A 135724-nucleotide genomic window follows, 5' to 3' on the forward strand; every position below is an offset into this window, starting at 1 on the left:
AATCAGCGTGTGCGGGTGTGCCCGAAACGGTCCGAATCAGCGTGTGCGGGTGTGCCCGAAACGGTCCGAATCAGCGTGTGCGGGTGTGCCCGAAACGGTCCGACACGCAGGCGAGCGCTAAATGAGGATCCCCGAACAACCACGCTCCGCGTCTGCATTTGTACAAGTTCTTTGAAAGAAAAAGAGAAAAGGAGAGAGAGATGTGGAACTTCCTGTGTTCTTACCTGATGACCCCGTCACAGGAGTGGGGCGCGGGGGGCAGGGCCCACGTGGCAGTCTGCTGGGGTGCCCGCCCACACTCCTGCCCTGGGGCGCAGGGCCCCAGCCCTGACCCACCCGCCTTTCCCTCCAGTTTGGAGGGGCAACTGTGCGTTTCTGCCTCAGAGGATGGGACAGGGGTAGAGTGCCCCCGATTTTCACCATTCGCTCCCCGATTTCCTGGGAAGATGCCCAGCTGGAGCCCGTGCAGCAGCCCCGACGCCAGGGCCCAGACGCACGGAGGAGGAGGGAGAAGCTGCACCCTGTGGTTCTCTGTCAAAATCCACAAGCCCTGCCCAGGGGTCGACCTGCCCTCCAGAAAGGGCGTCCGTCAGGCACCATTTCCCTCCCGGAAGCCCCACCCCGCCCCCATATACAGCTCAGAAAAGGCCTCGCAGTCGCCACCGCTGCTTTGCTAAGCACTGGCAGGTTCTGCCTGACCTTTTATTAACATTTTTCTAAACCAATATGTGTTGTTGTAGTTTTTTTTTTTTTGCTACAAGCACCCTGAGGAATTATGAAAAATATTTTTTTTCTGTAGTTTATCCCATACGCACTTAATAGGCTCACAAATATAATACCATTATAAAAAAGAAAAACTGCCAGCTCTGCTAAAAAAATTGTCATAACACTAAATTATTATATAAATATAAAAGGAGTGTGTCTGTAAAATATTCACTCAATGAACATCCCAAGGTGATGGTTTTGCTATGTTGTTTTTATTCCTGAGAGATCCATAACGCATTTGGATATGCCACATGTCACCACATGAATCAGGCGGTTAATGCATGTGCTTTTCAGAAGCACGGATGTCTTCCCAATAGAATGTGCTATAAAAAAACGTAGCGATCCGGCTGCTTTGTCTGATAGGCATAATTTAATGTCTTGCTTATAATACTGCATCTTAAGGAAAAATACACACTGTCCTACGTAGTTATTTACAATATATGGCTGCGTCTATGCAAATATGTTTCCCTGAGCCCGGGATTATATAACAAAGGTCAACAATGTTTGAAATATTTTGAAGCATATTCCCAATATGCTTAGTGCATAGTGCTAATGTCCGATATATGCACATATATCTTAATATATTTCCAGATACTTCTGCTCATTGTTCTCTCCGCAGCTTCCCACAGAATACAATCTGAGGAGTAATTTCCTCTGGAGAAAGCCAAACATGGCCCATCTTGAAAAACTTTATTAAGGTAGATAATTATGCGTCCTTAACCTGCGTCAGTGTTGGGGTGCCCAATGCCACGTGGGAGAGGGGCCAGCTCAGCAATTCTAAACCAGGGGTTCCACACGTGCAAAACCAACACACACGTAGGTGACCTGATTCTTCTGTCACAGGTTTCCAAATCAGGCAATCATGCTTAGGCATCACACATGTGCATACACACATGTGCACTCACACACAGTACACATGTGCATCACACGCAGATATGTGTGCACGTGCATGTACACCCGGGTGCTGCGCACGCTGGCACACATGTACACAGACACACGTGCACAGAGATAAAGGTGTGTGTGCATGTGCATCCTACACATGTGCACACCACACACACATGCACACAGGGATGCACATGCACGTGCATGCATGTGCACACTCTCCACACACATGCACTGACACATGCTTGCCACGCACAGACACAAATGCACACACTCACACATGCACATAGACACACATGCACTTGCATACATGTGTGCGCATGTGCGCACACCCCTCACGCATGCACACAACACACATGCACGCGGCACACATGCACACGGCACACATGCACACACACACATGCACACGGGTTTGCGATTTGGTGTACACGAAACAGAGGTTACAAGCTGCAAATTCTAATTCTCATTTCCAAATACTGCACGCTTGGTTTTCTGAGGGGAATTTTGTGATCACATGTGCATCTTGTTCGGGTCACATTAGGACAGAAGGTTTCGTTAGTTACACAAGCATGAGGGAAAAGGCAGAAGCATCAGGCCTCCGGGCTCCAAGCCGGGGCCAGAAGAGGGGACGTGAGCCACGTGTGGGTCTCCAAGGCCCCGGCGCCCTCGCCCTGCACTGGCCCCCCCAGACCACACCGCTCCCGCTCCGTTCTCCTCCGGTCATGGTGGTGGACCAAGTCAGAGGAGACGACGGTCACCCAGAGCCATGACACGCAGCCGCTGCTGTCGGGAGGAGGGCAGTTCTAAGGAAAAGCGCATGTCCCTGGAGCGCGGACCAGGCTGGACGGGTCAGCGGGCTTTTCGTTTCTGTGCGACTGTGACAATGTGGAGCCATCACCAACTCTGGGCCGTAGCACCAGCCAGAGGCTCCCCTGCCAGCTTCGGACCCCCTGGTCTTTGGGGTCCTCAAAACCTCTGGGCAACACCCTTCCAACCGATCCCCCTTTCACACCCTGCAAATATCGCCGGCTTTCTGGGGCTCCGAGGTGTGTCTGGATCTGCAGCCTTTGTCAGGATTCTCGTCCATGTCTATGTCCGGTGACCGCACAGCCCCCCGGCGGGCCTCTGGGAAGGCGGCCGTGAGATCGGCGCTCCCCAGGCTCTGCTGTGCATCCTCCTCGGCGGAGACACGCTGTCGGCCACCGGGGCACGGCCCTCCCATGGTGAGCCATCACAGGCACGGCGTGCAGGCCCCTCTGAGAAGCCACGGCTCCCTTTTCCCCAGAAGGGGCGTCATTATCAGACTTCGTTCCCGGGACCTTCCTGCCTGACTTTGGCCATGGGGTCCCCCGAACCCCAGTAATGACCGCACATGTGTGTGGGAGACAGAGAGTCAGGATGAACACAGAGAGTCAGGATGTTTCCTGCCAAACCACACGCGACTTCGCGGGGCATTCCAGAAGCTTCTTAGGAAGGTCTTCACAAGGGCCAGAGAGCCTTAAGCAGTTTTTCTCCCAATGGAACCTCACGCATGTGTGAGGAACAGCTACTGTGACGTCACTTAAAGATATTTTTCAGCTTCCGGTACACGTTACGCAAAACGGTGTCCCACTTACGCCCTCACACACCTGCTCGCTCACCCTCCAGTTCTGACTCTTGGAAAAAGCAATATATCTATTTTTTAATCCCCTTTCCTGATGATTTGCCACTAAAAAGGGAGAGAGGGGCCCACGAGGGCAGTGGCCGCCCTCCAGAGCCCGCCTCCCCGGGCAGCTTCCAGACTGAATGAGGCGCTGGCGCAGCTCAGAGAAACATGAATTCCCCTCCGGTGGAGGCTGCTGTCATTGGTCAGCCGTCCATGACAGCGAGGGGGAGGCGGCGGTGACATCTACACAAACCACTTCGAGTTTGCAGTGCACCCCTCCCACGCGGATCAGAGGCTCAGTCGTCAGGGAGCCCAGCGGGGGGTGGCAAACAGGTAGAGGGGGAGGGGAGAGCCCCACTCCTGGGCCCGGGGGGAGGTCACTAAAGCGGGTGCCACAGAGGCATGTGTGCAGGGCCCGGCCGTGCCACAGTGACAAACAGTCTCAGAGGCTCGATGCGACAGTGCCACTTTCTTGCCCTCAGGACCCCTGCTGGGAGTCTGGCAGACTCACAGGACAGCTGCACACGTCCCATGTGCCTCAGTGATGCGGGCCGTGCCATCCTGAGGCTCCCACGTCTGGGCACAGGCCCCTGAGGAGGCAGTGTAGATGCCGTCACCCGCCGGCTCTCCCACGCTCCCGCCTGCAGCAGCCCGTCCCATGCGAGGGGACCCTCCGCACTCGCAAGGGAGCCTGGAGATGGGACAGCAGAGGGAGCACCTGTGACCCCAGCACCTCTGCCCCTGGTGACAGACCGTTTCACAGAGCTCACTGCCCCACGGGGAAGATGGCTCCCAGGCAGGACACACAGCAAGCAGGTCCCAGGCGCTTTTCCTGAAGGACGCTTCCTCCATTAGTCTCCGCCGAACTGCGCTTCGTTCAGCGGGTCCCCGTGGACTCAGAGGAAACGGGACGTCCTCGGCCGTGAAGGGGGCCCAGTGCCAGTGTAGCATTTTACCGCGAAGGCCCGAGGCGGCGCCCTCCTGAGCCCCACGCTGCGGCGCACACGTGCGTCCCGGAGCAGAGACGGGGCGCCGCATCCCCGCGGCCGCGCTCGGGGCTCCTGCCCCGTCTCTGGGGTCGGGCCGGTGGCCTCGGAAACGCCCCGCGTCGTCGCGCTTGCGTCCGCGGCTCCGCCACGCCGGGCGCACCTGCTCCGCGTGCAGACGCCCGGGCCAGGCCTCCCGGTCTGGCTTCCGGACCTGGCCGCGCCGCAGACGCCTAGGTCGTCGGCCGGAGTCTGTCTCTTAGATGAAGCCCAGCCCCAGCCCACGGCCTCCGCTCGCACTGGCCACTGCCTCTCCTACGCTGGACGTTGGCTGTCCCCGCCCCCTGGGAGGCGCAGGACGCTGAATCCCTCGTTTTCTGGTCACCCACGTGCTGCAAACTGTTCTTCCCAACAGCTTCTCAGGGAGGCCTGAGTCGCACTGGAAGTGACCAACTGCAAAAAAACTGCCTTGAGACTTGACGGAAGATGTGAGGCGGACGCGACCTGCTGGGCCCAGGGCAGGCGGCCTGGGGGTCTTGGCTCTGAACTTGAGCAGATGGCGCCCTCTCTTTGCCTCTCCTGGCAGGACAGGGAGCTCGGCGAGCACCGAGTGCCCAGAGAGGTCCGGTCCTCTTATCCAGACCTCTGGTGACACTCTCACCACAGGCAGCCAACATGTGACATGACTGTGCCCACGCAGGTGTCACGAGTTGGTGGGGCGGGTGGGCGTGCACGTGAGTTCCTCCTCATCGCTGTGGGCAAAACGGCACCACTTCCAAAAGGGAGCCCAGGAGGCCCTCGTGTGGCTGGAACTGTGACCCCAGGAGGCCCTCGTGTGGCTGGAACTGTGACCCCAGGAGGCCCTTGTGTGGCTGGAACTGTGACCCCAGACGCACCCACCGACAGGGCTTCCCCTGCGACCCTCACAGTCAGGGTCCGGCCTCTGCCGTCGCCACGTGTGTCCAGGGGTTCGAGCCGGACACACGAGCGTTCTCACATCCCCCGGCCTGCCCAGCTTTCTCACCCAGGCTACCCGCTACGTCGACCAAGTTACAAAGACACAAAGATAAAATCACTGGAAAGGCTAATGCATCACTGACGATCCGGCTGGCAGGCCTATATTTTGGGGCCGTTTTAATATTACGCTTTTGTGCTTTCCTAAACTAATTTCGCCTACTAATTTTCTATAATTACCTGAATGCTCTTAGCTTCCGCTGGTCGGACGAGTCTTGACACACTTACGTAACCAGCATGAAAAAGATGCTTTTAGCAGCTCGATTGTTACGGTCACAAAGCCTATAGAATCTGGAGGTTATTGTATTCTCCCAAAAGTACTTAAATAATAGCCTAAAATCTGAAGAATTACTTTAATACTTCAATAAAAATAACCCAATTCAAAACATTTTCAAGGAAACAGAGTCCTTTGCTCTAGGCTACCGAGTAATGGCTGAGAGAAAGTATATAGCCTGTCACTTCTGATTAGAGAACTGTGCCTCTGCGCTTTGAATGAGGGCATGTCTGTAATAGGGAGTGCAGATATTAAAGCTAATAAAATAATGCGGAATGCGGTATACATGGAACTTGACCAAGTGTAGCACAGAATACAACGTACGTCACCCTATTCAGTCAACTCCTGTGGCCCGGCACCCAATGACAAGCTTAATTTCTGTTTCCAGTGAGAGCACAGCTAAAAATACAATTTCCAGATTAGACAAATATTTTACCCGACCCCCTAACGAATGTAAGCAGGAATGGCTGACACGTCTACACAGATGCCCGGCGTCCATGAGGGGGAATGGCTGGATGGCAAACCTCCCGCCGTGAGGTCCAAGGAACCTCGCCATCCTGGAGGTCGTCAGAGATCACCAGCCGTGAACCCGGGCATGAGGCCGCAGCGCCGGCCGAGGACGCGGTGCCTCGATTTCCCCCCGGCCCCCATCGGCGCCCGCAGGCCTCCCCGAGCAACTGGGCGTCCGGGCCCCGCACACCCGTTATTGCGCCTTAAATCTAAACCCCACGCCAACTGTAATGGTTTTGTTTTTCGATACATTAACCTCCAACTTGTATTTTCACTCTTAAATAACCAGCTTGAGAATGTCCTCGAATGTGTTTCCCCCGTCACCTACACGAAGCCATGCGGTCCCCACGATGTGACCCTCTTAAGGGATTTAGAAGCAATTCCACGAGCTAATCTCAGTAAGCCTAGAATTAGAGTTCTTGTTTCCATATTTCACTTTCAAAATATTTAGAACTTTGACAGATATGACATTATGTTTTCATTAAAACAGCTGATTTCAAAATGCTGCACTGTGCAGAAACGCCATAAACAGTTTATGATGAACTGCCACGCTCTTAATTAAAACAATAAATCCCACACACAATATTTGCACAGCCTCCGGTCTGACCTTTGCCTCCTGCCATCCACCACCAAGCCGTGGCAGCGTCCCGAACGCCAGGCGCGGAAGGTTTTAAAACATGATCTGAAAGGCACTAAAGATAAAATAAGAGAAAACGTACCATTAGTCTTCGCAGTTATGATTAATTCAGTTCATATTTTACAATCTGGTTATGGAGCAAAACTGCAGACTTTACATCAAGTATTTGCCATTCACTGTACCTAATGTATAAAAATGCTTGATATTTTAGAAAATGGCAGCGAGCTAATTCACCACAGCCCGTGAAGGACAGGAGCTGAAGTCACAGACAGCAGTCGGCTCCATCCGAGTGACTGGGCGCAAGGTCGGGCTCGAGCCACGAGCATGTCGATGGCAGCACAGCCCCCCGCCAGCCACCTCCACGCTGCAGACCTGGGTTCAAACGATCCCCTCGTCTACGGCCACACCACCCAGAACGTGCCCGATCTTGTCTGAAATGGTCCCCTAAGCCTCTGGCACCAGCTGAATCTGTCCTACCATCCCAGAGTCACTAAGTTCACTGTAGCCTGGGCAGCCCTGAGTCCAGAACCGTCCCAAGCTTGGCCCCACGTGCACCCATGCTGAGGGGCAGGGGTGGCTGCAGGGCCACTCTGCAGCCTTAGGCGTGAAGGACACACAGAGAGCCAGCGACTGGGCCCCAGAGGTGACGGCCCTGGCTGTGGGCACATGAGGACAAACAGCAGCTCCTCCCCATCACACCCGACGTGAGCGAAGGTCCCCAGGCCTCTGCTCCGGGCTGGCCCCCACCCCCGCACACCGCTGTACATCCACATGACAGAACAGGCACGGGGCACGCATGTCCAGAGCTGGGTACAGCGACGCCTCCCAGGCCGGGGTCCAGGAGCTGACGGTGAGCAGGACCCCCTCTGCAGGCTTTCACGGGTGCTGCAGGCAGAGCCCACCAGAAAGATGGAGGGCAGGGGGCCCCAGGGAGCCACGCAGGCGCCACCCAGGACCAGGCCCCCTCTGCCTGCACTGGGAGCACCAGGGTGCGGGCGAGACCCCGCCTCAGCTCTGCCGGCTCTAGCCTCCCCCCGCCTCCGCAGCTCCGCCTGGCCTGGCCTCTCCTGGGGCCCTCCCAACCCCCGTAGCTCTGTGGACTCAGTTCCTGCCTGTGCTGAGCCCCTCAGGGGACCGATGCTGCTGACCGGGCTCGGGGGCCTCCAGAGGTGGCCTCCAGGGGACAGGCCTCAGCCCTGGTTCAGTCAAGGAGTTTTGTCCAGGTGTCCAGCAGGAAGGCTGGGCTCTGCGGTCTTTGTGCCACCCAGCCCCAGGGGCCAGCACAGTGCGAGAGCTCCCAGGCGGTGTCTGAGCCAAACATCACAGTGGAGCCGGGTCCCCCACCCCCGCCCCCCACAGGGGAGGGTGCCGCAGCAGGACCCAAGTTCCCGGCCACCGCCATCCCCACACCCAGATGCCGGCCACCTGCAGTCCCCTCCGCCAGTGCCAGGCACCACCCTGGATGACAAAGGCGCACTGCACATGTCCCTGCGGTCACATCTGGCCCTCCGCCACTTGAAGGAAGCCAACATTTTTCAGAAACCTAAGGCCCAGAGGACAGAAGTGTCTGTCCTAAAGCCCCTGGACTTAAACTCCACCCCACCTTCTGGGCTCACGCCCCTCCCCGGGGCCCACCGAGGCTCCCGGACAGAGGCCCATGGCTGTGTGCTCGGGGCCCACACCTCCTGTGTGTCGTTTTTAAATTTTTTAATATTTTCGTATCAGTGAAAATTCATCTAAAAGACTCAATGAACATAAACATATTGCGGGGCACCGGGCGACCATCTGAGATAGCCGTGCCAAGGGTGTCTCCATCGTGTCTCCTCTCCCAGTTACCAGAGTCAGGGGATGGCAGAGCGAAGGGGCCCTGAGCAGAGGGAGGCCCCCAGAACCACAGACCCCTGTTCGCTGCAGCCTGAGCCTCAGAGTGCGCTGTGGACGGGTCCTGAGAGGTGATCCAGGACCCCACAAGAGGATGGAGGTGAGGACACATATGTCCGAGTCACCTCCTGGCCCACAGGGATTCTACCCTGGTGGCACCCGGGACCTCTGCCCCCTGGTCTCCTCTCTGCTCTCTTGGTCTCTCTCTATCCCTGTGCCCTCCCTCCAGACCCAGGTCCCACCCTTTCAGACCCTGCGTCACTGAGATGTTAGGGACCTCAGACTCTTCGGCCGAATGGACGGCCTTTTCCTCTCAGACCGCAGCCTCACGCATAGTTATGCAGTGCACTATCTTGTCTTTATTCGTTCTTCAGCAACGGAGGAGGGAGGTCAAGAAAGCGGGCAAGGAAGGAGAAAGCCCCGTGCTGGTTCAAACAGAACCGCCGTGGCAGGAAACTGGGTCAGGACCCTGGACAGAACCTGGCTCACACTTGTCAGTTGAGATTTAGTTTCAGCAAAACAACATCAACTTTTCGGTGAGATGAGTGTTGCTCTTTTCAAATGTATCAGTTTTATGTTTATTTGTATTTAATTTGTAACGGGGCCTAGTTTGTAGCTGCCTAAAAGCTACAAGCACAAGGACTTCCGCCTGCTTTTGCAAGGCCTGCAGGCGGGGACCTGGCCGGCCCCGTCCACTGAGTGGTTACAGGACTAAGTGAAATCGTGCCATGGTGCAGAAACACGTGAAGAGCTCGATAAATATTATCAAATGTTGTCATTTTACAGTCATAGATACTGTAGCAAAAACGACTCGAGTTACTGTTGAGGGCCTGCAACACTTGTTTCTTAATAAGCTACATTAACCAAGCTTGAGAAAGACTGGGCTGACTTGTGTCATGCCTCCGCCCCCGCAAAAACAAACTCATATGTTGAAGTAACCCCCAGTACCTCAGCATGCAACTGTATTTGGAGGTGATTAAGATTAATGAGGTCACAGTGGTGGCCCCAATCCAATATGACTGGTGTCCTTATAAAAAGCAGCAATTAGGACACAAACACACAGGGAAAGACCATGTGAGGACACAGGGACAGGACAGCTGTCCACACAGCAAAGAGAGAGGCCCCGGAATGAAACTAGCTGCGCCGACACCTTCGTCCTGCACTTTTAACCTCTAGAATGATGGGAAAATAACTTTCTGTGTCTTAAGCCCCCCATTCTGTGGAATTTTGTTATGGCCCCGAGTGAACTAATAGAGCTTTGAGCTCCGGAATCAAGAAGCAAGGTACATTTCCTGGTGTTCCCTGTGATGTCCCTGCCACAGGTGAACCTATCCCCTTGCTGTGAGGAAGCGGGGACCATGGACGTGAGGCCTCAGCCCACGCCCCAGCCGCCACCCACCCACGAGGCTGCTCGCCAGGTGGAGACCCCTGAGCTGAGCCGAGTCTTGTCCGCCCAGGCCTGCCTTCCATGCCCGTGTCCACAGGAGCAACCTGGCAGGCAGACCCCACACCCCTGCGCCAGGCTGGGCACTACTTGGGCCCCTGGGGGGACACAGTGGCACTGGCGGCGGGCCCCCAGCGGGTGCGAATCCATGCGGGTGGCCAGTCCAGGCCCTGTGCGTGCCCCTCGCACTGCCCAGACACTCAGAGCGCCTGCCCCCTGAAGGGTGGGAGGGTGGGCTTCTGGGGCTGTGCTCAGCTTCACAAGGGACGAGGGGACCACTTTGTTTCCCCAAACAGCCCTCGAGGACATTCCCGAACGGGCCACAGGAAAAGGCAGACAACTAAGAACTCTTACAGGGGCCTCGCTGCCAAGTGTCACACCCTGCGGGGTGTCCGAGCCTGCGGGCAGAGTGGGAAAGGCCTTTCATTGGATGCGGGAAGGAAGGGACAGGCAGAAATGGGTCGGGCTCTGGTTTTCAGGTGATATTTTTTAAATCCAAGTTCACAGCTGGCTTCTACCTGAGCACAGCTAGTGGCCCGCAGGGTGGTGCCCCATGGCAGTCGCAGTCCCAACCTGAGGTCCAGCAGAGGGTGAAGGCCTAGCTCAGCATGCAGGTCTCCCAAGGGTCACGAAAAGTGGGGACGACAAGGGACAGCTCACCCACCAGACGGGCGTACCCAGGTACCCTGTCCTCAGGGCCTGGGGCAGAGCAGGCAACCGGCTGTGTGACGTGCTGGGGGCCTGGGCCTGCCTGACTCTCATCACCTGCTTCGGACACCCTGTCCTGCTGGTGTACCCCCCAGGGGACTAGCCGAGGTGCAGGCTCCACAGACTGTAGGACACGAGGCAAAGCTGAGAGGGGCCAGGCCGCAGGGCCACCCATCGGCACCTGTTCGAGCATGTTGACGGCCACACCCCAGGCCCAGCATCCCTGCATTACGGCATCTGTGCAGTGGGAGGGGATCCCAGACCTTGTAAGGTGATAGCTTGACTGTCAGGTGACCATGGAGGCCAGACCTGCCAGAGCCAAGCTCCAGGAATATAGTGCAGTGGTGACCAGGAAGGACACTGGCGCCCCAAAGTCTCTTTCCATCTCAAGGCACAGAAATTCCCAGAGGCCATGCGCTGGCTGGGAAGACCGGCCCCTGCAGACCGTGCCCCCTCCGCTGCCCCCGAGCCCTCCGTCCAAGGCGCCTGGCAAAGCGGGTCCCAGCTCAAGAAGCAGGAACACGAGGAAGGGGCGCAGCAGGCTCCCCGCGGCGCGAACCCCACGCTGGCACGTGCGCGGGCGCAGAGCCCAGCGGGTCTTCTATATATAACTTATTCCTCGGCTGCGCCGCCGGGGGAGGGCGGTTGCTATAGGAACAGAGCGCCGGGCTGGCTTCCAGAGCGAAGAGGGGAAAAGTGTCCTCGCCGGTGCTCTGCGCTGAGCTTCGAAGAGGAAGAAGCAATGTCATCGAGTCAAGCGAGGCCACAGGGGCTCCCCCTGGGGGTTGGGGACTTGGGGATCCCAGGTTGCCGCTGGCGAGGGGAGAGACACGCTGCAGCTGTGCCCGAGGGGACCGGAGCCAGGCCGATGGCAACGCCCCGCGGAGAGGGTGGGAGCCCCTCCCCCCGCGATCCGGACATGATGCCCCCCCACCCACCCACCCCGAGCCCCGCGGCCTGTGACTGGCTCTGCCAGCCCGCCACCTTCCCGGGTAAGCGCCGGAAAAGGGCAATCAACGGAGACACGGCGGGGACCTTGGCGGGGACCCGCCTCCAGCCGAGGGTCCAGCACGGACGCACAATGCAGGCTTGCCTCAGCCGCGACGTGAAACTCGGCGTCTGGCGGGGCACAAGGGCCGTGTGTCCACGCGACTCGCTCCCTGGGCAGCGCGTGGCCGCCCGCCCGACGCGCTTCTCCCGCGGGCAGAAGCTGGGTGTGGACGGGACCCCGCGCACTGGGCCAGGGAGAGGCGGGGTCCCCTTCGCCCTCCCCACCTGACCTGGGGTCAGCAGACACGGCGTGAGCGGCCCCACGACAACCGGCGACACGGCAGGCTGCCCGCCAGCGTGCATCCGAGCCGGGGCCATGCGCGGGGCACGGGGCACCGAGTCGGGTGCCGGAAACGCAGCGTGGAGGGAGAAGGGCCCGAACTCCGATGCCACCTCCGGCGCCCTGCCCTGCTCACAGGCGCCCACTCTGTGCCAGGCGCCAGTGTCCAGAGCCCACCACCTGAAGCGGAGCTGAGGGGTGACGCCAGCACCGGGGAGCGGCTGCAAACTCTGATGAAGCTTCGCCTGCTCGCCTGCCGCTCCCCTCCTGCTGTGCGGCCCGGTTCCTAACAGGCCACCCACCGGTACCGGTCCGCAGCCCTGGGTGTTGCGGACCCTTGCTTTAACGGCCTCTCAGCCCTGCGGCGGGCGGGCAGGCTGGGCCCTGGCTGGCTTCCTGTCGCCCTGGGCTTGCTCTGTCCAGAGCTCTCTGGACCGCGGGTGCGGGATGCACTGCAGAGCTGTTCTTGGGGGTCTCTGTCCTGCCTGATGGCAACCTGCGGTTCCTGGAGGCGCGGGGCGGCCTCCCCAGCGCCCGGTGGCTGGATGGGCCCCCTCCCACCGCTGGTCCCAGGAAGGGTCCTCTGGTTCCAAGAGGCTTGATGAGCCCTTTGGATGGTGGACGGGTCAGAGGCTGCGTCGCCTGCAAGGAGCAGAGTGTGACGTGCCTGGGCCACCCCCCCCAAGTCACAGCACGACGTCCCCACCCAGAAGCAAAAAGAAAAAAAAAAAATGCAAGGGACTCTAGTGCTCTGACTTCCACATTTTAGAAAACGTGCCAAAAGGGCCTCAGCATCGGAACTGGCCGCCCCAGGACTGTGGGCTGGGCAGACCCGGGCACGGCCCCTGCGGGCCAGCAGCGGGCAGAGGGACGGGAAAGCGAATCGCACTGCGACGCGTGGATAGCCTCGCTCAGGGAAGGGTCACGTCTTTGAAGCGGCCACGATCCCCCAGAGCCCCGCTAAGCTGTCCCCCCTTCCGCTCACGGGTCTCAGAACCAAGGCTACGGGCTGCGCGAACAGCAAACCATTCAATTAAGCCCACGGCCCGAGAAGAGAAGGGGCTTCCGCCCGCCGAGTGGCGATGCTTGAACTTGGTGCTCAGGAAATTCCCAGGCCAGACAGCACATTACACCAGCTCTTCAGCTTAAGAACAATTACTGTCATTTATCAGCCCGAATAGCAATAATGCGCAAATCGACAGCTTTCGGGCGGCAGAAAGCTAGCTCGCTGTAATGATATGCAAAGCCACAGCACTCTGCATTCCCAACTGTCTCCGTCCCATCGATACATCTCCGACTCCCCACAATTTATCAGTACAAACGTGGTGCCCGATGAAGGCAGGACCAAGGAGAGAAATATGACCGGGCTGAAGGAAGAGGGCTCCGGAACGTTTGCATCTTAAAATGATGAAGTGCAGATCGCATTCCTAAAGCGTTTTACAGGCAATGACCCGCTCACACCGAGTCCTCGAAGAAGGAGACAGGCAAGGGGAGTCTCGTGCCCGAGGCTGCTGGTGGACGCGGCTTTGTTCCTCTTCCGTCCCCAGGTCGTGTCTTTCACGAGCGTGTGATCATTTTGGGTCCAAATGAGAGGAACTGTGACAGCCTTTTTCCTAATAACTTTTACATCTAACGCTTCATTTTAAGTTCATAAATTCCGCAGGAAGCAACAAGATATTATTGTGCACATTTTGAAGAAAGAGACGACTCTGAGGCATGGCATTACTTTGAGATATCCTCTTAGTCAGAGCTGGGATGGGGGTCTGGACTCCCAGCCGCCCATCCGAAGCCACCGCCCCCCAGGGCCAGACCAGGAGGTGGGGACCACTCCAGAGCCCAGCACGCCAAGGCAGCGGGCATCACGGAGCGGGGGCCAGGTGGGGACGGACAGGATTTCAATTTCAGAACAGAAATGGAACCCCAGGCTGCAGCACAGGGACAGGGCCTCTGCCGTGTGCCAGGCACTAGGAGAGGACGGGCCATGCCACAGTGACCCAGGCCCTGCTGTGGCTGCCCCCCACACCCAGTACCCCGACATTTGGTGACCAGCATCACTTAGCCCATAGAATGGACCCACTCTGTGTGGAGCGGGGCTGGGGCTGACACGCAAGGCAGGGCCGGTGTCCCCCAGCAGCTCTGTACGCACGTCAAACGAAGGCCGCCAGCCATGGCCAGGAGACGCTAGCTATGTGCCACTGTCCACCGTCACCCCTCCCCGCCCAGCTATCTCTGCAGATCCACCAGGCCCCCAGCAGCTACATCTCACGTGCCGTCACCTCAGCTCGGACACTCTGCAACGGCCACCAATTCTGGCTTGCAAATTCTTGGGCCTTAGGTCAAATTTTAACCCATTTAAAAAGGAAAATGGTGACTGGTGATAAGATTGAGAGGATTTGTTTGCTCGGTGCCTGTTTGAAAGGTTAGAGGGTTTTTTTAATTCCTCTTACCCTTATTTCCTAATGTGATACCTACCTAGTTTAAAACCACACACACGAATAAAATGATCATATCTCACAAAACGCTGAGATAATCATTGAGGGGAATGAAATCCTATGTCCTAATTTTTAAGCGGGTAGGAAAAGCCTTGAACAGATTCTTATTTCCGGACGAGGAAGATGCGGGCGCGTCTTCCTCTCTGTGAGAACCGCACCTTGCTCCTCTGCTAGATTAGCATCTCCTCTCCTCCTGTCTGAGATCTGGCCGCTTTACAATAAGTACATGAATCGAAGAGGCGCAGGATCCAGGCGCCAACTGGCAGACGGCACCGTGGAATCGGCACCGGGGCACGAGCGCGCGGAAGTGTTACAACCTGTTCCGATCTGCTCCCTGTTCTCTCGCGTAACAAAAGAGGAAGAGGATCCAAACCCTGCTACTCACACGCACACACGCACGTGCACAGACACAGACACGCAGTGCACAGCCACACACGCACACACGCAGACACACGCACAGACACACACATGCACAGATGCACGCACACAAAAATAGACACTAACACAAAACAGACACGACACACGTGCACGAGACACACACTGCACAGACACATGGATATGAACAGACACGGTATGGACACGCACAGAGACACACATACACACACATGCACATGCACGCACACAAAACACAAACACATACACATGGACACACACATGCACACAGACACAGATACACACACAGACACACATTGTGCAGACGCATGTACAGAGACATTTCACACACGCCATCACATTACATGTACACACACAGACACACACGTGCACAGACACACACACGCAGGACACAAGCATGCAGACGGCACACACACAGACATTACACACACAGACATGATAGATGCAGACACATGCAGACACATGCACACAGCATCGCACAGACACACAAGCACAGAGACACACACATGGACACAGGCACACAGACACATGCATATAGACACAGACACACACGCACACACGACACAGACACACTCAGAAACATGTACAGACACACGCATGTGCACACACACATGTGCACAGGCACGTGCACACACATGAGCAGACGCACACACAACATGCACACATGCGTACAAAGGCACACATGTTCACAGACACACACGCACACACAAACACACACAGGCACACACTCATACAGACACATGCAGAGACACACATGCAAACAGACATGCAGAGACACGCACAGATACATGCGCACAAACACATGCACACACACATGCAAACACACATGGACAGACACACTGTGCACAGCCACACACGCATGTGCGCACACGACTGCATGAAGACACATGTGCACACACACGTGCACACAGACATGTGTGCGTAGATGTGCACACACACAGATTCACGTGCTCAGACACACGTGCGCGGACACACATGCATAGACACACAGAGACACGCATGTTTACAGACACACATGCACAGACACACACGCACACAGACACCCACGCACACACGTGCACACGCACACACAGCCAAGGTTGGGAAGTCTAAAGAGAGCGGCTGCTGGGAAGAGCCATCCGACTGTACACACGACTGTGCACAGACACACACGCACACAGACACACGCACACACGTGCACACGCACACACAGCCAAGGCTGGGAAGTTTAAAGAGAGACGCGGCTGCTGGGAAGAGCCATCCGACTGCTCGGACTCGGGCTTCTCGCTCTTACTCCGAGCTGCAGTGTTTGCCACGTCTGGCCAACAGAGGACGGTGTGAACTTGCCGTACGACTGCTGAGAAGTTTGGCGAAGCCCAGGTTGTGCCAGGATTACGATCATCGCTGCTGTTGTCATCAGGCCAAAGAACATCTCCTAGCGTTTGAGCTTCGGGGTTTTCTCGACAGGCCTGACGAGGTGGTCATTAGAATAACCTCCACTATTCATGGGACAAAGCAGATCTGGAGACAGAGGTGTCAGAGACCCGGCGCGTGTAGCAATTAGGACACTCCTGGTTGCCAGTGACAGAAAATGCAGCCCAAAGAGGCTTGAGGCAAAGAGAGTGTGTGGGCTCCCGTCGGCGCAAGGCCCAAAGGCGCTGGCTCTGGGCGGTAGTGAGCGAGACTCGCCTCCCTCAGCCCTGCCTCCCGGCCCGGCCAGGTGCCCTGGCAGCCTGAGGCTCAGGTCAGCTGAGGCCGGCAGATCGCGAGTCTAAACCAGACCTCAGCACCGAAACCACTGGCCCGGACGGCGCTGACCTGGGTCACATGACACGCCCGAACCACCCCCACGGCCCGTGGCAGGAGGGGCGCTGGTCGGCTGAGGCTGTGTCACAAGCCCCCCGCCTTGAGCAGCAGGGGCGAAGCCTCGGCAAAGCGTGTGGGCTCAGAGAAGTGGCGTGTGAGCCGCGCCCGGTGGAACCAGGAGTGTACGCTGGGATGTGAAACGCAGCAGGCGCCGGGCCACACCGCCAATTTACAGCTTCCAGAATTTTACTTACGATCACAGGTCGAAGAGAGGAATTGCTTCCTATAAGATAGATAAACCCAGAAAGACAGCCATCCCAAGACTTTTTTAAAGAAAGCACTTCGTTTTAACTTCAATGTCTTTTTTTCATATTCGTTAAACTTTCTTTGCTGAAATACCACACACGTGTAGACAAACACACAAGTTCTGAGTACACACCTCAACTGCTATCAGGGCCGAGAAAGCTCCGGAAGCCGCCCGCTCTGTGGTCGTCCGCTGCAGCAGCCTGAACGACCCAAGCACTGTGTCCCCTGCTCCTGGGGGTCACTTGGCCACTGATGCAACAAACTTACTGATGCGACAAACTTACACACTGGCAGACATGTCTACAGCGCTCTTTCTCGAGGACCGGCAGCCAGCCCCGTGCTCACCTTCAGCAGACAAAGCCGATCGGCTTCCGCGGTGGCCGTTCCCGGTTCCTCTCCCAGCAGCGGCCGTGCCTTCCCGAGCGCCGTCACCGCCAGTGCCGCTGCCTCGTCAGTTAGGCTCTGCCCCCAGCTGTGGCCCGACCGCAGCAGACAGCGGGTGGCACGTGGCAGGTGGCAGAGCTCAGCCTAAATCCTGGCGTCGCCACTTACTAAGCCCTGAGCGTTTCTTCAGAGGACTCCGCTCAATCTCAGATTCCCAATCTGCAGAGGGACTGTAACCATAATGTTCTTGCAAGAATCTAAATGGATTTTAGACACAAAAGTCCTCTGTGAACTGTGGAATGATGTCCCCACGTTGGCGATTAAAAGGAGCTACAGGTTCTTTGGGCCACCGCGGCCGCCCCCGGTGCTCAGGCAGAAATCCCACGCAGGTTTTGGGGTGCGGTGGAAGATGGGGGTTAAGCCCTGTCCACAGCTCTCAGCACATGAGCAAGGACTCATCTCCCTGGTCGTCAGGGTTTTCGTCTGTGAAATGAGACTTCCCTGAGAGTCGTTTTGGAAAGAAAAGGACACAATGTATAGAGAGAGGGAGCGCGAATGTTCGTTCCAGCGTCTGGAACACAACGATGCCCAGAACTGGCCTTCACTAGCAAAGGTCTAGAAAGCGTGGCGCACACCTGGTTCCATGAATTTTTTATCAATATTCTTCTCTTTCATAATGAAGCTTGGCTTACGCAAAATCGTCGATTAATAAAATTTGGCTTTGCTTTATGCCCGAAGATACCCAGCAGCTCTGCCATCCACCCCTCTAAGAAAAGCTTGCTAACGGGAAGAGAGAAAGGCCGAATTCAATCTGACAGTCCCAGAAAATCAGAGCAAGGAGAGACCTGGAGATGCTCCTTTTCGGTTCCTCGCCCAGGGAGTGACGGCGAGGCCCAGCCTCCCTGACAGCCAGCCCTGGGCCCCTTCCTTCAGCAGCTCAGTGCACATGCTAGTGTACACCTACGGTCGTGAATAAAAGAGTCCGTTCTTTATTAAAGGCCTTTCGAGCATCAGAGAAAGACTTAAATCATATCTAACCTACCCATAAATTAAATTGGCCCTGCTAAAATTTAAAGCACTAAAATAGACAAAAACCAGCAGCATTTATATTTTAAATAACATCTCTTTTTTAAAAAAAGGGTAACTTCTGCTTCCAGCCGTGACAGAACAACCGATATGAGACTTGCCCTCCTGCCAAACACGGCTGTAAAACTAGACAAATATATGAGGCAACTGTTTTCAGACACGGAACGACAGCGTGCGGGACGATAGTTTTGAGAGAGGCACACACGTGGGGGGCCCGTGATTCCTCTGGCTTTCTGCCCGAGGGCACCTTCTGCCGTGGCACAAGCGTGAGGAGTCCCATAGGAGCGGCTGCACTCGGAGAACGAGGTGGAGACCAGAATCCCAGGCAGTTGAGGTGGCTGAATTGTGCAGAGCAGAGCCCCAGAAGAGAGGGGATGTCGCGAAGACAGGCCCTGTTGAGTCGGGCTGGGAGATCGCCATAGGTGGGACCTTGGCTGAGGGCTGGGATGTGCACATACAAAGTAAGGTTCCAGGAAGACGCGGCCCACGGTGTCCCACAGTGGAGCTGAAGGTGCCAGGGTGACACTGAGGTCGCGCGCCACCACTGGACATGGAGCTTCGGCCAAGCCCAGGCAGAGGGATTCGCTGAACACTCCGAGTCTCCAGCTGAGATCGCAGAAAGACCGTGCCTTTGGATTAAGGACCACCGCCCAAAGCAAAAGCAAGTTCGAAATTAAAATAGATGCAAGCAAGTTAAACCAACTCTAACAGGTCAGAAATGGCCCACTAGTGATGGCACTGCCTCACCGAGCAAAAGCGAAGCCTCTTTTTTAAAAGACGAGATGTGGTTCCAGCCAAGATGGCGGAGTGGTCACCGCCCATGCCTCGTCCACGGCCACCTCAGAATCACAGCTACCCTGCGGAGCAACCACCACCGAGAGCCACGCAAAGTCAGGCTGAACAGAAGTCCTGCAACTGGGGACACACACAAGGGGCCACCTCAACACTGGCAGGAGAGCAGAGACGCGGAACGGCTGGTCCCACGCCCGCGCGGGGTGGTTGAAAATCGGGAGGGACATCTCGGCTGCAGAGGTCCCCTGAGGAGCGAGTGGTCCCGGCCCCACACCGGGCTCCCCAGCCCAGGGCCCCAGTGCCGGGGAGAGAAGTCCCCACAACTTCTGGCTGTGAAAACCAGTGGGGATGGTGGCTGAGTGACACGGAGGCCTGCAGGAGGCGCAGATGGTCCTCTTAAGGGACCCGCATCCAGACTTACCGCCAACGGACTCGCTCTGAGCTCCAGCGCTGGGACAGCTGCTCGAAAGACTCCAGGGACACACGGGGACAGACTGAGGTGTCTGGCTTCCGGGCGAGGGCTGGAGGGATAGCTTTCTCCCAGACAGAAGTGCTGGCAGAGGCCATTGTCCGTTTGTTAAGCCCTCCCCACTCCCGGCGTGCAGACGCAGGCGGCGCCATATTAAGTGTCCATCAACCTGACTGACGCCGCTCGCTCCGCCCAGGTGATTCCCCGAGACCCACCCCTCCCAACGTGTGGGCCACCCAAGCTGCCTCCACTGGCTTTTCCATACAAACAGCCTTTCTTGGCTTATGCTGCTGACTTTCCTAAAATCTCTCAAAGGTTCACAAAACCCAAACAAGCAGCCTCTGGCCTTGGCACGTCCTGTACATCTTGCAAAGCAGCCCCAAGCTGTAGCTCCTACCAGGTGGCCCCAGGCAGGGCACAGGAAATGTCTGACCTTGGCCTGCACCAGAGCCCCTCCCGACAGGCACAGAACCAACACAGCCGGTGGCCAGCTTCAGAGCACCACTCAACCACCCCCACAAATGACACACCCAAAGAGCAGACTGGGCAGGCACCAGAGCTCTGCTAAAGCACATCCTGCTCTGTGGGGTCAGACCCTGCACGGCAGCATCTCCACTGTCGTCACAGCCACTAACTTGGCAACAGCAACCAATGCTCAGCCACAACGGGAGGGCACACACAACCCACATAAGGGACACACCCGGAGCACCCAGCCCAAATGACCAGGAAGTATACACCACCGGGCCCCACAGGACATGTGCTACATAAGGCCACTCTACCAGGACCAGGAGATGTTGCAGGTCTGCCTAATACATAGAAACAAATGCAGGGAGGCAACCAAATTGGCGAGACAAAAAAAATGTCCCAAATGAAAGAAGAGAACGAAACTCCAGAAAAAAAAACAAACAAAATGGAGACAAGCCATCTACCAGATGCAGAGTTCAAAACCCTGGTTATAAGGATGCTCAGCGAACACAGAAGAAGAAAAAATGGACAGCGAGAACTCTAACAAAGAGATAGGAAACATAAAAATGGAGAGAGAAAACATAAAAGAAGGAACCAGTTAGAAACGAAGAATATATCAGAGGGAATCAACAGTAGATCAGATGAAGCAAGAGATCAAATCAGCAATTTGGAAGATAAGGAAACAGAAAACACCCCATCACGACAGCAACAAGAAAAAAGAATCTAAAAAAATGAGGAGAGTTTAAGAAGCCTCTGGGACAACATCAAGCATACCAACATTCACATCATAGGAATGCCAGAAGGAAAAGAGAGCGAGCGAGGAATTAAAAACCTATTTGAAGAAATAATGATAGAAAACTTCCCTAACCTGATGAAGGAAGTAGATACACAAGCCCAGAAAGTGCAGTGAGTCCCAAACAAGATGAACCCAAATAGGCCCACAGCAAGACACCGCATCATCAAAATGCCAAAGGTTAAAGACAAGAGAATCTTCAAAGCAGCGAGAGAAAAGCACCTAGTTACCTACGAGGGAGCTCCCCTAAGACCGTCAGCTGATTTCTCAGCAGAAACTTTGCAGCCAGAAGGGATTGGCAGGAAATATTCAAAGTGATGAAAAGCAAGGACCTACAACCAAGATGACTCTACCCAGCAAAGCTATCATTTAAAATCAAAGGACAGATAAAGAGCTTCCCGGACAAGAAAAAGCTGCAGAGCTTCATCACCACCAAACCAATATTACAGGAAATGTTGGAGGGGCTTCTTTAAGAAGAGAAAAAAAAATATGAATAATAATATGACAATAACTACATATCTATCAATAATTACTTTAAATGTAAAGGAATTATGTGCTCCGATCAAAAGATATAAGGTGGCTGAATGGATAAGAAAACAAGACCCTTCCAAATGCTGCCTACGAGAGACCCACTTCAAATCAAGACACATACAGACTGAAAGTAGAGGGATAGAAAAATATATTTGAAAACCAAATATATTTGGAAATATAAATGAAAACCAAAAAAAAAAAAAAAAGCTGAGGTAGCAATACTTATACCACATGAAATGGATTTTAAAACAAAGGCTCTAACGAGAAGCAAAAAAGGACCTAGTAATCCCACTTCTGGGTGTTTATCTGAAGAAACCCAAAACACTAATTCAAAAAGACATATGCATCTGTATATTCATTGCAGCATTACTTACAATAGCCAAAGTGTGGAAGAAACCTAAGTGTCCATTCACAGACGATTGTATAAAGGAGACGTGGTACATATATACAATGGAATATCACTCAGCCATAAAAAAAAAAAAATAGATATACAAGCCCAGAAAGTACAGAGAGTCCCACACAAGATGAACCCAACACGGATGGTGGTTGTGCTAAGCGGAGTAAGTCAGACAGAGAAAGACAAATACTCTATGATTTCACGTATATGTGTAATCTAAAAACCAAAATAAATGAACAAACAAAACAGAAACAGACACAGAGACAGAGAACAAGCCGCTGGTTGCCAGATTTGGGGGCAGGGGGTGGAAAAGGGGAAGGGTTTGAGGTGTACGAGGTGGCAGTTACAGAACAGTCGTGGGACGTGAAGTGCAGCACAGGGCTTGGTCAGTAACACTGCAATAACTACACGTGGCCCCAGGCGCGGACTAGACGTATCGGGGCGGATCACTTCGTAAGTTATATTAACATCTAACCACTACGCCGTATACCCGAAAGTAATATAACATCATATGTCAATGGTAATTGAGAAATAAAAACTTAAAAAGAAAAAAAATGAAAAATGAAATGACTCTTGTGGATAGCACGGTGTTGGGCTTCGACTTTTTAATTCCCCTGGACTGTGACTTTTGGAGGGTTTAGCTTGCTGTGCCTGATCTAACAGCTGACAGTGAACGACTCTACCATCTTGCCGTTTTCCTCGGTCCCCGCTCCCGATCACCCTCGCCAGGCGGTGCTGTCGTTGGCACCCCCCCACCCCCCACCCCGTGACGCTCACAGCCGCTTAACTGGTCTGCTGGTATCTGCTTTGCTCTGAAGCTTCCAGACCCTCATGGGATGGTCACTGCCAGAGCCGAAGCACACGATGTGATCGAGAGACCATTATAACATGGTCTGGGTTCTGGGACCGTGACCAGTAGCTGAGTTCTCACTGGCTGGATGGTGACTCGGGCAAGTTCTGTGTCTACACCTCCTGTTCCCCTCTGAGAACCAGGGCTCGGACAGGACCCGCCTCCCTTCAGGCATGTGGAATGTCGCCGCTCCGGAAGGGCTCAGAGCCGTCTGGGATGGTCGGAGCGCCAGCAGAGGAACCTTAGACCACTTATAAACGCCAGGCGAACTTCGTTCCATGGACTCAGAAGAACGTGGCCCAGGGCGAGAAAGTTAGCGAAAAAGCCGGAATCCGAGCGCGTTCTCTGAAATACAGCGCTCGTGCGAACATTTCTAATTCAGCTGCGGGGAAACACACGGCTGCTTTTAGCTCAGTCAACAGGAGCAGACTCCTCAACATGGCAACGTAAAAGCACATCAAAGACCACTCTGAAGGAAAGGTGAACGGTAAAACTGGGGTCGAGCGGTCTTAAATTGAAGGTGACGTCCAGCTGTGCTCCCCTCCCAGTAAGAAATACAGCTGGCCGAGCAAGGGGCCGCCCGGCTGGCTTGTGGGCAGCGGCTCCGCACGAGGACCAGGCAAGACAGCACAGGACTTTCTCAGTGTCCCCTTATGAGGCAGACGGTCCAGACCATCCACCACGGAATCACCACGTGTAAGCAGCATGAAGCGGTAAAGCCAGCCGCTGCTGCTGCCGCTGGCCCGCTCCCCACTGTCCCCAGCCCCTCCCACCCGAGGGCCGAGGTGCTGAGCTCTCAGCTCCATCCCGGGAAGGAGGGACCTCCCGCAGAAACACTCTGTGCTTCCTGCCCGGCAAGGTGACCAGAGCAGAGTCATTCTCAACAGACATTGAGCACCTACTGTGTACTGAGCCCTGCCCCGGGCACCACAGACAATGGGAGAATCGAGGCGAGAAGTTCCTGCCACGATGGTGCTGATTGTCCCGTGTGGGAGCCAGATACCAGCAAAGGCGACAAATAAACACACTGGCCCGTCGCCAACAGCACCGGGAGCAGAGAAAGGGGAGTAAGCTGCAGAATCAGAGGGACAGTGGAGCAGGGCAGGGAGCAGGGCAGGGGCCAGGGCAGGGGCCAGGGCCAGGCGAGCGAGCAGGTGCCCTGTGCACCCTGCGAGGGGTCACTCGCTGCCCACCTGTGTCCTGGGCGCCGCCTCACCTGAGCTCCGGCCCGAAGCACTGGCTTCCGTGTGAGGGTGGGTTTTAGCCAAAACGACCTTGAACGCTGGAACAAGGTGGAAGCTCTCACACCTCCTGACGCAAGCTTCCCACAGAGCTTCGTGAACCAAAGGGGTGAGGTCCTGACAGAAGGAGGGCCCGGCGGGCCCACGAGCAGAACACGGAGCCCGGGAAGGGACTGCACGCTCGTGCTCAAATGATTTCAACAAGGATGCAGATCGTTCTACGGGGAAAGGACGGTCCCTTCAACAAACAGTGCTGGGAAAACCGACCGCCACACGCACAAGTGACACCACGCCCTGCCTTACGCCACACACAAGAACCAACTCAGAGTGGATCGAACGCCAAAGCACAAGAGCGAAAACTAGAAAACTCTCAGAAGAAAACGCAGGAAAAAGTTCTGTGACATCGGATTTGACAATGAGTTCTTGGCTGTGACACCAAAACCATAGGCAACAAAAGAAAAAATAGATACATTGGACTTCATCAGAATTTAAAACCTCGGTTCATCATGGGACACAGTCAACAGAAAGAAAAGGCAATCCATTGAATGGGGGAAATATTTGCAGATCATACATCCGACGAGGGGCCGATATCCAGAATAAAGACGCCTGCAACTCGACAACAAAACATCCCATTTTAAAATGGGCAGCAGACGTGAATAGCCATCTCTGCAAATAACACGCAGATGGTCAATGAGCACGTGAAGAGATGCTCCACGTCACTCACCGTTAGGGAACCAGAAATCAGAACCACAGCAGGATACCTCTTCGCACCCACTGGGAGGGTGGTCACGCACAAAGCGGACGGTGATGAGCGTCTGCAAGCCCGTGCAGAGGCGGAGCCCTCGTGCGCCGTCGGTAGGGGTGTGAGATGCCGGGGCCACCAAGGACAGCAGTTCCGCCAAGGGCCCCGGGCTTAACAGGCTGCCCGGATTCGCCAGCCATGGCAGCAAACGAAATTCTTCGTCCCCCGTCCGTGGTGGTCAGCTCGCAGACGAACCAGTGTTCGAACTTCGGAAGATGGCCCGCGACCCAGCCGTGTCACAGAGGGCGCCGGCCCAGGGTCCCCACAGCCGAGCAGCGTTTCCCGAGCCTGCTCCACCTGTGGATCTGCTTGGGCGAGCGTGTCCGCCGCGTGCCCGCCTTTGGGAGTGAACATTTCCGTGCGTGTCTGGGAGACGGGAAAACTCAGCTGAGGCCACGCACTGGTTTGTGGCTGCCTTGCCTCCCGCGGGGCTCCGGAAGGTTCCAGAAGGCCCCAAATACTGCTGCTTTGTCACCTGGAGGTTCCCAGTGGTTAGATGCAACAGCAAGCATTCTCCCCAAGACAGCGGGACCAACAGCTGGCGTCCTGGCCCCACCAGCCAAGAGGGCAGAGCCGCCAGGCCCAGCAGGGGCGGAGGCCCCTCTGCTGCTGCTCCCCGGGCCTGTCTGGAGTGCGGGGCAGGACGGAAGGCTGTGGGTAGCCCCCAGTGCCTGTGGGCTCAGCGGGGGCCCTCGTTCCAGGGCACACCCCCACAGCCGCTCCCTGGCAGCACCCGCCCTCGCGGTCCGCTGTAAGGGACTCCTCTCCCACGAGTGTCCTGCCCTCTCCCGGCCAGGAGGTGGCCAGATGTCCAGACTTAGCCAACCTCGCTGCCAAACCCAGGCCCCAAGTCCTGAGGGAAGTGACGTGGGAGGGCCCCTCTCCCAGCCCGGACGGGGTGCCACTTCTGCTCCTCAGCCAGCCTGTCCCAGGCTGCCTGTCCCCCCGGCAGCTGCCCAGAGCCTTCCAGGTGCGGGGCGGGGTGAGGTTTTAGAAGAGGCAGTGCCAGAAAGCGGGGACTGTGGCCGACTTCGTGGGACCCGATGGCAGTCAGCAGCAGATTCACCTTGTGGCTCCTCTGAAGGAGTCACACAACCACCCCGCATTCACCCGCCGTGTGGACGCCTCTGACGAGACACTTCCTGGCCAGCTGGTCTCACGCTGCCCACGTGGTGACTTGTTTTGAGTCAGACACTGCAGCCGGCTAACCTGCTGAGCTCCGTTCTGGGAGGGTGGCCAGAATTCCTCTCTGCACTTCAAACACTTTTTCTTCAAAGAGAAAGATGGTGACGATGGCGGTGATGATGACAAACAGAACGTGCTCCCGCAGGACGCCGCCATGAAGCCGGAGCCCAGGTAACGGGCCTTGCTTTAGTCCTCTCCAGAGCCCCCAGGGAGGAGCGCGGCCCGGTTTTCAACCTTTCTCTGCCTCTGCTCTTGTGGGGACAGCCAGCCCCTCCATGTCTGTCCTTTAAGGCTCAGGGGAGCAAGACACTGGGACTCAGGCCGGAGGCAGATGAGCCCGGGGGGTTGTAGGGGGACGAGGTCAGGAACAAGGCACCAGACCTCACCCTCTCAGCCGTCGGTGTAGAGTCCGCCGTGTGTGACACCCCAGGAAGGCGGTCCCTTTCTCCTGCAGGGGACACAGGACGAGCACCCCCAGCAGAAGGACTCGGTCCGTGGACTGCCCCGTGGGTTGCAATGAACTCGAAACCTTGGTTGGAGCTGGGTTCGGAGCCCGAGTGCGCTCGCCGAAGCTGGGTGGGGTCGGCACAGAGCCCACCAGAACCGTGGGCGGGAGGCGGGAGCCCACACGCCATCGACGCACGAAACTTCAGGGACGACGATGAAAGGTTTTGGTGGCGACGGTGACAGGCGTTTTTGACCGATGATGAAATGGCCTCCGTAGCTTAGAGAAGTCAGGAAGGGATGTGCACCTGTACGCGCCTGTGGCTGTGGGCGTTGTGGGCATGAGTGTACACGAGTGTGTGCGTGTGACACCGGAGGCCAAACCGCCCACCGAGTCTCCGACAAGCGGCATGTCCCGTCCCATCTCCCAAGACAGGAAGAAGCCGTGAGCAGACAGAGGCCCCGGGGAGCTCAGGCATCACGCTGCCCTGGGCGCTGGGCGCCCGCCCCCGCTGCTGGTGGGCCACAGCCAAACTCTGCCCCAACCTCTTCGTTGCACGGCAGGCAAGTGCCAGCAGCCCCGCGGCCACGGCAGCACGTTGGAAAAGTCGTGCCCTGGGCTGGTCCTGCGTGCCTGCCAGCTGACGTGTGTGGCCTGACGTTCCAGGCTCACACAGTCACTTCTCGGAGGAGACACCTGCGCCTCTACCAAAGGACCCAGCATCAGCAAGCCCCTTGGGACCCACCCTTCCCCGGTGATGCGTTCGCAAGATGGCTCCATGACCTAGAAAACAAGCTTCGCGGAGGTGCTGCGTGGCTGTGGAACCAGTGTCCAGCGCAGAGGACTGGGCGATGCCTGGACGCCCGGCCCCAGGAGGGTGACACATGTCAGCGTGCGGAGGGGCAGCCAGGAGGCAGGTCGATTCCGAGGCACATAAACACGGGCTGCTGTCAGCGCAACTCACAGACCGCGTCTCATTGGACCATTTTACACAAATATTTTCCAACACAGTCAATCAGCCCACGCAAATGGACACTGTCACCAAAATTAAATCAATACTTCCTGTGAGAGAGGACTAAGCATTTCATCTAATAACCAACTTGTCCGAGACTCCCAGGGCTGGCCGCCGTCACCAGAGCTGGCGTTTCTCCTTCTCGGTTCTTTACCTCTAACCACACGTCGCTTTGATCTTTGCATCAGCTGCATTCGGATGAAATGCGAGCTCGAATGTAATTCCGCGTCGGCTTTCCCACGACACGTCGATCTACGCCAACGGCCCAGGAGGAGGAGGCCGTCGGCGATGACAACGGCTCAGGGAAACGCAGCGCTGCGACGCGCCGGACTCGGCTTAGCCCCGCCAGCCTGTCTGCTTCATCCCCAGACGCGCCTACGAGGGAGCCACACGTGGAACCCCAGCTGGGGCATGCTGGGCCCCAGCTGCGACGTTCGGCGCCTCCTGCCCTGCCCTGGACCCGGCCCAGGCCGGCCGGCTCGCGAGCCCGGTCCTGACTGCCGCAGGCTCCCTGCTCAGCGGCGCCCACAGGTCCGAGGGGACATGTCTGTAGGGCTCCTTTCCACTGAGCCAGCAAACGATCAGAGGGCCCCGGCCCTTCTGTCCTCTGTCCTCGAGTTTTGCTTTCCGTCTGGCTCGGCCGTTCGCCCCCTCCCTGGGCGTCGTGTGACGGGCGGGCAGCAGTCCCCCGCACTCTTCAGAAAGGGGCGCATCCCGAGAGAGATGAACGTGTGGGAAGCACGCCGTGCACAGACCCCAGCTCCTCGTGTTGGCCAGGCGCCCACCAAGGGCCAGGTCTCGAGGTGCTGGCATGTCCCCATCAGCGTGCGGTCAGGGAGAGGGTGTGAGAAACCGTGCACGCAGGGACCCACCGAGCTCCAATGCAGAGGGAGTGCTCGGTTCCATGCCCCCTGCCCACACCTCGCACCACAAGGCTGTTTAAACACCTTCTTCCTCCATGGCACTGTGGGTCCTCACCACCTGGTTCAAGGGTCCCTCATTCCAGGATCCCCAGCCCCTCGGGTTCCAGCCCTAGCTGGCACCCGGCAGCATCTGCTGGGTGTGTGACAATAGCATGCACGTGCCTGCCTCAAGTCCAGCTCACTGCACAGACGAAGCGACGGAAGCCTAGAGGCACTGAGCCACCAACTGAGGCCACGGACCTGGTGGTGGCAGAGCCCCTTGTCCTCCCGCCCAGTGTCCGCACACCGCTGGGGACGGCCTCAGCTCGGTTTTCTTAAAAAGGTTTAATCAAAGGGACAACCAGAAAGTTTTCCTATTATCAATCCGGGGACACACTCACAATCTATTTTTCCAACTTCCTACAATCTACACATGAGCAGCAATCCATCACATAAAATCGGGGGGGGCAAAAATACAGCTCTAAATACTCTTAGTGTCTTGCATCTTGAATAATTACAGTAACACTATGACGATCTAATAGCAATTGACAGAACAAAACCGCGCAGTAATCACGCATCGGACCTGCTGCGAGCATCACCATCACATCACATCACCTGAGGCTCCGCCTTTCCCACGACTACTTCATCACCTGGAAGCTGCCTGTAATGAATATGCAATTAAGTGGGGTTTTTAATTTGCATGTTTCTCTTATAGTGATTCTGCAATAAATTTTTCTGACTTCCTTCATAAATAAGTTTCATTATTCCTCATTATTAAAAAACAACACGTTCTTTCCTGAAAGAATCCCATATATCAGGTGACCTTCCTGTATAAAATCATGAATGAAAAAGGGCCACGCGACCTGGAGGACAATAAGTGAGCAGACAACAGGCACAAATACAGTTGGGCAGCCGTGGTATGGGTGAAAGTCCGCACAGAGAAAATCCTACAGCGCGAAGGATGAGAACAGAATTTAGTTTTACTACAGCGTGACAAATCCCAGCTTTTGCACAATTTATCACTGATTCCTTTTGTTGTTTTAAACGTGCTTTTAAGACATACTAACTAGCGAAAATTGTATACGATGCAAATGACGCTGCAGATAAGTTTTATTGACTTAATGCTCTGATAATAAAATCATAACAATCAGCATTATTCTGATTTATTGCGGTTTTTACTTTCACTTTGTAATGGACTTGGTGCATCACGGAATTGAATGTAATGTTGCTGCCACCTCAAGGTCACTCGCAGAAAATGAGGCAGCTTCAGCCGACGCACTAAGCGAGCGAGCGAGTGACTGAGGGCTTTCACGGATGGAGGTGTCACATCGTGGTCACATCGCGGTAAATCCAAACTTCTATGAGCAATGAAACGATGGCCTTTCATATGCAAGTTGCAAGGAAAACATATTCCAGTAACACTAGGCAGCACTGGGAGTACCAGGTCTGCGAGAGGTGGGGCTTTCGGAGCAGAGTCCAGTGGGAGAAGCATCAGTGCGTCAAGGCCGAGGGCCATCTGCTCCTAACTGGCGTCCCGATGGCTCGATCAGAAAGAGAAACAGTCCTCCAGTGTGTTTTTCTTTCATAAAGCTCACCTGGCTTTTTCCTCTTCTTCTCAACCCTTTCCCAGGTGGTGAGCTCCACATACCTGTCTTCCAAAGGGATTGATTGAAACTACTCTTTCCATGAACAAACGGTTTGGGGGACGGAAACGCCAACGAGCAGATGGGGCGATGGGAACAGGAGGCGGGAAGGCTGAGGCCGACCCTCAGGGGCCGGAAGTTCGCATGGGTTTCCCGCCGGCGTGAACTGACAGATGAACTGAGTGTTTTTGCCCTCAGATTCCCTCTTCCTCCTTCTGTGTCATCACCTGCAACCATCTCACACACACACAACACGCACACACAATACACGCGACGCATTATTATGCACACACATTAACACACTATAAGCAACATGTACTTATTGAATGGCGTGGCGCGATAATATGACATCGCGGCACGACATGCACTGCACGCGAGCGTAATTTGATCGGGACATGCATGTGTGTGTGCACCCGCACACATGTGCACACACATGCACACGCACACATGTGCACACACGTGCACACGCGTGTGCACACACAGACATGCACGCACCGACATGCACGCACACGCACACGCACAGACACATGCGCACACACATGCGCGTGCACATGCACACGCACACACCTGTGCGCACGCACACACACACAGTCTGCAACACCTGCTCAGGACATGTTCCTAGAACTCCAGATCCCCTGACCTGCAGGAGCAGGAGCTCGGCCCGGGTGCGGGGAAGGCTCCAGCACGGGGCTGGGGCTCTCCAGAAAGGTTAACTGAAGACAGCACCCCACCAGGGCCCTGGGGAGAGGCCCCCCGTGACTGGCACTGGCAGCGGCCATCTGGTGTGGGGTCCCCCTGCTGACCATGGCCCAGCATTGCACAAGACTGGGTGGGACAGGACTGATAGCCACAGCTGCTGGTGCTGTGGGGCTTTGGAAAATTTTATTCAGCATTTCCGAGGTTTACAGGAACGCTCCGGGCAGCCAAGGCGAGCGCTGAGCCGGGCTTCAGCTGGCTCACAGCCAGCTGCGCGGAGGGCGACTGCCATTCCCAGGACATGGAGTCGCACCGTCAGGAAGCAGGCCGACCCCGGTGAGGTCAGTGTCGTGGCCAGCTACCCTGGGCTCAATTTAGAGATGTAACTGCGGCAGTGACTGTGCCCAGTCGGTTAGCAGAGGAGATTTACTGACGGATATGCCTGAAGAGCAGAGCCATTCATTGCAATTACCAGACAAGACTCTTTGCTCATCTCGGGAGCTGGACGCCAAATGCCCTAACAGCTTCGCAGGTCCACTTGCTCCTGGGCTCTGCTGGCGTCATGGCACCTGATTCAGCTCCCAGCACCGAGGGACAGGACAGGAGCAGCCGGGCACGGCCCCAGCTGAGTGCATGGCCGTGCTGGGTGCTGGTGCTCGTGGGTGCTGCAGGAACCACCAGCCCCACAGCCCTCACGAGGTGCAGGACGGGGAGCGGCCCCCTCCCAGCCCCGTCTCTGGCCCGCAGCGGGGACAGCCTCCAGCCTGCGCCCTGCCCTGCCCATCCACACTGGCCCTGTGCTTGGCGCTGCTCAGCCAGGCTCTGCCCTGCTCGTGGTCCCCAGCCTGGACCACTCGGCCCCTGGTCTCACCCTCTCAGACAGCCTAGGGGCAGCCTCCCCTGAACCCCACATTCCTCTAAAGCGGCGATGACCCCCACCTCCACGCCAGCTTTCTGCCCCCCACGCACCCCCACAGAAAACCACCTGCCATCAGTGGGCCTGCCTGACGGTTTCTGCGTCCCTCACCAGACCCCAAGGTCTCCAGGGCGAAGCATCAGCCCTGTAGCCGGGACGGCCAGGCCGAAGACAGAAAAGGACGAGAGCTGAGGCTAAAGCGAAACGGACCCCCCAGCCAGCCCGCTCTCACGCCGGAGACTGCCGGAGACGGGCTCCGCCACACGCCGCGAGAAGTCCAAGCGCGTGTGCTGACACCAGCCCTATCCGGCCTCGGCGTCGGAGCACCGATTCCCACCTGCACGAACCACGGCGCTCCCGTGCGGAGGGGACTCCCACGTCATCTGAACATCGCCGAGCCGGTGCGCTTCGCTCATAGATATTGTCACGTGCACCTTATTTCCCATTAACACGTCAGTTTGGTGTCCTCCAAATAAACGATGTTTTCCATGGGCCTAACCCGGATGTACTGTCTCTCGGGTCCCTCTCCCTCCTGATCCACAATGGGACACACACACACACACACATATGGACACATGTGCACACATGCATGCACAGTGTGCACACATGCACGCACACGCCTGTGCATGCACGCATGCATGCACATCCTTAGGCGCACACATGTGCACATGCGCACACGCACCCATGAACCCATGCACGCACACATGCATACACACTGCACACACATGCACACGCACAAGGCTGTACCCAGAAGGTACTCGATCTACATTGTTGATTGACTGACTGACTGACAGCAGACCACAGGCTGCCTCTGAGTCTGACGTTCAAAGCCACAAAGTCAAGAGAACGACTCATTTAAAAGAACCTGGTGAAAACAGGGTGAGGACCAGGAGAACCGCCAAGACTCCCTCCCCTGACTCGTCAGAGACGGAAAGATCCGGCAGACCCGACCTGCAGGCCGGCAGCTCACCCTCGGTCCACAGGTCGGGGCGAGTGAGCACCCACAGACCGACCGAGAGAGAAGGTCGCTTTCGTAGGTGACGGCAGGGGCCACTTCCAGCTCTTCCTTGATCCATCCACGTGGCCCTGGCCGCCAACCAGGTTGACATGGCCCAGACATTTTAGAGTGAATCAACATGCTAGCACCTGTTTCTCGAAATGTAGATGATTTAATCTAGGATTAGACCTATAGAAACCAGCCCCTAGATGTCATTGTTGCTGCTGAAATATCAAATCTTGAGTCTCTGAAATTTTAAATCTGCAGAGATAGAAGTGTTCTTCTGAATAAGCCACTTAAATAATGCAAATTCAATTCGCTTTCCATTTTTCAGAGCCAAGTCCAAAGACTTGTGGACTTCTCAACCAAAACGTAACTAAACTCTAGGATGTCAGCACAAATTCCCTTGCCAAGAAAAACTGGCTGAAACCCACGTAGTCGTGTGTGACAGGACTAGCCGGTCCCACATCAGATTCCACGACTGACCAGCTGGGTGTAGACGAGCTGGGCGGTTCTCGCCTCTGCTCCTCCGTGTACCCTCTGCCTGCCATGCTTGTCTCTGTCATTAGTGCTGGAGCCAGAGCCGCCTGGGCCACCCACCTCTGTCCACCTCCGAGAGCACAGAGCTGCTCCCTGGCCCGCCATGTCACATCCTACGTCCGAGCAGCCTCACGAGCGCCACGGCCTCTGTTCCCGGTGTCCCTTCCCCACCCCTCTCCCTCCCATTCCTAGCAGTCCAGTCTGGACTTCTGCAATGATAACAAACCACTGTTTACACATCACTCACTCTGAGTAAGCACGTCGGTGCTTCACACACAGTAGGTCCTTTCAACTTTTCAACAGTCCGAGGAGAGGGATGGCGCTCCTCATTTTACAGATGACATAACAGGGCACAGAGGGGCTAAGCAACTTGCCCTAGATCACACAGCTAGTGAGTGCTGATAGGTTTTAAAGCTCAAGGTGAAACCCCGTCCACAGCCGGGTTCTTAGGGCCTTTCTGAGGCCAGCTCCCAGGTCCCTAACTGGACGTCATCTTTATTCTCTCTCCCAAGCCTCCAGCTCTCAATCTGATGCCCAGTCTTCCAAAAATCCACTTTCAAGTAGATTTTCAAATAAAGTCCATGCCTGGAGGCACGGCTGCTGAATGGAATCACTTTTTCATTCAATCAGTGAGTATTTACAGCCCTGTTCAAGGCCAAGATAGCAATGAAGGGGACTGACAAGCTCCCCGGAGTCCTGGGGGTCACTGCCACTGGGAAAGGCAGATGGCACCAGCGAGTGCCGAGCTATGTCCACAAAGACCTGTGAAGGAGGCAGAACCCCAGGCCCGACGCCCGCTGCCTGGCTGTGCCCAGCCCTGACCCATTCATCCTTCCGGCCAGTGTCTGCTGCCCACCGCCACCCTCTGCACCCGAAGGCAGTGTCCCCACGACGCGGACAGAAGCCCCATGTCCATGCACCAAGCTGATCCATCATGAACTCGGCTCAGGCTTTTCCCCAGCACAGGCCTTACAGAACCTCTGTGTGTGCCCAGAGGTGTGAACTGAGGGACAGGTGCTGCCGCAGAGGGCGGAGGACATGCAGCCTGGCCACCTGCTCCTGCCTGATTCTGGAGGCGCCATCCCCGCCTCACAGCAGGTTCTGCTGGGCCCTCCCCACCCACAGCTTACGGGGGCTCATTGTGAGCAGTCTGGCCTCCCGGCCAAGAAGGGCATGGGAACTGCCATGGGGTGCCGTATGCCCTTCCCTTCCCTCTGTCACTGATGGCCATTTCTCAGTGAAAGGGACCTCCTGGAAGGTCAGCTAGTCCACGATGCTTCTGTGCTTGGCTCCCACAGCACATGAGGCACTCGGAGCCAAGGCCTCAGAGGGTCAGCCACTTGCTGTCTGCCATTGTCCACTTACTGGGGTCTCACAGAGGCAGGACGTGAGGCTCCCGGCCGGCTGGTGACGCTGCTAGTGGCTTCTCCTGGTCTATCACGTCCGGGGGCTGTCAAAGCAACGATGACACGTTTCCGGGTCACAGGATGACCCCGAGCCTGGCTCTCTGGGTTTGGCTGGCAGCCCCTCTTGCTCCCAGTGTCCTGTATCGTGTCCTCCTCTGCCCCCCGCTCACTTCCTCCCGCTGCCCCGTCACCCGCGAAGGTCGCCGCATTCAGGAGACCGCTTCCCTGTGGGGGCTCCATCCTGCTGCGGTCACGGTGCCTGCCAGCAGGACTCCAGATGCAGCCAATGGCTGCCGCGTGACTCAGCCATGGCTCCAGGCACATAGAGCCGCCCAGGCCTCAGACTCTCATTTCCACTCCCTGGCGGAGGAAAGACTGACTTTATTGGCAAAGGCGACTGAAAATCGCTCGAGAGTCCCAGTGACCAGTCTGCGCTAAGCAGAAGCCACCTGGCAGGGGCGACCCAGCCCCACGGCTCAGCCCCTCCAAGCCTCACCGGGCCAGGCACGTCTGTGACACGTGCTGGCGCCTCCCCCGGATCCCCATCACAGCCAACATGAATTCAGGGACTCTGGCCAGAACCCACGCGGTCAGCCTGCCTCGGGGCAGGGGTCCACCAGGGTTACCTGGACAAGGGGGGCATTTGGCAAACGCTTTCCAGGGGAGCAGCTCCACTGCACATTCCAGGTAAGCCACTAGATGTCATCACCATGGATCCTTGTCCTCACTCCCAGAGTCCTCAGGACCTGGATGGCAGGGTTGCTCCAGACACTGAGCTCCCCCGGCCTCTCCGAAACCAGCTGGCCGCTCAGACCAGGGCCGAGCCGAAAGGGCAGCCAGACCACTGTCGACTGGAGCGAGTCCAGCTCCCAGCAGGCGCCTGCCCTTTGCCCAGCTCCACCTGGTCGGCAGCAGCCGCGCACACCCTCGGGGACACTCAGGTCCTCGATAAGAAGCGCGTTAACACGTGCCTCGTGGCACCAGACACTTTAGATGTCAACGTGCTGCTGAAACCACGCCGGTCTGTGGCTTTTAGCAGACAGTGAACGACGGATGGATGATTTATGATGATTCTTGAGACCTGAACTCTAATTATGAAGTATTTCTAGGTATAGATTCAGGACGCAAAGTGTAAAGAACCCAGAGCTAACGTTAATTTATTACGGATGGCTGTATATGTAATAACACATCGCATCTTTTAATCGCACGTTCCTTCTGACTTACATCCAGCAGTCTATTCGTTCATTAACAAAATCAAGCCTCGCCACCATTCTTAATGACAAAGTCCCACTTTGAACCCAGAGGACTCCTATAATTAAACTCCACATTTCCATACACCAGATATCTGAATCTCAAAAAAGAGATACGTTGAAAATCTCATTTTACAGGCAGGATAAAAACGCCAGAGGATGGAGCCCGCCTGTCCTCGGTCTCTCGGGGGCCACACGGTCAGTCGGGGGGCAGTTCGTGAGTGTCTTCTCAGCTCACACCACCACACCCCTCTGTCCCGTTTAGCCTCCCTGCCTCCTCTCCCACAACCTATCCTTTTTGGAGGCAGGATATTCAAAGCATATTTTTTAAAGGTCATGATAAAAATTACAGCTAAAAGAAGTACAGGTTAACACGCATTCTCCAATTTTCTGTGCTGTGCCAGAGACTTATGTGATTAATCCTTTCAGAAGGAAACTAATCTAATCTTATTACACCAAAGACGAGGTGTCCTTCAAAAGCGTCATCGCTGAGAACGCGTTGATCTCCTCAAGTTTCAGCTGGTTCGGTGTCTCAGTCACCTAACGACCCATCATCACCTTGGCAACTCACGACACTGCCCTTCAGTGTCATCAAATCTTAAACAGTGCTCTGGTCTAAGCTGTCGAGCAAACGCCATGCATCATCAGACCCCCTGGCCACGTTAGAAGCCCCAGACACGTGATATTTGTAAAAGAAGCGAAACCTTGAACCTTATCAACTAATCGACCATCCCAAAGTGGAATAATGAGATGTGCGCAGACAGGGATTCAGTTGTCTGGACCATCACTTACCGGGAGACAAGCACCGAGTAGGTGCCAGAGAAGTGAGTAAGCGAATTTCCCGTCCACGACACTAAATCTCACCCTGACGGGTTAATTAAACCATGATAAACAGCATCCTGTGGCAAATGGAAGGTACTCGCAAGAGTTCCGGCGAGACGTCCGGTGAGTGTACATCTGAATGTCTCCGCACTCCTGTGACTTGGAAGCGTTTACTGCCCTTTCCTGGGAGCTCTCACGCAGGACAGGGAAGTGCTGAGGTTTTGCTGCACTGACTTTTAAGTCGCCTCTGTCGTCCTGCATCGTACACTCCGGCTGTCTTCAGGACCGGAGGTCCTAATCTTTTCTTTAACTTTCCGATCCACCTGGAATGGTTTCTTCCCGTGGGTCCTGCCCTTTTCGGTTACCTAGGTGAACAGAGGAGTCTCAGTCAGCAGTGGCTGTGTCACGCTGCAGTACAAACGGCTCCAAAACCTCAGTGACCCCCTGACCCCATATATCCATCGTGGGTGGCTCAGCGGGGGGCTCAGCTCCTCCTTGTCACTCTACAATGTAGCTGACAGTGTGACCACCATTTCAAACCTTACCTGTCATCGGCCAGCAGGGTGAGAGTGCTCTGGAGGAAACCGCACGAGCATCTCAACGCTGCACGATGGAAGTGGCTTCGCACATGATTCATTAGCCAGCCCAGTCCCAGGCCACACCTCCGAGACAGGAAAGGGACCAGGAAGTTCCGTCTGACCTTACTCTAGAAGGGGGACGTTGGGGACAGCTGCTGAACCCAGAGGAGACTACACAGGAACCTCAAAGGCCCACCGTCTCTCACCGGTTTTAGAATTCCCGCACGTTCCCGAGATGAGCGTCTCCGCCTTGCTTCTGCACTCACACCTGATCGAATAATTCTCTAATTTCAGTTCCATGAACCTTCAGATTCATGGACGTTACTAGCGAAAAGCCTCTCATAGGAGGGTTATAAAGCAGGGAGCGAAAGGCAAAGGAAGGAAAGGAACGTGCACGTTAACTGTTTGATCTCGCTTTCTCCCTTTTATGTATTTCTGGTTGTCCTTGATTATTTTTGTTCCTTCCATGCTAGTCTCCAGCTCAGTCTTTTATTGAAAACAACTACTCAACCCTTTGTTTTTCCTTCTTAACTATTTGGTCCAACTGGCAAAGGGTCCTGTGGAATAGCAGAATCCTAACTCTGCAGGTTTCCTGACCCCCAAATTCAGGTGAATTTGTATCGTGAGATACTCACTGTATCTGACTCGTCTGAACAGGGGTTGTCTCCCACTGGAGGGGACCAGGGCCTCCCGCAGAGACTCTAAGCACACCTGGAAGTCCCCAGAGGTATCTCAATGAACAGGCCCAGCCCATCACTGCCCCCAGATCTTCGGCTTCACTCTCCTCCCTCTGTTGGTGGCCGGCTGGCCAGGTCCAGACCCAGGCATCCGGCGCTGTGGTTCTCAGTGAGCCCCGACGGTCTGCGTTCCCAGTGAAGCTGAGTGCAGTGCTTTACTCCGTGTTTTACCCTGTTGGCAGGGCTGCCTGTGATCCTGGCGTGTACGTCATGAAACAGATCCAAACGACCACCACCACGGTGCCCCCAGACCGAGGTTGTGTCACCAGATCAAGCTACCGGATCTGGCCCGCGGCCCCTCGGATGAGCTCTTCCCCTGAAAATCCTCCATCTCCCAGGCGGTTGTCCCTGAGCCAGCTCAGCGCCTCGGCGGGACCTCTGCATCTAAGCCACCAGGAGTGCAGCCCACCCAGAAGCAGTGGCAAACGCAGAAGCGCAGGGCTGCAGAGTGCCAGCGCCCGCCAGCTGTACAAGGCCAGCTGGGGAGGATGGAGTGACAGCGCTGGCGCACATCGGACGTGGCGACATGGGGACAGGCCAGGTGATACACACTGGCTCCACCCAGACGGCCCCGGGGGCAGCGCGGCGGCCTCGAGAGCCCGCAACCCGGCAGGTGCGACCCTCGCGCGCGCGCCTCCACCCCGCGCGCCCGTGGGCGGGGCCTGCGCGCCGCCCCGCCCCCTCGGTCACCTGACCCGCCCGCGGCTCACGTGACATGCCCCGGCGCCGCCATTTTGGAGCTTCGGCTGAGGAGGGAAAAGCGGGGCGCGAGCGGGGAGAGAGTGCCGGGGGCGAGGACGGGGGCGCGGGCACGCGGGGCTCCCGGCCGGCCCGAGGAGGCTCGCGGAAGCAGCAGGCGCCGCCGACCGCAGGTACCACGCCCGGGGCCGCCCCTCCGCCCGCCGCGGGCGCCGCCGCCGGCCATGTGCGCCCTGCCCTCGGCCTGCGCCGGCGCCCGCCGCAGCTCGCCCACGCGCCGGGGCCGCCCCGCGGCTGGGGGCTCCGCGCAGGCGGCGCCCCCTCCGCCGCCGCGACTCTGCCCACGCCCTGGGGCCGGGGCTCGCGGCGCCGCCGCCGCCCCCCTTCCCGACCTGCTCGGCGCCCGGCGCCCAGCCCCTGCCCCCCAGGCGCACAGGCGCGGCCCTCGCCCGGGCGAGCCTCGTCGGCGAGCCGGCCTCGGGGACAGGCGCCCACCTCCCGAGACCGCGGGGCGCCCGGAGCGCCTGGTCGTGGAAGGCTGAGCGAGTCACCAGGCGGGGCCAGTCAGGGCAGTCGCGGCAGGTGCAGGTGCCGCGGTGTGCCGTCAGCCTGCGCGTCGTGTCAGGCAGTTGCTGGATTTGTCACCTCCTTGAGTTTGTGCTGTACTTTCTTCTGCAGCGCCCCGCTCTGGCTCAGTGTCTGCGTGGCGTCGTTCACGGAGAGAGCGAGCCTAGCCCTTTATTCCTTCATCTCACTGTCATGTTTAAAATTAACGTCAGGGGAAGACCGAATTCTTTCTGCCCTGGCAGTGAACTTAACCGCATTTCCTTAGCCATAGTCGACGAGGTGTTGATCTTTGCGCTTCGTTCTGGCTAGTGTAGGTACCAGGAGCAAAGACACTAGGCACCGGGGGGTGTATTTGGGTTGGTCCACTCTTGTCTTTTCATGCGGCCATTCGGCCCCCTGGGCCTGTAGAACGGTTTGAAGTTTGCATAATCACCCTTTAGACTGTATTTTTGGTTAATATTAAAATAGCAGTATACAGTATATTGTTTCTTATGTACTAGAAAGTGATATCAGTAAAACCAGTAGTATTTCGAGTCAGTTAGGTAAATTGTAAGCTAAGACATAAAATACACAATTATTGGAGCTTTTCAGAGCAATTTTTCCTGACCTGTGTATAACCCTAAAGTCTTAGCTAAGTTATGTAAATTTGCATCACATAATTGGATTGCATGAACGTTCCTCTGAAGTTCTTTTTGACACAGAATATTGAGAAATTTTTCACTGCCAAAAAAAAAAAAAACCAAATGTACTTTGTTTCAACAAGTAAGAGAGAGGGTTGTACTACATGCTTTGTTCCTGGCCACAACTGGATTTTGAAGATTGGTCCCAAGGACTGTGTTAATCTCAGGAATTGATTTGGAAGGCTCTGGTTCTGCCAGGTAACAGCCGTGTAACCTTGGGTAAGTCCCTTAAACGCTGATTCCTTATTTGTAAAATTGTGTAACATCCACCTAGCCTATCCCAAAGATCAAACACACATGTTGGTACAAGGAGCTGTAAGGAGCTGTTACACTTTTCACTATCTGTACTTAATAAATTTTTGTTCTCAGAAAGAAGAGGGAAACTGGCATGTTGAGAAAGGATAGATTTAGAATCAGGTAGGCTCAGACTCCAGTTCTTAAACCGTCTGTTAGATTATGTCTGTGAGCCTCACGTTCCTCATCTGTAGGCTCACGTTTCCAGGAATTAGACGAGTGACACGTCACCTGCACAGGCACGACCCCTGGGCTGGGAGCCGCAGGAGCAAGAATGCCCTCCAACCCGCTTGCCTCCTCTCCAGCACTGCTTGGTGCACTATGGGCGCAGTAAATGCGCAGTCTGAGTACGGGTTAACATTGGTTAGACCTTACGTCTTAATTGCAGCTGCCAGATCAGAATATTATCTCAGGCTAGATGGCAGCTAAGAAATTATACTATGAAATTCATATACTAGGGACATTTGTGCTCAATTTTTTTCTTGGTGCCAATGAGTAATTACATTAAGCTGAGAAGATTTTAATTCAAATAAGTTATAGCTGAACGTTAGTAAAGTAAATCTATAAATAACAAGCAGTTCTGTGGTAATTTTTTTAGACAGTTTATAATTCAGGGACTTGAAAGTTCATCAAGCGCCATTCTCTTGTTTTACCTCTCAGGAATCTAAAACCCACAGAAGCAGTGACTTGCCAGAAGTCACACTGTTCACTGAGGCTCTTTTAGGAGAGGAACCCCTGAGTTTATGTCCCCTGCCTGCCTTTGCTTGGAGCAAAATAAACGTTTTGTATTTGAGAATTATAATAATCTAGAAGAATTGCCATTATTTCCATGCACAAATTTTTTCGAGTTGGAAAAGAACAGATCCTTAGTCTGACAGGGAAGGTTCTCTGACGTGTTGATCAGCCTTCGCGGGTGCACAGGGGAAGTGTGGCCTCCAGCCCCATGGGCCCTCGCGGAGGCTGCGCTTGGATTTACCTGTAATTTTCATGCTGACTGCTGTACCTGGAAGGAACTAATTAGATAGAGAAATAAACCACGTCGCAAGTTACAAGGAAATAAGGACAACTGAGCTAATTTGGCGCTTTTCTTGCCAAAGGTGTCCATTATAAGCTTTGTCTGTGGCATACTGTCGTCTAAGGAAGGGTTCTGACTGCGGAAATGAGGTAGGACTTTTCTGGTTCTGGGTACAGCTTTTATTTATCTGCAACAAGTCGATGTATTTGATCTAATGTTATATCTAAAGATTGCAGACAAGAAACCCCTGCTTTGCTGGTGCCTCTTGGCTTTTCTCCTCCCAGCCTGCCTTCCCGTCCAGCGCTGCTGGTCCCATCTACCCCTAGGTAGCAGGCCCATTCTCATTTCTGAAAACACAGTGGTGTTAGAGCTGCTTTCCCTGTCAGTCTCACCCTTGTGTCAGCAGAACCCCAAGAAAGCACACGGCATGCTCAAATTGGATAACTCGGTGCACAGATCCTCGTAGTAAAGATGTTGGACTTGTGCAGCTGAACCACTGGTGACATGGTTACCTGGAGCAGCAGCCTCAGGAGAAGGGAGAGGTCTAGAGCCAGGAGCATCTTGTAGTGCAGCCTGCCTGGAGAGAATGGCCTGTCGAGGGACACAGCCAGTTCACGGTGACGCTGGGTGGGAGAGAGAGACCAGGAGATGAACATCTTGATCCCACTGCTGCCTCCTGTGCTCCTGATGGGGCTCCCCACTGGCATGACTCCCAGAAACCAGAGGGCAGAGTGGAGGGGAGGGGACAGTGAGCCTAGAGGCGCAAACGGATGACACCTGGCATGCTCAGCTACGTCTTAAGGTCTTCAAGGAGTCTCTGCTCACCTTCGCGGACAAGAAGAGCTTGAGCCTCTGTTAGGATTCACTCGTTGACTCTACCTGGTGTGCCGTTGCGTTGTTTAAAGCTGTTAATTCGCTTTAACTTCTAAATCTGTTCTTCACAACTCATTTTTAAACTGTGGCTGATGTAAATTTTAAATACGTTTCATTCTTCTTGCTACTGGGCTTAGTGCCTTGCACCTAAGAATTTTTTTCCGCAATTTTTACTTTAGAAAATTAAGCATTTCTACAAGTAGAAAGAATTACATAATAAACTCCTAGGTTCTCATCACTCCAGTTACAAATTTTGCCGATCTCACTTCACCCTCTTTCTCTGCCTGCACCTCCCACCATGGTAATTTTTTTAAGTTGCATTGACATTGATCTCTTGGAGGCCATGCATAGTATGCAAATTGTCATAATCCATACGGCCCTTCTTATTGAGCCACTGGGATTGTATTCGTACTCCTTGCTTTCATCTCTTTTATTCAAATAAATTTTACTTCATTTGATGCTTAGTCCTATAAATATGCACACTGGTGGCCTAAGTGAAATTTTTGTGAAAATCTGTGAAGACTTGGCCTTAAGGTCAACTTAACTCCCTGTCTGTGTACCCTTTATTATGAGCTGTTTATCCAGTCCGTTCAACAGAGACTTTTGTTTTACTAAGACTTGTGTGTAGATTTTGGCCATCTGTACCCAGACTGGTTTTTCAGGTGTTTCTTGGCGGATTTTGTGTTGTCATGTCTGTTTCGTAGCTGCCATTGCTGTGCGTTTCCCCAGATGCTCGGGATTGGGCGTCTGCTGCAGACCACCGGCCCTGCCGCGTGGCGTCGGCCTCCCTCCTGCCATGGGGCGGACCTCTCCTCGCCCTCGCGTTCTTTTTAAGGTGCACACCGAACTATCCACAGGGAGCTTTTGACCCCGCTCTGCCTCCCCGCTGTCTTGTCATGAAGCGAGAAGGACAGCATGAGCCACCTGGTGATCTTGTGGGTGTACAACGTCTGATGAGCAAACAGTCGCTTGTCAGTCTCCAGGTAGCGGTCTGCCTACATGGAGGTCACCTTTCGTGGGGAAGGACGCCGTAGAAGTGCAGCCGAGCAGCGGGTCTTGTGCAGGAAAGTGAATGCTCACGGCTGTCTGCAGTTACCTGTTATTTGCCTGATTTGTGTTTGACAGCCGACCTGGTCAGAACAAAGCTTTAAGTGGAGGGCCCTGTAGGCAAAGTGGTAGTCGCTTGGTCTGACAGTGCGGAGTTCTCAAGCAATAAGGTGACCTAGAAAGTCAGAATGGGTTTTTCTAAAGAAACATTGTTCTCCACCAGTCCCCTGTTCCGTGACACCAGGTCGCGTGCAGAGATTTACCCCAGCAGAGGACGTAATTCCAGCTTAAGAAGGATGGAAAGGGACTGCAGGCCGGCCCGACGCAGTCTGCGACTCGCGTTGTGCGAATGCGACACGCTTACAGTAGAAACCGTCCTGTGAATCCCCAGGTTGACCCTTCCCCAGCCCAGCCCTGTGCGGGGTGATGGTTTCGTGGTTCTGGACAGCGGTGGCCACGCGATCATGAGGGTGACGACCCATACTCTACAGGGTACTGGGAAGAGCATTTTCAACATTGCCTAACTGATGGGTTTATCTGGATGTCCCCATCGTACGTCGAGGGGCATCTGTCATCTGTTAGGAGGTATTACCCTCAGGTGGAATGGGGAGAGAATGGCTAAAGGGCCACTGGCCTTGTAGCTGGGCTGCTTGTCCTGCATGGTCCCCTGCCATGTGTGCGGTCATGTGGAGGAGGGGCCGAGTGGGACTAGAGGAGCGTTCGTGGACCCCAGCAGAGGACGTCAGTGTGCCGGGAAGCGGGGCTGGGGGACCGGCGGGAGTGTGGTGCGATGACGGCAGGGCCGCCTAGGGGGCAGGGCGTGTGGACCTGAGTGGGACTGCAGCCTGCGACTGCGCTTTCAGCACAGTGCGGCCTTTGCTCTGCCTCTGGTGCCACGAAAACAGCTGGCATTTACCAGATGTCCCGAGCGAGAGTCCAAGATGCAGCTCAGATGCCGAAAAGCAGAACTTGCTGCTGGAAAAAAGCAGAAACTTAAAAATGTGACCCAAGTCAACAAGTTAATCTCACTTGAAGCCAAAAGAAATGTAAATAAAAGCTCTGCCAGGAAGTAGAATATTTGAGATTTAGGTTGAAAGGTATTACAAGTACCGTGTGTGCGGTGGCGTCCCTGGCTGTGTCACACCCCGGCACCCGCAGAGACCTTTCCAAGGGCTCTGTGTGCACTGGGACCTGGAACACAACCAGCATGTCTGCTGCTTCCTTCTTTGATGCCCTTTTCCCTTTCAGAAAAAAATAAATACACATAAGTGTGACTGAGTGATAGTTGACCACTAATGTGACCTCTGGAAAAAACCACAGCATAGTTTGCGGTTTCTCTTCTTGAAGAGAAACCAGAGGAAGTGGAAGAGGGAACTGGATTGTCGCCTTCATGTGGTTTCATCTCCATAGCGCTTCTCAGGATTCGCTGCGCTTTACAATAGGTTAATGACTATATTTTTGTAATTTCAGAGATCTGTAGAGAAGAAACAAATTGATGGTTTCAGTAAAAACTAGAGTTCTATTTGGGGTACGAAGTCGTATCAGTCGTGTGCTGGCCCCACAGCATGGATGTCATGGTGACTGGAGGCGGCACCCAGGGAATAGCTGTGTCCCTTCAGTCAGTCGTGTGAAAGAGCACGAGCTGTCGGGGGCGAGGACGTCGGGGAGAAAGGGGTTGCAGGTGGTTCGTCTTTTCCAGAGGAAGAAGTGGAGGGTGGGAGGCTCCCCGCCATCCATCCCGATAGGAGGTGGCGCTCCAAGGGGAAGTCGTGAACGACGCGAGTCCCCGGGCCCGGGTAGGAAACACGCAGGCTAGCTAACGCGCGACGCGTGCCGCAGCCCCCTGTGACCTGCCCTGTCTCTGTTCTCCGTCACCCTTCCAGGTATGGAGGAGAGCAGCGGTGTTGCCGTGTTGGCGCCAGACGTCGGGGAGCAGGAGGCGCTGTTGGCTGCTGAAACCGTCATCGGTTCATCGTTGGAAATCGATGAACAAAGAAAAGCCAGAACAGATCCCTTAATCCATGTCATCCAGAAGTTAAGCAAGATAGTGGAACATGAAAAGTCACAAAAATGTCTTCTAATTGGGAAAAAGCGCTCACGCTCGAGTGCGGCGACATGTTCTCCTGACTCCCAAGAGCCCTGCGAGCTTCCAGCGAAAGTCGCCCCACCGCCCACTGCCGGAAGGGCCGAGGTGTCGCAGGCGTCTCTCACGCCCCACTCTCCCGCCCAGAGCGAGGGGACGGCGATGTCCTACCAGTGCAGCCTTTGCAAGTTTCTGTCGGCGTCGTTCCCTGTGTTGAAGGACCACATCAAGCAGCACGGCCAGCAGCACGAAGTGATCCTGATGTGCTCAGAGTGCCACCTCACGTCGAAGAGCCAGGAGGAGCTGGAGGCTCACGTGGTCAGTGACCACGGCAGCGAGGCCAGCTGTCAGGCCCCAGCCGAGGCCCAGCCGTGCGCAAGCCCCCCAGAAAGACACGGTGAGCCCAGGCCCGGCACCCCAGCTGTCCCGGCCGCAGCCACGCCGGGAGCGGGCAGGGGCCAGTGGTACGCGTACGAGCAGTACGGCGTGTACCGGTGCCTCTTCTGCAGCTACACGTGCGGCCAGCAGCGCATGCTCAAGACCCACGCGTGGAAGCACGCCGGAGAGGTCGGCTGCTCCTACCCCATATTCGAAAACGAGAATGAACCCCTGGGCTTGCTGGCTTCTCCGGCGGCCACCTCAGCCGGAGGGGTCGACACGGTCGATGCGGTCGTCATCGCCATCGGGGACAGCGCGCTGCGGGTGCAGAACGGGCCGTCGGTGCAGGTGCAGATCTGCAGCTCAGAGCCGTCACCCTCCGCGTCCCCTCCCAGACAGAGCGCGGATGAGGGTGCTGGCCCCAGACGGTCCGTGGCCCTGGACCCTGACGCGGAGGAGACACTCGAGGCGACCTCTGATGCGGAGGAGATGCTGGTGGCCGACAGCCTGCTGTCGTCGGCACAGAAGATCATCAGCAGTGGCCCCAACACGAAAGGCCACGTTAACGTGATAGTGGAGCGTCTGCCGAGTGCTGAAGAAGGCCTCTCCCAGAGGAGCTTCCTCGTGAGCGCCGAGATCGAAGAGGCGAAGCAGCTGAGCCCGCCAGAAGCCCGGGCCGGGGACGAGGGGACGGGGGAAGCCTGCGGGGCCGACAAATGCACTGTCGACATCGGGGGGCTGATCATAGGCTGGAGCCGTGCGGAGAAGACCGACAGTGAGCTCGGGTACCCGGGCCTGGCTCCCGATGAGAACGCGCCCCCCGGCCGGAGGAGAACGAATTCCGAGTCCCTTCGCCTGCACTCGTTAGCCGCAGAAGCACTGGTCACCATGCCCATCCGAGCTGCGGAGCTCACGAGAGCCAGCCTCGGGCATTACGGCGACATAAACCTCCTAGATCCAGACACCGGCCAAAGGCAAGTAGACAGTACACTGGCCGCATATTCTAAAATGATGTCGCCACTCAAAAACAACTCGAACGGATTGGCAGGGTTTAACCAAAGCAGCTCTGCCTTGGTAGCTCTCCCGGGGGGCCGGCAGGAGCTGTCGGACGGGCAGGCCAAGACGGGCATCAGCATGTCCCTGCTCACTGTGATCGAGAAGCTGAGGGAACGGACTGACCAGAACGCTTCGGACGATGACATCTTGAAGGAGCTGCAGGACAACGCCCAGTGCCAGCCGCATGGCGAGGCCAGCGTGCCGGGAAGCAGCGTCGTGGAGTACATCCCGGACGCAGAGCGGCCCTACCGCTGCCGCCTGTGTCACTACGCGAGTGGCAACAAGGGCTACATCAAGCAGCACCTGCGGCTCCATCGGCAGAGGCAGCCCTACCAGTGTCCCATCTGCGAGCACGTCGCGGACGACAGCAAAGACTTGGAGAGCCACATGATCCACCACTGCAAAACCAGGGCCTACCAGTGCAGACGGTGTGCCGAGTCTTTCCTCTGCAAGGTGAGCCCTGCGTCGGCTCACCCAGCGACCGTAGGGTCTCAGAGCAGGGCCGGGGAGGGCTGTCAGTTTGCCCAGGGTCCAGACAAGCGGGCGTGCAGGTCGGGGCTGAAGTTGGGGGCATCGAGATTCCCCTAGCCCGCCACCTCCCCGACGGCCTCTGTGGCTACTGCTTTCGTAGTCTAGTTCTTCGCTTTACGTCTTTGGAAGTGTGTGGATTTCAGAGTGTGCGGGAATTCATTACAAGGGAACGTGCAGTGGGGGACATCGTGCATGTGCACACGTCAGCAATGCGAAAAATATCTATTATTCATTTTCACGGTCCTGAAATGCAGATCACTCACTGCAGCCGTTACACAGTCACCCACAGTGACTTAGGCTGCTTTGCTGCTTGCTCTTGACTTGGGGGTGGCTGACGGAGGCTCAGCCCAGCCAGGTCTCTCGGACATGCTTAGTTGGTGTTGGGAGGCGGGTCACAAGGCCACTGTCAGTGCTGGACTCGTCGCCGTGGACACGCTGAGGCGCTGTGAGCAGTCTGCTCAGACTGTCAGTGGTTCAGAAGCACGCACACGCCACATGTGGAGACCCCGCGGGACAGTGGTGGCTCCCTGCCTTTTTGATGAGGTCGTGGCTTCCCTAGCATGCTTCTTCCCAGGAACTGTCAGATGTGCCGCTTTTTAGCACCTTCAGTTTTAAAGTGTCGATGAAGTGGCCTAGGTACCCAGCCTCGAAAGCAGTTGGCTCCTCCTCCTGCGGCCTCCTGGCGGCTGTGCAAGTGTAGTCTTTGAAAACCGCGTTTGAATTTCTCTCAATTTTTTAGAGTCAGCTGAGGAACCACGAGAGAGAGCAACACAGCCTTCCAGACACCTTGTCAATGGCGAGTCGCAGTGAGCCAAGAGCATCCAGTGACACAGCTGATGAGAAGTGTGTTCAGGAAGGTATGTGGCGTTTTTATACAGGCTGCACTGACTAGCACATGAACTGAACCATGCCCTTAGCTGTCACGTGGGTGACCTTCAGGACTAAAGCTGTGTGTATTCTCTCCTAACTTACACTGTGAGTGAGCGCTTCTCATCTCTGTCCCCAAGGAAATTCTGAGTACGAAATGAATCCCGCATTTGTAAATATTCAGCTTCAACTGTGTAGGTAGGCACTACGTTGAAACGTGTGCTGTCCTCTAAGGGCCAAGTACAGGAGATCCCTTAGGTGGCAATGCCAGCAGGCCAGGGAAGTCGCAGCATAGAAACAAAGCCTGCTCGCCTTCCCCCAGTGCCAGCACAGCTGGCAAATGGCAGCCCCACCTCAAGCCCTGACTGAGGCTTCCCGCTGTGATCCCATTCTCAACCAAGTGTGACTGCCAGTCTCATCTGCATTATTTAAAAACGCCACCACCAAGTCTTTGCACATACCAGTTAGGTACGAGTCAGCCACGTTCCTGCTAATAGGAATGTTAGAATCGAAGATTTAATTAGAGTTCCCTGAGAAGGCGGATGCCACATCCGGGGAATTGGGGATAAGGCGTGACAAGCTGTGCTGCCTTGTATCGGCTTGCTTAAATCGATGCGCTTGAAACGTCTCAAGTGTGGTGTGTAGCGTTTATGGGAAATAAAACATTGGGGTGACTTTTCTTTTTAGATTTCCTAAGAATTAAAGTTAGAAACAACTGCAGAGTAAAATGTTTTACCGTAATGTTCATTAAATTATACCCCAGAAAGCATAACTGATTCTAGAATGTTTCTGAAAGAACTGATTCGACACGACAGTAGGCACCAAAATCGCTTGTCAAGCAGATGTCAGCCCGGTAAAAATGTCCCGAACAAAAGGAGTTTATGACAGAGCATCTGCTTCTCCGGTAGATGGCTGGGCCTAAACGGCTCTGTTTGCTTTTACAGAATCGCCCCGAATGCCTGCTTTTATTTTAACTCGTCGAGTTTCCGCGTCCCCTCTGAGGGAGGCATAAAAGCATTCGCTACCTTTGGACCGTGAGTCCCTGGTGAAGGAGTCACGTGCGCCCTGGTTGGGGGATGCCACCTGCAGTGCGGTGGCGGCGCTGGAGGGCGTCTCTTCTAGCACTGACTTCAAAAGCGATCACTTAAAACTGTCCATGTGGGCTAACAGATCGAAACCTACAGTTTTAATGAAAAAGTAAAACGTCAGCTCGAAATGAAAATGAGCAGTTCGAGCCTCGCAGCGCCAGTCTGCACTGCATTCCGTTCTGCAGCGTCTTTGCTCTGGGTCCTCCTGCTTCCGCGGGTTCAGTGCATGGGTTTGACGGCACGTGCTGACTCTTTCATGGCGCTGTGACAATTCAGGTTGCGGGTGGCCTCCTGTGAACTTACACCTACGCTGACGCTTTATCGAGTCAAGGGCAGGACATAATTTATTCCTTCTTTAGGATTTACAGTCCAAAGGTAGCAAATGCTTTAATGCTTTAGTCCCTCAGCAGGGATGTGGAAACGTGATGGGTTAAAATAAAAGCAGGCGTTGGGGGCGATTCTGTAAAAGCAAACAAAACCGTTTAGGCCCAGCCACCTACTGGAGAAGCAGATGCGCTTTCAAATTCTGGTTGTCACGCCAAAGAAGCTTTTAGCTCACAACGAAGATAAAAATAATTCCTGTTTGTCGAAATTTTTTTAACCATTTAGTAAACTGACTTAAGAGGGGAGATGGTGCCATAGCACAGATGGCCAGGGTGGCGGTGCTTGGGCACGCGTCTGCCAGGGGCACGGAGTGCCCGCCTTGAGCTGGGGACTGAGCTGGGTGCTGAGAGGACAGTGACGGCAGCACTGCCTGGGGACCAGAGAGCTGGGTGTGTTGGCGAACGTCACAGCACTTTGCTGTGGCACGTCCGCGCGAGGTTTAAATCACTTGTTCTTTATTGCAAACCTGCAACGTGCCAGGCTCGGGGGGTTCACTGCAAACACAGCGGGCAGGTCCCACCCGCCCTCAGGGCGTCTCCTCTGGTGACACGTCAGACTTCACACACGAGCACAGGGCCGCACAGACTGCAGTGGAGGGAAGCACAGATCACTTCTGGGCTCACAGGACATGCGGGGAGGGTCTAGCACATCCATTTCCTAGATGAGAAACAGTCCTCACGAGCTGGCCTGATGGGCCTGCGGTCACACCAGCACTGAGTGTGAGTGAGGACTGAGCCCGAGTCTGAACTTTAAGTCCGGTGCTCCTTCTGTTAAGGACAGTTGCTTGAGGTGGCTCAGGCTCTCATCCTGTGCTACGCTAAGTCTTACCATCTGTCATTTTTTATTAGTTGTCATTGATCTGCAATGTTTCTCACACAAAACCATTATCCAGTATTCACACTTCCTTTTTTTCAGGTTTTTTTAAACTGTATTTGGAACACTGCCACTTATAATCAAGTCCAAGTTTTTAACCTACCAATTACGAGTAATAGTTAGGTTATAATTATGATTAGTGTATATATTAACGTTATAGATTTACACCAGGAAATTGAGACAGTTAGTCCCGCCTGGCGGGAGCAGTTATTAGCAAAAGAAAATTTCAGTTTTAGAAAGCTTAAATTTACCTTCAGGGTTTTCTTCGTTTTGTTAAAACTCCGTTGTTGGTATTCTTTCGTGCCGCCAGCCTCACCTATAGTGCTGGGTCGTGCTGCGCTCCCTAAGCTTCCTCGTCTCTGCCCTTCTGCCCTCATGCCTGCTGTGCTTCTGGCTGCCCAGCCCACAGGCTCTGACGTGCCCGGGCACTGGGTGCTGACGGGGCACACAAAGCCACGACTGTCCTCAGGAGCGTTCTCCGTGGCCACAGCATCCAGCTATGCTGTCCCAAGCTTGCCGTTGCAGGCAGCCTGTTTCCGCTGGGCCCAGTCTCCCTGGCTTCAGAGAGCTGATCGTCACATTCTTAGAATCTTTGTCATTGGGACCCGTCAGGCTGCTAGACGCAATTACGCAGCATTATGTGGCACTTAATAACATTGCTTCTCCCTCCACTGCCGCATTGCCAGCCGATGGTTCCAGAGAAAACCCACAGATGGAGCGTTAGCTTTCTCATACTGAGTTTGTTATCTATGCTTTGTAGCCATACTTTATAGTATTGGATCATGGTATTAAATGTCACTTGTTGGCAAATCATTTCCTTAAGGTGATATAGCCAGTATTTATTAGGCTAACATCTTTTAGATTCACGATATATCTGTGGCTAATTCAGCTGCTACACAGTCAGCAGGGCAGCTGACATCCAGTTTATTACTTTAGAGTTTTGTGCAAGGTTATGTGGAAAGCAACCCAGTGTATTTGTGTCCACAGATAGATGATGTCCAGTTTCTATCAGCTGAAAGTCCAGATGCAGGAGAAGCTGTAAAGCCATATTTAAATTTATTGTTATTAGACAGTTAGAAAGCCTTGATTGAAATGTTAACGCTGTGTGGTTTAAAGATTCATTTACGATGGAATGTAAATGATGCCATTTGAACCTAAGCAAAGCATGTCGCTAAAACTCTGAAATGCCTTGTCTAGAGAATAAGTCTTCCATCCAGAAACAGTACAGATGTGACGTGTGCGATTATACCAGCACGACGTACGTCGGTGTCAGAAACCACAGACGAATCCACAACTCTGATAAGCCGTACAGGTAAGTGGAATGGCCCTGGAGTTCTGCCGCTTGTATTAGAGTGTTCGATAGTAAAAGACAAACTTATTAGTAATTAAACCAAGTTAGAAGTAATTAAAAACTCATATCGCTTTCAGTTACTGGTTTCATGAGTGTTGTTTAGTTTATTTAAAAATATGAATTTTAAGCTTAAGTTTTAGGACCATAGATATTTTGTCTAGCTGAAATACAGGAAGATGTTCGTGTCTGTCAGTTTCATGCAAATTGTCATAGCGGTCTTCGGCGCTTCGAATACCTTTCAGTAACTTGGCAGCTAAGTACTCAGTATTCCAGCAGAAGCTCCTTAAAATTTAAAAGCAATAAAATTCCCTGTGAAAGATTCTATTTTTGAAGATTAATGTATTGTGTGTAAAATAAGGTCATTTAGTTGATTACTCACAGAAGCCAATTCTCATACGTGTTTTCAAAAACTATAAGCATTCCTCAGTTCGTCAGAATAGGCTGATCAATGTAAATCATTACTTTTTGAATAAATTTTGCCTCTTGCAAATAAAAGTGTTGTTTATATAGAGTTCGTCCAGCTGCCACAGAGCAGTTTGGTCTCCTTGTGGCCATGGTTCCCACTCTGAGCTAAGTTGGTCACCATGACGGAGTGCTAGGCCACAGGCATGAACTCTTAACCTTTCGTCAAAACGCATCTCCTGTTTTAAGTCTGTCGGGTTTTCTAGGTGTGACAGGTGAGTGCGGGAAAGTTACCGTGTTAATATCTCAGTAGGAACCTGACAGGCTGGCCGTTCAGTGCCACCGCTTGATCTCATAACGAGGCTCTCTTTGTATATGGTTTTAACTGTCAGTCTGTGCTGCGTTTGCTAACCAGCAGACTTACTTACACTCACTCCAGACAACATCCATTTGCAGAGTCTTGTCGCTCCGTGGAAGGTGCTCGACCTTGCCTCTTGTCTCTGTTTGATTCGTTCGCTTGTTTGTTTGTTCCTGGAGGAAAACATTTAGCTTGTTACTGATATGGAATCATTCATTTGGTTATGGAGTAGATTGGTATAAAAATGGCATTTTTCTAGTTTTTTCTTTTTAATTGCAGTAATATTGGTTGAGAACGTTGTGTAAGTTTCCGGTCTGTGACATACAATCCCACGTCCACACACTGGCGTGCTCAGCGCCAGAGTCCAGTTCCCGTCGCTGCGGAACATGTCACTGTCGCCACCCCGTCCGTCTCTACCCACCCGTCTGATGTCTGTGCCTGCGAATTGGTTCTTGTTTTGTTTGTTCATTTGTTTCTTTTTTCACTCGTTGCACATGAGTGAGATTATACGCTTTCTGGTTTTTTCCATCGGACTCGCTCCACCTGGTCTGTAACACCCTCGGGACGCATCCGTGTTGCTGCAAGTGGCACTGTCTCATCTCGTGTATGGCCGGCTAGCAGTCCACTGTGTGTATGTACCACAGCTTTTTTATTTTTAAAACTAGGATCCCTAAGAAAGTTTTTTCCCCCAAGTGTAATGAAGGTCATTAACCATTATTAGCAGCGACTCAGTGTCATAAATTGTAGATGACAAGTGGTAAATGGTATTTAACGTGTTGTGTCATTCATGATTTACATTGCAAAGTATTTAGGGGAACATGATGGAAACGGGACACTAGTGTATCTGATATGAGGAGGAATTTTTGCCTTTTTATTTTGAGTGTATTTTTAAATTGGATGACATTTTCAAATTCAAGTGATCTGGGTAAGAGTTAAATAACATCCCTTGGGTTCAGAATCAGACTTCATTCAAATCCATTGAGAAACATTTATTGAGCAAATATTATGTTTCAGAAGCTGTGTTAGACTCTTTGACTATAGTCATAATAAAAAAGAGACCATTCCAGCCATCATGAAGCTTACAGACGCACGACGAACAAGCGAATGCTCAAATGGACGACACGACATTCGCGGGAGAGTCTCGTGGTTGGTGTTGGTTCTGTGGAGGGAGGTCTCACAGCTCGGAGACGCGTTCCAGTAGCTCTCGGTGTCTTGGGGGTTGTGTTTCATATGCTCTTCAAATACGTCCCGACTCGGAGTCAGACAGTGGTCCCAGGGTCTTCCTTCCGGTGGGCAACGTCCCCAAGAATCCTCTTCTTGTCACCTCAGAGAGGTCTCAGTGTGTTGTTTCCAAATTTGTTCACTCTCGCACTTTGTCACCGGGATTGTCCTGAGTGTTTGTGTAGGAGAGATGCTGTTCCCAAGCAGCAGTTCTGCCAAGCTGAGGTCTCCATACTCCCTTGGAGGCAACCAGCGACTTGGGGAGACGTATGCTTAGTCTCAGGCCTGGGCCGTACTCCTGTGCCCAGCTGGGGGACCTTGGGGACAGTATCGCGAGCTCAGCCTCCCTCCCCAGATAAAGCTGGGGGTACCGCCTCGTGCGTGAAGCTTTGTGAGGACTGAATGAGATTTTATGTCCCAAGCTCCCAGCTTGTTACTGGTGCCTTGAAGGGCCTGGTCTCCTTCCTCTGCTCATGACTCCATGCGGTCACCCCAGAAACCTCATGGAGTCATGCGGTCGGAGGACGGAGCTGCCTTCCACGGCCGTGCTAGGACGGGGAGCGGTGAAGGGCCCCGGCCATCCCTGTGCTCCCAGCGCCTCGCGGAGGAGCAGCCTGTGCGAACCACACACCAGCTGCCGCCGACCCAGCCTCCCAAAAAGTTCCGCTCGGAACTGTTGGGTACCGCACGGCCCGGGGTTAGTTGGACCCGCGGTTCGAGTTCCCCCAGGCACGTGGCCCAGCACCAGCTTCCTCGGGCTGCTGCGTCTCCCACGCGGAGGGGCGGCGGGAGGACGTGGTGAGGAGGGAAGTGGCAGGCTTTGGACCGGAGGCGCTCGGCACAGCCCCGGGCACGCAGGCGTGACTCGGTGCCGACTGTCACCTGTGTGGCCCATTCTTCTCCATGCGCTGGCACTGCTTCTATAAGCCTGTGGCATTTGAGATAAGGTGGCCAGGTGTCACTGTGCCTTCACTTCCTGAAGTATGAGGGCTGACTGGGGGCGTCCGTTGACTTATCATACCCAGCCCAAAATACCCAGTATGTCCTTAAATGAAAAATACGCTTTGCCGGCCTTGGACCTGAAGCCTCAGGACACGTGATAAAAGGGCGCCATGCCGTGTCTGTCGTAGGGCGAAGCTTTGTCGGGTGAGGAGTCGCCTCGCTTGCTCGCACGTCGTCACGCGGCCCGTGCTTCTCGTCGTGCAGAAGCATTCAGATAACTCACCTGATTTGGTAGATTTGTAATTAAATATTTAACAAAAATGTCTTTAAAAAAAATTTTTTTTTCCCAAATGACAAAAACTTACGTCCACACAAAAATCCGCGCCCAATGTTCAGAGCAGCTTTGTTCAGAGTCGCCCAGACTCGGGAGCAGCTAGCTGCCCTTCAGCGGGTAACAGATGAACACACTGTGGCCCGTCCAGACGGCAGAGGGCCGCACAGCAGTAAGAGTTCTTGAGCCACAAAGGGACATGGAGGGACCTTAAACACACACGACTCAGTGATGACAGACGCCATCTGAAAAGGCCACGTGCTATATGCTTTCAACTCTGTGACCCTCTGGAAAAGGCACAGCTGTGGACACATTAAAGATCAGTGGTTGCCAGGGGTCACGGGGGTGGGGTGGGGTGGGGTGGGGGGTGGTATAAGGAGCAGAGGCTCTGAGGGAGATTGCTCAGCGTGGCATGTGCGGCGGGTGCGTGACACGGTGCGTTTGGCAAAGCACACAGAATACACAGACCACCACGACCCTGGACCAGGCGGCTCGGGGGCGGGGCTCCAGGTCCCAGCCCCAGCTCGAGGGTCCGCGGTGTGGGTGTTAGCGAATCGAGTACTGGTGGCGGTTCATCCGGTGACAGTGTCCGCGAAGGAGTTACTGGACGCCTGAGAGGGCACCAGCCCGACAGTGCCTGAAAGAGTTAATAAGCACTCCGTTCACACGTTACCAGTGCACCCGGCTGTGTGAGACGAGTTTTCATTTGAATGGGCTTTCAGCGATTATTGATTATGTTTTATTTGTGAAATCTAAAGTGTTGAAGCTTTTCAGAACTATTTCCAATTTCTGTGGATCTAAAAATAAGTACATAGTTCATGTTGAAAATCACTTAATTACGTTTTGCTTTCTTAAACGGTGTGGAGGGTTGATTTTGTGCATTTGTCTTTGTGGGCAGAGTTAAATAATTCAGAGCACAGACTTCGTAGTTACTGTATTAGCAGTCTTTCTAAGAACTGTTAATAGCTGAAGTACTTGGGATATTTGTCGATTCATCAATTCTTTGTAAGTTGGAAACACTATTTCACTGTCCCCGGAATGTCCATTCTAGGATGTTCTGGCTCATAGATGTCCACATGAAAGCATCACGTGCCTAGAATCAGGGACACCTTGGAGTCAGTGAGACACGATGTCTAACACGGCATCAGGAGAAGGAATTTACGATTGTGGCAGGATCGTTGTAGTGACCGAAGTGACAGCATGGGTCTGACTCCCCTCACGCCTACCTTCCAGGTGCTCTTTGTGTGGGTACGTGTGCAGCCACCCTCCTTCTCTGAAGTCGCATATGTGGAAGCATGCGAGTGACCAAAACTATAACTACGAGCAAGTGAACAAGGCCATTAACGATGCGATTTCGCAGAGCGGCAGGTATCTGTTCCCGCCCCTCCCCTGTCGGTACGAGTCCCTTAAAGGCAGGGTTACTCGTGCTAGTCCTGCGTTCTTGCCAGCTCAAGGTTTGGTGTTTTCTGTTTGGTTTTTAAGAGTTCTAGGGAAATCCCCCGCAAGGACGCTGCAGAGCAGCAGTGACGAGCGAGGCGACCCTGTCGCCGAAAGCCCGGACGACGGGGCGTCGCCCTCCGAGCCCACGGCCCAGGCTGCCGGCGAGCACGAGGAGCCCGGCGCCGGGAGGGGCCCCGGCGCGGCCCCCGCCGGCGCGGAGTACTGCGTGCTGCTCTTCTGCTGCTGCATTTGTGGCTTCGAATCCACCAGCAAAGAGAACCTGCTGGGCCACATGAAGGAGCACGAGGGCGAGATCGTCAGCATCATCCTGAGCAAGGACGCGACGCGCCTCTGAACGCGGCCCAGACCCCAGCGGGGCCCCGCCACACCGCGGTCCCGCCGGGCGGGCGCTGTCCGGTGACCGCCCGGACACAGGAGCTCGGTGCGATTTTGAGGGAAATGACAGCCGTGACTGTGGAACCAAATTTGGGGTGTAGTAAGAGGGATTCCAAGTGGACACGCAGTGATAACATTCAGGTGCGTCAAGCAAGGGGGAGCGGCCGAGGAGGCAAAGGTGTGACCCTGTGTCAGCGCTGTCGCCTCGTCTTAGTGTGGAGTGTATTTCTTACTCGGGCTTCCCACAGTGTGGCGGTGCACGCAGGGCAGTGAAGAGTGTTTCGGGAGCTCTGCTGAAACGTGCTGTTAGGGACGTGTCACGATCTAAAGCAGAGCTTGCTCTTCTTCCTCTCAGTTCTGACGTGCCAGCTCTGACGTGACGGGCCTCCTGGGGCAAGTGGGACGCAACTCCCTGGGGGTTTTCAGTGGCACCAGCAGTCGACAAGGGGAAGGGGGCTTTGAAATGATCTATCTAAATCTTTCTCAGAATTGATAGGCGTTAACCATATGCTCAACATGAGATATATCGCTTTACTCCTTAAAAAAGAAAAGAGACCTCTGTATCCAAATCTAGATTGTAAAGAGGTGCTGAAGGAGTAAGTGATCGTCGTGCGTTCACGGTGACTTTCATGTGGGCACAGGAGGAAACAGGTGAATTCCCACCAGACTCAGCCCCCATCCCAGGATGGAGAAGCATGTAACAGCGCAGTGCAGTTACCTCTCGGAGGTCCCCCCGGTTGTCTAGCTAAACAGGCTCCCGACCCTCCTGAATTAGCCTTCCATCTGGGGGTCCGTGGAAGCCACGATGTAGGAAAACGTGCGTGTGATCACCAGACCCTGGGAATCGTGTAAACTCTTAACTAGAAACCATTTGAGGGAGGGGGTGAGATTCAGAAGCCCCCGGAAGCGAGCACTGCCATTGAGATCATACTCCTCGGAGTCTTATGAAGTCCCACGTAGCAGAAAGGGTGAACCAGACGTGGCTCAAGCACAGTGGGAATCCAGGCTGTTCATAAAACTTGTAGGAACAACAGCATTTGGCGAGTCTGCGAGCTTTTCTCTATCCAGGAGGTTCCATTCCGTGCAATAGGACGTCCGGAGCCCCGACGACAAGTGCCATGAAATAGATGGATTCTCCTCGTTAATTACACGTTTTGTGTCCTAACATTTCTAAGCGTGAAAAGAACAGGGTTTGTTTTTCTGGCTTTTGTAGTGCGGTCATTTATTCATGCATCTTTTCATTGAAGTAAGTTCTGCCCACAAGTCAGACGTGGGGCCTGTGCGCCCCTCCCCGCCCCCCATGGTGCTCTTTCTGAACTAGCTTCCCAACACAGAGCAGGTTTGAATGGGATACTTCGTAGACGCGTGCAGGAAAGACAGCTCTTCCAGAGTCCAGGTGTGAGGCGAAGGGGCGGACACGTTCAAGGCTGCTTCGGGAACCATTGAAGGGGCCAGGCATCTGGGAACCTTGTCTGTTTTTTTGGTCGCATTTTCATGATGATATTTAAACAGAATCGATTGTAGTTCTGTAGCTCTTTAGGTAGCTTTAATTTATTTATGAAAGTCAATCCATTTTTGATATGTGGTTTTTTAAAAAGATAAAGTGAATTTTATATAGTAAATTATAATCCCCAAATCCACTGCATGTGGACCTATATTCGTTTTCTCCTGTTTTTAGAATTAAAACAATTATATTTTATTTCAAATTCAAATAAAATATTTTAAATGGTTCCATTATTATCACTTATATTGTTGCCACTCAGTCATTTCTTTCATCGCTGGTAGCCACGACTCAGTATTTCTTCATAAATATATTATTCTGAAAATTAACCTTAGAAGAATTTTATCTTATAAATTTTCCTTAGCTTTAATTTGATGTAACCATTTGGAAAATACTAATAACCAAAAAAATGCCAAAAATTTCAATGGTGAATTTTTTTAAATGATCAGTCTTCATTTCCTTAAACCACTTCCATTGATCATTACCTAAATTTCTATTCGGAATCATGGATTTAAAATTTCCCTAGCTCATTGGAGGGAAGACTAACCCAGCAGTTCCAAGTCTTTAAACGTCCATCGGATTCTGGCCTAGGACATCCTCGAAGCTTCCTCCTGGCCCTGCAGGAGAGGCCAGACAGCAGGGCCGCCCGGTACCTTCCCAAGCCGCCGTCTGGCGAGCCTCACACTAGCAGTGTCTCTACCGAGAACAAAGTAGTAATGAAAACTAAATACGCAATTTTAATTGTGGAAGAGAGAGGTGTGGAGCTAATCAGGACGGATTTCTTCATAGGAGTAACATTTTATTTCCTGGCACTAGATCTTTTCCCGTACAAAGCTCGTAGTATTGGTTTTCCACTCTGACCACTTAAAATTCCGACTGGATAGTGAAACTAGTTTTTCAGAGAAACCGCCTGGATAAGGCCATGGCGGGGAAGGGGACGGTGGTGCATCCTGGCCAGTATCAATAACACATTTTGGGGCTACGTCACTTTCTCTTTCTCTGACCATCCAGAATATGGTGAGTGTCCCCAGTGCTCTGACAGCCCCATGCCTGTATTCCAGTCGATTGCGAGACTTTTAAGTTCTGTGTCCAGGCAGTGCACTGCAGTGACGCTTATAAAGCCTTTGTTCTAGATCTGTCATCTATTTGAGGTAGCAGCTGGTGGCCTCATTGTTTCCTCTGTCTTTTCTCACGAAGCGGGTGGCAGGCACCCATGTTTACGTCGTGTCGTCCACAGCGTACTGGGCTTGACAGAGACAAGCAGGCTTCTCTATCGAGACGTGTTGCAGTTTTAGTTTTCATAGACACTTATTTAATCTTTTTTTATTGTACAGCAAGGTGCTCTAAGTAATATTCTATGAAATATATTTAATAGAAATTTGAGTTTGATATCCATGGACATGAATACGTGTATTTTTTTAAGAAATAAGTATTGTGTAACACTATGGCATTGCTTCTATAGCCAAAGTATAAAACTTTCTGGAACACTGACATGTGAAGACGCCAGTTAATTCCAACACTGTATCCTACAAATAGGATGGTTTGCATTTTGTAAAATTATCCTGCACACGGAGCTGCAGGCCTCACAGCCCAGGGCTCTAGGGCCGTGTCCAGGGTACAGCGGTGGCCTGCTCAGCAGTGACAGGAGTCCACAGTGCTGCTTGAAGTACCTTTGCGAGTACTGTGCAGAGTTATAGTAATTTATTTTGCTTTATAGGAGTTGGTCATGTATTGATTTTAATACTGTATTTTGGTAATAAATCTTTTGTTAAAAACACCTGCCTCTAAGTTTTATTAACAACAAGGTAATGTATCCATTCTTACGCAAAGGCTTACGCTGACCCTCGGCCCACCGTTGAACTGCTGCCGATGACGAGCATCGAGCCCTGTGGCGCAGGATATCCGAAAATGCCTTTAGATTGCTTTAATCGCTTCAAAACTGCAGTCTTAGTCTGAAGCTTCGGGCTACACAGTTTTTCATTTTAGCTTCCAGATCACAGCCTTATAAGCTTTAAATTCTATATGGTCACAGTGCTAAGGACGAGCTGGGCTCATGACAACTAGCACTCTATCGGGGGCCAGGGGTGCACGATTGGTCACGCCTGGGCGTGTCGTGGCCTCCGTCAGATGCTCCCCCACATCGACCTGTTGCATTGGCAAGCGAAGCCAACATTGCCTGGCTGTCCGTCCGCGCCCTAGCATTCCAGGCCATGTCACCTCAAGTGTCTGAGGCCAAGCTGTAACCCCTGGTCCTGTCTCCCTGGGGTAACATAACTATACCCCTGATTTTCAAGAACCAAACCCCAGCACGGCAGGCCCAGGACACAGGGTGCAGCCTGGGGGCCGCTGGAAACGTGACGCGTGGGCTGTAAGTCTGCAACACACAAAGACTTGGCACAAAAATCGTGAAGTATCTCATTAATAATTTTTTTATATTGACGTGTTGAAATGATATTTTGGGTTAAATAAAATATTAAAATTAACTTCACCTGTTCATTTTTGTGACGTCGCTACCAGAGGATTTGAAGTTACACGTGTGGCTCGTGTTGACGGCGAGATGGCGCTGCTGCTGCAGACCCGGGGTCCAGCCTCGGCCCTGCCTCATCTGGCCCGCCGCCTGCCTCTGGCGTGTGCTGCTTTTGGGGCGCAGCCTGCCCCCGTTCACGTGTCGTGTGGGGTTTTCAGGCCTGGCGGCGGCACTGAAAACCCATGACAGGTCATATGGCCCACGAGGCCCGAATTGTTTACCGTGTGTTTGATAGTTAATAGTCGAGGCCCTCTGAACTGGGGCGACGGCACAATCAGTGCCTTAAAGCGACCAGAAAGAAGAAAGCTTTTTATAGCACTGTTTTACGACAATTACATTATTTCTCCCTCTGTAATTTGTACAAAGTCTTCCTGTTCTCCTCCAGACCTCATCCATCATTTATAACTCACTACTTCATCATCTCTGCTATTTAAAGCCAAACACAATTGTTTAAAATAACCGCACAATTAAATAATAAATAACGCAGCTGTGAAGAGTCGAGTCTTGTCCTGACAAGCGTACAGCTCTGAAGCCACCCTCCCCGCCTCACCGTCTCAGTGTTGTGGGCACGGTGACAGCTGACAGCACGTCACACCACCTGCGTATCAAACTGTGCCGCATGGTCACCGCGGTAGCCAGTCCGCCCACCTGGGGCGTGACGATCGACTTAATAACCCAGGATGTGAAGGAGGGAGTCCGAGGGCCACCTCAGTGAATGGCTCTTCTGGGTCTAGAGCCCCATTCACAGGTTGGGCTGAGGTTGCACTTGGCTTTGGCAGAACCGTCAGCTACACCAGCAGGACTAGGAGAGGCTACAGTGTCCTCCCAGAGGGGCCTCCAGGGCCATCAGAAGATACACAGCAGACACTTTGGGCCCGTAGGTCCTGGTTTGTGCGCTGGGCTTACTCAGGTGGTGTGTCTTGGTTTATATCTCTGACCCCAAGGACTGAGATGCTTGCCCAGTTCCCAGAGCTGTGCCTGGGTAGCGGGGGCCTCGCGCTGCTGGAGGCACGTGAAGTTTTGGCAACTGTGACATGCATGCTTTTGTCATCTACTGATTTTTTTTTCAATAATGGGTAGTCATTTTAAACTGTTTGCCTTACGAAAGTAGATTATAGTAGATCTTTGAATCAAGAAGCTTATTTTTAGGCACTTCATATAAATTACTTTTATGTAAGAAAGTCGTCAAGTGTTGGTGTCCTTTTACTTCAGAATGCAGACCACATTTATGCCAGTGTGTCACTTAGCAAAGGAGCTGCTAAGTTAACAGTTTGCAAAACTGTGAGACAGGCACTTGCTATACGAGGAGCCCGGGCCTCTGCTCAGAGAGGGCGTTTGAAGAAGGAGCTCTGTTTCCACAAGTCCTGGAATAGTGACCGTGAGCTCAGCCCCAGCGGCTCCATCTTCCGATTTCTCAGCTTCATCTTTTGTGCAAAGGAAAAACCATGAGAATTATAATTATCCGCGTCATCGCCCCTGCATTAGTAATAATAAAATTTTTTTAATTATTAAGGAAGTATGTCATCTTAAACGTGTACACGGCGGAAGGCTGCGACCTGAAGAGACCCTCAGCATTTCTCAGGTTCCCTCTCAGCACCTGACAACGCTGTTTTAAGGCCTGTCACATCTGCACATTCCTGTTTCTTCGACTTGTCATTTCACTAATTTTAGTACCCGTGTTTTAGAAAATGTGAAATAGGCACGTCAGTCTCCATCTTGCTCTTTTGTTTATGTCTGCAGTCCTATTTAAAGTCAGTATTTCCAACCACAAAAGGTGTTAGAAAATTCTATTTCAGACTTATGAGGAAAAGTACAGCAGGGCGCAGTTCAAACCTTACACGGTATTTATTTCTGATTCTCTACAGCTAACATTCTGCAGAAAGTAGTTACAGTGAAATGTTGAAACTGTGGGAAACAGTGGCTTCGAGGCCGTCTGCATTTTCTGAGCCCCTCTCCACACAAAGCCTGGAGCACAGCGGGCGGGACAGTGGCCCTGGAGCCATGTGAGGCATCACAGATGGGTCACAAACTCGGAAATGAGACACTTCAGAACCTGCCCAGGAGGAGCGGCCCTGCACTCGGTGTGCAAATGCTGTCAAGGCTCCAGTGTGTCATGTGACCGTGTTGAAAACCAACTGTGTGGGAAAACGAAGTGTGGACCGGCCTCTGGGAAAGTGGCCGCCTGTCCCAGCTGAGGCGGTGGGGACATGCCCACCAGAGCTGCACGTGCAGTGAGCGTTGCCACCTCCGGTGGGCTGGGTGTCTTGGGCTTCACATTCTAACCTCTTACAAGTCCCATTATTCCCGTTTTGTGACCTGTGGAGTTGGTGGTATAATGACCACCTCGCTGAACCACGTGGACCCAGTGACGTCTCTGAAACACCCCGTCCAGCTCTGACACACTTGTGGACGGCTCTTGGTTCCCAGCCAGTGAGGCAAGTCACCCTTTTCTGGACCAGTAAAGCAGGTGGTGACACACACCCTGTGGGGTCGTGAAGATGGGCAGCCACGTGTACACAGGGCCCAGCCGTCCAGGAGCGTCCACAGTGGCCACTGTCACAGTGAACGTGTGCTGGGAGGGTGGGAGCTGCCCTTACAGAGCATGGCGTCAACGCTTGTCGTTATAGCCCTGGAGAGGAGCCTGAGAACCAAGCCGGTTGGTTTGGAGGACGGATGCTCAAAGCAGAACTATACAAAGAAAGAAAAAACGGGTTTATCAGTACGTAGCTGCCGTATCCTGTGGCCGTCGCAGCTAGAAAGCTAACAGTCCGGGAGGAAGTGTTAGCACGTGACCCTGTGACCACCACGTAAGTGTGTGTGGTCCTGCCCTCACCTGCAGATGCCAGTAGGGACTATGACGATGGCCCTCAGTCGGCTGGTGAGCTGCCAGCACTGGCAAAGCTTGAGCCCGCGGACAGAGAAGTGCACTCAGGGACCCTGCCGACACAGCCACCGGCTCTGGGAGCGGGTGCCATGCGTTGGGCTGTCGGGAAAGGCAGGGGCTCTTGGAGACTGGGAGGAACGGCCTGTCACAGTGTGCACAAGGCTGCCACACTCACGCGGCGCCTCAGCCAGCTCACAGGACAGCCCCACCGCGGACCTGATGCCTGCGGGCCAGCTGGGTGCCAGCCAACTCGTGCCGGGGGCTGTCCTGTGGGCCCAGGCATGGCATCCCTCGGCCCCCCAAGTGGACTTGTGACCGGGTCGGAAGATGGCAGACGCAGTAACGATAATACCGAATCAGCACTTGAGTGTAACCGTTGTGCACGGCCAACTCACTCGTACAAAATGAAATGGAACAAGAGAGCCTAGTGGCCACACCTCCAGCTGTCAGTCACCCCGAAACAAGAGTGGGTGTGTGGGAGATCCAAGGGCACAGACAAATCCATGACAGCACTCATGTGGACATGCGGTGCCAGAATCCAGTGCCACTTGCGCCCACACCTCGTATTTGATATCCTATGGGTTTGTTTTTGAAATTCAAGAAGACACCAAATCTTACCTACATGGGCATCTGCATTTACCTAGCACCTTCCACCTGATTTATTCAAACACCAAACAAACATTTACTGAGTTTCTAAATGTCCCCAAGTGAGCTCTGGTAAAACCTATCCAATAAAGTTAAATTTCCAGTTTTTTAAAAAGAAATCTCTATTTACCATAAAGCAGGGGGAGACTTCCAACTTGCATTTTGTAGCGGATCAGAAGTCTTGGATCGGCTTCGCAGCCTTTGCTGATGATGACCCTGTGATGATTACATGGTGCTGCGTCTCGGGCATGAGCCGTTCCCACAACGCTGGCTTGCTTCAGAAAAGTCTTACATTGCTGCGCTCTAAGAGTTTGTGATCATCAGAGAAACAAGGCTGATAGTGTGCACGAAACTGCGCACTCGACTTTAACCCTCACAGGAAAGGACTAGTCACGCGACTTGTGGCGGCCACAGCCAGCTGTCCCCACCGTCCGTTCTCCTGGTGGCAGAATGGGTAGCTGGCGCATGACAGACTGTTTCCCAGTCTCCCTCACGGCCCGGTGAGGCAATGTGACCAAGTGATGGCGAATGGGATAGGAGGGGCAGTGGTCCGTGACACCTCTGGGCCGTGCCCCTAAAATCAAGGGCACTCCATCCCCTGCTCCTGATGTGCGGACGTGGTGGTGGCGAGCCATCGCTGACTACAGGAAGTGCAAGCAAGGGGCGATGGCGCTCCCAAATATCACAGCATTCGATTAGAGAAACAGGAATTTAAAATACGTGGGACTGTTGCATACCCGTTCTTTTTAAAAATCACTTAAACCTAAGAGTTTACAAACAGGTCGTACACACAGGAATTCGTATGTGATCAGGTGATTCAAATCAGCAGGTAAGAATGATGGTGAAACATTGATTATGCAACTAAAAAAAAAAATTACGTTAGATCTGTCTCACCCCAGAATGAAAAGATGCAACATTTTTAAAACGAGAAGGATTTAAAATTTTTTTGCAATGTTGGGGTAGGGAGCGTGGTCAGAAAACCCAGGAGCTATAAAGGAAAGATGACAGATGTGACAGTGTGAAGACGGGAAACACTGCAGAGCGAAAGACACCATGTGAGGCACACAATAATGAGGACGTGTATGCAGGGCACGTGACGAAAAGTTACCATCCACGGTCTGTAAGGAAGTTCTTCACATCAAGATTAAGTCAAGTTGGCCAAAGAACACTGAAAGAAATCATAGAAAAAGAAAGACGAACATCCAGTAAACCCCTGACATAACTGTCTGCGCCTCACTAATACATTTAAAATGGTATGTCATTTGTCACCAAAGATTGGCAAAGACTGAAATGATCCGCTATTGGCGAAGACGCGGAGAAATAAGCTCTGTGATGCCCATTGGGGGAAGTGCAGAGTAATGAGAGTTTTTAACCTTTGGGAACGTAGTTTGCCAATGTTTGTCATAATTTATGAATTCTAGCAATTTTATTTCTAGAAATAGATTCTAAAGAATCCCATAAATATAAAGATATTCTCTACCACATTGCGTGTAATAGGATAAAACTAGAAACAACCTAAGTATCCAATTAAAGAGGAATAGTTTAAAAAATTATGACACTTCCATACACTGCATTGACGGCCTGTCACTGTATAACGTTACCCCAAATTTTAGTGGCTTAAAACCACAGTTACATATATTACCCTCACTGTTTCCGTGTCAGTTCTGGCTCAGTATCTCAGGTTATAGTCCCTGAAGGCTGCCCTGCATTTGGCAGATGTCGCCCACGAGGGTCTCTCACATGGCTGGCAAGGTGACTGCCATGTGGCCTTCCCCACAGCCTGTTTGAGTACAATATGGTGGCTGGCATCCCCCGCCGTGAGCAATCCAAGAGAGGCTAAGGCTGAAGCTGGGATGACTCGTGTGACCTGGCCCCATCCATCCCACAATGTCACCTCCACGGTGTTCTGTCGGTCACACGGCACGGCTATGATTCATCGAGAGGGGAAGATAGAAGGGTGTGAGGGCCGGGCAGCAAAGACCACCGGCACTGAAGCTCGAAGGCTGAGTCGTAGTTCAGCCGGGTAAAGAGATGCAGGGCGACCACTTCTAAAACCCTTGGAAGACATTTAAGACGAGGAAGCAGAGATGAGGCTGAGAGGGGCGTGGAGCCTGGCTCTGGCGGCGCTCGCAGCCCAGCGAGGAGCTTGGTTTTACACAAAGCTGGTGAGCCACCAAGAGGGTGCGTCTTAGATCAGCCTGGCTACTCCGTGGAGGGTGAATTGAGTGGGCAAAGACAGGAGGCAGGATGGAGGAAGGCCATCAGTTAGGAGGCTATTGGAAGGACCCAGACGGGAATTAGTAACTGGGATGAGGCTGGTGGCAACAGAGCATTGGAGATGGAGAAGAGCTGGGCATTCTGACACGTCTGAGAAGAAAGCCTGCAGGACTCATGTTTGGACATGGGATGACACCGCAGCAAGGACTCGAGTTTGGCCCCCAGGTTTCACTTGAGGTTTGGGGATTAGACACAGTTCAGTATTTAACAGATTGTTTGAGATGCCTGCACACGTGGAAATGTCCAGTAGGCAGTGGACATATAGGACCTGGAGATCAGGAGATCTGTCTTGACAAAAAAATAGACGAGTCATCAGAATATCGGTGGAAATTGGAGACGTGAGCCAGAGAATCTTTTTTTTTTTTGAGTAAGAGAAACTTACAAAGGAGACTGAAAAGGGATATCAAGCAGAGAGGAGGAACACCTAGAGTCTGCCGTGGCAGAAGACAGGACTGATCCACTCACATGTGTAGTAAGCACCCATATGCATTTCCTGTACGGCATCTAACGCGAAAGAGAAAGATTGTATGTGCTACTAACCCAAGCAACTGAAAACTGAAGATTGTGCACCAGATGGGAAAAAGCCAAAGAAAGTGTCCAAGTGGGCTTCTAGACGACGCAAACGAGCAGTGTTCCTGGACCTGCACCTCAGTCACAGCCTGGGACCCGTGCCGCCCCCAGGCTGGCTGTATCCCAACCGAGGACTCGTCAATCCATTTACTCATACCCAAGACATGGCAGCAGTGGATGCCTCCTTGTAAGTCCCAAAGCTTTATCTTGCTCAGTGAAGCCATTTCACTGAGACGACTTAAGAAAAACCCTATACAATAAGGGCTGTATTTAAGGAGAAATCAATTGGCGCATGTATTAAGCACGCAAAAATGTATTTCATGTCAGGCATCTTAACGTGAAAGACTGTGAAGATGCAGTCCCTGCTCGCAAGTCCGTAACACGAAAGAGGGGACACCAACCGTCACGTTGGAACAGGGCAAGCGCCATCTGAAGAAACAGCTGACATTTATGAAAGCCACCCAGCAGATACCTCAGTCCGTTCGCACAGCGCGCGTGCTTGTTACTACCAGCGACAGACAGCGAGGAGGAAACCGTCCAACAGAGGCGGCCGGGGGAGGCGCCCTGGACGGAGGGCGCCGCGTGGGAGTGCGGCGAGACCCGGGTCGTCCCTCCCAGACGTGCACGGCCGAGTGGCCGGGGCGTCGCGGGGCACGGGGCCGCGCCCGGCCTCAAAGGCTCGCGCCGCACAGCGCGGGGACAGCGACGGGCTGGATGACGGGGCGCGCGTCCGTGCAGACCGACCGCAGAGAAAACGGCCCCACGCACGGAAGCGTCCGCGACTCGGCCACCGGCGGTCAGCGAGCCGACCGGCACACAAGGGCGCTGACCGCGGCTCCGGGGCCCAGGACGGCGCACGCAGCCCAGCCCCGCTGACAGCGGGGAACTTCCGAGTGCTCGGCCGGGCCCGCGCCACCCCGGCCGCGCCTTCCGTACCCGCCCCGGGGCCGCCCCCGCTCCGCCCAGGGCCGCGCCCCCTCCCTGGACCGCGCTCCCGCTCCGGCCCGGGTGGCGAGCGGAAGTGCACCGCTTCCTTCCGGCCGGCGCCGAGCGGGGCGGGGCCCGCGCTGACGGACAGCTCCCGGGGCCTATGGGCACGGCCGCGGCGGCACGGCCTCCCGGCGCGCCGCTTCCCGGGCGGCTGACGCCCTCAGGCCGCACTTGCAGCGCGGCGAGCGGCCCTCCGCGGCGGCCGGGTCCTCGCAGCTCCCGCGGCGCTGGGCGCCCCGCCCGCCGGCTCCTGCCCGCCCGGAGCGGCGCGAGCACGGCCGAGGCGCAGGTCCGAGGCGGGGGGCGCGGGCGGGGACGGGGAGGGCGCGTTCCGTGCCCGCGGCGCCCGGCGCCCCGTCCCTTCCCAGCACGAACGCGCGGGTCGTGTCACCTGACGGGAGACTCGTCGGGCCGCTCGCGCGGTGGTCACGGCCGGCCCCGGGGGCGTTCAGCGTGCGTCCCGGGTGGGCGCCGGTGGCGGCCCGAGGCCTCGCTCTGGGTGCCCGCGCGCACGTCGGCGACGGCTTGCGTTTGGACGGACGGACGGACGAATGAACGAATGAATGCACGAATGCACGCATGAGCGGCACCGTGGCGGCAGCCGGCTCTTCCCTTCGGGGCAGGTCGTTCGCCGTTAGGGACTCGGCCCGCCGAAGCCCGGGCCGGTGGCGGTCGCGCGTAGTGCTGGATCGGAGAAACGCGCGCACCCCGAGGGCCCGAGGTGTGGGGCCGCCCCCGAGGCACCCCAGAGCCCCGCGAAGCTCCCAGGGTGGATGTGTTGAAATCCACGCACCTGCCCCGAGGCCCCGTTTCGGCCCTTCAGAATCAGGCCTTCAACACTTACTACCGAAGACCTCTCCCGGGGCACGGGCTGTAGAGTCATGTCAGACTGTAATTACATGACTTCGCGGGGGCCAGGGGTTCAGGACGGGGAACCCCTGCGGGGCTGCAAGAGGCTTCCTGGGAGGAGGGTGCGGGAAGGCGCGCTCGTGCGCCCAGCTGCGGGAGGGCACCTGGTGGACGCGCTGTGCCACGCACCTGTCGCCGTGAGAGGAGCTCTGGGGACTGGGCTGGGGTCGCTGCGCACGGCCGGCGGCTCACTCTGGCGTCGTTTGTAGGAGAGGTTGGAAGAGCAATGCATGTGAGTCTGACATCATGATATCCATCAGGCAAAGGAAAGGGGTCAAAACCACAGAAGTTTCTGAGGATCATGCGGCACAAGAAGAAAACGTGAAGTTGGAAAATAAATTGCTGTCTGGTAGGTGATTTAAATTCAACCAGCATTTGGGATCGCTTTTACTTCCGCGTGTTAAAATGCCACTCCCATAGGCTAAAAATTCAGTGAGACCTAACAGTTGAGGAAACTCGTTCTAATACCCAGTGTTTTAGTTCCTCAGATAGTTTGATTGCAGTTCGATCACACTGGTTCTACAGTTGTGGTTGGATTAAAAAAAAGGAAGGGGGAAGCCCTGGTTCCTCGAGCGTCTTTCAGTGGCTGGGGGTTGCCAGGCAACCCGCGGCGGTCCCAGCCGTGCTTTCCCCTTTTCTGGTTCACGTCCGCTGGTCGGTCAAGGCAGCCCTACCTGGGTGAGTTCCTCAGCTCATTAAAGCACTGGGAGATGAATCAAACAGTTTTTCAGTCTTTATTTTCAGTCATTTTCCTGAAATTTTATTCTTTACTCTTTTGTTTGGTGGGAAAAGTGGTCAGAATTTCATGTTTTTAATACAATACTAAAGACATTTGCTAAGCCATACGTCACCCGGCATTAATTACTAACCTCTCACCTCCAGAGTTCATGAGCATGGTCAAGGTTTTTAAAAGCAAGGATGAGAAATTCCATCTCCAGACAGTTTGGGTTCTCTGACAGAAGTTACAGAGAACCAGCCATGTCAGTTCCTACCAGCCAGATCTAGTAATTTAGAGAAACAATTTTATAAAATAAAAGTGATCTGTATTGAAAAATCAGGCCATGCAACTCAGCTATTAGCAATTTCGGATGAGACGGTGCTTTCTGAAGACCTTATTCAGTGCAAATTCAAGTTTGGTTTTTTAAATTAAAACATAACTTTGAGGGCTGTTTTACCAAAGCAATATTTGTTTATACCAGGAAAATCACCCGAAAGCTAAAGAAAAGCAAAAAAGGAAAAAGTATTCCCCTAAACCCACCCGTTCTGAAACTGGCATGCAGGACACTTCATCTTGCCGTCTACGTCGCCCGCAGTGTGAACCTGCCAGCGCACACGCCTGTGTGGCTTCACAAAGCTGATGTGCTTTTACTGTGGTTCTCCCATGTTATGAACATAAGTAGTCAATGTATTTAAAAATATTGTCAGTGTATCGTCGTGTGCCCAGAGCGTAATTTATTTTACTAATTCCATGTTGGATATTTAGATGATTTTTTGACCTTGTGCCTGTGCAAACAACTGTGATAAATATTCTTGTGGCCAGATGTTCATTTAAAACTCTAATTATTTGGGGGGGTGATGGTATGCCTAGATACAGAGTTGCTGGCCACACAGTAGGTGAACACAAGTCGTAAGCAGACTGTCTGCGTCCTAGACACGCAGCCCACGCGCTCCTCCGGAAATGAGCCTCGCGGCCCCACAGCAGTTGCCCAGCTGGGTGAGCACAGGCTCTGGGCGTTCGCTGAGTGAGGTGATATCCCTTCCACAGGAAGCTCGCGCCCCAGAGTGGAAGTGGGCAAAGCGGTGCTAAGTGTGTGGGATCAGATCTGGGGTCACAGAGCAGCCTGACTGTCCACTAGGGACACAGAAGCTCCCCCGGTGATGGGCAGCTGGGACTTAGCATGCTTGATAGTCTGAAGGAAGACTGTTAACTTCTGTTTCCTTTTTCTAAAAGGTTGTAGCAGTACAAGATTATGGAAGACTCTGTCATTTACAGTTGGGGGAACCATTGCCCTTTGCGTTGGACTCCTTACCTCTGTCTACCTGGCCACTTTACACGAAAACGACCTATGGTTTTCTAACATTAAGGTATGAGGCTTCTACGATCGTTGAGTGATTTGCTCGTTGGTGTATCCAGTTGGTAGCCATGGAGGCGAATGACCACACAGTCAGGCCATACAGAGGCCAGTCTCTGACAAGGTTTGGCAATGGAGTAAAAAGACCACATTTGTGAGTTTAAAGTAGCATCAGAGTTCCCTAAGCCAGCGCGTCCCGCCGCACCAGCGTGCCCCAGCTACCTGGTGGTCAGGCCACCCCGCGCTTTTCCAGCTGGGCTGTGCCATTGGTGCCGGAGGTGGCGAGTGACGTCTTCTGACGAAACCAGGTATAAGAGGACACTCCCACGTACACCAGGGTTGAGGATTGATTCTGAAAATTGTGTGTATGTATGTGCAATACGAACATTTTTCTTCCATTGGGTACAGTAAAAAAACAAAACAAAGAAATTGGAAAGCCACTGCTCTAAACCGTGGGGTCTTCATCTCCACAGGTGATGTCGGCGCGTCCGCACCTTTCCAGCGGTGTGTGCAGGTGGTCGGGGACGAGCCATAACTGTCATCACATTCTCAGGAGGCTCTGTGATTTTATAAACACCAGTTTCCTGTTCTCTCTTTAAACATTTCTAGATGTCACAGTATTTTCAGAACAAATTTATCACATTCGTAAGGAAGCTTACACATTGCCAGTGTTTTTCATCCAAATATACCATGTTTTTGATCTAAAATGTCATGATCTTTGACCTATTTACCACCGTGCTTACAAAGGCAAAATCGACCTTCAGAGGTCAAAGATGTGTCATCTGTGAGGACATTTCAAAGAGTCAGTGTAGAACCTGAAGACAGTTCCCAGAGTGTCTTCCAGTGTTTTGCGCTTTGGTTTCCTTACTGGAGTGAGCCTCCAGAAGAAGAGCACTTTAAATGACACACTTCATTTGTATGAATCATTCCTGGTATGCTTATTTTTAAAACCTGTCACTTCACTTCATAGGTATAGCATGTATTTATATCTCTTTATACAAATCATCATGATATCAAAGAATAATGATTCCTTAGGTGACAGCTGTTGGTTTTCTTGTCAAGAAAAACTTTACTCACCTGTATCTCTTTAAAACGAGGTGCTTACAAACACATTCCGTAGAGTTAAGCAACTTAATGCTTACTTATTAACAAGTATGTGGAATAAAGGCCCAAATGTCCCTCCATGGGTACATAGCCAAAATTGAATGCTGTGACTATCATAAAATGTACTGAAAGAGACCGTGTGATTTAATTTTAACCGGTAAGTTTAGTTCTTTAATCTAAAGCTCATATGAGACCCTGCTAGCACCCTCAGATAAGCACGCCCCATCATCAGGAGACCCAGGCATCCCTGACCTTTCTCTCTCTGCCCTCATGAGGTGAGGAAGTCGTCACACTTTTACCTGGTGTTTCTTGAGCACCTGTTCCGTGGGAAACCCCGAATCAACACCGTGGGCACGTTGAAGGATAACAGGCTTCTGAATTTTCCAGCAGGCCTTCCGGGGTAGTGAATGGATCCAGCAAATGCGTATGACGCTCCTGCAGTGCGCCAGGAGGCACTGCTGTCAGAAGCGGCAACACCGCTGGGCGGGACAAGGCGCCGCCTGGGAGGGGCCCGCCGGCGAGTCGCAGTGCTTGACGCCAGCACTACGCTGCGTAGGACGGCGTCGTAGGGGCACGTAGCAGGGGGCCCGCCCCAGCTTTAGAACAGGGACAGTTCTAGGGGACGCGATGGTCAGCAAGACCCGAAGGGCGAGAAGGGTTAACCAGGCAAACTGGGGGTGAAGGGACGAGAGCAGAGAGTTGAGAGGGGAGACAGCCTCCCTGACCTTAGAAGCCACGCTTCCTCCCTCCGCACGGACCGCATGGCGTCCTCGCCGTCCTCCGGGGCGCCCGTGCACCGTTCTGTCTGCCCAGCAGGCTCCCCTCCGTGGCCCACAGCCTCACTTCTAGGTCCCTGCCCAGCGGCCACTTAACACCACCACACCGCCCCCTTCCCTCACCGGCCCCCTCGGCCGCCCTCATTATATTTTACTTGTCTACTTAGATGATAAATTCCATGAACGCGGAGGCTTGTGTCTCTTTTGTTCCCTGTTTAATCTCCCAGCAGAATGCTTGTCACTTGTTGGTCAGGAGGTGGTCGTTGAATGAATAAATGATCTCATGAATGAGGTGGGTAGACTGGAGGAAGAAGGCACCAGGAGAAGCCCAGAATCCAGTGGGGGCCAGTTTAATATTCAGGCAGAGGCTGCTCACTCCTTCTAACTGATATCTGTCTTTCCTTGTTAATTGCATTATTCTTTTCATTGAAACATAAACCTGTTGGGATCAAGGGCTAAATTCTTAGACCTTTTCATCTCTCCAGCAAACGGATATTCAATGATAAAGTTAATTGTCGTTTGGCTAAAAGCACTCGAGCTGCTCAATTTTTTAGTCTTTTTTTCCTTATGCTGCCATTTGCCACTGCTAGGCTCTTATTTATTTGCTGTTACAGAATCAGTATGTCCACCCATTGGATGCTCATGCAAAGCACGGGGTCTCCATGACAAACAAGGCCAGTGCTCAGTGCGGTCGCTACAGCAGTACCAGGGCCAATGGCGGCCTCAGTGTCAGCCCAGTGGAGAAACTGTCACTTCAGCAGCAGTCTAAGCTCCTTCCCAGCCTGGCGACTGTCACTCATCACAGCTCCAGTCAGCTCGGGGGCAGAAATCATTCATTCTGACAGAGGGACACGGGTTCAAACAGCCGGGAAACCGCGTGTGCCATCAGTGCGTGCCGCAGGCATGGTTCCCAGTGCAGAGCTGTGAGCAGGGCTGTCCTCTGAGCTCCCTTCTTGGCGAGACGATTTGTCAGCCCAGCGTGAAACAGGTTCCGTTTATAAAGTTAATCTTCCCATGGCTTCCCCACTGTCCGCAGCCTAGTTATTGGGGGGCAGTTTGTATAAATGGGAGTCATTTGCGTGACATTTTAAAAAACTGATGATATGCTTCCTTTGCACATTTGCTGTCATTTGTCTACAAGGGTCGGTGGCCTTTCGTGTTGCCGAGGGCGCATGTCACTCACCATGAGCGCTCATTTTGTTCTCGATGCTTTTTCCTTCTGGTACGTCTGCTGAATTACTATCTAAGCTACTGCTTGAATGGCTAGCTGCGCACGTCCTTAAAAAGACAGTTCCTTTGTCTTTCCACTTCTGTCTCATTATCTGTAGGGAAGGTGCTTTCACTCTCCACACGGCGCTCCCGGGGACCCTTGCGGACTGAGCAGGAAGCACCTGCCCGGCCGCTCCCTCTAGTGCAGAACGCCACTGCTGGACGTTTTCATTGGCACAGCCCACCAGGCGAAGTATAAATGGCTGTAAAACTGGAAAAGCGTTTGACTGAGTAAAGCAGATGTTCTCTTAGCAGGAAGCAGATGTAAAACTTGCCAGTGTCTGTCTGATAAAGTATAGCATTTGGTTCTGTACAGCTGGTGCCGAGATTGCCGATTCATCATGTTTGAACGCATTTTCGCTAAATAGGACCCTCCGTTCTTTACACAGTCTGGGCGCATCGCGGAGGGGGTGGGGCACGGGAGCTTTCTGCCCTTCGTGCTTGGAGCAGCGCTTGTCCCCTCCCACCTTGATGGAGTCAGCCTTTTATTCTGAGAACCATGCAGGCTGTGAAGCCCCCACGAGCGCATGACTGCTGCGGGTCTCCAGGCTGTTTCGGGGTACAAGGTTGGGGTTAGAAGGTTCCACTGGGGGCGGCCATGCTTGGAACATTTCAGGGCAGCTGGAGAGAAGAAAGGGAATGTAACTAAACTTGATGGTTTGGGTTTCTTTTTTTTTTTTGCACCAAGGAAAGCTAACATTTGCTCAGTTAACGTCAGTTCACAGCCTCTGTTGTTACTTGACCAAGTAAGAGTTTGTACATAGAGTAGGTGATACCAGCTCCGTTTTATGTTCTCAAAGGCAGGAGAGCCGCTTTTCTCAGAGACCGAAGGCGAGTGGGTTAACGTGACCGCTCAGGGCTCTCTGCCGCTGTGGAAGACGCGTCCCGGCTCCGCGGCAGACGTGGGAGTCAGAGCCGCCGCGTCCTGTCGCTCCACACCCACCTTTGCGTGGAGCAGACGTGCTGATCACAGTGAATTTCAGAGCCCGACTTGGCCTTCTTTGTAGTGTTTGATTTTTCCAGGATAAACTCGTTTTATACAAAAGGAAGCTCATTATTTAAGATTTGCTACCTACCCCTCCTCTCTTTTTTTTTAAGACTTAACAGCGATAGAACATAATAGTTTGTTTTTTCAAGGTCAATAATGGCATGTTTATACTCTTAGGTAATTGAGTATTTCTTCAATGCTTTATTCATGAATTGATTTATAATACTTATTTTTAAAGGATAGGAAAAATAGTTAAAGGGTATAAGAAATAATTTCCAAGTCTGATGATAAATAGCATAAATGGTTCTTTTAATGAAATATTTATTGCTATTTGAAAAGAGTCGGTGGTAGGAAAAAATAAAGATGCACTAAAAGTTTATCCACTGCAAAGCCAGACGTGTCGTGTTCGTCATCCTCCCCCAGTGAGGCTGGGTTTGTGGAGCGTGGAGCTGCCGTAGCAGGAAAAGGCGTAGAAGGAAACAACTTTTAGACACTGTCTCAGATTCTAGGACCTGGACTTTTGAACGCTGGTATGAAGGAATCTGTGATGACATAGATATAATTCTTAGTGCATTGATACCGTTTTTTATTTATATATGAAATACAGGCTCTAAGAGTATTAACAGGACTATTCCAGAAAGACTTCCCCATCCTCATTGCCAGCTGCCTACATACTTCATGTTAACGTTTTACATTTTATAAAAGCGTCCAGCAACCACGTTGACTGATAGCTATTGCTCTACACCTTCAGTTCTTCTAAGTGGAGCATTTATGTGAAAGCAGTTTAAGTTCCTTGCATCCATTTTCCTACCTGAGCGCCTTCCCGCTGTGCAAGAAAAGCCCACACGTGCAAGGCCTGCCCCTTCCCCAGGAACGCCTCCCACCCCTACCGTAAAAAGAAAACTGTTCATCTCGTAAGCAGGTGTCTAAGGCAGTTACAGTTCTTTTTATTTGGGAGATATTTTTGTACTGATCCAATTTTATTTCTCACTAATATTGTAAAAATGGTGGTGCGAAATAAAAGAAAAATGTTAACTGAAAAATCAACTTAAGTGGAACTAGATATCTCCATTTTAAAAAATGGTTTGTTATGGAAAATTTTAAGTATCCACAAAAGTAGAGAATAGTATAATAAGCCCCTATAATATACACCCAATTCCTACAATTATCAGCCCTGTATTGTTTTCATTTGCCAAGATTTCTTAAGACTGTATGTTCAGAGCTGTTTTTTCCTTTTAAGTTGGAGTTCTGTGTCCTGTTTCTATAGTGACAGACATCTAAACAAAACTAGGTCACGTGAGCTCATAGCCCTCACTTCATTTCAGGAAGTGGAGCGAGAAATCTCCTTCCGAACAGAGTGTGGACTGTATTACTCGTACTACAAGCAGATGCTGCAGGCGCCAACCCTCACGGAAGGTAAGCGCCGTGTGCTGTCTTGGGGTCGGCCGCGTTCTCTCAGTGTCTCAGCCAAAAACTACTTGTGCACCGAAGCATGTTAAATGTTTCGTATAACTTGCATAATGTTTTCTTTGAACTTGCGTGTCTTTCCCCGTTCACATAGTCAATCCATGAAAATGTTTTGCTCTATAAAAAGCTAGGCAGCACTTTATATAATGCCCCTCTCCTTGCCTCTCAGCCCTACTCCGACCCAAAATTAATCTGTCTGCAGTTGCTTGGTTTTCCTGCTGATTTGTCTCGTAATCGTTTGGGAAGAGGGCTTTGCAGCTCAAAGGCACATTGTCTAAGCAGAGGCACTTGATGGTGCAGACGAACGTCGGGGCGGTCCCCAGTGCTCATACAGTCCTTTATTTCACAGTTGCCATTTCCCCATATTTCTGTTTCTCAGAAGTGTAGAGCTCGCACTCTTTAGCTTTGCTCCGGCTGATGGAAGCCCCAGAAAGGGTCTCCCTGTGTAATACACACTTGACGCACTTGACATGACACGTGACACAGAGTTGCCCTCCGCTAGCCTTTGCCTGCATCCAGATAGATTTGGGGCAGGAATCCTTCATAGCTGCCACTCTGTACTTCTGGTTTTATTACACTAAGAGACATGAGATTTTGCTTATCTTTCTTTTTGTGCTATAAAAATTAATCAGTTGGTTTCTGTGTAGAGAGCCAGATTTACCCATAATAAGGTTAATTACTCATCAGCCAAAACTTGAGGCTTTTAGCAGCCGTTTGATGATCGTTGCCTGTATCCATTATTTCAGCAAGGTGACAGAAGGGACATTTTAATTCCGTCGTTGTTCCTGTCATTATTAGCAGGAACTCTGCTATATAGAAAACCTTTTCTTCATCAGCTATTTGATCGCCCTGAGGTACAGTTGATATGAGGCAGGATAAGCGTCGACATTTTTCCTCATGTAGTTATTCATGAATTCCATATCTGCTAATTGCCCACTTGCTAAAACTAGTCACCCCCAGAGCAGTATTCATGGCGTTTTCAGTCACTCAGTGCTGTCTCGTGTCCCAAGAGACAGAAGGCCATGAAGAAGGCACACGGAGCAAACACGCATGTTCCATGAGCTTCCTCCAGTGTGAGCTAGCGTTAATGAATCAACCGTGTATATTAAAGAAACACACGTAAATCAAGGTCACGTGCTGATCGGTTGCTAAAAATTTATTATCAGAGGCTTGTAGGAACCTAACGCCATATTTCCTGCTAGTTCAGTGTCACTAAGTCAGTTTGCACTGCAGCTTCGTGGAACGTGACTGCCGTAAACAGTGAGAGTCAGCTGTCCAGGCCAGTTCTCAGGATTATGAGCTGCTTCTCCAGCACCCTCTAAGGCAGCGCTTCCGACTCAGGGCAGTCATGTCCCTAGGGAACTGTCAGAATGTCCAGAGATGGTTCTGGTTGTCACAGCCGGGGGAGGGAGAGAGCATGCTACTGGGATTTAGCGGGTCGAGGGCAGGGGTGCTGCTAAACATCCTGCAAAGCACAGGACAGTCCCCACAACAAAGAACTGTCGGGCCCAGACGTCAGAGCTCCAAGAGTGCTGAGTGGGAAACTGCCGTGACGGTGAACTGGGCGCCTTCTCCTCAGGTGTCACTGTGCACTCAGTTCACTTAAGTCATTTGTTAAGATTTTTCTTTTAGAAAAGTCCAAACATTTTAAAAAAAAGAAAGAAAGAAAAGGTAGACGGAGAGCCCTGTAACGGGTTTCCACGTGTCTGTCGCCCCACTGCAGCACTTACCAGCTCATGACTGGCCCCGTCACCTGGCTGCCCCTCCCTGTCCCCAGCCGGTGACTACAGAGTAACTCTGGGACAACATCCTGCTTCATGTGCGGATATCAGTGTGTCTCTCTGAAGGATGGCAACTGTCTGGTATAAGCATGCCGCGTTACTGTCACTGTAGCACGATTCGGAAATTACTTACCGTCTGAGACGGTTATCATGGCCTCCACTTCTTCAGGAATATGAATGTTGAATAACTAAGCTACACACCCGAAACTAATGCAATATTGTATCATAGCTATATTTTAACAAAATCTTTTTTAAAAGAGTAATATCTAATGCCTAAATTTGAGATATTTAATTTCACGATTTAAAAGTAAAAAAAGAAAAAGAAAAAATTACTTACTATCAAATGTCCAGTCACTGTTGGATTCTCCTGATTGTCTTACAGATTTTTAGTACAGTTTTTGAGATCCAAAAACCCATATGTTATAGTCATTTGCTGTGTGTCTTTAAGTGTTTCTTTTAATCTATAGATTCCTTTCCATTTTTTTTCTTGTAACTTTTTGTTGAAAACGCTGAGTCATCTATCAGGTTTTCCCACTTTCTGGTTTGCTGGAGCCTGGGGTGCCATCTAATGCTTCTTCGGGTCCGACCCCCACTGACCGAGGCGAGGCGCTCCCGGGTCTGGGTTCTCTGCCTGGTGAGAAGCCTGCTGGAGGGTGTCACACCCTCTGCGTCAGGAGCATGTTCTCTGCACGTACTGAAGACTCTGTGAATAGTTCAAATGAATGATTTTAATTGTAATCATTTTTTCCTGATTTTTCAAATATCGACCTTAGGTTTTCATGGCTTAATGTATGATAACAAAACTGAATCTATGAGGACAATTAACCTCCTTCAACGAATGAATATATACCAGGAGGTTTTTCTCAGTATTTTATATAGAGTTCTACCCATACAGGTACGTTGTGCTCGGTGACATTGAGTTGTTCATAGAAGACGAAAGTCAAAATCTGCCATTTTAAGTGGAAAGTTTCACATATGTTGTTCTGATGTTCAGCCGGCTTGGTATAAAAGCAGCAGTACCCTAAATCTCTTTATGAATATTGCGGGCTTTGCTTTTTACTTATGTTTTATAAGATATTTTGAACAGATAGAAGCTTCTTGGCTTATATATTTGTGCAGTGTAGAACTGATAAATATTTTCAGCGTAATCACTCCTCACATATCTTTAAAATAAAAAACATTGGAAAATGAGCAAATTGCAGGGACCCCTTCTAGCGTGAGTACGGTAGACCTGGACAGAGCCAGGCAGGAGCCGGAGTCGCAGGACCGCCCCCCGCTGTGCTGGGGGGGCCAGGGGCTTGGGATTAACGTCAGGCTTCTGAGTATGGACTGTCGGCTGTCACTTTTTAAATGACAGGGAGAAAGGTCGGGGCTTCCCTAACAAATACCTTTTATGGTTCCTTTTTACAGAAATATTTGGAGCCAGTTTATTTTTATATTTACACCTTGTTTGGACTCCAAGCCATCTATGTCACAGCCCTTTACACAACCAGCTGGCTCCTTAGCGGCACGTGGCTGTCAGGACTCTTAGCAGCTGTCTGGTATGTCACTAACAGGTGAGTTGGAATCAGTCTGCCTTTCTCCCTTAGCAGAAATGCAGTTACTTAACTTCCAGCTCATAGAAAGCTGTTCTGCCACATTCGTCGTGTGGGGTGTTCTCTCTTGACTGGTGTTTGTCTCACTAAGTAAGGCAGAAAGCCCTCCTGTGTGATTCCAGCTGGGGACAGGGAGAGCCAGGAGACTCTTCCAGGATAGCCCAGTTCCGTCACCAGTTTGCTGTGTGACCGGTATTTCTCCGGCCCCGTAGCTCAGCTCGTAAAGTGGTTTAATGATATCTTCACTATCAGCCTTCACGGGGTGAGTGCAGCTCATAATTAGCAAAGCACAAAGCACAGCGCACATGCAAGGAAGTTCTTACGTTATTTAATTACCTTTTATTAACTTCTAAATACTGGTGCGTTACGAGATATCATTTTTTATAAACATTCAAAATGCATTGACTTATGCCTGCCCTACAGTCAGCAACCACTACGGAGAAGGAGACTTGAACACAAGTTCTAATGTTGACTTCATTTTATAATCCTAAACAGATTACTTTTTATTATAGCCTCATTGAGTGCTTACTATATGCCAAGCACATTACGCAAGGTGTTATGCATATTCTTTTAACAACCCTGAAGAGGAGGTTCTCTTACCACCATCCTAGAGATGAGGAAATTCAACCTTAAAAGATTAACTTGAAACATTAAGGTATGTGTGTGTACGCGTGCGTGTGCGCGTGCGTGAGTGCGCATGTGTGTGTGCGTGCGTGTGTTTGTGTGTGTATGTGTACAAGCACATATATTTATATAAATAGATGCGCAGCTGGGCCGTGGTCAGAATTCCAACATGAGGCATGAGACTGCTCTGTCACGCTGCCTCTTATGTTTGGATCCAGCATAGTCCTCCTGCGAGGAGCAAAGGCAGGTCAGATTGTCCGTGTTAAGAGTGAGTAAAAGACGTTTGTTTGCCACCTGGTAGGGGGCTCCTTGGTCCAGCGTGTGCCGAGGTGAAACATAACCATACTTGTCCTCGAGGGCTCATGTTCTAGGGAGGTGAGGAGCTGGCAAAAAATTTAAGGCTCAAGTGGACAGCGCTCGGGACACGGGGGGCACAGGATGCTGGAGTTAGAGCCACACCACGGGGCCGTCGGCACGAGCCCCCCTCAGGTGTGAGCCCCAACTCTGCCACTTAGCCGACCGCGTGGCTGTGGACAGGCTGCCCCGTTTCATGTCATGGGGATGGTGATGAGGACGCGTCACTATTGAGAACTGTAACCGGGATCTGAGGCCACCTACCGTGACGTGCTGTTCACACTGGGAGACCGTGTGTCACCGCAGTGACAGCGACGCTTTGCTCACCGTGTCTTCCCTGTGCAGAACAGACACGACGAGAGTGGAGTTCACTGTGCCGCTGAGGGAGAACTGGGCACTGCCATTCTTTGCGATCCAGGTGGCTGCGGTGACATATTTCCTGAGACCAAACTTACGGCCTCGTTCTGAAGTGAGTTTTTATAACACTTCATGTGTCTTCTCATCGTCCAGTTTTACCTAAGAAGCTTCAGGAAGCGGGAAGCGCACACGTCCCAGCACACGCGAGCCCTTCTCATTCCATGCCAGTTTTTCAGCTCGAGTCAAACGAAGTCTCCTTTCTGAGCCTTTGCCTACTTTGCAAAGAAAATGTTTTCATTTTTGTTGTTAAAAATGTACTCTACATGCTCTGCCCTTAAATAGTTGCAGCAAACCCACAGGCAATTTCTGCGAAACTGTCAGAATCTGTAAGCCATCGCTTTTGAGGTGATCGGGTGCATTACCGCCTCCATTCCAGTGCGGGTACAGATACCGTATGTGAATGTTTACATGCCAAGCGTCACTTCAGGCTATTTAGAGCTTAAATAACAAATGCAGGCGTTTTCAGAGTGACAGTTTATGGCTTTTCTGTTTGGTTAGATCCCGGCTGCTCTTGAGCAAACTTGTCTGTGAGGCTTTTTATTACCAGTGGCATGGAAATGACACGAAGGTTTTCTTTCCACAGAGGCTGACACTTCTCACCATTTTCGTATCAACCTTCCTCTTCAGTCTGGCATGGCAGTTTAATCAGTTTGTGATGCTGGTGCAGGCGTTGGTGCTGTTCTCACTGGACTCCCTGGACATGCTGCCCGCCTCGAAGGTGAGCGCTACGCCTTCGCGCGGGCGACGCTGCTGTCTCGTTTGCAGTCGTGGGATGCGCGTGCGCGTGCGCGTGCGCGGCTCTCGTGTAAATACACAGTTTGGAGCCGAGTAGGCACGCAGCCCAGTTCAGCCATCTCAACTTTTGTCCTGCTTGCCTGACATTAAAAGATGGATTTATTTGGATCACGAATATCCTTTATGGCAGGGGTCCCCGACCCCTGGGCCACACGGACTGGTACCGGTCTGTGGTCTGTTACGGACAGGGCCGCATAGCAGGAAGTGAGCGGCAGGCGAGCAAGCAAAGCTCCATCTGTGTTTGCAGCCGCTCCCCAGGGCCGGCGTCACCCCTCAGCTCCACCTCAGACCATCAGACGTTAGACTCACAGGAGCACCGGTCCTTGGCCTCAGAAAGGTTGGAGACCGCTGCTTTATAGAGATGGCTTAAATTTTAAAATATAAGATAGCTCTCGTAAAATGTATTTCTATGAGTTGCCTTTTTTCCCCCAAGGAAATCGATGAGTATGTAACAAGTTTTCTGTGGCACTTTATAAAATTTTTATAGTAACATTTAACCAATCCCGACTGACTGACCGAAGGTCACATGTGAAGTAAGGCAATTATAAGGAAACTCTGGTTAGTTTCTCATTGTGTGCTGCGGTCATTCAATTGAATGGCTTTTTTTCCATGTGCAGGAATATGTTTTAATGTATCACTTATGTTTTTTAAATTGCTCAGTTACTATTCTGAAGTGGCGGTAACGTAAATATTTTCCACACGTAATAAAATGGTATCTCCAGAGCCAGGACAGCGACACACTCTGATACGGAAGAGTCGCCCTGCTTTACTTCGTGTCAAAGGGTGAGCGACAGTCTTTGGAAACTGACAGAAGCTGAACTGGGAAGCATCCCAGGCACCCAGCAGGTTCACGGTGACAAGCGTGGGCGCCACGGAAAGCGGCAGCCTGTGCAAGATGCTGCCCCCTCCCCAGGGAGTCTACCATCTAGCCTGGGAAGTAAAGACGTAGACAGCATGGTTCATGTGCTCATATTTTTTGTTCTTTAGATCTTTTGGATTTTTCTGTAATGAACATAGATTTCTTTTTTTTTTTTCCTTTTAAAATTAGAAAACAATAAAAGATACTGTTTTGGCACATGCGAAACTAAAGGAGAACATAGCTAATTTACTTCATGTTCAGTTCTAAACTGTTTTAAACTTTTCTATCTGGAACTTGGCTGGTAGTAGAAGTAGTCTTAAGTATCAGAATTTAAGGCGGAACAGTATTATAAAGAAAGAGTCTCAAGTCATAAAACTGAGTTGCTGCTCTCTGCTCTGGAAAGAACTAGCTCTTTAAACTTCAGCCTGTGCTTCAGCTTCTCAGAGCTTTAGTTTATTCATAAATGGGACTTGCTGATCTCTAACCTCATCGAATGGCGAAGGGTCAGGAAAAGGTGATACAGATTCAGAGCCAGATGTGGTGACAAGCACCGTCTTCTTGAGTTCATGCATCTTTCCATGGATGTTGGAAAATCTCTTTTCATCAGAAGCTCAAGTTTTCCATCAGAAATATGTGCAAAGGTTTTTAGAATAGAGCAGAACAGTAAGTGGTACTTTCAAGCATATACGTTGCTCCATTAGAGACGGAATGTGGAGGTTAATAAAGTCTTACCAGCCCACTGCGAAAACGGCGTGACACGTCAGTGCCCAGATTGTGAGAGCGGACCCTCAACGGGACCCTCAAAGGACTCCGTGTGGCCCCAGACGAGGCGGAGCGGGTGCGCTTCTCCCTCGTCTCCCACTACGCACGGCACAGGCCCTGGACCACAGGCCTGAAACAATGTCAGGAGGCCTGAGAGGTGGAGAACGGAAGGCGGTCTGCCTCGAGGCCTCGAGACGAGGGAAAACGTGGCCGTGAGCTCCTAGGCTTTGGTTTGGCCTCATGTGAACCAGACTAGGTGCTGGGAAAGTCAGCACCCAGGAAACACCAAGGGACTCGGGGGAAAAAAAGCGCCACAAAAAGACCGGAAAAGGAGAAGCCTAGTCAGGCAGGAGACATGGGCGTTAACTGCCCTGCTGCAGCCAGATACAACCAAATGGCCACCCCCACTGCCGCCGGCAGCCCGCCGCGCATCGGGCTTCCCAGTGACCATCAGGGATGTTCTGGTGTGCAGTGCTGCTCACCAGCAGGGTTCCCCTGAACGTAAGGTGTGCTCACGTTTACAGACCATGCAGTCTTGTAGTACAAACTGCCTTTTTTTCTAGAAGTACGCCCAGCCAATCCAATATAGAAAGAACTGCCAGCATCCAAAGGCACCATAACCCAAACAAAGGGAAACAAAACGATGGTTTATTTTTTCAAATACATTTGTGAATGAGTTGTTCTTCTCACAGGTCCTGCAAATCAATGAAAAACACATGTACACCCTAATAGAAAAGGGAACAAAAGATACAAATGCTTTCTAGAAGGAAAATGTCAAAAAGAATAAGCTACTTAGGTATAAACGGAACGAGAAGTACTGACATATACTCTGAAAACTACAAAACATCGTTGAAAGGATTAAAGACGTCCGTACGTTAGAAAGACGCCCCTGGTCGTAGGTTGGAAAGCTCACTGTTAAGATGTCAGTGCTCCCCAAATCTGCAGATTCGGCACAGCTCCTCTCGGAATCCCAGGTGCGTATTTTGCAGAAACTGACAAGGTGATCATAAAATTCTCATGGAAACTCAAGGGACCCCGAATAACCAGAACAACCACGCAGAAGAACAGTGTTGGAGGACTGACGCTCTTCCACTTCAGGCCACAGAGGCCAGCGCAGGTCGGTGCTGGCCGGACAGGCATTACCGAAGCAATCGAGAGAGCAAAGATTAGTAGTCGATGGACTTTCAACAGGGTGCGAAGATAATTGTAGAGAAAATAATCTTTTCAACAAGTGGTGCAGGAATAACTGGCTGTCTCCACGCCAGAGGATGAAATGGGACCCCTTCCGCTCACCGTACGCCGCCGCAGCGGACTCGAAACAGACCAAAGACATGGTTGTGAGCTGAAGCCGAAAACCTTGAGAAGAGGAGAGGGTGATGCTTCGTGACCTTGCTGTAGGCCAGGCCTTCTCAGCTATGACACAAGGCACAGAGTAGATGACTTGGACTTCATCAGAATTAAAAACTTTTCTTCTTTGAAATAATACCATCAAGAAGTGAGGAGAGAACTCGCACGCAGAAGAGGACCTTCGCAAGTCGTCTGTCTGGTGGGTCTTCCGGGGCACGCAGGCCTCAGCCCCTTCGGCAGTGCGGGCGGGCGGGCGAGGGCGGATGGATGTCTCCACGAAAGGCGCCCGGCGCTGATGAGCGCGTGGAGAGATGCTCGGCACCACCGGTCACAGGGAGTCACGACCAGACCACGGCGGGACGTCACCTTGCGTGCACCTGAGTAGCCGGCTTTTAAAAAGAGAAAGGAAGGAACAAGGCAGGTGGCCACAGCGCCGGCGAGGGTGTGAGGAAGCTGGAGCGCTCTCGTTCACCGCTAGGGCAACCTGCGGTGCCGCGTCCCCTTTAGGGCGGTTTAGCGCTTGCTCCGACGTTAACGTAGGGCCACCACGTGAGCCAGCGCTCCCACTGCCCGGTGCACACCCAGCAGAAGCAGACGTTTGTGCCGAATGCTCCAGAGCAGACACCACCGAAACCGCCAGCAGCGGAGGGGCGGGCAAGCTGAGCGTGGCCCACGCACACGATGCACTGCCACTCAGCAGGAACAGGGGCGAAGCACCGGCACGCTGCGATGTGGGCGAGCTGTCTAAGCGAGAGGCGGTCGCGGAAACCACACGGCATGGTTGCGTTTGAGTGACGTGTCTGGATACGGCCGCCTGCAGAGACAGAGAGCAGCTTGGTGTCTGGCGGGACCTGGGGGAGGGGGGAAAACAGGAGGAGTGGGTGCTGCTGGGTGTGGGGTTTCTTTGGGGGTGTGAGAATGTCTTAAAATTAGATTGTGATAATGTTTGCACAACTCTGTTAAGTAAACTAAACGTCAGGAACTGTACACCTTAAAAAGGTAGATTTTATGCCAGAATCAGCAGCGCGTTCTTGGTGCCGCCTGCGTGCCCGCTGGGAGTCTCGGGCTGGCTGGTAGGTGGCCCTGCACTCCATCTGGGGGGGGCACTAACACGCACACAGATCAAGTGAAGCGATGCACAGTGCAGCCCCAAAGCCAGCCCCAAAGCGTGGGAATGAGGAAGTAACCGAATCCGAGACAATGCTGATGGCCGGCCGATGGCTGGAACGGTAACCGTAACAATTCAGAGGAAAGCCGAAGACTGCCGGTGCCAGCCCAGCCGCTGGCCTCTTTCCGTGCTCGCTTCCTATTATCTCTGCTCCTTTCCTCTTTAACTAATGTTACGAAATTGTAAGTGTTTTGTTAACTGTAGTATGTGGTTTAGTTCCCTTCTTTAGACTGAGTCTGAGCCGAGGGCGTGTTCTGCATGTTCGTGACCTGACTCGCTTCGCCGTCTGCTCTCTGGCTGTTGCAGGCGGCCTGGCTGTATGGGATGCAGGTGGCCGGCTTGCTCCTGGTCTGCGCTCTGCAGTTTTTTAACTCCATGATTCTTGGATCACTGCTCATCAGTTTCAACCTTGCAGTGTTAATTGCAAGAAAACTGCAGGTAGGACTTTGTCCTCAGAGTAAACTGTTTAATTGTGTGGTTTGCGGCGCGCTAAGGGCAGTACTTGCTCTTTGTCGAAGTGCGTGGGGGAGCATTTCTGTTTTCAGGCTCCCGTTACGCCATCCCTTTGATGTGAAACTTAGTATTTCTTAGAGAATTAGAATCTTGATTCAGTTCAGGGATTAGCCAGAGATGCGTACTTGAATGCCGTTGACTTAAATTTCAAATTAAAGGGGAAATTTTTAAACTTTTTCCATGCACGAGCTCAAGCATAAGCAGTGTCGTCTGTGGGGATGTGCTCGTCATAGCCTCCCCGGCTGTGGGCGCCTTGTCACCATCTGTGCAGCAACGCCGCTCCTGCCCCACACTTCCACGCCACGCCAATGTTTGTTTGTTTGTTTGTTTTTTTGCAAGGCAACCCTTGGTTGACCTCACAGATTGCAAGGACCTTGTCAGCTTACGATCTCTTATTTTTTTAATTTTTTACGCCCACAGCACCTGGTCTCCCTCGGTGGTCTCCCATCCAAGTACTAACCAGGCCCGACCCTGCTTAGCTTGCGAGATCAGGCGAGATTAGGCTTGTCCAGGGTGGCCTGGCCGTAGACCACTGATTTTTTAAGGGCATTAAATTGACGCCTTTGAGGATCTTAGAAGTCCAAATAAATACCTTCAGAAATAACGGGGCATTTCTTAGGGTGTCATGTTTGAAAGCACTGACCTGATCTTTTGGCTTTATGAAATCATTAAAATTTCTTAAATTTATTTAAGACTTAAGGGTCAGTTGTTTTTCCTGTTTTTCCTTGTTTTTCCTGTTTTTCCTGTCACAAAGCCTGTTTTCTTTCTCAAAAGCATGTGAGAAACATTTCTCATAAACACTTTTATATCAAGAAGCTGTTTTGTTTTCTGCTTTGGCAAGAATAAATCCTTTTTCTTATCAGTATTTTGAGTGAGAGCTGCTATGGACAGTCACGAAGATGTCTAGAAACAGGCTTTTAGTTGACTATCAAAAACATTAGTTCTCATTCATACTTTTAACCTTAATTATAAATGAATATCATTTATAATTAAGGTTAATGAAATCTTTAGATACTATTATATTCGATAATCTGTGAAGGTATCTGAGGGTCATGAGAACACTAGCACCTGTCACAGAACGCAGTTGCCTGTCTGGTACTGATAGGTCTTCTCTTTACCCGGTTGTAGCTACGTCAGCGTGTGCCGAACACCTCCTAAGCGCAGACTCCAGACTCTGGTTCCGAAGGTCTTAAAAAAGGGGCTAGGACACAGGACACATTTTATAGAGATTCTTATTAAAGGGCCATTTACTTATTGAAAATTACAGATGTTAAAATAGTATAACCTCATGAAAATTAGCAGGTTATATTTCCCACAGGTTTTCCCTATATGTTGCATGATCCAGTGTTTTAAATCCTTAAGTAATTGTATCTTGAATGTTTATGAAGTTAGATTAAAATTTAAGGGCTAAAACTGAACTCTTTTAATTTCTAGAAAAACCTGAAAACTGGAAACTTCCTTAACAGGCTCGGGAAGCTATTGTTACATGTATTTGTGGTTTTATGTTTGACACTTTTTCTCAACAACGTTATTAAGGTAAGTTAATAAAATGACATTAACTTATTGTTACTAAAGTTACCAGTTTTGCTTTAAACAGTCTCCGTCTTAACTTGGTTTCAGTAACAGGATCACTGTCTTGATTTTCGTCACTGGTCTCTGTTCACTCTTTAACATGCTCTACCTGGAACTCACCTTTTCAGTGAGTTTTAAACTTCTTAGAAGTTCAAGTTTAAAAGCATTAAACAAGTATTCTTCTAAATTTAAAAAATCATGCTTTTTAGACATTATTTTCTGCACTGTGGTCTGAAAAAATCAGCTGGCCTGATTTTTACTGGGTTAAGTCGACAAATAAACCCCCTCACTGTCAGAAGCGCATCGCTTACGAAATGGTCATGTCCCTTCTGAGAGGCCACCAGGGATAAGGCGCGTCTGCATGTGCCCGGCAGACCCCTTCTGCATGAGAGTGGCAGCCCCTCTTCCTGTATGTTGACTATCGTGGAAAAAGAGACTTCACTTAGCCAGCCACATTAGACGCTCCTCTCTGGGCCCTTGTACTAGGCTCAGTGCCTGTCACAGCCTCATCTGAGTGGTATACTGAGCATTTCCGAAAGACCGGGAAGATGGGGGCACACATCCACCCATCCCGAGGCTCTGCATGCCCAGGGTGCGCACCCTGTGCGAGCCAGCAAGAGGAGCTATGCGCCCAGACCACTGTCTCGACCCCACAAAGACTAGTAGCTGAGCTGCCCTTGGTGTTCTGCCAGTGACCTACAGTGGGAGGAATTGGGAGAAACGGTCTGAGACCCTTCGCTGCTGTGACTGTGTCCATGGGAAAACCTGTCAGGTCTCCGCTCCGGGACGGTCAGGGTCTCCTGAGCAGCTGCTGTGTCTTGGCCCTGTGGCCCCGTGTGGGACCAGATGCCCGTGCCCCTGCTGGAATGCAGCTCACCTCTGCTGAACCATTTCTGTGCTAACCTCAGTTCTGGGTTCTTCTTTTCTCTTCTAGGTTCATTTTTCTCCTGATACAATTTCTTCTCTGTTTGTTATAGGGATTTTTGTAAGCCATAAGTCAAAAATAAAATTCTGTGAATTAGAAGCATAATCACTGATGCTAAACACTGGCGTTTGTTTGTCTGCTCACTGGGTTGGACGACCGGGTCTGAGACAGAACCCTCCAAGCCAGACAGGCCTTGTGGGCCGATCTGAGGTTTCCAAGCTAAAAAATACTACTCGGTGGGCTTCAGCCATCTCCCTCCCATGAAAACAAAGTTTGTCTCTTATCCACTTTACATATAGAACTTAAGGGTGAGATTGTTTGAAAAAAAAAGGGTTCTGCTCAAAAAAAGGAACAAGGCAGCTCGGAAGTCCTGGCTTTAGGAGTGCTCAGTTCTGAGACCCGCTGTGAACATTCACACTCACGCACACGCACTGCTGTGAAACTGCACACGGAGTCTGCGTGTTCAGGGGTTGTCGGGAAGCCATGCGTGAGGCGCTGTTAGCAGCTACTGTCTCGTCCCTCCCCAACAGAAAATTCTCAACCTGAAGTCCGACGAGCACATATTCAAATTTCTGAAGGCAAAGTTTGGGTTCGGAGCCACAAGGTATGACTGAATTTAAAATCTGTGTTTTTCATTTTTTCTTAAATAAAATGTTTGCTTTTTTATATTAAATTAGCAGAGACTTTAAAACAAGTTACCATTGCGCCTTCAGCTATTAATTTCAGGCTCATTTTGAGGAAAAAACTGTGGTTTACTTATCTCGTTTTGAATTTAATACTTTCCTTTCCATTTGTTCCCTAGAGATTTCGATGCAAACCTGTATCTGTGTGAAGAAGCATTTGGCCTCCTGCCTCTGAACACGTTGGAAAGGCTTGCGGACACGCTGCTCTTCTACATCTACGTGTTCGTTCTGTGCGTCACGGCAGCTGCAGCGCTGGCTGTCGCCTTCCACAACCTCAGGTCCGCATGCTTCAAAACTAATGAAATATCAGACACAGAACAGTCGTGTTGCTCAGCTGAAAAGGGGACATGTCTAGTTGGAGTGGCCTGCACTCGGCAGCCAGGCGTGCGGTCACTGGTTGATGGCAGGACATGGCGTGGACACTGCCCACGGGTGGGCTTCTGTCCCAGCCGCATGCCTGGGTACCGTGCGACCCGTCACCCTATCTGTAGACCAGGAATGCCAGCAATTCTGACCCAGTTCATCTGTTAGCCCCACGAGCGACGTGCTGGTCGGTTACGGCGCGATCGTCCTCCACAGAGGAACTGAATTCCAGCGCTGCGGGCACACTTCTACTTTTCCTTATTCGTAAACACTCGAAAAATACCGATAACTTACAAAACGCCTTTCAAGATCTTAGTTCCGGTGATTGCCGAGGTTTTTTTTTTTTCTATTCTCATAATTTAAAGGATAGAAGTCACTCTAAATTTTTACTTAAGATGAAATTTGTTAAATTTTAGTTATCCTGATTGTTAATGCATTTATGTTATGACACTTAGCCTCATAAAATGGTAAGTGGTGATTCATTTTATCTTAGGGAAATAATACATTTCTAAGTATACGAAAGCATATGTCCTTTGTATCTTCTTTTAAAAAGACTTAACTAAATTAAAATCATGTGTCCAGTAACCTTGTATGTGTGCTGTTCTCTTCAGTGATCCCATAGGCCGGTCTGTGGGTAACGTGGCGAGGCGCACACTCAGCCTGAAGCCAGAAACAGCCTACAACCTGATGCACACCATTCTGTTCGGGTTCTTGGCATTGAGCACAATGAGGTATTTTTGTGTTCATCTGTCTGTCTGACTTTTTTTTTTTATTTAACCACTCTTTTCTTTGCCTGACATAAGTTAGCGATATAATTTGGAAACTGACAGTCATCTTCATTAATGATTGTGGTCACCATAAAATGTCCTCGTCTGCTATCTTCTCCCAGGACAAAATCTCATTTATTAGTAGTTTTTTCTAGTTACCAACATTCCTCAATTTTTACTTATGACACTTCTCAAAAGACAATGAAACCGAGCGAGGACCCTTTGGCAGATGTTTCTGCGAGGTTTCCGTAAGATTTGATCATCACAGACAGAACAGCTGCCTTCACAGCTGTCTCGGGCCCCAGGTGTGCACGCAGCCGGCACTCGCTGACCCGTGCTCCGTCCCCACAGAATGAAGTACCTGTGGACGTCACACATGTGCGTGTTCGCCTCTTCCGGCGTGTGCAGCGCTGAACTGTGGGAGTTGCTTCTGAAGCTGATCCATCTTTACAACCCAAAGAGGGTCAGTGCCTCCCCGTTTTCCACTTCGTTTTTATGGCTTTTGGTATTTCTTTCATACCAGTTCTGTTTTTTAGCTGTCTGATAAAATGGATACTGAAATTCGAAGCTAAAAATAGTTAATTGATACATAAAATTATGATTTCATAAGGAATTTTAATTTTAAATTTTATTTTTTAAATCATTTTCCCCTAGACAATAAGTTAAATGTTCTCATTTTACAGAATTTGGAAATACTGAAAAGCACAGAAAGAAAAATTAAAAGTCACCAATAATCCCATTATCCAGAGTTACCACTATTGTAATTGTACTGAATTATCCTAAAAATAATTATTGTGTGTGTGGCGATGACTAATAGCCTGTCGATGGCGTTTTGCGTGTCCTGCCCTGTACACTCGCTAGGTGGCGGTATGGTGGAGAGTACAGGTGTCTTGTGCGTGTCCCTTACGCTGCCTCGGTTGCTTGATACATTGGAGACTCATGCTCCATTAAATAATATTTCTGTTGTTTAAAGAAAGTCATATTTTTACAAAGCAAAACTTTAAGGCAGAAAAGTGTTGCTAACACTTGTCCCCTACGTGACGTCTTCCCTGTGCAGATCTGGGTGCTGCGGTATTCCGTGCCCGTGTTGGTGCTGCTCTACCTGTGCTACAAGGTAAGACATTTTCCCCGTCTCATCCCTGTCTCCGGTCTGTGTCGCAGGAGGGTCACTTTGACTCGGTGTGCTTTGTGTGTTACTGGCAATTGGCTTCGATTGCAAGACCCATCTGTTTCCCAGATAGTATTTAAGAAGTAAAGATGCCATAGCAAAAACGAGAGTGAGCGTACGTTCACCTCCGTGTTCTGCTAGGTGCTCGCTGCCACCTTCGTAGGAAGGCTGGACACACGTGAGCAGGTGCAGCCGAGGCGAGCCGTGCTGTCTGTCGTTCGGTCTTGGTAGGAAGCCGTGACATTGCCCACACATCACCTGACCCGTCTCTGGAATGGCACTACTGTGCTTCAGTTCTGAGATGCAGGTTGTTAGTCGCCCCAACTGCTTTGGCTCTTGCCACATCTTGGCTATGTAGAGTCTTGACTTGTCGCCTGGGCAGGGAGCCTAGGCTGTTGTATCCTTTGAGCTCTCAGTGTCTCTTTTTTAAAAGATCTTATGTGCTTTTTTAAGTTTAGGTGTTTTTCTCCAAATTTTGTTTTAAGTTGGAACAGTGGGTTTCAAAGTCGGCCGTGCATAGCCCTGTTTTGGGAAGGCGTCTGAGGGGCGGCCATAGCAGCCAGCTTTGGGTTCATTCGCTTATATTTTCATGTAAGATTTTATTTGAAGCAAAAGGTTTAGGCCAAAAAGAATGTTTGATTATCAGTATGTTAGATAATTCTACTGTCAATATTTCGAAAAATTATGTTGTCACGTTCCTGTTGATCAGTACATTACTGTCGCAGGCAGAGGAGGACTGTGTTAGCTGCCAGACGCCAGGAAAACTAGAAGTATGTTATTCCTACCACGCTGCCCCTGGGCATTTTGCTACTGTAATGTAAATAAATGGAACTTTTTACATCTGAGAAGCAACAACAGGATCACACCGAGTGTAGGTTTGACAGTGAGCAAGTGGCTTTCCGGTCACCCGCTGCTCGGAGAAGTCAGACGCCGCCTGGGAGGAGGGCTGCAGTTTGCTGCCCCCGTCCCACTTCGGAGTGTCACAGCAGAGTCCTCCCACTGTCCCTGTGCGGGGCTGAGCGCTTTCACATCTCAGCTACTCAGTTGAAATTTTATTGATTTTTTAAAGCTATTTGGGGTCTTAAATCTCATTTTTGATAAAGCTGAGGAAGGACGTAGTTGAAGAGATAAACTACACTCAGGAGCAGTGGCTGTCAACATGCAGTCCCCAGGTGAGTGGCGTCAGCGTCCCCTGGGAGTCGTAGGAAGTGCCTGGGTCCTATGCAGACCTGCCAAGCCAGGAGCTGCAGGGCGGGGACTGGAAGCTCACGCCTGGGCAGGTCCCAGCGGCGACACTGCCGCCGTGTGGGCCGGACGGTTCTTTTTCATAGGGCTCTCCCTCTGCACCTGCCCAGTGGGTGCCCGGTGCACCTCCCCCAGCTGTGACCGTCACAGATGTCTCCAGACGTCACACAGCACCCCCTGGGGTGGGGCATAGCTCCCTCGAGAACCACCACTGTAGAAGAAGCAGGGTAGTGGCAACATTCCCTGAGCATCAGAGTTGGTGTCTGGAGAACCTTCCGGAGACCATCAGCCTGGCGTCTTTGGCACAGGGCGTGAAGAGAGAGCCCCGTGTGATGCAGTCTAGATGGCGCGGCCTCTAAGGCTCGCGTCATGTAAAATCGCAGAGAGTAAGGGCACAATATGCGCTGGAGGTCACCCCGCAAGGGAACGGGGAGCCCGTGTTTCGGAGCCCAGCTTGAGTCCACGTGCACCCCATGTGCGGGCTTCAGGGAAGCTGTTTCCCCCGCCTCTCAGGGTCGTCCTGTTTAAGAGGGAAAAGTATTTGCCCGTCTCGACACCCAAGTCAAGAGTTGGTGGTGGTGTTTCCCTCACGACGGTCAGCTTTTGAGGATGCTGTTGCCGACCGTTTAGAAACGTTTGGCTCACTCAGCACTTCCCACATTATTCTAAGGCGTTCACCACAAAACTGTTACTAGACTGTGATAGTTTCAGAATCAACAACAGCAACTTTCAAACTAGAAAAGTACCTCATACCCATGGAATTCACAGATTTCGTAAGTTTTATATCAAAAGAATTAGAACACATTATAAAGTTGGTTTGTATTGATTATCAAAATCAAAAGGAATAATGGGTCATTGAAATATTACAAAGTGACCATTTGGCCAGTTGTATCATGTCTCTAGAATCTGGGATGAGCAGTCACACCGGCTTTGCCATCCTCCTCCCAGAAGATAAGATGCCAGTTAGTAAAAATGGCCAAAGATGAGGTGCCGAGACGAGACGGTGAGGGGCTGAAGCACCACGGGCCCGCCACCCTGCGGCAGGGGGCTGTGCTTTCCCCGTCAGCGAGGTACAGCTGCCTTGTCGCCGGCCTTCTGTCCCAGGGTAGGGAATGCATCCTGGGGCTCCCTGGAGGACGTATGGACATGCCCAGGTTTTTTTAGCCACTTGTCATTTGACAAAACAGCGTTCACTTGATCGTGGAGTTGGGCAGACAGGCACGTTGGATTCGAGGTGCGGGGGCTCAGACCGGTTCCACTTCGTGCCCGCACAGCCCTAAGCAGCAAGCAGGTCAGTGGCCTGCTCCGGTGGCGTAAATTTGACGTTCACACGCACCAGACATTCCCAGAGGCCCTGCTCCCAGCCCTCCTCCCCATCGTGCCTGGAATTAGGTCAGCACCCGTCAGAGCACCCGTCCCAATCGCTGGGGCAGAAAACACCGTCAGCACGTGGCGCGGGGAAGGGGCCGGGTGGAGTCAGGTCAGGCGGTCCCTTTGCCACTTTGTGGCTGGTCAGGTCAGGTCCTCTGAGCCGGGTCTCCGCACGAGGAGGCGGGAGGCTGCAGCGCGCTCCCCAGCGCTCCATGGTGCTGGCAGACGTGGCGCTGGCAGACGTGGCGCTGGCAGACGCGGCGCTGGCAGACGCGGCGCTGGCAGACGTGGCACTGTCTCCCCCGGGGGCGCCCGGTCACCCGACTCCAGCTGCCCTTTTCTCGTTTTCCGCCACCTCCACATGGACGCCTCACTAGACATTAACAGCACATACGAGGGCGTTTTTATCAGAGTAAGTAAAAGCTCGTCTTCACGCCGACAGCACCCCTAGTCCGGCGGCAGAGGCCAGGGGTCAGCGCTGCAGCTGCCACCTGTCTTCAGCCAGTGACACGTGCTTTCTGCTCCCTCGTTTTAATCTCAGTGCCAGCCGTGGGTGTGGGGTGGATTTTGTTTTGTTTTGTTTTGTTTTTAATTTCAGTTCTGGCCAGAAATGATGGATGAGCTTTCGGAGTTGAGAGAATTCTATGACCCAGACACAGTGGAGCTGATGAGCTGGATTAAGTAAGAGGATTTTTTTTTAACCTTTGAAACTTAAAGTGCCTTTGAAGAGTCACTCTATACCTCCTTTGGTTTTTTTTTTTCTTTTTTGCTTTTCGCCAAATCTAATTGTGAAGATACATTCATTCTCAAGTTTTTCTTTAAAACTCTATGTTTGGAAATAGTTTCTTTCCATTCAAGAAAGTCTCTCCAACTACAGTCTCACGAGGGAGGGAAACTCCCACAAGGAGAGGAGACATGGGAGGGGCGTGTCAGACCCGTCAGACCCCGGGGTCTGCCACGGGGAACCAGAGAGCTCTGCCCTCTGCCACCTTCATCGCTATCTCTGCTGTCACGTCAGTGCCATTCAGATGTGTGCCAGTGCGTTCTCATTAACCGACTGAACGTGACCCGTGAACAGGGTTCGTTAGGGTCGCGGCTGGCCGGTGAGGATCTCACTTTAACTGGCCACGCGCGGCCCACGCCCAGGCCTAGAGGATGTCGAAGGCACGGCGAGCTTTTCCTCTGGGCCATCCCAGTTGGCTTATTGTCATCTGCACTCTGTTGCTTTGCCTGAGCATTCAGCATGAGAGTGAAACTCGCGGAGGAAACCTGCCTTCCACGAGAAAAACACCTTCGCGCCCAGAGCAGCACCCGTGCCTGTGACGCTGTCTCCTTGCTCCAGAGCAGCAGCGCAGCCACTCCCGGCTATGCGGACGCTGCAGACCTGCATGACATTCCGAGAGCACTGCCATCACCTGAGCCTGGCACCTGCTCGTGATGCCGCTTACACCCGGCGCGGGGCAAGGAGTTGGTAGCTGTGGACAGCACAGGTCTCGGGAGTGCAGTCCGTGGGTGTCACACGGTCACATGTGAAGTGTCCCGTGGCTGTGGTCCCCCGGCCGGACTGGCCGTCAGGTGCAGCGACGTTGCTTTTCATGCCTTTCCAGCCGACCGAGCTAGGCAGCGCTTCGTCTTTATTTACGTATTTAAATCGTGGTGCTCGCCGAGTAGGCACACGGGAAAGGCGGTTCCTATAAAGGAACGCTCATCCCTTCGGCACTAACTGCAGCCACCTGGAGGTCGACGACCCGTGCATCGGAAGGTGAGGCTGGGCTTCCCTGTGATCGAAAGCGCACCGTGGGCACGCACGGGACGCGCAGCAGCTCTGGCAGAGCCCCGAAGGCGGGGGCCCCCATCTGCCTGGGTCAGTGTCGTAAACCTCCCTGCCGTCCTCTGGAAATGGGCCGCAGCGTCGCTGACAGCAGAGCCAGCTGGTCTTGGGCTCTGCCAGACCGGACACGCCTGCACGGTCGCGCTTTTCCTCGCAGAGAAGCGTTTCAACAGCATTTCTGGTTCTGAGGAATCGCAGCTGAGCCGGTCTGTCGCTGCCGTGCCTTCGTCTGGGGACGTGTCTGCGGTCCTTACGTCCTTTGACTCACGCCCCTCTCCCTGTGTGCGGACGCCCTCTCCCCACTTGTCACTGTGGGGGGGCCGCTCCAAGGGCATGAGACTTCGGAGAGCACGCCCACAGCCCGTGCGTGCGCGTTCCCCTCCGGAGCCCCGTGCTTGCTGACACAGGCACCGAAAGCGCCGGCGCTGGGCGGCGGCCACCCAGCCCCTTCGTGACGTGGCGGCTCGTCTCAGCTCCGTCACTGTTCGCTCCAGGGCAGGATTTGCAGGGGCTTAAATGGCTTTTAGTGGAAAAAAATCTTCAGAGTTCTAGTTTTAATAACAGGAATGTTGTTTATGCTTTTGTCTTTAGTTCCTTAGAGAAATAAAGATTGAAATTTAGGTACAAAGCCAAGAACTCTTCGGGGTTAAGCTTCTCATTGATCTGCAAGGACATTTTGTTGAAATCAGGCCCCAGAGCCTTCTGGCTGAGAACCAGGAGGTCAGCTCACGTGCGGTCCCCCGAGCCCCGGCCGGTGTGTCCATGTGGGGCCGGTCCCCCACGTGACCCTGAGGGGCTGCGGGCCTTGTTTGCCAGCAGGTTCAAAGGTGTGTTTCGTATTTACCCACTTGTGCTGGTACTGCTTTCTGGATACAAAGAGTGAAAACCTGGGGTGTTTTTGATTTTTACTTTCTGGTGCCGCTTTCAGCAAAGCGCAGGTGGTACTCGCAGGTTTTACGTGTGATCAGGGAGCACATTGACCCCAGTGAGGCAGCTGTCACAGCGTTTGCTGGCTTGTATTCCTTTGTGTCCTTAAAGTGTTTCATTTTGGGTTCCTGAAATTTTTCTTTGGCACTGCGCCATTAAGATTGACCTGTAGATCTGAATATTTCGAATTGTGACATTTGAACTACTCGGCTTCAGGAGATTTTCACTAGAAATAGTCTCTGGTGACGGAGCCTGCGTGCGCCCTGTTTTCTCAGTGGGGCTCAGAAAATGAACCAAGGTTCCTTTGCATTTAATCAATGCAGAAAGAATCGCTCTATATTTTAAACATGATATAGTTTAAGATCAGACCTTAAATGCCTATAAGTCTAAAAGGGTCGTGTCCGAGGGGCGGGACTTAACAATGTCAGAGGCTGAGGTTTTATCGGGTCCGTGACCACAGTTTAAAGAGCAGACATGATCTGAGTTCTTCAGGCCTCTCCTTCAGAAGCTGGTTCGGTGCCTCCACTGAGCCCTCGGCCTTGTCGCTGTCACCCTCTCGGTAGCAAGCGGGGCTTTCCCCGGCCGTGCGGGTCTGCGGTGCTGGGCGGCGCTCCTGCCCGCCGCCAGGTCTCAGATGGCCTGGAGTGTGTGTGGCCACAGATGCCTGAGCATCAGGGCGGTTTAGTGGGTCCCTGCCCTGGGCTTGCGAACACGCTCAGACTGGAGGTGCCATCCCCAGACTCCTTCAGGAGAACCGAAGTTCTCACGGTCCACTACAGCTGCTTTGTGACCCGCCTTCTTTCTGCGAGCAGTTCCTCCTGGTTTGTGACAGGTCTTCCATCTTGGAGAGGAAACAGGGCCACACAGGGGGCTGGGGTCGGCACTGGGGGGGACGGGGTGTCGGGCAGAGCAGCCAGGAATAAGGGCACACGGGATGCAAAGCGGCAGCTCTAGGGAGCTGAGTTTTGGAAGTTTGGGAGACCGGTTCATCTTGGCCCATTTTGCTTGTTTTAATTTTGCATGTGCTCTACGGGTAAAGTTACATATTTAAAGTAGCAGTGAAATGTCCCAGTTGCCATGGGGCCAGCGTGTAACACCAAGTCACACAAGCAAAGTGAATGGACAGCATCCCTCCCGTGCTGGGGCATCAGGAGTGTTCAAAGAAGACTTATTTCTGGCTCGTCCTGTAGGCACTGGGGCGCTCGGTGAGAGCCCGGCAACACCCCAGAGCCGCTGCACTCGCATTTGAGACGGATCACATTTCTTCCAAAGCCTGACTCTGCTGAAAAGGCCAAACGCTCAGACACGTCACGCCGAATGAGCCTTTTGTTTTTTCCTCAACGCCTTCAGCAGTCACGTGACACATCGCCTTGCTCTGCCTGCTGGTGGCCGCTGCCGCCCGTGGACGGCACCCTCCGGGGGCGAGGGGGCTGGGGGGTGCCATACTTAGCACGATGGCGCGCGTCCTGTGTGCTTCGTGTCAGCGCCCCTGCGGGCCCACCGAAAGCATTAGGAAACTGACGGACTCGTTCCTGGTTTGTTTCGAAGCATTTGCCTGTCATGGGAGCTGAGTCTGGCTATGCTGGCTGGTGAGCTTCTTGAAGACAGGGTGTCGAGCCACGTCGGCCGGTGCAGCACCCAGGAGGCCCTCAGAGGACAGACGGCAAGGGCCGGCACGCGTCTCTGTGCGTCTCCCTGGCTGAGCTGGTGCCCACTCACACAGTGACGCCGGCCGCCCTGCAGCCCAAGCACACAGACCAGCTCAGATGCTGCATCTGTCGTTGGCTGGGCACTCCCTGGGCAGTGAGACTGCGGACCAGGCTGGGTCACCCACTAGCTGTCGCCTGCCTCATGCTCTGCGTTCCTGCCTGCTTAGACAGCACTCGTGGGCACTCCTGCGCGGGGCTGTTGGTCGCAGGGGAACGGCTGCTGCCAGCTGCCAGCATGCGAAAGGGAGCGGACGCGTGGAAGGGCGGTGGCGCTCCCTTTCCCGCCATCTGTCTCCATTGGCCCCGGAGTGACTCCAGCTCACTGCGGGTGGCACAGACTGCTTAGTTTGTGGAATTAAGCAGAATTTCTGTAGACCGTTCACTGAGGAAGTCCCCTTCACACGTTCTCATCTAAGCCCTCCTGCCCAGCCACACGGCTAACGCAAAGAACTCCCAGACTTGGCGGGTTCGGGGCGGAACCAGCACCTCGCCTTGTGTCCCTGGAGCTGCTTGTCAGCAGTGAGTCTCCCAAGCGCAGCCGAGCTCCCGCGAAGCGTTTTCCCGTTGGAAACCACACGTTGGGCTCACCCAAGTGCAGCCAGGTCCCGTGTGCTCGCGCGATTCTGTCCACTTTCTCCGTCACTTCAGAAAGCCTGTGGGCATCTAAGTGAATGGGAACAACATCTTGACTTTTTTTAAGTTACTTGCGGTGTCGCAACGCGTGCTGTGGGTGCCTTGCTCACGGACACCCAGGGCCCTCGCTGGGTGGCCTGCATCCTGCGGTCTTGGCACTAAGCTGGCGTAAGCGGCCCATCCTCGTGGGACACAGGACCACGTGGCTTCTGAGTGCCCTTAGCACGTGAGCACGTTTCACGCCTGCTGCAGCTCGCCTGCACATGGCGCTAGTGGTCCATCCTCCTCAGAGCTCGTGCGGCCGGCCGAGTCCCCGGGTCAGGTGTGGCACCTCCTGGTAGCATCTCGCAGTGTCCCCAGTGGGCCTGCACGGGGAACGGTCATGTTCTACACAGTCGGTGACACCTCACCGATGTGCAAGTGGCTCCCAGGTTCCACGAAATGAAAGGCCATTAAGCCAGCTTCTAGGATTCTCTTCCAGGGTGGGGAAGAAACGTGCCCCAGCGCAGTCAGCCCCCACGAGAGGCCCAGCTCAGCCTGGTGGCACCTAGAGGCGAGGTTGTGACTCAGTGTCGGGTGCCCCGTGGTCCTCGGGTACGGGGACTCAAGGATACACAGAATACTGGCTTCCCCATCAGGAATGTGGTGCCACCCCATCTTAAGTAACACTTGCTATTTCAGAATCTTTCATGTTCTTTTGTTTTTACTAATTCCCTTTTTCTGAAAAATAATCAGTAGTCATTTCTGTGATCTCTTTAGCTTGTTTTAAACAAAAACTCTTGGACTGGACCCACGATCAGCTGTGAATTCTGGCTTCATAATTTGTTTTGCTCCAGGCAGCCCCTGCGTCAGGTTCACGAAGAGCCACAGTGGCAGCCTGCACTGTGTGCTCTTTGCCCTCTGGGACGAGAGCCAGGAGGGTGTGGGCTTCAGCCAGCAAGACAGACTCAGAGGCCACCCCCTGGGACAGCCGTGGAGGGCAGTCAGGCGCCTCCCAGCCGCCAGCAAAGACCTGCGGCGGGTTTGTGCAGGGCACTTCCTTCCCGCAGGGCCTTCCCGAGACCAGACGCCTGCTCCTGTGTCCTCGTGGCTGTGGGGACTGAGGGGCTTAACTGGGACTCTGAACTCTTCCAGCTCGCACACGCCGGGGAAGGCCGTGTTTGCTGGGAGCATGCAGCTGCTGGCTGGGGTCAAGCTGTGCACGGGGCGGGCCCTCACCAACCACCCGCACTATGAAGACAGCGGCCTGCGGGAGCGGACTCGAGCGGTGAGCAGGGGCGCGCAGCGTGGGCTCTGTGGGGGGCCGGCTGCCAGGCACGGGCTCGCGGCCCATTGTAAGCGTGCGGCCGAGGCCGTCCACGCCCAGTCGGAAGAGCCAAGAGGAAAAGACCGTGAGGCGCCGCAGAGCGTTTGCGAGCAGAGGCCTCGTTGCTTCTGAGCGAGGTGGCGAGGCGAGAGGGACAGGCTGGTGGGACACACTTCCGTGCCCTTCGCGCACGTGTTAACAGGCAACGCAGCATCAAAGTCAACGCTGAAGACAGCATGTCCCCCACCCCGCCCCAAGGCACTACTGGCGCCAGGGTGTGTGTGTGTGTGTGTGCGCACAGAGGTCACGCCCCCGTCTGGCTGCCTTTGGACCTGCCGTGCCCCGGAGCTCCCGGCACGGCCACGCATTCTGTTATGTGGCTGTGGCGCATTTCACAGAAGCGTCGAGGTCACCGTCCTGTCTTCTGCACTGGCGGAGGCAGTGCTGCAGGGCGTGGGCGGTGCGTGCGCCCATCCGCACGGCCACAGTGCGCAGCCGCACAGCGGGTCCCAGGGCGGGGTGCCGGGTCAGGCCTGCGCATCTGCGGAGGCGGCTGGGTATCAGTCACCCCCGGCCGATCGCCCCGAGTCACAGCCCCGTCGTTCCCCCAGGCCTCACCAGTGGTTTCAAACGTTTTAATGCTTTGTATCAGCCATTTTCAAATTTTGATAGCTGACCATTTGTTGAAAAAGCTGTGTTTGAGGTGAGATTTAGCCTAAAAACAAATGGTTTTTACTAAATCCATTTCCTATGAGAATTGTCTGACCTTAGATTCCTGCTAAGACGGGAGTTTTCCAGTCACCCGGGTGTTTCCTGGAGCCCGGGTTAGCTCAAGGGGTCCCCCGACTGCAGAGAGACTTGTCGCGCCCCGCCGCGGAGTCCTGCTGGTCCTAGCGCCCCGCGCCCCGTGCGGTGCTGTCCACAGGACCTCGCCGTTCCAGCGGCAGGTGACCTTCCCAGCAGCAGACACTGAATCAGGCTCCTAGAACCCCGTCTCCACGTCAAAAACACGTCGTTATAAATCTGCGGCCATCCGAGCGAGCAGCCTGCCGCCGTACCCCACGCACGCAGCGCACAGCGCCTTCTCCCAGCGCAGGTCCTAGCATGCAGGCCACACCATCTGCCTGTCCACTTAAGGCAGGTGACACTGTGATGAGTGCAAGGCTGGTTGCCCCTCCTCCAGGGAGGGTGAGGGCCAGCAGTGTCCAGTCTCCTGGCCAGGCAGGGCACGCACAATGGCAGGAAGCATGCGTGTCCTGCCCAGCATCAGACTGCACGTCCTTTTCCCGCTGCCACTGTCAGAAGCTGGGTTTTGCTAGCAGCAAGTGTGTCCCCTGTTGTGCCGTCACCCCGTCCACCCTTTTAGCCTGAAGCCCCTGTTTTTAAAGGTAGAGACCGCCTTGTTCACTCAGCCGTTTACCAGCGAAGCGTTCTTAGAAGCTGCGTCCCCAGCAGGCACATGGGCTCCGCGCGTAAAGCGGCCCGAGCCCGCGTAGGCCCAGCGAGGCGCGCTCCGCTCCCCAGGCTGCACCGCACGGCCACCTTTGGGCTGCGGGAGGTGGCCGTCCTCAGCCGAGTGGTCCCTGTCTCTCCGCAGGTGTACCAGATCTACGCGAAGCGGCCCCCGGAGGAGGTGCACACGCTCCTGCGGGCGCTGGGCGCCGACTACGTCATCCTGGAAGACAGCATCTGCTACGAGCGCCGGCACCCCCGGGGCTGCCGGCTGCGCGACCTGCTGGACGTGGCCAACGGGCACGTAAGCACGCGCCTCCCGGAAGCGCTGGCGCCCCGCACCTGGCGTCTGCAGAGCATGCTGGGAGTCGGGGCGTGGTCACCGCCTTACTCAGGACTGCCAGCCAGGGGCTGGCGAGGGGCAGGAGAGGGGCCGACTCAGTCCCCAAGTCACGTCAAACAGCATCCCTGTCTCAGCTGGGTTCCAGCAGGAGACTCTGCACAAAATTAGTCTTTAAGGTTCTGCTGCTAAAATCAAAAACAAAACCTGAATCCTTTAAAATCTGCTCAACCTGCTCTGTCACTGGGTCCCCTCTTGTCCACCGGCACACTTCCACAAAGGTGGCTTTCTCTGGCCAAGCGTACACTCCAGAACAGAAAACCAAGCAATAAACCTAGCCTAAATCTGAAAAATACTTGACTGTACAAAATTCAAGATTCAGGACACTTAAGATCTAATCTCTTCACAAATTTCAAGTGCACAGGACACTTACTACATCCAGTCACAATGCTTCAGGTACACCCAGAACGCGTGCAACTGAGATCTGTCCCTCTCGCTAACAGGGATGTGTGAATCAGCCTGAGGGTGGTGATCATTTCGCCACGTATGTGCGTGTCACATCACCGGGCTGTGTACTTTAAGTGTGTACAACTTTTTCAATTATGCCACAGTAAAGCATGGGAAAAAAGAATTGGCAATTCACATTTCGCCCAAGACAAAGAACTGTCCGTAACTGTCTTGAATTCAGAGAAGGTGCAGACCCAAGGTAGGCGTCTGAGCTTTGCTGTGTGTGTGACCTTTTTAACTAGGCATCTAATGAGCTGGTCGTGGTGACTCTCCTCTGTATTTTGTTTGTGAGAGGGACCATATAGCACATCCTACGAACAGGGAGATCCACTGCCAGCTCCAGGTTCGACACGGTGAGCCTGTGTCACTGTAGTCTCCTCCTCGGCCTTGGCTCACACCTCTGATGGGGGCTGGACCAGATGGTGTCCACGTGGCCATCGCTGTTGAAGTCGTGTCATTTCAGCTCACTAACACATCGCCCTTAAACTCAGGGCCTCGTCCTGCTTCTGCCGTCTCTTATAAACGTGATTCTTTTTACCAGATTTTACTGGGTTTTGTTTTGGCTGCAGGTAATGGACGGCCCAGGAGAGAACGACCCGGATCTGAAGCCCGCAGACCACCCTCGCTTCTGCGAGGAGATACGGAGAGACCTGCCCCCCTACAGGGCGTTCTTCACTAGAGTGTTCCAGAACAAGACGTTCCATGTTTACAGGCTCTCCAGGAACAAGTGAAGCTCCCTGTGCTCCCCTGGTTACATGAAACCCCATCGCGGCAAAACTCAGTAGATAACGTTTCGTGTGTGATTAGGCGGCTCGTACCTTAAAGCTGTGATCTGAGGAAGATCTACAGATGTTTACACAAACGTCTCCATCTTTGAAAGTATCTTTACCGGCTTCAGTCTTTTTCATCTTGTCTCTGTCTTTGCCACCGATGTTCTTTGGCCTGGATGTTCTCCGCCTCCTGAGAGCGATCTAGAATTTCTTTATCAGGAGAACAGCAGGTCCCACAGGAGCCTGGCCGGCCACACAGCGTGCTGGGGACCCAGGGCCCGTGCCAGCTTGAAACACAGTTGATTTAAGATAGCGATGGTTGAATTGAGCTGAAGGGTTTCATAATCAAATTACTTAATGTTCCACCAGTGAAGACTGATTGGTGGCTTTTTAAAAAACTCCATATTGTCCTGTTTCACCTAAAAATTTTATAATGTTTTCCAATTATGCTTTTAATATTTCAAAAAAAAATCATGTTAGGTCTTGGTATGTAACTAAAACTTCTCATGCTCTGAGATGTAATGTGTAGCGCTTCGACAGTGTGTGTCATGTGTTAAGTGTGTGTGCGTGCTCACACGTGCATGTGTCTTTCAGTGCTGGACACGGACGTGTCGTGAGTCTAGGGGAGCGGCGTGTGGACGGGGCCCCAGCACCCCGGCGCCGTCGCTGTTCACTGTCACTGCTCTAAGACCTGCTGACACTGTCTGACCTATCCTGCAAGAAAGGTGATTTTTCTTTATTTCTTACTTGTTTAAATTTACTAGGTTTGCAGAATTTTGTAAATTTTTTGTTTTTAGCCTTTGTATTTTTCACAGCCTAGAACCTTGCAAGATCTGAATATTTTTTAAATACTGTATCTTAACTACTTCACTAACACAGTATTTTTGGCAGAAAGCGTTTACATGCCACGTTTGACGGTGGTCTCCAATCTCACTGTGAGGGCCCTGGTCGTGTGACCCTTTTCCTTACTGAAGGTGACCAAGTGCCTCTAAGTCCTGCTTACTTGTAAACAACGAAGGGTTACGTGTTCCTGCTCAAAAAGTCTTTGATAATTGCATTTATGATTAATTTCTAATGATGGGGACATGTACAAGTTGCTGATAAAAGCATATCATGCATTTCATTAAATCAAGAAGGCCAACGTTAGTAACTTTCTTCCCTGCTCTGCACAGTTGGAAGAGATCTCAGTGTTTCTCCTTGCCGCTGGATTGAAGTAAATCACCATAGGTGTCACGTGTTCGAATGACTTTAGATTCAGTTCCTACTTATTAAGCAGCTTTCTAAAAGAAGTTTTACATTCACGTTAAACCCAAGAGCACTCAGCTTTTATCAAACCTTACTTAAATAAAAATTGACAGCAGCTGGGTTTATCAAATTTTGTAACTGAAACTCCTGAATTGTATCTTTCCTGTGTCCCTTCATAAGGTTGGAGGCCGGTGCCGCTGGGGCTGATACAATAACAAGACGTTTTAGTCGGTCCCGAGACCTTCAGGGAGCCGGTAGTGCGCTCCCGCTGTGGCTGGCAGCATGGACGGCACGGCCTCCAGCGAGTGCCTTACTCCACGGAAACCAAGCACATGTAAGGCACAGTGTGCCAGACCCTGTAGTTTCACTCTGAAAGCCTCTGTCGCTCTGATACATTTCAACTTAGTTTAAATATTCCTTCATGCATTAATCTAAACATTTGGGTCTTTGGAGTCTCATACAAGAGACATGTACTTAAATTTTTATGCTCATCACCATATTGATGGCAGACAGTAATCTTTTTTCGTAGTTTAGGTGCCATTTTTGCCAACATATTCAGGTTTCAGTCTTCAGTGAAAATATAAAGTGCCAAAAAAATCTTGCAAGAAGAGAACCCGTACATACTCTCTTCCAAGACACTGTGACCATGTAGAGTAGACAGTAACTCCCGGTGACCAAAGCTCAGCAAGTCCCGTCCAGTCCTTGTAGTGCTCGTCAGCATCTCTTATGACCCCGCGGGGCCCATGGGAGGAGAGAGGAGAGGGACTGGGTGCCGGCGCTCCAGCGGTGACCCGAGGCCAAGCTGCCTGCCACATGGTCTCGGTGGCCGTTGTTACTTAGTAGTAACCTCCGATCACGGCCGGCTTTGTGGAATACTGCTTGATGCGGCTTCAGAGTCAGATGACCTCTGAGCACAGCTGCTGCTCCCACCCTCCGCTCGCATGGCTCACCTGGTCCCTGACAGCCCCCACCCCGGGCGAGCGGACTGTGCCCAGCTCCGTGGGGCTCCTGGGATCCTCACGGCCCCACCGTCCTCCGTAAGTACACGATTCAGCAGACACCTCGGAAATACGGGGTAAAAACAGAGGGTTGCTTGTGCAAAAATTAACTTGCCTTCCTTGATAAGATTTGGTAAAGGTTGAATTGCTAATTAAAATTGCTTTTAAGTTAGGTGTGGTTGAGAAAATTATGAACTTTTAGGAAAATATAAAATTCAAGAAAACTCCTGAGCTTAGATTGCTTCACAGGTTCCTTTAAGTGCTTGTTCTGTTTGAAAAACTAGACCAACCAGGAGGTAGGAAAATTACCCAAATCATCTGATCGCTGTGGTTTTCGCAAGAGCAGAACTGCGATCGCAGGGCGTCTCTGCGGAGAAGGGACCTTGGCTTCCCTCGGGCGGTCTGCGGGTGGGTGTCCGCCACGCGTGTTCACTGCAAGGGCTCCCTGCCGTGACCTGCCTAAGTCTTTAGATGACTGACCACTGACGCTGGTCACAGTGACTGAGAGACTCTGGTCACTTTAATTACGGACTTTTAAAAAATAGGAATGCATTGACATAAAAATATTCTTTTTAATCCTTGGAATTAATAGGAAGATATTAAAATGTTCTCAGATCGTGCGTCTCGGTTAATATGCTCACAGATAATTTATACATGACAACCTTTTGGCCTGGAAGAGTGCGCGGCTGTTCACAGAGGAAGCTTCTAGAACGAGAGTGGCTTACTCTCTTGTGGCAATTAATTTCTGTATTCGATGTCATAAGGGTGGCATCTACAGAGAGCTTTCATAATGTTGTGCTGAGCTGTATGGAGCTTGTATCCTAAATAAAGCTCTTTCAGATGACACGAGGTGTGACTTTGATTCCTTTGAGGCCGAAAGCCGAGGAGCCGGCCAGGGGAGCGCGTTGGACGTGTGCTTCTAGGGCGCGGTCGCTGGCAGCGGGTGCCCTCTGCCTGCCATTGTCGAGGGAGTTTGCATGGCATTTGCTCTGACAGCTGCCTGTCTGTCCCACCGGAAGCCCAGGTCCCCCGGGTCAGGTCCCTGAGGAGCTGCGTCGCAGAGGTGAGTGCTGCCACGTGGACCCTCGAACTCATCTCCACTTCTGGTGACGTTCTCAGCCCTCAGAGCTTCGGGAAGGTGAGTAACAGCCATGTTTTCGGTAAGAGTGTTTAGGTAACGGATGTTGCTTGGAGTCACACACAGAAGTGCTCAGACGCTGACATCCTTCCAAAGGACAGAAGCTGGCAGCGGCGTTTCTGGAGTTCTGCGGGCTGCACAGTTACATGTGTTTACACGCCGGCTATTAGGTACACTCTGCTAGAAGGTCCGTAGCAAGGAAGCGTCACCAATAACGTACATGAGGGTCAGACGGGATGCGGTACCCGTGCATGCGATGGCTTCACATGTGACGTCAGCAGGTAGCTGAGGAAATGCCGTCTGTCAGCCGCCACTTTCCAGAGGGCTTTCTAAACACCACATATACCTGACCAGTTAATTTATTTTTCTATCTTTATTTTTATTTTTTTCAGGTGAGGCAACCCTTGGTTGACCTCACAGATTGCAAGGACCTTGTCAGCGTACGATGCCTTATTTTTTATTTTTTATTTTTTACGCCCACAGCACCTGGTCTTCCTAGGTGGTCTCCCATCCAAGTACTAACCACGCCCAACCCTGCTTGGCTTCCGAGATCAGACGGGATCGGGCATGTTCGGGATGGCATGGCCACAGACCAGTTAGTTTAATGCATAGAAGTTTACTTTATAGCACGGTTTTTTCCAGAACACAAGGGTAGAAGTGTAGCATGTTGTGGAATCGGTTTAGTGGGTTGCGACCAACATCACAAGACAGACCAGGACGAGGGAGAAGGGACGTGTCGACGTGAGAACTTGCAAACCTGTATGGAATTTTTGAGTCTATGGGACCCAAACTGACATGCCGAGAAGCAAGACCTCAAGTTGCAGCTGTGGAATAGGGAGGGGCCTGAGGAAGGCGGGCGGGGCTGGGGAAGGCGGGCGGAGTGCATTACAGGGCGGTCGAGGGTGCTGCCCCCTTGAGGGTGGTTCTGCCTTCAAGGGGTCTGGAGAAGAATCACTGCCACCTCCAAGGCGGGAGACCGAGATGCCATGAGCAATGACAGGGCTGGCTTAAGGCCCCAGTCAGCCTCTCACTGAAGACGTCCCAGGCCCGGCGTGACTGCGCACCCCGCCTGCCCAGGGAGGAGTCTAGGATCAGACGCCCCCGTGAAATCGCTTTCCATAGAACCCCCTTCATGTCCACAGTGTCCCCTTTTGGCTGTAGAGCAGTTGGGAGGGCGCAGTGACGACAGCCTTTGGTCAGAGAATGTGGCCCAGCACCGGGAAGGCCCATTCCTAACGGGTCTCGGTGGCAGCGTCTCGCTGAAAGTGGACCTCTGGGGCAGGCAGCTCTGGCAGCTCGGGGTGCGGCTGAGCCACGTTCTCCCTGAAAGGGCGGGGCGGGGAAGAGGCCGTCGGGTCTCCACGGCCTTGCACGCGTGAGCGAGCATGCCGCCCTGTGCACTGTCGTGGCCCAGGTTCCGCCTCGTTTCTCTGTGTGTCGCATCTAGTGCAGCATTTACATAAGTCATAGGAGGAGTATTGACAGTTCTACGTCGCCAGTAATCGTGAACAGTTGGACCATGCAGGAAGATCCCAAAGGACAAGTGTAACTGTTATTATTTTGACTAATGTCATTAGCAGACAGGCAAAGACAGTCGCAGTTTAAGAGAGGAGGAGGCATCCGAAAAACGCAAAGGAAAGGCCTGCAGAAAGGACCGGCCCCGCCGGTTCAAGGCCTTTCCTGACCACCCTCCCCGCCCAGGACTCTGCTGCTCGCTCACATCTGCCGATTCGCAGCTCGCCGACCAGCTCATGCTCTTGCCTCTGCAGCTGTGCGGGAAGAACAAGCCCGTGTAAAGCTGCCTGTTACGCTACAGCCGGGGCTCAGCCTTTGGAGAGGGACCCGCTAGCCGGTGCCGGCGTCAGTAAGTGCTGCTCCCCGCTTACGGCCTAGGAGTCCCGTCTCTCTGTTCGAGAATCCTGTAACGGTGTTGATAACGCCAAGGTCACGGGTTCTACAAGGCAAGACGATCTGTAAATAGATAAGACCCTGGTCCGGAAATTCCTCCCCCCTCGCAGCACCCCCCCGGAGCTCCCTGTCCCCATCCTGAGTCCCGAGGTGCAGCAGAACCTCAGACGAAGGAATCACGCCCCCTGCAGGGACAGTGCAGAGGTCTATGAAGTGTTAGAAATCGAACCGAGGGGAGCTCGCGCTTGGTGTTCACCCCACGCTCTCGGCTGGCAATAAATTCTCCTTCCTCTAAGGAAGTTGTCTGAGCGTCCAGATTCCTCCGTCGGGTGTCGCTTCCTGCAACAAGTTGGTTTCCAAGTTCACCGTCAACCCTGAGGTTTACAGACCGGTCGATGTCTTGAGGTAGTTGTCTACCTCAGGTCAGCGGCTTCTCGTCCTCTAGGAGTCTTTGATGTCCGCAGACTGGGACAGACGTCCATTCACGGGTAGGCGCCTGACAAGTTCCCTTCCAATGGAATTGGAGGGTGTCTTTTATTTGGTGTCCTTTCCAGTAAACAGAGTCTCCAGGTGGCAGCCGGTGGCCTTTAAGGTCTGTCTCCAGGGAGCAAGGACACGGTTACCTATGCGGCATCTCCTTGAGGTGACTCGCCAAGCCTTGGCTGCAGTGGAAGACGTCTCCTTTCAACGGTGTCAGCCCCAAAGTTCTTTCATCTAGTTTAAGTCCAGCTTGAATGCATTCTGACGCGTGAAGGAATGCAAAAGCCGAAAACGGGGTTTGCCAGGGAGCAGGCAGAACCAACTGGCCGTTTGGGTAAACAGACGAAACAAGATGGGCCACACAGCGATATAGCTCAAACTAGTTTGGAATTTTTCATAATGAAAAAAGAGAAAATAGAACCAACAAAATAAACCAGGAAACCAGGAAGTTTAACATTTGAAAGATAACTGAAATCCCTCAACCAGGGAAACAGTGGAAAGGCCAAATACATCCCCCGGAAAAGCTAGTTTTTAAAAGCTGGTTCTTAAAAGATGAGTGACGTGAACACCTGATAACGCTGATTAAAAAAAATAGACAAGGTTTCGGGGTGTGAAAGAAGACAACCCCAGAATCAAGGTTAGTAAAAAGAATTATATGAAGTAATGTACACAATTCTATGGGGGGAAAAAGAAAATTGGAACTCTACGGAAAATGAAGAAACCCTACAGGGAAAGCGCAATTTCCTAACGAAACAGAAATTATCAAAATGGCCGCAAAAAGAAGCTGAAAACTTAGTCAAGAACCACAGAAGATCTGGAAAGACATCCAGAGGTTTCAAAGGACACTTGGGATGAGAAGGGTCCACAGCCAAGTTCTAACTTTTGAAGAAGGGATGACTCCACCTTTATTTAATCTGGGCCGTAAAAAAATAAGGAAGGCTCCCCAGCTTTGTTTTAGGAAACTAGCCCAATTTTAACACCAGAACTCAACACACAGTGTGTTAGTTTCCTATTGCTGCATAGCAAATTACAGCAAATTTTGAAGCTTAAAATGTTCATTTATCTCAAAGTTTCCACAGGCAGGAGTCTGAGCACAATGTAGCTGGTCTCACAGACTCCAGTCAAGGCGCCAGCCAGGCCGGGGGTCCTCTTCCAAGCACGTACAGGTTGGTGGCAGAATTGGGTCATTTGTGCTTGTAGAACGGGCCGTCAGCTCGTGGAGGCCATGCCTCTCATGGGCTGTGAGCATCGCGGCCAGCGGGAGCGCACCTCCCTCTTCAGGTCAGACCCACCTGTATAATCTGCATTTCCATGAACTCAGAATCCCCTGGCTTGGGACCTGAATTACTTCAGCACGATCTCTTCGCCTTTGCCGTATAGCGTGACATAATCATGGAATGACATCCACCACAGTCACAAGCCCGCCCATACTCGAGGAGAGGGGGTGTGCAGGCGTGTTCGGCAGAGGGTGGGGGTCTCGCGGCCATCTGAGAATTCTGCCCACCGCAGCTTGGTTAAAAAGAAAACGAGGGTCTCGTCAGAGTATTTGGCAGCAGCTAACACAGGGCTGCGAAGTTTGCGAGACAAGGGTAGCGCCCGAGGTGAGTGCCAGCTTCACCTGGCTTTTCTCCCTTTCCAAACCATGACACAGGGAAGTGCAGCTCAGGCAGAGGGGGGTGGCCGTCTTGCCGCAGGAAGCGGACTGGAGGTCATGGCTGCTAAGGCGGTTGGGGCTTCGTAGGAGTTGGAGAGAAAGGTCACTGGAGAGGAGGGAGATGCAGAAAAGAAAACCCGAGAAGTTGCTCTGAGCCCTTGGCCGGTTCCTAACCTGCACGCGTGGCTTAGCAGTGAGCATGTGGAGGCAGCAGCTAAACAGATGTCAGAGCTTGCACAGTGCTGAGGAGACCGTGGTGAACTCCCCTCCCTGCCCCGCAACCATTCCCTCGAGGGCCCAGAAACCTATATCTTAGCCTAGGAGTAGAGGCTATCATTCTAGCTTCCTGTGAAAGACATGTGAATCCCATAAGGGGTCATAAGCTTATCCGTGGCCTCGTATTATCTCTACAATTTTTATATATGTCTAGCACTCAATAAAAACTAAGAATAATAAAAAGCAAGACTGAAACCATCGAAATCGAAGCAGAGCCACGTGTGATCATATATTAGCATGTAAAGCACAGACCTTAAAATGCTTTGCTTATTTAAGAAATTAAATTGCAAGGTGGAGAATTTAGGTGAACTGAAAACTATAAAAAAGAAATGGAAATACTAGAACTAAAAATATATAAGTTAAGTACAGATGGATTAAATAACAAATTAAACACAGCTGAAGAGAGAATTGACCAACTGGACACTAGGTTAGAAGAAAATACCCAGACTAAAACCCAGAGGGGGAAGATCAAGACAGGAACACACATGAGACGCATACTAACACAGAGGGGGAAGATAAAGACAGGAACACACATGAGACGCGTACTACACAGAGGGGGAAGATAAAGACAGGAACACACATGAGACGCATACTAAAACATTTAGCTTTATCCTGCGAGTGTAACTAAAGTCCCACAGGAAAGGGAAGAGAATGGGCCTATGTGTCTTTGAGCGAGCAACTTTTACTCTAGGCTTCAGTTTCTTTTTTTATAAATGTATTTGCAATGATAATGTAACTGTAGAGCCACTGGGTGGATTGAATGAGACTTTTTAAAGCAGCAGGCCCAATGCTTTGCACGTGGTGAGTACAACAGGTGGAAGCCACAGAGTTATCGGCACTGTCATCAGAATTAGAATGTCAAGGAGAAAAGTGTGAAGAGCGAGTCACATGAAGTCAGACAGATACCGAAGGGCCCTTAGTGATTTTATGTGAAACATTCTTACTGTAGGAAATAGCTTAAAAATTAATTTTTTCAATTTAGGGACTTAGAAGGAGATTAATAACAGTTTGTAAGGAAATCAGCTTCTTAGTAAGCTTCGAAGTGAGTGTCTGCGTCACAAGGAGAAATGTATTTTTGTCTGTGTGTCTGTATGGGAGGGAGGGGCAAGAGCCATGGACAGACTAAGAGGCTGACTGAGGGCGTGTTTGGGGAAAAAAACATCATCGTTGAAGATGAACGCTGAAGCCCTGCCAGGATGCACATGTTCTTAAAAACGTCGAAGCATCTGATTGTAGATCTGCTCACGAGAGGGAAAAGCGTGAAGAAACCTGATTTTAGGACCAGCACGGTGGTTAGGACAGCTGGGTGCTAATTACGGCTCCTGTGTTCAATGGAGCGATGAGCATTTCCTCTCGCAGGAAAGGTGGGTTTTCCCCCAGAGATGACGCGTCTGGATGGCTCTCCTGTCATCGCTATCAGGTTATTCACATAAATCGGTTTATTTAGCATCTCCTGCTGTCGTGTTTTTCCTACAACACCCAGACTCACTCTCTGTCTAGGAAAGTACTTTGAAATCATTGATAATTGTTGATAGACCATTTAAGAGACCTACTGTCCCGTGATTTTTCTCTGCGTATGTGGACAGCTTCTGTGTCTGTTTAATAGAAAATGTTTCAGAATCTGAGTGTCTGTGAGAGCCTGGTGGGTTATAAACGTGAACGTGAGCTGCATTATTCTGCCCAAGAGGACCCACGAGCACAGGGCGAATCCTATTATATAAAGATCCTGTAACTATACTGAATAAAAAGTGGTTATGGCGACACACATGCTTGAGACAGAGCCATACAGTCTCCTCCAGGAGAAGAAAGGGTGTGCCAGCTACAAAGTTTCGTGTTGGGAGCTACAGAAAAATCCAACTCAAATTGGCTTAAACTATGAAAGAAATGTATTAGCATACTTAACAGCTTTTTAGGCCTTTTAGGTAACTTAATCTAATGTCCCAGTGATTGAATTCAATGCACTGACACTTTAGTGGCCGATACAGACAAAAGATAAGAGAAACATTTTAAAATGCCAATGTTCAAAGAGAATTAAAATGCGGTGGTGTGCTGGAGCGTCCCAGGGTGGTCACGTGGCTGTGAGAGCTCAGAAAGGCTTCTGATGGGAGGACACGGAGGCTGGAATTGGGCTGGCGGGGAGGGGGCCGGCATGCTGAGACCGGGAAGAAGTCAGGCCTTGGGAGATGCCGCGCATTCCCCAGCTTTCTCTGCCAACAGCACCCGCCCGGGGTTCCCTTCCTAGAGGGTCCTCCCCCCGACGTCTGTCCCTTCTGTGGCACAGGGTGAGGTGGGCAAGCTCCCTGAGGGAGGGGCTGGAGGCCAGCGGTGCTGGCCATGCGGGGCGTGACCGAGACCTTGCAGCTGGGGACCTCGAGGGAAAGGACAAGCGCACACTTGGCAGGTGCAGGCCCTGCGCAGGGCTGCCCGTGTCTGCGTCCCGCTCACTGTGTGCTCGAGGGCCACGGGCTCTTGTCCACGCGGCACCCAGTGCTAGGCTGGCCAGCTCCCTCCAGGACGGCCACGGGATTGCGCCCGGAGGACAGGCCAGGCTGTCCCGGAGTGCGGCAGGACTGTGCGGGGTAGAGACCACGGGTGACGCATGGCACCAGTGCGAGGCAGAGGCCCCTCGGGGCCTGGAGGGAGCAGGACAAAGTGACAGCACGACCTCGGGCCTTGGAGCGAGGACCCCGGCACGCAGTGCAGGCTTTCGCCTCCGGTTTGTGCTCGTTCGCCGGCCATCCCCAGCGCGGCACATCGCCGTCTCCCGAACCTCGGCTGGGGGTGGTAGGTGCGTCCGGGGACAGACTCCCGCAACGGCCACCAGGGGGCGATGGGGCCACTCAGACCTGCGAGCCAACCCCTGCCCCTCCCCCCACCCCACCCGGGTCAGCACGGTCTGGCCGGAGCTGCAAATCATTTCTCTCAACTTATTATGTGTTTATTTTGCTCTTTTTTGGCCAGACATTAGGAATTTTGTTTAGTTCCCCAGGCTGTTTTTCCTTCCTTGATTATTTTAATGACCGTAGTCTTTTGGACTTCCGACAGAAGGTTTGGGTCTCTGAGTTTTAGCATGTGGGGGTGTCGCCTCCCAGGATGAATTTTATTTTGAATCTGTATCCTGCAGTTGGTTTGTTACAATATACACAATGTCACATTTTTAAAAGGAAGAATTAAAATTAACACTGGTTTCCAGTTGCTTCGAATTGTAGTTACGCTTTTCCCAGCTTACTCAGCTGGAGGCCTGTCTGTGCAAGGGGCTGACGGTCTGTTCCCCACTTTGAGGGGCGGGGGTCTCCACAGTCCTTTTTTATTTATAGGTAGTTTCACTTATTTTTTCTTTTATGATTTGTCGACATTAGGTCACTGTTTTTTAATGTACAGAAATGCGTGCGGCAGTTGACAGGAGCCTCCAGGGCTGGCTCGCGTGTGTCCTTCCCACGAGGGCAGGTGGCCTCGCCGCGCATGCTGCTTATGCGAACAGCCCTGTGGGTGGGGAGGCCGAGCGGGGTGTTTCTCTCTGTGGTTGTTCGTTCGCGCACCTGCTGGCAGCCGCTGTTTCTGGGGCTCGCCCGTCGCCCGTCTCATCCTTTGCCCACATCCCCACCTTGATGGCCACCGTGTGCTTGAATCCGGCAGCTTTTAACCTTCGCATAGTGAGGGCACATGCTGACCCCGTTGTTCCGGTTTGCTCCTCCCACTTCTAGTCTCCGGGGACAGGGCCTGGACAGGCGGGCTGTCCTCCCTTCGGAGACGGGGCGGTAGCGTGGGGACACCGCAGCCGGCCTCTGTCGTGAGGTCCTTGTTCTTTCTGGCTTTGCAGCCCCTGACCCTGCATCTGGCCCCTCCTCTTCCGTAGGCGCTGGGGGGTGCTGCGCTCCCGGCTACCTGACCAGACGGCACCCCTGCAGAGTGAGCGGTCCCCTGTCCCAGGCCGGGCCCATCCTCAGCGCTGCCGCCTCGCCATTCTCTCCATGGGCCTTGGGGTGGCCCCCCCCCAATTCCAGGAATTTCCCAGTGCCCCGTTCTTGGCTGCTCCCTCGGCCAGAGTCAGGTTTCAGATGCTTAGAACAAGACGGCCGGTACCGAGCATGCCGACGGCCCGGGGCCCAGGGACTCCAGTGGGCCAGCGCCGAGTGCCGAGCACACTTTGGGCTCTGTGTGGGCACTGGGCTGCCAGAAACGAGCAGAGGCTGGTGGGGGTCAGCCTGGGCAGGTGGGGGCTGGGGAAGGTGGGAGTGACACACAGGGAACTATTTAAGACAAGTGGATGACAAGAGAACAGGTGTCCATTCTGGTATTCACTGAGCGCCAACCATGTGCCAGGAGCCACCCCAGGCTTCAGGGTCACCGCATGAACAAAACATATCGCACCCACATCAACTGCAGTTTTCATTCTGAAAAACCTCTGGATCCAAGCTCTGGCCAAGGCCCTCTGTGCCCTCACTGTCACGTTGCTGCCCCACGTGTCTCGCGGACTGCTGGGTGGGTCACGGCAACACGGAGCCGGGGTGCCAGGCAGCCCCTCCCCAGGGAGCGCCCGTCCGCTGTGCTCAGGCCTAGGCAGCAAGGACACAGCTCCAGGCCGGGCAGGCGCCAGGCGGGGCAGGCGCCAGGCGGGGCAGGCGACGGCAGCCTTACCCACTCAGCAAACAGGTGCTGAGCGTCGACTGCATGCTGGGCCCTGGCGCAGCCACTGTGAACAGGGTGACCTGTGACGTGTCCCCGCAGATGAACGACACAGGCTACAGCAGGCGCCAAGTGCAGAGTATGGACGAAGGCTGCTGGGGACGCTGGCTGGGACAGCCGGGTAGGGCCCTGCCCGGGGCTGCCGCTGAGGGCCGGCCGCTGCTTCCGGGAAAGAGGGGAGCTGTCTGGGGGTCCGGGGCCTGGAGAGGGGCTATCGGCCCGGGAGGAGAGGGCTGATCCCCCGGGGTCTCCTCCAGGATGCACGGTCTGGGCCACCTCAGTTGCAGGCACGGGGGGACCTGGCTGGGGCCTCGGCGGGGCCCCCCTCCTTTCTCGGCCTCAGTTTCCACGTGTGCAGATGGCCCCCCATTCCGTAGTGCTGGGGACAAGTAGAGCAAGGCAGAGCACCTCGCCCATCCTGACCTTGTGGAAGCAGAGAGGGCAGTGCCCCCTGCGGGGGGAGGAGGCGGAACTGGGCCACTGATAAAAGGGACCAGGGACCAGAGGAAAGTCAGAGCAGCGCGCACCGGCACTCACCCCGGCACTCACCCCGGCGGAGGGTCATCAAAGCCGCAGATGAGTCAGGCCACAGGACACCTGGACGTCCACCGTCACCGTGGCCCTCGGCGCCCCGCAGGCCGCGCGTCCTCCTCCCTGGCCCTGCGTCCCCACCTCCTGTCCCTTAGGTGCAGGCCGCCCGCAGAGGCTGCTTCTGCTCACATGGAGCCAAAGGGAGCCGTCGGCTGGGCTTAGGGATGGCGGCCCCTCTCTCAGCCAGCACCTGGGCAAGCAGGCTGCCATCTCGGGAGCAGCCGTGTGGACGGGTGCCGAGGACAGGCCTCTGGGCACAGGGGCCAGGGTCAGGGAAGAGCTGGTCTTGGACAGTATCCTGACTGTCCCTGAGCAGGTGTCCTCACCATGCGCAAGAGGCAGCAGGGAGGTTCAAACGGCAGACCTTTTCCGAAGGGACCAGGCAGTAAGTATTTCCGGCTTCCTGGGCCACACTGTCCCCACGGCCGTCACTCAGCCCTGTGTCCTGCAGAGTGTTTGCATGGGCCGATGTGGCAGTGTTCCAATAAAACTTTATTCACAAAACAGGCAGCTGCCAGGTTTGGCCCCAGAGGCTGTAGGTCCCTGGCCCCTGCCGTAGGTGTGGAAGGTCACAGACACCACAGTCTCCGCCCCCTGACCTCATCACCTCCCAAAGGCGCCACTTCCTACCAACACTGTCACGCTGGGGGTTAAGGTCTCACCGTGAGTTTTGGGAGTGACAACACTCAGTCTTTGGTGTGGAAGAAGACCGTACAGCACTGTTAATGATGAGAAAAACAGGTTACAAAACAAACAGGAAGCACGATGACCTCGTCCAGCCAGCGCCGACTGCGAGCCCGGACACTCAGCTGTGAGATGCGACCGGTCGACCCCCCGAGCTGGCACCTGACACCCACGTGTGGTAAGGGCTCTGAGGGCTGGGGGCAACTTTTTAAAAGTCGGCACAAACAGGTGCGCGTGGGAGAAACGCGTGGGAGACAGCGGCCTCGGCAGGGTTTCTGTCCCGGCGCTGGAAACCGCACAGCCCTATAGCCAGGCACCGAAGACCAGGGCCTCCGTGAGTCCACCTTGTCCTCTGCTGTGTCCCCTGTAGTGCCATCTGGAGCTGCCGTGCTCCCAGGCAGAGGCCCAGGGGCACCTCGTGGAGGCCAGGTAGGGCCTGTCGCCGTGAGGCTGTGGCCGAAGACCTCACTGGGCCCTTTAAACTCTGGGCCTTGGAGACTCTATGTCTCGAACTCTGAACTCTCCCCTTGCAGGAATGTCACCTGTTACTGACTGACCGTGGTGCAAGTTGACCTGGGGGGCAGGCTTAAACCCTGCACCCCTATGTGATGTGGGCGGCCATGGGCAAGTTACTGACGCCCCATTTCCTCGTCTGTGAAATGGGCGTTGGGAGGATTAAGAGGCTCCTCGCTGCCGGTCAGTGGTAGGGCTAGAGCTGTCCTTGGTGCCGGTGAGGAGCCTGGGAGCCCGGAGGCGGGCCTCAGGGTCAGTCTTCAGGGAAGTTCCCAAAGGCCTGGTGGGCCAAGGAACCAGGACAGAGAGTCCCCGAGCCTTGCCAGGAGCCCCTGTGCATGCCGTTGTGCAGCTGGGCGCTCACCCATGCCGCCCCTCAGGGGCCGAGGGGTCCCAGCCAGCATGCAGGTAGACAGGTACCCTGGGGAGCTGGCTCTGCAAGGACCTGGGGCCTCTGCAAGCCTGGAGGCACCCCCACAGCTCACTGCATGCTGGTGGGCTCAGGCCCCGGACCCCCAGCCTGGAAAGCTGGGCCAGGAAAGGTAGAGGCTGCAAGGGCCAGAGCGGCTACAGGCTGCCTTACAGAGGGAAGCTGGTCTCTGAAGCCGTCTGAGCCTGGGCCAGCTTCCGAGAGGGGCTGGCACAGAGGCCGGGTGAGGGAAGGGAAAGAAGGGGCACCCGCTGGCCCCCATGGCTGCGTGTGGCCTGCCCCTCGCCTCGCTGGCCAGGGGCTCAGGAAGTGAGCCTTGGTGCCGGGGTGCAGCTCACTCGGCATGGCCACAGGGCACCTTCTTCTCTGCAAACCCTTCCAGGGGCACCCGGGGGCAATCTTGTTGTCCAGCCTGCACACGCTCTGCCCGCTGCACCCCCGGGACCCCTCTGCTGTGGCGGGACCTCCGCAGCCAGTGCCCTGGGAAGAGTCTTTCCAGTAGCTGGCAGGTACTCTGGCCCCAGGATCTTCTTCTGTGGTCCTGTGGCCAAGACTGAGCCCTGAGCAACCTGGGCGCACAGAGCCTGGCACGCCCGAGACCTGGTCCCTGCTCCCTGCTCCCTAGTCCTCCAGCCCCCTTCACCTTAGCCTTCTTCCTGTCCCCTCCCACCGTGGCGTTTTCGAGATTCTTAGTCAAAATCTGGCAGAGCAGGTGTGCTGGGAGGTGGTCTCTGCCTCTGCCAACACCTGCACTTCTGCAGGCCTTCGGCTCAGGACCAGGTGGCCAGCTGGCGAAGCTCAGGGCAGTGGGGCTCTGCCACCAAGCCCAGTCCTGTCCCCATCAGCTGGGGGGACAGGTATGGAAGCCCAGGACAGGAGCCCAGCCTGGTCGGACTCTAGCCTGCAGCCCAGGCACTCCCAGGACAGCCAGGGGCACCCCTGCTCTGGGACCACAGGTTCCAGGAAGGCGGCCGCCAGCTCCTGTCCCCAGCCCTGCCCAGCAAGCGCCTGGCTGCAGCAGGCACCCACTGCCAGTGCGGGGCATCCCCGAGGGCTCATGTGGGACGCACCGCGGCCCCAGTGCACCTCACACGCACCCCTTCCCGCAGCACCAGGTTCCCAGCCTCGCCCCGCCCAGGCCCCGCCCCTCCACTGCCCCCTCCTCTGTGTCCCCCCCACCCCTGAGCTGCAGTCCCCGTGCAGTGGCGGTGGCGGCGGCGGCGGCGGCGGGAGCCACGCGCACATGCTGCGGAGCGCAGACGCGGCTGGCCAGGCCGTCTTCACCCCGCGCGGCCCCTCTGCGCGCCCAGCCGGGCCCGGGGCGCCAGCGCTGGAGCATGAGCGCGGGGGGCCGCCCGCGGAGGGGTGCCCGCGCCCTGCGCCTCGAAGGTGGAGCTGCGTCTCAGCTGCCCGCACCTGCTGGACCGAGACCCGCTGACCAAGTCCGACCCCAGCGTGGTGCTGCTGCAGCAGGCGCGGGGCCAGTGGGTGCAGGTCGGACCGGCGGGGGCGGGGTGAGAGGGCGCAGAGACCCCCGGCAGCTCGAGAGGCTGCGGGGTGCAGGGCAGGGGCGGCCAGGAACCGAGGGAGCGGCGGCCTGGGCCGGAGGCAGCAGCGACCAAGAGGGGATCCAGGTAGAGGAGAGTGCCCTGGTGGGGGGGCCACCCAGGATCCCGCGTGGGAGTCGGGTCAGAGAGAAGCGTCCGGCTTGGGGGGCCAGCAGGAGGCTTGACTAAGGGGGCCACGGGAGTGAGCTGCCGGCCTGAGTGGGGGAGCAGGGGTTGGACTGGAGCTCGGTTTCTCTGCCGGGTCCTCAGCCTCCAGGCAGGGGACAGGGAGGGGACAGCTGAGCGCATCTGGGCACTCGGGCTGCAGCCGGGACTTGATCCCTGAGGCTCAGGACTCCACCTGGAGGGCTCCCAGCTTGTGGTCAAGCTCCTCGGGGTTCTTGCAGACTTGCCTGTGGGTCGCCAGGAGAGTCTAGAACACCCTGGGGTGACCCGGTGGGTACTCTGTGTGGCACGTTCATGCACACCCACCCCTCTGGCCTTGGCTCTGGGCAGCCATGTCCTGGCAGCACGAGGGTCTCCCACTGACACCCTCTGGCCCTGGGTCTGGCTTCCCTATGCCCACCACCCCTTGTCACCCCAGCTTGGCCCTCCCCCGGGGCTGGTAGTGGTGACAGATCTGGGCGGCCTGTGCTGTGCAAAATGCTTTCTCGGTCACCATCTCAGCAGGGCAGGGACAGGCGGGGTTGGAGCCCCGGAGGCAGTGTGGCCCAGCAGGACGGTGGGGGCTGGGACCCTGGACCAGGAGCCTAGGTGACGCCGTGGAGGGGCCACATCTGGGGCCGCCCCTGATCTCTGCTGCCTGCACTGCAGTCTTGTGCCATCTCTTGTCCTCTCTGGGCCACCAGCTTCCCAGGGCTGAGAAAGCCCACTGGCCATCAACCGGGCAGGCCCCAGCCCAGTGCTGGCCTGGCTGGGGGACACCGGAGGGAGGGTGGCTCAAATCCCCATCAGCCTTCGTTGCCTGGCCTGAGCCTCGTACAGACGCCCCATTTGGGGGTGTGGAGTCTGTGGGACCCTGGGGTGCGGCACAGACACCTATCTGCCCGTCTGGGGTTGTGCTTTGGGGGTTGGGCCGAGGTGCGCCCAGCGTCCCCGCCTGCCCGGCAGACCGAGCTCAGCTCTAGGTGTGCCCAGCCCCGGGTTCCAGGGTCCCGTCCCTTACTCAAAGTGACCTCACTCAGAGAGCTGGGCCTCGGTGTCCCCATCTGAGACCGGGGGCCGGAGCAGGCCGAGGTAGGCGTGAGATGGGATGAGGCAGAGAAGGCGCCCACATTTGCCAGGACGTGCCCCCCGGGAGTGGCCACAGCACGGGGGACTGGAGCCCAGACCGGTGGGGTACCGGCCGGGGGTGCTGGCCCTGGGGTGCCGGTGGCATCCCGCCCGTGCGTCTGCCCGCCGCTGCAGGCGGACAGGGCAGAGGTGGTCCGCGGCTGCCTGCACCCCGTGTTCTCCAAGGTCTTCGCGCTCGACTGCTGCTCTGAGGAAGCACAGAAGCTGCGTTTCAAGGTCTACGACAGCCACGGGCCCGGCAGCCTCAGCTACCAGGACGACGACTTTCTGGGGGGCATGGAGTGCACCTTGGGGCAGGTGGGCACCCCCCCTCGGCAGGGAGGAGGGCGGGAGACACCCAGGAGGGTGGCAGGTACCGGGGCTGTTTCCGAAGGCCGGGGCAGTGGCAGTGGCAGCTCAGGGACACGTGTGCCAGGTGCCACCAGGTCCCTCTGGATGAGCACCCGGCTCTGCCCATCTCCATCGCTCCTCCTCTTAAAAATGTCCTTATTAGTTATATTTTAAAATACATAATTTTGATTCATATGGCTCAAAATGCAGGAAGTGTAAAAGGCACGCTGGCCCATCCCCTCCTGCCCTGTCCCCACGTCCTGGCGCATCTCACACGAGGATATGAATATGGAATTCTTCCTGTGTTTCTGAAACACACATGGCACACACCGTTCTGCAGCCTGCGCTGGGCACCCCCGCGGCACGAGCGAGCCCTCCACGCCGGCTCACAGGGGCTCCTGGTCTCCCGCTTATCCAGCTGCCACCGGGAACACTGTGTGGTCCTCCACCATCCGCCTAACGAGAGCTCTCGCTGGCCGCCAACTAGATTGCTCTTGCCAGGCTGTGTGCCGAGCACGTCACGTGCCCCACGCTTCATCCTCCCAAGTGCCACGGGGCACTTCCTTTCCGCTGAGGTCTGACTCACGTACAGTAAGATGTGCAGACCTCATGGGTCGACACCGATGAATGTCGGCAGCTGTGTGCACCCGAGCAGCACCCGAATCACGGGCGTTTTCGTCACCCCGCAGTCCCACGCCTCTCCAGCCTGTCCGAGAATTTCACATCCCTGAACCACACACTGTGCTCTCCTCTCTGTCCGGCGTCCTTTACCGATGTGACATCTGTGACTCATCCCGTGCTGCCCGGTCACAGCTGTTTTAGGGCAGATCCTCTGCGTCCCCATTTCACAGATAAAAGCACTGAGAATAGGAGGGGCACAGCCCCACGAGGAAGCAGCCGCGCCAGCCTCCCGCCTGCCACCGTCGGCACGGAGGACAGCACACGCAAGGGACACGCACACAGACGCACGGAGGACAGCACACGCAAGGGACACGCGCACGGACGCACGGAGGACAGCACACGCAAGGGACACGCGCGCGGACGCACGGAGGACAGCACACGCAAGGGGCATGCGCACGGACGCACACGAGCACACACATGGAACCGTGCACGACACACATGGTACACTCATGGACATCCAGGCCCAGACACGCACACACACACACACAGATCCAAACACATGAGACACGCATGGCACACTGACACATGCGCACACACACGTGTCTGGACACATGCACACGCGTGTCTGGACACACACCCCAACTTCAGACGAGAAGGCCATTGCACACCTGCTTCTCCGCAGCCGCCCTGGCTGACGCCCCACATCCGCATGGTCAGCGGTCAAGGGCGTGGATGCTGGTTTTAAGTCCCACTGCTGTGACCTTGAGCAGGTTCCTGACCCTCGCCTGAACCTCCTCATCTGGGAAACAGGGACGATGACAACACGGCCACCTCAGCGGCGAGTGCTGAGGACACTGTCTTCGCTGGCCAGGGAAGGGTGGAGCCCCTCCCTGCAGGTGGGCAGTAAGCGAGCCTGCAGCAGCCGTGCGGGGCCCTCATCGTCACCGTGTACCCGACCAGGACACCCAGCCACCCAGGCACTGCTCCCTGGCCAATCGCAGCGTCCCTGCATCAACTCACCTGTGGCCCCAGTTTGCGGCTCACAACCTGACGGTGGAGGGCTGGGAGGAGGGGGAGACCCAGGTGTGGGGGCGAGCCCCCAGGACGGTGCAGCACCCATGCCCACCTGCGGAATGTCCTGGGCTGCATCCCCAGCCTGGTTGCCGCCCCCTGTGCCACCATGGGTGCGTGGACAGGCGAAGCTCAGGGCTGATGTTCTAACGTGTGGCACCGTGTGACCTGGGTGGTCTTGGCGCCTCTGAGCCTCGGGTGCCCCCTCTGACATGGAGGTGACGGGAGGGCCCACGAGGCGCCATGAGGTGGCAGCGTGAGAGGCAGCCTTGGAGGGGCGTCGGGTGGCCCCAAGGAGAGGCCCCAGGGCCCGGCGAGGAGGCTGGAGGGCAGGCCGGGTCAGGCGCCCAGGGCACAGGGGCTGAGCCTCCCTGACCTTCTAACCTCCAGGTCGTGGCCCAGAAGAAGGTGACCCGCCCACTGCTGCTCAAGCCCGGCAGGAAAGCCGGCAAGTCCAGCACCACGGTGAGGCCGCCTCCCCGCCAGCCGCCCTTCCCAGCACGGGGAGCCTGAGGGCCCCACGGTGTGGCCGGGCCATCTGCCAAGCTCGGAGCTGTGGCTTCGCCCTGCCCAGGTGATCGCCGAGGACATCGCCACCAACAACGGCTCCGTGGAGCTCCCTTTCTGCGCCAGGAAGCTGGACGACACGGTGAGAGGGGGCGCCCGCCTGAGCAGGGGGCCGAGAGGCCAGCCCTGCATCGCAGCCCTCGCGGGACAGGCCTGGCCGTGCCTCTGACATCGCTGTGCTCACTGTGCCCTCCCTGCACGTTGTGGGGGGGCGGTGAGCATGGGATCTGACTGGGAGGGTGCGAGCTTGGGTGCCAGGACCCACGAAGGCTCTGGCGGACAGGGCGGGCCAGGGCTGTGCCCCGAGAGAGGCTCCCGGTGGGGACAGCGCGGGGGCGTGGCGGAGCTGGGCTGGGCCGGCGTCCCCACCTTGCCCTGCATGCCGTCCCCTCCTCCCGCAGGATCGGATCGGACCCTTCCTGGAGCTGTTCGGGTAAATGACGACCAGAGCGAGCAGCTGTGCACAGGACGGAGGCAAGGGTCCATCCAGCTGAAGCCCCGAGGACGGCAGCCGGGGTCAGCCCCCCATCACGCCCCGGGGCTGTAGGGGTCCTCACCCCCAGCGCCCAAGGCCTCCCGGCGGGTGGGCCTGGAGCCACTGCCGCCGGAACGCAGCCACTGCCTGCAGCGGGACGTGTGGTCAGTTACAGCAGTGAGCGAGCGCTGGATAAATTAACTTCAGTAAAAGAAAATAAGAGCTATCGAAGGAAAGAGGAGCCCAGGGCCGTGGCAGGTCTGAGCACGGGTCCCGAGGGGGCGAGTGGGGACCCGGGCCCACCTGGCGCCCCTCCCCCCAGGTGGTGAAGAGCAACCTGAACCCAGTGTGGGAGCCCTTCAGGGTGTCGCCGAACTGCCTGCGCCGCTGCGAGGAGACGCGGCCCCCAGAGGTGGGCACGGGCGGCGGGTCCGGGCGGGTGGGCTGGGCGGCCCCGCAGGTGGGCACGGGCGGCCGAGGGCTCCGGGCCCCACGGTGCCTGGTCTGGGACCGCAACGCCCGCGGGAAGCACAGCTTCATCGGAGGGTTCGTCACCACCTTCGCGGAGATGCAGTGCCTTCCGAGAGGACCAGGTGAGCCAGCAGGGCAAGCCACGGGCGTGTGTGGCGCGGGCTCCGCGGGGTCCCCCAGAATGCAGACCACGGGGCAGGAATGGCGAGTGCGCCTGCCCTGTGGCCTGGGCCCGGGCCGGGGCCTGGGGGCCTTGGGGCTGGGAGAGGGCGCCGGCTCCCTCCGCCTGCCCCGGCCCCAGGCCCAGTGGGACTGTGTGAACACCAAGTACAAGCAGCAGAAGCGGAATTACAAGAACTCTGGGGTGGTCAGCCTCGCAGACCTGGAGGTGAGCAGCCTGAAGACACCCCAGCCCCCACCGTCAGCCAGACCTGCGAGGGCCCCGTGCCCGGTGGTCCCCGGCACAGGGGGAGGGCGGCGAGGCGGCAGCGGGGGGCTGGAGGCAGAGGTTAATGGCGGAGGCGGCCTCCGACCCCGGGGGCTCCGCCGACACCACCGGCTCAAAGTCCTGCAGGGCGTACTCCTTCCTGGACTACATCGTGGGCGGCTGCCAGATCCACTTCACGGTGAGTCCAACCCCCACCCCTGCGGCCAGCAGACACCCACAGGACGGTCAGCGCTGCGCCCCGCGGCGCCCGACGGGCCCTCCCCCACGGGACGGAGCGCAGAGCCGGGCACAGCGGGGCCATCCAGGCACCTCCAGGGGACACAGCCGGGACTTACTCTTGACAGCCGATGTAAGAGGGAGCACGCAGTGGGACATCTAACTGCCGGGGACGACCGGGCTGCGTGTGCCTGAGCTGGGCAGACAGCCGGGCGTCCCTCTGCCACCTCCTGCTCATTCCCCATTCCGTCGCTCACTGAGTGACCCCAACTCGCCCGAAGGGAGGGACCGGGCCACGGAGCCCCTTAGCTGGGGACCTGAGAGCTCAAGGTTGGCAGGGTCTGGGCTTGCTGCCCGGCCGGGACATTTCTCCTAAAATCGCCCTCCGACCCCACCCGGCAGGACGCCGGGCCCTTGGGCCCCCGGGGGCCCCTCACCAGGCTCCGGGAACCGCCACGACACCCCCTCGCTGAGCGGCCCCCGAGCCTCGGTTCCCCTGCCCTTTCCTGTGGGGGTTCAGGCGCCTCCCCCCCCAAGCCATCACGGGGCCTCCACAGGTGGCCATCGACGTCACGGTGTCCAACCAGGACCCCCGGAACAGCTGCTCCCTGCATGACATCAACCCCTTCGAGCCCAGCGAGTACCTGCAGGCCCTGGTGGCCATGGCGAGGTCTGCCAAGACTAAGACAGGTGCGCCCCCGCCCCCGCGCCCCCCGCCCGGCTCCGGCTCATGGTCGGGTTGCGCCTGTCGATCCAGAGGGACCTGCCCACGGCCAGGGGCACCGGGACCACGGAGGGTGACGACCGGCCGGCGGCCCATGGTGCAGGCGAAGGCTCCTGGGCGGAGTGCGGTCGGAGCCCACGCGTACAGCTGGGACTGGTCTTAGGTGCACGGTCCCCTCCGCCCTCCACACAAACGCGAGGGGCTCGGCGCCCCGCGTCACAGAGCGTGAGCTGAGGTGGTGGAGGGGCAAGCCCTCTATCTGGGGGCTGCTGGGGGCCCAGGTCCCACAGGCGGGAGGCTGAACTTTCCGGGGTCAGGCTGTCCCCTAGCAGGTGACCACAGGGCCTGGAGCAGAGGCCAGAGGAGGAGGACCGGGCAGCAGCCCAGAGCCAGCGGGCCGCTCTGCCTCTAGTGACCTGCTCATGGGCTCGTCGCTGCCCTGTGCCTCAGTGTCCCCCTTGTGGCTCAGAGCAGGGCCTGGGCTGGGTCCCTCGGGGGTGACACAGACCTCTGTTGGAGTTTGCCGGGAACCAGGGACCCTGTGTGACGGGGCTCCCCCTCTTCCAGTGACAGGAGGTTCTCAGCTTTGGGCTTTGGAGCCCGGATCCCTCCCAAGTTTGAGGTAGGACAGCCCGGGGGGGCTCCCCTGTCCCTGGGGCCCTCCCCAGCAAAGGCTACCCTTGGTCCCTCTCCGCTAGGAGCCACTGCTGCATGACCCTGGCTTTTCAGCCAGAGGGGCTGACCTTTGACCTCCTAGCACTAGGGACCTCTGGAGACAAGGAAAAGGCGGCATTAGTCCGTCATCTTCTAGTTATGAACAGTAGTTCGAGGGGCTTAAGCGAAACGCCGTGGCGGGGGTTATCGTGATGCAGCTCGGCGGCGTCAGGCCCGGCGGGACCCAGGGGCTGCAGCGGGGCCCAGCACCCATCTGCCTGTCTCAGCGACTCCCCTCCACAGGAGCCCAGGGGTGACAGACCCCGCCTCCCAGGAAGTGGGGCTGTGGGTGTCCTGGGAGGGTGAGCCAGCTGACAGGCCCCTTGTGTGCCCGTCCAGGTGTCCCTGACTTTGCCATCAATTTCGACCCCGAGGACGACGAGTGTGAAGGTAGGGGCAGGAGGGGCCGGGCCGGGCCGCAGCGGGCTGCACTCAGCCCCCTCACCCCGCAGGGACCCAGGGCGTGGTGGACGCCTACCGGAACTGCCCGCCCAGGGTCCAGCTCTACGGCCCCACCAACGTGGCGCCCGTCATCTCCAAGGTGGCCCGCATGGCAGCGGCCGAGGAGCACACCGGGGAGCCTCTGTAGGTGCCCGGGGCGGGTGGCATGGTAGGGACTGGGTGCCGTGGCCACGAGGCAGGATGCTGGCCGGCTGTGTGCAGGCGGGGACGGGGACGGGGAGGGCCAAGGCCTGGGGAGCGGCCAGCGCAGAGGCCCTCGGGCCGGGCCGGAAGGCGGAGCCCAGCGTGGCTGGAATGGAGCTGGGGCTGGGAGAGGACGGGCGGAGCCCCAAGGCTGCGGGTCCACTTCTGAGCAGGAGAATTCCCACGGTGGGGGGCGCCCGCACCACCCCACAGCCCGTGCGCGCCCCGCTGTGCGTGAGCTACTGCGTCGCATGCGTTTCAATGCACACAGGTCACGCTGTGCCGATGGCGGCCGCCGCCTCGCGGTCCGTAGCCCTGTCTCCGCAGCCGTGTGCACGGCCGCTCCGCTGTGCTTAAAAAAAAATTACCGAAGAGTGACAGACGAGCGCGACAGTTTCTGCGCGGCCTCAGCGCTCTCTGGCTCCCGCGGCCCTGGGCTCTGGCCCTGGCCCCTCCGCCCTCCGCCTCCCTCCTGCACGTTGCTAGGGTCCCCGCTCCCCACGCGACCGCTCCCAGCAAGCACGACCCGCACGTGACCACGGCCCAGCGCCCGAGGCCAGGCTCTGTGGTCCTCGGCCCCCCTCGCGTGTCCACACCCGCGGCCCGGGACCTGCCCTCCCCGCACTCTGTGCCTTGGGCCTCAGGGTCCCTCCCACCGGGATTCCAGCACTGGCTCCTCCAGCCTCGGCCTCCCCTCTGTAAGGTGTGGGCGCCCCAGTGTCCACCGCAGAGTCGGGGCGAGCTGGGGCTGGGGGACCGGTGGCCGTCGGGCACCACGTGGGCCGCAGAGCGAAGGCTCTGGTTCGTGGTGGCGGTCATCTCTTATGCTTCAGCAAACACGTTTCCAGGCTGAGCGATGCCTGTGGTCTCCCCCAGGCCGTGTCGGAGGAAGGAGCTGGCCGAGGGGCTGGGGGACTTCATGCGGGTGGGTGCAGCCGCCCTCAGGGTCCCTCGTCACCCTCCCTGTGCCCCAGCAATACTACATCCTGCTGGTCCTGACGGACGGCCTGGTGACAGACGTGGCGGACACGCGGGAGCCCATCGTGCGTGCCTCCCACCTGCCCATGTCCATCGTCATCGTGGGCATGGGCAACGCCGACTTCACGGACATGCAGATCCTGGACAGGGACGGTGGCATCCTGCAGTCCCCTCGGGGCCAGCCTGCCGTTCGTGACGTTGTGCAGTTCGTGCCTTTCTGCGAGCTCGAGAACGTGAGTGCTTGGGACAGGCTGGCGGTCCAGGGCCCGCCGCAGGGGACGCACTGCCCCTACCACAACGCCAGGCCCAGGCCCCACGGCCGATCCCCCTCGGCCAGCGTAGGAGGGGACCCAGGTGCTGCAGGGGCGGCCGGGGCCACCGTGGTTCGTACTTTCAAGCCTATGTGCTTAACAAAGCCTCCCCTGGCCACCAGGTGGGCCCTGGTGTGGCCTCCTGGGAGGGCGAAGAAGCCACCACGTGACAGGCGGGGCTCTGGAGGAGGGGCTGGGGGACCAAGGTGAGGGACGGGTCAGGAAGGCATGGGGCGAGCACATCATCCCCTCCCACAGGCGAGCCCTACAGCGCTGGCCAGGTGCGTGCTGGCCGAGGTGCCCAAGCAGCTGGTGGAGCACTACAGCCACAGAGGGATGCCCCCACGAGGCCCCGCCCCCACGGCCGAGCCGGTGGGCTAGAGAGGGCAAGTGGCCAGGCCGCGGCCGTCCAGCACCCTTGGGCCCCCGGAGCCCCCCGTGACCTCCCCGGGGCCTCACCCCCTAGCCTAGGCCCGTCCCTCGTTCCCCGTGGTCCTGTGCCTGTGCTGGCCTCTGGGCCCCCCAAGGCCGAAGAGTGCACAGTCTCAGGCCCGGAAGCCCCAGGATCGGAGCCAGGGCTGGAGCAGCCCTCTGTGCGTGCCCGGCCCTGCCCCAGCAGACAGCAGAGCGAGGCCGAGGCTGGGGACCCCTGCTTTGCATCTGCCACGTCCCAGTCACGGAGAAGACCCGGGTGCCCCCGACACCCCGTCCCCACAGCCGGTTCCTCGGTACCTTGGCTGGCGCCCCAACCCCCCACCCCCACTCCCAGCGCCCCTGCCCTTGGCCTCCCCCCCCCGGCACGCGCCTCTGCGGGGTCTGCGGGCGAGGGCTTCAGCACAATAACGTCATCTCCTCACAGCATGTGCCCCTTCCTGCACCCCCATCCCCGTCCTTGCAGCATGGGAACGGGGGTCCGGCCCTCCCAGCCTCCGGCCTGACGCAGGGGACCTTCTGATGCAGCCTCGCAGAGTCCTTCCTGGACCGATCGAGGCCCGCCCCTACAAGGGTGCAGTGCGAGACCGGGGCAAAGGCCAGAGGTGTGACAGCCGTGACATCGGCCTGCGTGTGGCGTTCGGGGACCTATCAGCACTGCTCGCTGTGCACTCTGTCCATGAGGGGGCGCCGCCCGGTGTGTGGGGTTCCGACTGAGATTTCACCTGAGTTGTCTTGTCTGGGAAAAGCCAACTGTCCTCACCCGAATCCAGGCCCACCACCCAGGCACCCACTCAGCACCCACCCACCTGCCCCTCCCACACCCACCCGCCATTTATTCATCTATCATCCATCTCTGATTCACCCGCCCCACTCCATCCCTCCTCTCCCATCCATCCTCTCTCACCCATCCATCCCCCTGGAGGCCTCTTTTTAGCTCCCGATTCATCTCCCTTAAGCAAGGATAATGGGCATCGCCATGGTAACCTGACTACCGCTGAATTCTGGTCTCTTCGGGAGTGGAGAGGCCAACACAGAAGTGGCCTCTATGCCTCCTGGGAGGCAGCAGGGCCGCAGGGCGGAGGGGCAGGAAGTTGTGGGTCTCGAGATGGCAGGGCAAGTGTCCACTGCATTCTGACTCGGCCACTGAGCCCTGTGTGACCAGAACGTGGTCTGAGCGGCAGGAAGCCTCAGACAGGTCTGGGCTCCGCCCACAAGGTTGGTCAGCTGAGATGCCAGAGTTGGCAGAAGGCACAGAGGGGTCAGTTGAGAAGAACGAGAGGGGTCCACACAGCGCAGGGGGCAGTGTGGTGGCCGGGGGGCGGGCAGGGCAGGGCAGGGGCCTGGCGAGCTGGGTGTGGAGGGACCTGTGGCTTTGGCAGGGTGCGGCCAGCCACTCCCGGACATATGAAGCGGGCAGGAGCAAGGCGAAAGCAGAGAGCAGCCAGGAACCCCCAGAAAAGACGCCTCCCGGGGCCAGAGCGGGGCTGGACAGGAGGACGGCAGAGGCGGTGGCCGGAGCAGCCGGGCCGGGGGAGGCTGGGCTGCTGGCGTGTGCGGGCCGCTGGGAAGTGGGGTTAGGTCGGCGTCCACGAGCTTGCCACCCAGGGAGTGGCCCGGAGAGGGGCAGGCACTCCCAGGTCACGGACAAGAAGAGCCAAGCTCAGGACGGTTATGCCCAGGGTGACACGGCTGGTTGGAAGCAGAAGCGAGACCCACCAGACCCTGGGTTTACGCGTCTTGCTATGGTGTCTTCCGTCGAGGGACGTGCGGTCAGGACCCCTGCCAGCTGGTGTGGGGGCCGGCGCCTGGGACCACCGGGCCCCAGTCCTTCAGCGCCTCCCAACCTGAAGCTGGGGTCTCACTCTTGCTCACTGCAGACGGGACGTAGCTTCTCCCAGCAAGCAGAACCAGAAGGTGGGCCCTGGGCCGGGACCCCCCGCGGGAGCCCCCTGGGACCAGCCTGCCTTCAGAAAGTGCTTCCGGCATGCTGTCTGCCCTGGCCCCTCCTCCAAGGGCAGGCTTGGGGTCTGCAAGCAGCTGCAGATGCTTACAAGGGTCAGCGGTGTCAGCACTGGTCCAGAGCCAGGCTGGACACCAGCCCCAGTTTTCAATAGCTGTGTGACCTTGGACAGGTCACCTCAGGCTGAGCCTCATTCCTCGGCTGTCACATGGGAGGCCTGGAAGCTTTAAATCACATCTTTAAATCTTTAAATCCCGTGAGGAGGTGGGATGCATGTTCCTTCTTGGATCCGGGCAGACCTGGGGTCCTATGTGACTTCCAAGGCTTAGTCATGAAATGCTGCACTGCCGCCTTGTCACTCGTGACCCACACTGCAAGGAGGCCCAGCAGCCAGCACCGAGTGGCTGGCCACACGAGGGTGCCACCACGAGGGACTCCTCCAGTCCACTGTCATCGTCCTGCAATTTCAGGACAGATGCCCACCCCGCCCTCCCAGATGCCTCCCAGATGGACGTTTTCTGGGGCCACTCAGTGTTGGCCACGACGTCTCTGAGAACATGAGCTAGACCAGCAAACCCTTTCCAGCCCTGAGAGGCGCCAGTCTGGGAGGAGGGGACAGGCTCCTGGAGGCAGGAACAGGCCACCCGGCCTCCCCTTGCTCGGGGCGCACAGGCACAGGGACATCCGCCCACACCGGTGTCTGCCTGGCGCCCGCATACCTCCCAGGTACGTGGGTTCACACTCGTGTGCCCGCGAGTCCACCGTGTGCACTGCCACGTCGAGAGCCACCACGTTTTGGTGAGATTTCTCTGGTTCCGAGGACGAACATATCAGAGCTCCAGCCCTGACTGCGAAGGTGCCCAGCTGTGCATCCCTTCTCCACGGGGAGCCGAGGATTCTGGGTCAACGTCCCCACCCTGGGCCTGCTCGCCGTGGTCAGAATCAGCCGGGGCTGGAGGGAGAGGGAACAGGGCAGCTTGGCACCCTGACTTTCTTTCTTCTGCTGCCAGAGGGAGCGGATGGGAAGCTGTGACTCAGCGCTCATGATCGGCGCGGGGCACAGGGCCCGGACGCGGCTCTGGGCTCAGTGGGCGGTGAGTGGCAGCTGCCTTCTCCGCCCTCCCTGCTACGAGTGAGGCACGTGGGACCTGCCGGAGGGGACCCTCTTCCGCCTCAGGACTACGGCGGCTACCGAGCCCCTCGTGCTGGGGGATTGCGAAGCTTGGCTCGAACATCACTGCGCTGGATTCTCACAGCCCCACGGGGCTGCGTGCTCTGAGCCCCGTTTCACAGGACCCCGGGCTCAGGGAAGCGAAGCCACCTGGCCCGGGGCACAGTTGCGAGGGCGGAGCGGGGTCATGAGCGGAGCCTTGCAGCCTGGTTACCAGGACCCAGAACCGGCAGCCCGAGATGTGTGTGTGCATGTGCACTCGTGTGTATGAACACATGTGTGTCTGTGTGTCCGTGCGTGTGCACACGTGAGGCTCTTTGTCCTCAACTGTTTACTGGAGCCTCTCTCTGACCCCAGCCACACTGGGCGGGCCGCAGTCAGCCTCCCGTTGGGTGGCTCCCTCTGCCTGGATGCTGGGCGTCGGCTGGACCAGGGTGAGTGGGCTGATGGCCAGGGTAAGCCATGAGAACCCAGGAGTCCAGCCCAGGAAGGACGTTTTCTGAGGCCACTCAGTGTTGGCCACGACGTCCCTGAGAACATGAGCTATTCCAGCAAACCCTTTCCAGCCCTGAGAGGCGCCAGTCTGGGAGGAGGGGACAGGCTCCTGGAGGCAGGAACAGGCCACCCAGCCTCCCCTTGCTCTGGGCGCGCAGGGCAGAGACCTGAGGGACATCCGCCCACGCTGGTGTCTGCCTGGGGCCCAGGTCAGACCAGCCAGACAGGGCCAGAGCGCAGCAGGCCGGGGGGAGGGTGGGCCTCCGAGGGTCGGGGGCACAGTGAGCACGTCACACTGCTGCAGGGCGCAGTCCCTTGTCCCTCCATCCAGCATTCACGGCTCACACCCAATGCCCCTCTGCAGGACAGGGCCTTGAGGCCAAAACAGGCTGTTGCAGACGGTGGCCAGGAGTGAGGCACGCGGGGTCCCAGCGAGGTTTTGGAGGCTGACTGGGAAACCCCGGCTCCGGGACGCCCCGGGACTCTGCTGCACCCTCTGGGCCTCCGCTGGTCGCCCAGCGAGCATCAGGTACATGCCAGCCGTGCGCCCACGCCGAGAACACAGGAGCCCAGTGTCCTCCCAGCTGACCCGGGAGCAGAGCACCGCCCAGCCCATCGGGGCAGGGCACGGGCCAACCACGTCCCTGGCCGGCTATCACCGGGACCTGCCCGGACTCCCGGCCCCAAGCCCACCCTAGGACTCCCCAGAGCTCCGCTGTCAGGCAGGTGGCCCGGTGGTCTGGGTGGCCTGTCTGGCTCTGGGTACTGACCCAGCTGACTGGTCTGGGTCCTGGGCAGATGTGGGAGCAGCTGACATCACATCTGAACACTGGACCCGAGGAGGCCACAGCCAGGCGGGAGGCCGGACGCAGGAAGGTGCCTCCGGGTCCTCGCCCTCATCAGCCTTGGTGATGGCTGGTGGCTCCACGCCTCCCGCGGTGTCCTCATGGGAGCAGGAAGCGCGGCCACTCGGTTTTGTTGGGCGTGTGGGGAGAGCATGGGGCTGGCCCCCCCCCCAGTTATCCTGCCCGGGGCCTGCAGTGTGGGCCACCCCCGCCTCATACCCAGCGCCCTCAGCTCACTGCAAACACGGGCGAGCTTGCCTTGGGAAGAGGTGAGGCGGCCAGGGCGCCAAGGCCTGGCGGTGGGCGCTATCGGAGCTGCCGTCGGAATCCCGCCCCCTCAGAGGGCCCGGCACGCGGGTGCCCAGCGCCAGGCCTCGCCCAGCCGCAGGCAGCTGTCACGCTGCGCCATGGACGCCGAGAACCAGTGCGCAGGCGGACGGGGGCCGAGCGACACCCACGGCCACCAGCAGGACAGCGGACCCTGCGGATCGCGCACGCAGTGGGGCGGCAGCCAGGGAAGTTGAGGAGCCCAGGGCCACCGTGAGCCCCGCGAAGGCACCGGCGCACGGGGGTTCCATCGCGTGCACAGCGGGCGGGCGGCAACCCGCCTCGTTCTGGGTGGTGGAGACGGACACGGAGGTGTTTGCCCCGATGTGTCTGTGTGTGTCCTCCTTCAGTTGTACCCCCAAGACTCGCGCACATGCAGATCTGTAAGTTACATCTGAAGCAGCGGAGGTCTCATCCGCCAGCCACCGGCCGGCCTGACGCCTCCCAGGCCCCGGACTGGGTCATCCTGACCCCTCAGCTGCACCAGCTCAGCGGGACAGGACTCGGGCTCAGTTCTTGCCCGGGAAAGTGGCACATGCACACCGTGGGCAGTCTCTCCTGGGGTGTCCCGTGCAGGGAACCCTCCAGCCACCGCTGCGGGCACTCCTGGAGGCCTGGGGTCCTGCGTGGGTGGCCTGCTCAGCTGCAAGCTCCAGGAGGTGTGAGTGAGGAGTCTAGCTCACATTCCAACTTGGCAGTGGGCTGCAGATGAGCGATGTGGCAGCTTCTGACTCTTGTGATGATGGATGGATGGATGATGGACGACGGACGATGGATGGGTAGATGGATGGATGGATGGGTGGGTGGATGGATGGCTGGATGGATG

At 54.6% G+C, this 135724-nt stretch overlaps 4 protein-coding genes, 1 long non-coding RNA gene and 2 pseudogenes across 7 annotated transcripts; 4 read left to right on the plus strand and 3 right to left on the minus strand.

The window, feature by feature from the left end:
• The first annotated feature begins 38710 nt into the window (after positions 1-38710).
• Positions 38711-60851, plus strand: ZNF507 (zinc finger protein 507). The gene is made up of 6 exons (XM_039846536.1): positions 38711-38863; positions 45050-47136; positions 47954-48071; positions 51624-51738; positions 56265-56399; positions 56514-60851. The coding sequence occupies exons 2-6, from the start codon at positions 45052-45054 to the stop codon at positions 56824-56826; spliced, it is 2766 nt and encodes a 921-aa protein (XP_039702470.1). The 5' UTR covers positions 38711-38863; positions 45050-45051; the 3' UTR covers positions 56827-60851.
• A 1549-nt stretch (positions 60852-62400) lies between these two features.
• Positions 62401-67861, minus strand: LOC120589141 (uncharacterized). Its single transcript, XR_005649396.1, has 2 exons — positions 64555-67861; positions 62401-63583 (listed from the first exon to the last, which is right to left on the minus strand). It is a non-coding gene; the product is annotated as an uncharacterized LOC120589141 (long non-coding RNA).
• A 543-nt stretch (positions 67862-68404) lies between these two features.
• DPY19L3 (dpy-19 like C-mannosyltransferase 3) lies at positions 68405-107719 on the plus strand. Of its 3 annotated transcripts, none has more exons than XM_039846537.1 (19): positions 68405-68550; positions 69380-69519; positions 71122-71255; positions 76705-76795; positions 79401-79522; positions 80038-80183; positions 81546-81669; positions 82201-82335; positions 86855-86986; positions 88496-88597; positions 90089-90162; positions 90361-90519; positions 91216-91335; positions 91723-91834; positions 92429-92485; positions 95754-95836; positions 101390-101522; positions 103159-103317; positions 104430-107719. In XM_039846537.1, exons 2-19 carry the CDS (start codon positions 69417-69419, stop codon positions 104589-104591), a joined length of 2148 nt encoding a protein of 715 aa, XP_039702471.1. In that variant the 5' UTR covers positions 68405-68550; positions 69380-69416; the 3' UTR covers positions 104592-107719. The 3 variants fall into 3 exon arrangements, with proteins under 3 accessions (XP_039702471.1, XP_039702474.1, XP_039702472.1); XM_039846540.1 differs by having other exon boundaries at positions 103159-103313; positions 104430-104562; XM_039846538.1 differs by lacking the exon at positions 86855-86986.
• Positions 87473-87591, minus strand: LOC120589173 (uncharacterized; annotated as a pseudogene).
• Positions 107720-108485: 766 nt separating the features above from the next.
• LOC120589175 (uncharacterized) lies at positions 108486-108604 on the minus strand (annotated as a pseudogene).
• A 3020-nt stretch (positions 108605-111624) lies between these two features.
• CPNE7 (copine 7) lies at positions 111625-130814 on the plus strand. Its single transcript, XM_039846594.1, is given in 28 exon segments — positions 111625-111680; positions 116186-116375; positions 117058-117136; positions 117702-117922; positions 118661-118719; positions 119184-119345; positions 119995-120090; positions 120190-120292; positions 120437-120727; positions 122209-122391; positions 124507-124581; positions 124691-124765; positions 125085-125109; positions 125112-125138; positions 125141-125157; positions 125481-125571; positions 125656-125731; positions 125733-125751; positions 125931-126017; positions 126196-126255; positions 126851-126953; positions 126956-126983; positions 127585-127647; positions 128078-128121; positions 128184-128320; positions 129351-129587; positions 129924-130037; positions 130626-130814. Coding segments are annotated over 28 exon segments (2907 nt in total).
• Positions 130815-131033: 219 nt separating this feature from the next.
• On the plus strand, positions 131034-133455 carry LOC120589142 (uncharacterized). The gene is made up of 2 exons (XM_039846541.1): positions 131034-132014; positions 132384-133455. Exons 1-2 carry the CDS (start codon positions 131330-131332, stop codon positions 132611-132613), a joined length of 915 nt encoding a protein of 304 aa, XP_039702475.1. The 5' UTR covers positions 131034-131329; the 3' UTR covers positions 132614-133455.
• Positions 133456-135724: the final 2269 nt, after the last annotated feature.

The sequence above is a fragment of the Pteropus medius genome, unplaced genomic scaffold (assembly GCF_902729225.1).
Source record: "Pteropus medius unplaced genomic scaffold, Ma_sr-lr_union100, whole genome shotgun sequence".
Taxonomy (NCBI): domain Eukaryota; kingdom Metazoa; phylum Chordata; class Mammalia; order Chiroptera; family Pteropodidae; genus Pteropus; species Pteropus medius.

What these genes read in the sequence shown, in the direction of transcription:
- ZNF507 (XM_039846536.1), top strand. Translation starts at nt 45,052, where the DNA reads ATGGAGGAGAGCAGCGGTGTTGCCGTGTTGGCGCCAGACGTCGGGGAG. An exon ending in CCGAGTCTTTCCTCTGCAAG is followed by an intron (nt 47,137 to 47,953) that starts GTGAGCCCTGCG and finishes TCAATTTTTTAG; the next exon opens with AGTCAGCTGAGGAACCACGA. An exon ending in GCGATTTCGCAGAGCGGCAG is followed by an intron (nt 56,400 to 56,513) that starts GTATCTGTTCCC and finishes TTGGTTTTTAAG; the next exon opens with AGTTCTAGGGAAATCCCCCG.
- DPY19L3 (XM_039846537.1), top strand. Translation starts at nt 69,417, where the DNA reads ATGATATCCATCAGGCAAAGGAAAGGGGTCAAAACCACAGAAGTTTCT. An exon ending in ATAGAGTTCTACCCATACAG is followed by an intron (nt 79,523 to 80,037) that starts GTACGTTGTGCT and finishes TCCTTTTTACAG; the next exon opens with AAATATTTGGAGCCAGTTTA. An exon ending in TTCTCAACAACGTTATTAAG is followed by an intron (nt 88,598 to 90,088) that starts GTAAGTTAATAA and finishes CCTCCCCAACAG; the next exon opens with AAAATTCTCAACCTGAAGTC.
- LOC120589142 (XM_039846541.1), top strand. Translation starts at nt 131,330, where the DNA reads ATGCCAGAGTTGGCAGAAGGCACAGAGGGGTCAGTTGAGAAGAACGAG. An exon ending in CCAGCAAGCAGAACCAGAAG is followed by an intron (nt 132,015 to 132,383) that starts GTGGGCCCTGGG and finishes GTGACTTCCAAG; the next exon opens with GCTTAGTCATGAAATGCTGC.